This window comes from Cupressus sempervirens, chromosome 3 (assembly GCF_028749045.1).
Source record: "Cupressus sempervirens isolate cs-2001-9-10 chromosome 3, ASM2874904v1, whole genome shotgun sequence".
Lineage (NCBI taxonomy): Eukaryota > Viridiplantae > Streptophyta > Pinopsida > Cupressales > Cupressaceae > Cupressus > Cupressus sempervirens.
This window is the reverse complement of record NC_143120.1, coordinates 1,124,027,771-1,124,171,949: the sequence shown is the minus strand read 5'-3', so window position 1 is coordinate 1,124,171,949 and position 144,179 is coordinate 1,124,027,771. Positions and strand designations below refer to the sequence as shown.

Below are 144,179 nucleotides of genomic sequence, written 5' to 3'. Positions count from 1 at the left end.
ATTTATACGTAGTGTGTTTCAATAGGCCACTTGTCAAAATGTATAAAGTGGACTTTTAATTTTTCTATTTAAAACTACCTTTTGAGGTTCAAATCTAGCACTAAGCACTGTAGCTCAGATGTACAACAATTTTGAAGAGTAATCAAAGAAATAAAATGTAGAAAATGACCTAATTTTGAAAGTGATGTTTTTGACCACACAAGCCTATAATATGATTACAAATCTAGAAAGTTGATAGAAAATTAAGCACTTTAAAAAAAAATAGAACCTAAAAATATGCCTAGATGAGCCCATACGGAGCGTTTGAAGTTGCAAAATGTAGGATTGGACAAGTATAGTCACCAAAAAATGCAATTTTTGACAAATTCATGCACCAAAAATAGAAAATAATAGCACCACTAAAAAGTTTAGGAAATTTTACCAAAAATTAAAAACATAACACCTGATTTGGAGTTCAAATGACTGAGTTATGGCCTCGCAAAGTCAGATTGTCAAATCAAAATTGAATCTAGAGAGGGGTCTAAGTAGTAAACTATAAGGTTAAATTTGACGAAAAAATGATCACAATAGTGTATTATGGGCTACAAATGATGGTCAAATGGTCATCAAATTCAACACAGTGATTGGCTAACATTAGCAAAAAAGATGTCCTCTTACTAACATGGTAGGTGACATCAACAATGATGTTAGTAGCTAACTAGGTGGATGATGTCACGTATGGTCTGCTGAGTTGGAAAAAGGGTCCTTAGGCTGATGTGGATGTACAATGACTTAATGACATGTCAGTTGAGCTGATGTAGTAGATTGGTAGCTACTGACTGGGCAAGTGTCCAATAGGGCACTGACATGTCAAAGTGTGCAAGTCATGGCCACATGGAGGGCATTGAAATTGGCTTATGTGTCTACGAGTTGACTAGGGTGTGGAGTTTGCATCTTTGTTGGCATGTGAGCTCCACATGGATGCCAAAAGAGAGCTGGCAAGGGGGACAATTTTTAATGTTAGCAGGGAGTGTTCATTGACCGACAGGAGCTAGAGATGCCAAAGCACAAAGAATCCAGGCTGCCAGAAAGTCACAGAATCATCAAAATTCATAGAGAGATGGTTGCCAAAAAGTTAGAAATGCTAGTAGGAGTTGTATTACCACTAGTGAGGGGTATACAAATTATCCCACATTCATCGTGCATGTGGTGTTGGAGCATTTAAAAGCAAAGCATGCTAGTGCTTAAACAAAAGTAAGTTGTCTGTCGTGTGTTGGTGAACTATTGTGATATGTTATGATCAAAAATTATAAAATGCAGACAAAAATAGATGAAAGCCACTCAAATTTTTGAAGGAATATTCTAAAATGTAATGAATATTCCCTATGAGGATTGGGGTTTCACCTCCCATTTCCTACAAAAAAAAATTCTCTGCAAGCTTAATGGCCTAAAAAAATTTGAAAAATTGTGAGAAAAATTTGTAGAGAATAGCCAATCCAAAAAAATAATTAAACAAATCTAATAAATGATCATACCAAATTTTCAAATCAGGCCTTAAGGTGCTAATTTACAAAAAAAAAAAGGCCTCCAATTTGACTATGGCCTAGGGTAGGCAAATTTATAGTCAAATTTCACTAATTCAATGTTTCAGATGCAATGGTGAGGTCCACTTTGGCTCTAGATGCTCCCAATGACTATGATACTCCAGATCTAGGTCAAGGTCCTCCAAGAGGTGAAGCAAGAAAATGATCTCCAATAGCTATGTGAAGAGAAATTCTCTCAGCTCTGATAACATGTAAGAATTTGCCTTACTAAAAAATCACCCAAGATCAAGGAACTCAAGAACAAGCATAGAATGGACCAAAGTATGATCAAAATAATAATATCAAAATAAATTAATGTAATGTCATGTACATACACACTAGGAGTGCTTAAATATAAAGGCCTCTAGAATGCTTCTACAATGTCTAGTAGTCAGTGCACTAATAAGTCTTACAACCAAGCACATATCCACTAGGAGTGGATTATCCTCTATTAAGCATAGGAGTAAGTGTGATGATGAGAGAATAAGCCTACAAAGGTGTAGCATGTAAAATTATGTTATAGACACCATGTGCTTAATTAAGAGTGTGAACTAATGTGTTGTCTACATGACAACTTAGTTAATTATGCAAACTCTAGTGGTGTAGACACCATGTGCTAAATTAGAGTTGCTTACTCCTATGTTGTTAACATGACAAATCATATGTGTACACAAACTTCCAAGTGTCAACCTAATAAATAATAAAATAATGCATTGACCTAAGTAAACTTAAGTAAAGTGTAAATAGTGAATACTTATTTACACCAATACAAATTACCCAAAGGCTTAATCATATTGGAGAGCATCTTTAACACTAATGATTAGGCAAGGAACAAAAATATGAATTTAGTTGCAAACAAAGATGATCATATACCAGTTACTCTTGTCGATGGAAAGACTCTTATTTTGGGAAAGGTATGCTCTGAAGTTGAACAAGAAAATTTTGTTCATTTATGTCAAGAATTCAATGATGTATTTGCATGGACATATGATGATTTAAAGGATTTTGACCCCAAGCTTGTTTCAACATACCATAGATTTAAATAGTGATGCAAAACCTATTAGACAAAAATAGAGGCTAGTTAATCCTCGAATTGAGTCTATGATGAGAAAGGAGCTATCCAAACTGATAGAGGCTAATATTATTTTTCCTATCAAACATTCCTCTTGGGTAGCCAATCTTGTCTCTGTTAGGAAGAAGAATGGGGAAATTAGATTGTGTGTAGATTTTAGAGACCTTAATAGGGCTTCTCTTAAATATTGCCATCATCTCCCTTCCATGGAACAGATCTTATCCAAGATTAGTGGTTTAGAGAGATTTTCCTTCCTAGATGGGTTTTCAGGTTATAACCAAGTGTCAGTCCAAGAGTCTGATAGATACAAGACTACTTTCACTACTAAATGGGGCACTTATGCCTATAACAAGATGCCTTTTGGAAGAACTAATGCAAGTGCTAATTTTCAAAAGGCAATGGAGATGGCCTTCAAGAATATGATTGAGAAGTTTTTTTTAATCTACCTTGATGATATAATAGTCTACTCCAAGAATGTGGTAGATCACTTTGGTCATTTGAGGTAGGTGTTCATCAAATGTAGGGAGTTTGGTGTATCCCTAAATCCAAGAAAGTGTATGTTTGCTACTAATCAAGGAAAATTTCTTGGACATATTGTGTCTAAAGAGGGTTTGTCTATTGGCCCAAAAAGAATAGAGGCAATCCTAGCTCTTCCACTTCCTACTCATAAGAAAGGGCTGCAAATATTTCTTAGTAGGATCAACTTTGTACAGAGGTTCATCCCTAATATTGCTTCAATGGTAAAGCCTCTCACAACTATGTTAAAAAAGAACCTAGTGTTCACTTGGACCAAAGAGGGAAAGGCTATTTTTGAAGAAATCAAGCAGTTGATTGCATTAGCCCCTACTTTTTGTCAATCCCAATTTTGATAGAGATTTCATCCTCTACTCCCTTGGAATAGCCCATTGCTTTCTTTATTGAAGGGATTAATGATTATGAGAAAAGATATAGTTATGTAGAAAAATAGGTCCTTGTTGTTTTGATGGCTCTCAAAAAATTTAGACATCTTTGTCTCACAAACATGTCTAGCTTTTAGTTTCGCATGCAAGTGTAAAGAATTTTCTCTTGAACAAGGATATCAGTGAGAATAGAGTTGGGTGGATTACAGACTCATGGAATATGGCATTGATATTAAGATCACCAAGTTGGTGAGAGGTAAGGGATTGTGTGAGTAGATGGTTTCATCTTTTGAAATAAATGAAGTGGCTGCCCTCTTCATCCAAAATGAGCAACCAATGGAGAATGAAGATTAGATTGATTGGTTGCAAGACATGACTGTCTTCCTGATAGTAGAAAGATGCTCCCAAGGCCTAGATAGAGCCAAGAGGAGAAAGTTTAGATTGTTGGTTATTCCCTATGTCTTGATAATTGATTAATTGTGTATTGTCTTTGATGTTACACAAATGTCATATCATTATTAGTCAATGAGTGTCAAGCTCACTTGGGCAGTGAAGATAGTTTTCTATGTCTATCGAGTTATTTACCTAGTTTAGAAGGCAGTGTCTATCAAGTTCACTTGGACACCGAATGAACATTTTTAGAAGATGAGTGTTAACTGAGCTCACTCAGTTAATGAAGGAAATGTTGGATGGAACTAGTGTTAACTAAGCTCACTCACTTATCAAAGGATCTTTGCAAATATGTAGTGTTAACTAAGTTCACTTGATTAACACAAGAGAATCATTTATGTGTTAGTGTCTACCGAGCAGGGTCAGCTAACAAAAGATTTTTTTTATTTTGGCATATTGAGTTTAATTGATTTATCTAATGGTTCTAGCCGATTGAAAAGATGAATATTAGTTATTCTAAATTGTTTTTGAGCTAACTTGACAAAATGAAAGATATAAGTATAAGGTCAAGTTGAGAATTTGAAAGTTTGTAAGACTGTGAATGCATGGAAGATTTTGAAGATCTAATGATGTAGTAAGGAAGCAAATCAAAAAGATAAGCAAAATATCCTTGTGGAGCTAAAAAGATATATTTGATCAAGAAGGATCAAATACAAGCCAAAGCAAAGATCTATAAATCAAAAATTTACTTGCATCATAAATCAAGTCATCTCATTGTTACTCTCTAACCATTGTAGCAGTGATCAAAATCTCTTAACAGAGTTGGCTTAATAGCTATTTGTAAATCCTCTAACAAGGTGGTAGTTATATTGAATTTTCTAAAGATCTCTAACAAGGACACTCCTAATAGGGTGATTATACCCTTTAATAGAGTGACACCTAGCAGTGTGTTTTGTAACCTTTAATAGGGTTGGCTCCTAAGAGGGCTCACTTCAAAAGACTGAAAATATTAACTAATTGCAATTGGTGGTTTTTCCCAAATTGGGTTTCCATATTAAATCCTGGGGTCAAATGTGTTTGTGCTATTTTCTTTCATGTGTTTGAAACTAAATTAAAGTAATGGTAATCACAAATAACATCTAAATATTTGCATGTTAAGTGCCTACCGAGCATATTCAATAATTATCAAGATATAACATTTTATGTGTGTTTGGTGAGCATCAACAGTATTCAATTTTCTTTATACTAACATCTAAAGGGATCTGGGATTTATTTTTGTGGTAATTGATTCACCCATCTCCTCTCAGTTACTCCTCTTACATTTCCAATAGGATGGAATACTATTTATAAAGGATTTTAATGGAGTCCTGCTAAAGTGTATACAGATTGATTAGGTCAGTAGGTTACTAAAGGAATTTCATGATGGCCCTATTGGTGGTCATTTCTCAGCTAGAGTTATTGCAATAAAAATAATGAGGACTAGCTATTATTGGCCCACCCTATTTAATGACTACCATAAGTGGGTAAGGAAGTGTGAGAAGTGTTCTTTCTTCTTAGGAAAGCAAAGATTGGTTGCCCTTCCCCTCCATCCCATTCAAGTTGACCAACCTTTTTCCCAGTGGGGTTTGGATTTCATTAGTCCAATTGATCCACTTTCCAGCTTTGGTCACAAGTGGATCTTAGCTTCTATTGATTACTTTATGTTAGGAATAAAGTGTCTCAAACTTGGATAATTCATATTCTTATTATTATTTTTGTAAATGTATTTCTTGCAAATAATGTAATTAAGTGTGAGTATACATGTCTAGTTGGCATGTTGATGTGTCACTCCACTTGTATATGTCAACATCTTGAATTGTGTGTAAGGATATCATGGTTGAAATGGTTATGATAGATTCTTATGACACGTAAGAGCTATCTCTAGAAGATTTGATGAGATAGGTGAAGACATGAAGACATGGGGCAATTGATCATTGAGTATTGTACACTAGAATGATAAAACTCTAATACAATTATTCTTTTGAAGTTTCCCTAAAAGGGAAAGCACATGATATAAGCATTTTTAGGGTTGTGGATTGGAGAGTGAGAAAGTGTATTGTTGGTATGGTATGTTGCTACTAGTTTTGGTCTTTTGTGTTATTATTCTCCTAAAAGAACTTGCACTGCAAGTGTGTTGTAACCTTCTATGCTGGAGATAATACATTGTGCAGGTTTTGAAGGGGTGTGGTTGTTTTACCGAAAAGTTTTCCCCACTAGCATTTTCTTTTTTTTATGTGTTTTCTTTCTCTATCTATTTTTTGTAATCATAGTTGACTGCAATATTATTATTTACATAATATCAAATATGAAATTGCAAGGATTTAATAGGAATTTGTACAATACTTTCCTTAAGGGATTAGTGTAGAAAGTATTTTTTGTACCTGAGTTTCCTTACACTTTACAAGGTGGACAAAAGTAGTCCTTAATGATGCCACAAATACTTCATTGGTATAATTCCTTGATGGAATTGTAACCAAATTTGGTGTTCTTCAACTATTATATATGATAATGTCAAGTCTTTTGTTGGGGCCCATATTTGTTCTTGGATAGTTGAACATGGTACCTATTTGAGAACCTCCTCAAATTACTACCCCCAAGGCAATGACTTAGCTAAATCCTCTAATAAGAACTTGATTAGAATTATGAGGAGGACTATTGAGGACAATCAAAGGTGTTGGAATTCAAAGTTAAAGACAGCCCTTTAGGCTGACAAAATTGCACCTAAGAGAGTAGTAGGGAATTCACTTTTTATGCTAGTTTATGGAAGGGAAGTCAGGCTTCCTATTTCACTAGAATTCCCCTCTCTTGAGCTAGCTCATCAATTGGAGCTAGAGGAAAATGATCCCATGACAATCAGGTTTGTAGAATTGATTGAATTAGAAGAAAAAAGGAAACAAGCTATGCATAAATTTGAGGATCATGAAAAGTAAGTCAAAAGAAGTTTTGACAGAAAGGAAACATCTAGGATTTTTAGGGAAGGAGATCTTGATCTCAAGTGGGATGTAGACATACCTGAGCTGGGAAGGCATTCTAAGTTTGATGCTATGTGAAGTGGGCCTTATGTTATCACTAGTTGCAAGTTGGCCAATGTTTTCCAACTATCCAAGCTCAATGGTGACATCTTGCCAATTCCAGTCAATAGAATTTAGCTTAAACCTTATTTCTAGTGAAGGTTAAGGTTTCTTGTACATATTAGATTAGTTTCCAATTTTTCAAGAAGTGTCAAGCATAGGTTATCTCTCTGTAAGATAGTCAAGTTTTGAACTTTTGAAATTATAGAGAAGTCAGAGGTAGTGTTATGGTTCTACAATGCACAAGATCTTAGCTTTCATGACTCTATAGGCCAATAGATGCTTTAGGTCACTATTCCTATACATAGTAAGCTAGTATCCCCTCTAAGTTGCCAAAATTGTCAGCCATATTTGCCCTCCCGCTAGAATTGAAATTTTTTTTTGTCAAGCTAGCCAATGGTCATATTCTCAAATATTCAAATATTCATCTTGCATGAATAGGGATATGTCAAAACCTTAATATATATGTTATATTCCTAAGTCTCCAGCCCTTCATATTTAATGTTATATGCTTTTGGGTTCAAGTCACGACCATGCAACTTTCTTTTATCGCATGGTCATAAGTTATCATGCCTTAACCTTCAAATTGACTGTGAGGGCATGAAACAACTATCTCCATGGTTAGCATAGGTTTGTAGTACTTTATTTAACATCCCATTTTAAGTTGCGAGATAGTGAAATATAGTGGTTTGCATGGTCACAAGTGATTAACATTAACCCAAGGTTCATGTAGCGAGATGGTGATATACCTTGGCTCACATGTTTGCAAGGGTTAAAGTGAAACCATGAGTTAAGGGTGCAGATGTGTGATAGGTTTTGATTGGTTAGGATATTGACAAGGAATGATGCATCTTCAGGACCATCAAACTGAAGATAGGTGTGTGGTTTTCATTATGTTGCTAACCAAAGATGCAAGATCATTATTCATAAAGACATAGTGATAGGTTGGCATGTGTCCTTATGGGCCTACATGGAGAGTAAGCAGTTGGCAGTGGCAGTTAAGTTCATTTTTGCAAAGTTGTGGGCATTTCATATTAATCAAGGTTCAGATTGTGATAGTGTGAATGGTATGTTGGCAGTTAAGTCCCCATGGTTTGCAAGGTCAATAGATTTTGATGCTAGCCAAGAAAACCATGGTGACAATGTGAAGGCTTAGAATCATGTAGTCATTGGGTCATAACAGTTAGTAAAAAATATTGGTGATAGGATGTGAAGCAGTAATCATGTAGTTAAGCACACTCAGGCTGGAGTAGTACTGGGATGGGTGACCTCTCGGGAAGTCCCGGTGCTTCACCCCTGTGAGCATCAACTAGATCCAATGAGTGCTAAGTGTTCCATTTATTCTCATGAGAGATGGATTCATGTTGAATCACTACTCATGAAACATGGGTCATCGAGTTTGACTCAAAATCACACAATTAAATCTTGATATTCACATCACAATTTGACTAGCTGTGGAAATAATCTCCTACTTATCAATTGATGAGCTTAAGGGGCTTTCTAATGAATGGTTCATAAGGTACAACACTTGGTGAAGGTTTTGAAAATGGGGTTGCAAGCTTTGGGTTTAACTATGGAGGAAACTCTGTAGTTAAGCGCGTTCAGGCTAGATTAGTACTGGGATGGGTGACCTCCCAGGAAGTCTTGGTGCTTCACCCCTGTGAGCATCACCTAGATCCAATGAGTGCTAAGTGTTCCATTTATTCTCATGAGAGATGGATTCATTTTGAATCACTACTCATGAAACATGGGTCATCGAGTTTGACTCAAAATCACACAGTTAAATCCTAATATTCACATCACAATTTGACTAGCTGTGGAAATCATCTCCTACTTATCAATTGATGAGCTTAAGGGGCTTTCTAATGAATGGTTCATAAGGCACAACACTTGGTGAAGATTTTTCAAATGGGGTTGCAAGCTTTGGGTTTAACTGTGGAGGAAACTCTGTAGTTAAGCGCGCTCAGGCTGGAGTAGTACTAGGATGGGTGACCTCTCGGGAAGTCCCGGTGCTTCACCCCTATGAGCATCACCTAGATCCAATGAGTGCTAAGTGTTCCATTTATTCTCATGAGAGATGGATTCATGTTTAATCACTACTCATGAAACATGGGTCATCGAGTTTGACTCAAAATCACACAGTTAAATCCTGATATTCACATCACAATTTGACTAGCTGTGGAAATCATCTCCTACTTATCAATCATAGTTAGTTTTACTAAGTTCATGGTTTCACAAGGCAAAGAAGTTAGTTAAGATAAAAGGTGGTGAAGCTATAACTAAGGTAAAGACGTGAGTCAACATAGATTTGAATGTTGGTAGGGTGGCTAAATAATAAAATATGACTTGTCCACATGGAAAATCATGAAGATTGACTCTAGTTGGCCAATGATGTGGTTGACTTGGTATACCAATAATGAAGAAAGATAGTTTTTAATGGAAAATCTTATCTTCTAGATCATTCACAACCACTCCTCAATGTTCCCCATGCTTAATAAATGCAAAGGGACACTCCATTGCTATCTAGTTATCCATCTACCTAATCAAGGTGTTAATGGTCATCATTTCTTTCTCTTAAGGTTCTATTTGCTATTATTTTATGCATCTAGATGTGTACCATGATTAGAACTTTCCCAGATTTGTAGCGATTATTGTCTACAAGTTTAAATGTAGTTGTTGTGCTTAAGTAGAAGTTATATGAGTTATGCTTGAACTATAAAAGAAGATTTTGTAACCCTTCTTAGGGTTGATCATTTTTTTTTTAATTCGTTAATAGTGGCATTCCACTCTGTTATGGTAATTTCCTTTTTTCTATGAATGAATTTAATCTCTACTATGTCTCATTCTCCAATGATATAAGTGTAAAACCTTCTTACCTTGTTAATGTATTTGTTTTCATTCCTCCATTTGCATAGAAGTATCTACTATTGCCCTTTGAATGTTATGGAGTGAAGTCCCTTCCTCATAGTATCTATTTGGTTTCTGATCTATATGTGATCGTTGAATCAAAACAAAGTTTGAATCAATGTCTTCTGAGATTATGTTAATGAATAGTGCATTTTTAGGTAGAAATAGGATTGAACAAACTATTTTGGTGTATCACCTCCTCTTAGATTAGATTAGGTAGTTTTCTTTCATGTATTCCTTCTTCCTTTTCCTCTCAAGAAATAGTTAGGTGCATCTTGATAGTAAGGAAGTCAGCCTTCTTTGGAGACTAAATCTCAAGTCACAAAGTCCTACACTTTAGAGATTGTTTCCATGTTACATGAGGTTGCCTTTAGGTAAGACTTTAGGTGAGGGTGAAAGCTTTTGGGTCAATAGTTACCAAAAGGCAAAGGTATATATAAAGGAAATTTTTCATCAATTTTTTTTCTTGTGAAGAAATTGGTCACATTGCTACAAGGTGTTCAAACAAGGGAAGTAAAGATGACAGAAAATCTAGCATGTTCAAAGGCAAGAAAGATTTCAAGAGCTACAAACACTACAAAGACAAAGGTAAGAAATCTTGTTATATTGCTAAAGATTTTGACAGTGATGATGAAGATGAAATGGTATATATTACTATTAAAGATGAATTAGATGATGACGATAATGAAAAGATGGCACTTATTTCTCATGTTAGTAAGAATTAGACATGGATAATAGATAGTGGGTGTTCTCATCACATGACTAGTAATAAAATTAAGTTTGAACACTTGGAGCACTATGACGATGGAAGTGTTAAATTTGGAAACAATGAACCATGTTATGTGAAGGGAAAATATTGCATTGCATTGACTAATGGAATCAAATGTGATAATGCCTACTAGGTTGAAGGACTAAGACATAATCTTCTGAGTGTGGAATAGGTAAAAAACATTGGATTCAAGGTAGAATTTAGGAATGGCAAGCCTAGCTTCTAGATGGTAAAGGAAAGTTGAGTCGAAACCTAGTTGGAACTATAAATCAAACAAAAGGTAATCTATTATATCTAGATCTAATTGATAGTTCATGCTTCTTAGCACATGTATTGGAAAGTTAGTTATGGCATAAAAGGATGTGTCATGTAAACTTTGATAATCTGGTTACTATAAGCAAGAACAATAAAGTAAGAGGTATTCCAAATATGAAGAAACCCAAAATGGCCATGTGTAAAAAATGTCATATTGGAAAGATGGGTAAAACTAGCTTCAAAAGTAAGAATTTTAATACTGAAGATCTTGGAACTAGTTCATACATATCTTTGTGGACCAATAGGTATAGAGAGCTACACTAGAGACAAATTCTTCATTTTTTTTTTGTTGATGATAATTCTAGGATGATGATAGTAATGTACTTGAAGGATAAATCCAAAGCTTTTCAAAAATTCAAGTGGTATCTAGATAGAGTGAAGAAAGAAATAGGTAAGAAATTAAAATGCCTAAGATAAGACAAAGGAGGAGAATTCATCTCTAATGAATTCAATGAATTATGAAATGAGAGTGGAATCAAAAGATAGGTATTAACACCTGGTACACCTTAGTAGAATGGCATAGCAGAAAGAAGAAATAGATCCATCATGGATTGTGCATGAACATTGATGATAGAGAAAAATGTTGCAACCAAATATTGGAAGGAAGCAATTAGCACACCAGTTCATACCTTGAACAAAGTTCAACTAAACAAAGGTACAAATCAAATACCTTCTAAATTATAGTATGGATATAAACCTAATGTCTATTATTTCAAAGTATTTGGAAGAATATCTTATGTCCTGAAAGAGTTAAGGAAAGGAAATTTTGATGTGAAAAGTGATGAAGGCATTTTCTTAGGATACTCCAACAAGAGCAAAGCATATAAATGTTTGAATCTTGCTACTCATAAGGTTATAGAAATTGAACATGTAAAAATTGATGAGTTTGCAGAAAAGAATGAAGAAAAAAGTAGAAAGGAACCTAAGGATTACATAAACTTCATTTACTTTGAGCCTGATACTTTACCTAGTGTTTAACAGATTACCCCACTTGAGTCACCCAAGTCTAGAGTATCAACTGAGTTACATCCAATGTCAACCAAGTTGTAACCAGTGCAACCTAAGTTGGAAATAGTTTGAGTTGAGTCCCAGACAAAGGAACCTAATTCATAGTTCGTCAGAACCAAGTCTCATATAGCAGAAAAAAAGCAGAATTTGGAAATTCATAGAACCTTTGAGCATGGTGAACCGAGTCAATCTAGCCCAAAATCTAGAAGTAAGATACCTGTACTTGCTAGATATTTTAGAAGGCATCATGCAGCTAAGAAAATAGTTGGAGATTAGACAAGATGCACAATGACAAGGAACAAACTAAAAGGTAGATGTTTTCTTATAGAAATTGAACCTAGAACTATTAAAGATGCATTGAATAATGAAAGTTGGATAGAGGCAATGAATGAAGAGATTGAGAAAATTGAAAAGAACAATACTTGGACACTTGTTCCTAGACCGAAGCAAAAAAATGGAATTGGTATAAAGTGGGTATTAAGAAACAAATTGAATGAAAATGACAAAGTGTCAAGAAATAAGGAAAGGCTAGTGTACAAAGGATACGCTCAAGAAGAAGGCATAGACTATGGAGAAAAAATTTCTCCTATTGCTAGACTTGAAGGAGTCAGAAAATTGCTTGCATATGTTGTATTTAAAGGATTCAAAGTGTATCAAATGGATGTAAAATCAACTTTCTTGAATGGAATTCTAGAAGAGGAAGTCTATACTAATCAGCCCAAAGGTTTCATTGATCTAACTAAAAGAGACATGGTCTACAAGTTACACAAAGCTTTATATTGTTTGAAGCAAGATCCTAGAGCAAGGTATGAGAGACTTCATGGATATCTGGTAAAGATTGGTTTTCAAAGAACTAGTGATAACAACAGTCTATATATTAAAGAGGGGCCATTGAACAAGATTTTATTAGTGGAAATATTTGTGGATGATATCCTATTCACGGTCATGATGACTCATGCAAGTGATTCTCTGAACAAATGAGGAAAGAATTTGAACTATCAATATTTAGAGAAATAAGATTCTTTGTTGGTTTACAAGTTTCATCAAATGAAGGATGGCACTAACATTACTTAGTCAAAATATGTCAAGGAGATATTGAAGACCTTTAGAATGGAATATTCCAAACTAGTTGGAACACCTATATCTACTAAACATAAGCTACCCAAGAATGATGATTTAGAAGAGGTAAATTAGACTACCTATAGATCTATGATTGGGAAACCTTAGTATGTTTCTCACACAAGACCTAATATTGCATTAGCAGTTGGTATAATTGCAATATTCTCTACAAATTCTAGAGAAACTCATATGATGGAAATCAAAAGAATTATGAGATATCTAAAAGGCACTCAAGACTATGGTCTATGGTATAAGAAAGGAGAAAACTTCAAGTTGAAATCATTTATTGATGTTGATAAGGTTGGAAGCATTGATGATAGGAAGAGCACCAGTGGAGGAGCATTCTTTCTTGGAAAAGAGGCTAATGTCATGGACTAGTAAGAAAAAGAATTGTATCTCTCAATCTATAGTAGAAGTAGAATATGTTGTTGTAGCAGTTAATTACTCCAACATAGTGTGGATCAAGCAACTATTATCAAGATTGAAGGAAGAAATCAAGGATCAAGTGGATATCTATTGTGATAACACAAGTGCAATCAATATATCTAAAGTTCATGTGATGCACACCAAGACAAAACACAGTGGAATCAAGTATCATTTTTTGAGAGAATTAGTTCAAGATAAAGAGGTCATATTAGAATATGTTAACACAAAGGAGAAGGTTGCTAACATATTTAGCAAACCATTACCTAAGGATGTATTTTTTTATCTAAGAGGAAAGATAGGGGTCATTCCCCTATCTGATGCTCACTAGAGTATAGATTACTAATGCGTTAATCAAGCTACTTTGAAGATCTATCAAGTTGATGCAAAGAAGATAGAGCTCATTCCATATGAATTAGTACATTAGGTACATTGTACAATCATTGTGTCAAGTCTTTGGAATTTGATGTCAAAGAGGGAGAGAAACATGTCATATATTCATTAAGGAAGACATTGATGTAATCAGAGAAGCATCAAAGGTAGTAATTTACAAGAGGGAGAATTTGATCCAATGGTGTCTGGAGATAAGATGGCAGAGGGAGAATCTTAGAGGGAATTCTCATGGATGGATGGAGAATTAGAATGAAACTAAGGATATCATTAAATCTTCTAAATCAACTCGATTTCTCTAAGTTTTCTTTCCTTAATGGCATGTTGTGTTTCCATCAACCAAAGAGGGAGATTGTTGATAACAATTATTTAATTTTATATTGTCATTGATGTTACACAAATGTTATACTCTAACTGAGCACTACTAGTTGGAACCAAGTTCAAGGAGTTTAGTGTAAACTAAGTTGGGTCGGTTATCAATAGAGTTCAGTATAAATCAAGTTAAGTTGATTATCAAGCAGGAACTCAGTCGCAACCAAGTGACAGAGTTTTAGCTGACCTACAAATTAGTTTTATTTATTAGTTGTTTTATGCAAGCTGACTCAATGGATGTTATTTGTTTGTTTGAAAGGGTATTCAAGCTTACTTGACATTGGATTTTATATATATGAAAGGTCAAGATGTGGATTGAAATATGAGAAAGTGGAGAAGAAGATAAGATGTGAATAATGAAGGATATCTAATTTAGAGCAGAGTATCCAAGGAGCTGCAAAAAATATTCTGATCAGGAAGGATACAGAGGATAAGTTAGAACAATGATCTGAATCTACAATTCAGTTGCTTCGTTAATCAGGTCAATCATTTTTACTCTCTAACAATTGTAGTAGTGAAGAAATATCTTAACAGTGTTGACTTAATAGTCATTTTGTAAATCCTCTAACAAGGTGGCATTTCTAGATTGAAGTATCTTAAGACCTCTAACAAGGCCACTCCTAATAGGGTGATTTAAACCCTTTAACAAGGTCACACCTAACAGTGTGTTTTGTAACCTTTAACAGAGTTGGCTTCTAATAGGGTTAACTTTAGAAGAGTGAAAAGTTGTAACTAGTTGCATTGGTGATTTTTCCAAATTGGGTTTCCACGTTAAATCTTGGTGTCTCATGTGTTCATGTTATTTTCTTATTGCTTTATCTTTCTACAACTAACTAAAGGTTAATAAGCATCATTATCTTAAGATTGATTTGTTTACCAAGTTACAATGAACATCTAGTTCTAACTAAGTTGTGAGATACAAGGAAGTTTGTATTGACATCTAAGGGATTTGGAATTGTTTTAGTGGTAACTTCAAGGCAACTACAAGCAAAATAGGTAAGCATAAGAAGAAAGAAGGTAAGCAAAATAGGTAACCAATTAATAGCTAGGAAGAAAGAATAAAATAGGAAAATAAAAGGCAACTACAAGCAAAATAGGTAAGCATATAGGGTGAGAATTAAAAATTTGAATTCATAGTTAGAAGATTCGAAGTGAAGTTGAAGAGGTAGTATATAAGAAGATGGAATGAAAGGAGAAAATGGTAGATTTCCAAGTAATTAGCCATAGAGCTAGAAAGAAGTGAGATAAGAGGAATCTCAAAGTGAAGGAAAAAAAAGTGAAAAGAAAGGTCATCTTTGAAGAGTTGTGATGCTAAGGAAAGCTTAGGAGAAGCTTCCAAGATAGAATAGCACTAGGATTTTGTGTGCCAAATCCAAAAGAACCAAGTACACCAATTATCATACTCTAAAGATTGTAGATCCAAGAAGGGGAAGAGCACAATTGCAAATAAATCAAGAGAGTCAACTAGAGATCTATACCAAGCTAAGTGCAGTAGCTAAATTATTAGATCACTTTCCTTTTGTTTACTTATTTTTGCAAGAGAAAGTCCTGACAAGGGTGGACCCTAACAAGTTGTTTGTATAAATCCTTTAATAAGGTGACACATTAACATGTGTTCTAATGTCCTTAAACTAGACTCCTCTTAAAAGAGAAAGATCTTAGTAGGTCTCATCTAGATCCCTAAACAAGATGGCACCTCACAATTTTGTAATCTTTTAACACTAATAAGATATTCACTGGGTGCAGAGTGTAAATTTTTTATAATCAACTCACACAGCATGTTTTTAACCCTAACCGAGTTTCCACAAGAAAAATATTGTTTATGTGTTTCTATTTTCATGTGAATGTTTTTTCTTGACCCTAATCGATTGAATTACAAAATGCATTAACCCATAAATAAGTGTGAAGTAGAATCTAAAGTAAAAAGTTGAACTTAGTGAGTATATTGATTCACACCCCGCCCTCCCCCCCATGTAATTGGCACAAAAAATTGGTAATAGAGAAAGGTCCTCAAGAGAAGAGAGTTTAATAGTTTGAGGAGAATATCAAGATGTTCAAAAGAGAGGCACCAAATTTTTCATATCATGGTGCAGAAAGATGCATCTACATCTAAAGACTCTTGGAAATGCTTATTGGAACCATATAGAGGTCAAATATGTTGAACCACTAGGTCATCTTACTCTAGATGATTTGAAGGAGAAGGAGCTACATATCGCCACAATTGATGCTCTAGCAAGCACTCCATCATACTTTGAATACAAAGATGTGGAGCAACTAGAGAAAACCTATGAAATGTGAGAGAAACTAAAGGTCATTCATGGTTGAGACAAGCATGTCATGAGGGCTAAATTTGAAATCCTATGAGGAAAATTTGATGACATGAGAATGCAAGAAGGTGAAGAGATTAAAGCTTATGGAAGGCGAATAAAAGACATCATGCTAGCCATCAAAGCATACAATGGAGTAATATCAAAAGATGAGTGTGTGAGAAAGATGTTTAGAACCATGTTACTCAAATATGTTATAAGGGTGTCAACTATTGAAGAGCTTGGAACAATAAACAAGATGGAGGTATCACTTAATGCCTTGATAGGAAAGTTCACTATTATTAGAACCTAAAATCTTTAACAACATTCAACCATCAAGGGTTGAAACTGTAGACACCTAAATTTGATTACACTATTTTAGTAATCCTATTTTAGTTATCTAAAAAGGCATTATTAATTAAATTTCTATTTAATTAATCCTTTGTCATCCCCTAGTTGATTAATTTAATTAATCATCTATAGTCCTAATTGATAAATCAAATAATCTATTATTTATCAATTAAATCCTATTCTTCTATCTAATTCCAAAAATCCCCATTTATTAAATAAATCTATTTGATAAATGAAATCCTCAAATTCAAAAACCCCTAACCTATCTCTAATCCTCCATTTAGCCTAATCCACCCCATCCACCCATACTAACCAAGCTTAGCCACTAACTCACCCACCCTCATTAATGCCATCCACTTGCACATCTCTAACATCCCTAATCTAATCCTAAACCCAAGCCTAATCCACCCCCTAATGTTGTCACATTCCTTAAACAAGTTTAAGACTTTCCTAATCCAAACCAAAGTCTTCCCTCAAAAAACCCAACCACTAAGTCATGAGTGCTCTTACAAAACATAAAGACTCTTACAAGCCCACTCATGACTCTTACACCCATCTTCCACACTCTTCCCTCTTCCACACTCATTCCTCTTACATCCCTCTTACATACTCAACCCCACTCATCATGACTTTAACCAACCCTTAACCCTACCCTCTCACACTCATCCTCCTTGTGACAAGTGTCACCTTCCCATTGGTGCTAAACAAGCACAATCCATGTGCTCCCCTTTGAGTGCATCTTAGCCCTCCTTAAGCCTTCATCCATCCTTGCATCTAAGCCCTCCATCCCTCTACCCCTTAGCCTATAAATTGAATCCCATCCCAAGCCATTTCATCAACAATCTTTGAGCTAAAGTTACCATGCTATTTTGAGAACCAAAGCCATCAACCATACCCTTATAATGCCAAATTGAGAGCTCACAAAGCTACTAATTTGCCATTACCCATCTCCATTGAAGCAGCTTTTGAGCATCTTGAGCATACATCCACAGCAAAAGGACACATCTACAGAATCAAGAAAGCATGGAGTGTTTTCTCTTGTGAGGTTTGCACTTCTTATTTTCTTTCTTAGTCTAAGCATATATGTGAATTTAGTTTTTGGTTTGTGAATATTTACTTCATTTTTTAATGTTCTTTGCATACTGATTCTAGTTCTACATTTTGGCACGCCCGGTGGGACCCCACTATGGGTCATTTAATCATCTATTTTCATCTATATGTCATTTTTCTAACCATCTAATGTTTGTTGTTGTTTGAGTGTGTTGTGAGGGTGTTTTGCTTGTTTTTGCAGGTTAAAGAATGCACTTAGGAAGAAGAAATACCATCTAAAAAAAAAAAAATCGCATTTTTCAGCTTTTTTTGGCGCGGTTTTGGCGTCTGCAACCTGTTCTGTCTGCGAAAATCAACTTCTACGAAAATTCGCGTCTGCGAAAATCGACATCTGTGAAAATTCGCGTCTGCGCAAATCGACATCTGCAAAAATCTGCGTCTGCGAAAATCGATGTCTGCGAAAATCCGCGTCTGTGAAAATCGACATCTTTTCTTGTCACCTGGGTTCTGTGCTGCAAATCTGTTTTGTCCTCTTCATATTTTGGCGCCTCTGTAGTTCAGCATCTTCGTATTTTGGCAGACTGTGTTCTCTGCTTGCTTATGTTCCATTTCTGCTTTACTATTTCTGCACTTTGTAGCTAAAAAAAAAAAAAAAAAAAAAAAGAGTATAAATCAAAATTTGACTTTTAGTGGTTCCATAGGATTTAGACCATTTTAAGCATTTTTACGCATAGGAAAAACAACAAAAAAAGTTTAAAAAAAATTTCCCATAGTTAAGCTCTCATTTTTGAAGATTTTGGCTAACTAACTAAAATTGCTTTTTTTTTTTTTTTTTTTTTTGTCTCATTGCAGGTTGGAGCACATATGGAACCACTAACCATGTTTCTTGCAGGTTTTCATGTTGCTAAAAAATGAACTTGAATGTTTAACCATTTGTCTTTGAATGCATGTTGCTAAAAAAAAAATGAACTTGAATGGTTAAACACATTTTTCATTGAATGAATGTTGCTCAAAAACACACTCTTGAATGTCATGGGTTAAAATCAACTTTCTTTGGAATGCATGCTTAAAACAAAAAAATCCAATCTTGAATGCCAAGGATCAATTAACCATTACAAATCTCTTTTTCACATGCAATCTAGGTAAAGTTGGATTTTTGGACATTTAAGAAACTTTGTTAAGTTAAAATACAAATTTACAAAAATCAATTTGAGTAGTTCCTTGGACTCACCTCTTTTCTAATCACCCATCAAATATTAACCATTGGTTGCAATCTCAGCGCCATTTATGGGGATGGGTCTACTTGAAAAAGGTGTTAAATGTTCCACAATCTAACTCACTCACTTGGTCTTTGAACGTTTGCTTTAACTTTATCAAAATTCTTAAATGGTCAAAACTCTAGATTAAATCGATCACACTTCAAGTTTGGGCACTAAAATTGAACAACAACTGACGTGGAGAGCCTCCGGGCACGCGCTTGAAATCGAATCTCACACACTTTTGTTTTGGGCTTAAAACAAACTCACACTCAATCTTGAATGCCTTAAAGAAAATTAATCGATACTTGACGTGGAGGGCCTCCGGGCGCGCGAGTTTGCTTTTGTTGACCCTAACTCTTCTTATTGTGTGCATTCTTCGATCAATTTACTTTTGTTGGTGCTTCAAGTTGGAATTGAACACTGTCTCTTAAACATGAGTGCTTGCAAAGTCTAGATTAGCACACATAAGAGTCAGTTGGTAAAAGAACAAGCGTGTTTTTTAGCCCAAGGTCATCCGAGTCTTCTCTCCCCTTGTCGTCTTTTGAGGCCATCTTGGGTGCATAAGATTAGGATCCAAAACCTTGTTTCTTTTTTAGGAGGCCTTCTTGGGGATTTCATCACCCCTTGGACGACCTCAACTCCAGCGTTCCAGTGGAGTATAAGAATCGGGAGGTGAATCGAAAGACACCTCTCTTGGGATCAAGATTTTGTCATTCGGGCTAAGCCTCAAGAAAATTTATACCCTTGAGAAGTGAAAGAGGAGAAGTGGGTTACCGCTCCTCTCGGCTGTGTGACATCCTTTTGGTCTCATCTACGGATTTGGGCCTCACGTACCTTGCGTATATCGAGGACTCCCTAGCTAAACCAATTGTCTGCCTTGCAAAAAACCATCTAGGATGTTAATGTGTTTGGAGTGACTGATCGAAACATTTGTAGAACATACACACTCCTTGGCGCAAGTACCACATTCTGAGAACCACAAACTTCTATCTGGGTGTTCCTATCTATTGCTTGTTTTTATTTTACTTGTTGAAGGAATGTTTGCCAAACTTGGTCAATCCTAGCTTAGGGCACACTTAGCGTAGTCACTACCTATTTTGGAAGTTGAACAAGTTGAAGCAAAACAACTGAGATTTTTCCCAAAGCCAAGAAAATTCAAGAATTTATGTCGGAACAACCCAAACCCAAACAGAAGTTTCACAAGGTCAAACTCAAGCCATCTCTAGCATACCAAGAACTTTCAGCCAAGAGAAAAGAAATAACACCAAGCCCACGAATTTCCAAACTCCACAAAGCAGAGGAAAAAGCTACCGACGAAGCACTTCAAGAGGCCTGGTTAGAGCGCACCATCAAATTTAGCCAACATCCAGGAGTTAATCCTGCTTATGCCTTACCAACTAGGCATGATTTCTATGATTAGACACCCTTGTTTCTCCACATCTTCTTGGATAAGCTTCACTCTAGAGTCATCTTTGTAGAAGAGCCAGCCATCTTAGCTTATCCCCTTAAGCATTATTAGCTCATCCATCTCATTTAGAATCATACCATCTAGCTAGTAATTGAAAATCTGCACATCTAAGCTTTCAAAATTGTTGTCACCTTGCTAAAAGTTTGCCATTCCTAAAATCTTCCAAATCCACCAATCTCACCAAGGTTATCCCTTTGACAGAGCTTTGTCTAGGGTAATCTAGCTTTGTCACTTGTTATCCCTCATCACCTTGAGCTAAAGGTTGGGATTCGCAAGTGGTCAATCTCATGTTCTTCCTAAAGGATCATCAGTCTATCCTTAAGTTGACATAATCACCACCAAGCTTGCACATAGGAAAGCAGACCTTTTGTACTTTGACAACATATCTTTGAAGTTAGAATCCCCAACCCAATCCTCCTTAGGTTTTGTCATATAGCTTTGCCTCAACCTAGGAAATCATTTGCATAGAAAAGCCTTCCCCCTTTTGCATCCATCAGCATTATTGCATCTCATCCCTAGGAGCATTTTTCATGCCACCCATCACTCGCTTAGCCAAGAAGAAAGAAACAATGGAGCCCTATCATTTGGATCGAACATCCTCACCCCCCTTGAGCACTCAGCCATCCTTCAACCCAGAGCCAGCTATGCCATCACCTACTGACATTGAAGCTTTCATGAACCAACCAAGAAATGCAGTATTGGTAAACGCCATTATAGACAAAAACAAAGAGACAATCATGGCTAATTTTCAAAGGGACAATGTAGGAAACTTTGACTTTGGAAGACCCCCTCCATTATCAGATCCATCTCACCCATTGTTTGGGCAGCTGCCACCACCCATAGGCTCTTATGATCCAAATTATCCTCAATTTATTCCAAAAGAAGAGCCTCTAGCCAATCCATATGACCCAACAGACCCAAACATACCATCATCCACCCAAGTTGAAATCTCCATGCCGCAAGCCAACCCAGCCACCACCACTCCATCCTTGGTTCATACCTCTCCGCTCCAAACCCCCTTTACCCAAAACACCTCACCGTTCACCCCCTTCACTATTGTTGTTGCTCCCCAACCTAGCCTTCCCAATCCACCCATCTCCCAAATCAGTGCTAGCATCTTTGGCCAACCTCAGCAATATACAACAGGGATGCCACCCATGGGGCCAAGTAATCAACCTTTCATCGCCCCCAACTTGTTCACCACAGCCCAAAGCATAATCCCATCATTTCCATTAGGTCTTGGGAGCTCAATACCACCAGCCACAAATCCACAGGCTACTACCTTCACTCCACAAAGCTATCAAAACCCACAAGCTACTGTCAATCTTCTACCAAGCTCCCAAGTGACCCTAGCTCCCACCACCACTCTACCAAGCTTCCAAATCCAGCCACAAAGCTATCAAACCCCATCAGTTCCATTCCCAAGTTTTCAATTCCCACCACCTCCACCACCAACTAATCCATTACCTTCAATTACCAACTACTTTTCAATGCCACTTCTAGGAGGTAATCCACCACCCCAGCCAACCACCAATTATTTGCAGATGCCATCCCAAATGGGGGCACAACCCTCATATATTGGTCAAACCCCACAAGCCCTCCGATCCTTTCCCCAAGCCTCACAACCATCTTATACCTTACCTCCACAAAGCAATCCATTTACCCCACAGCCATCTTATGTTCCTCAATCCCAACCTCAAATCCCATATCAACAGCAAGCCTCGCAGCACATGCAGCAATATGCGCCACCTCCCCCTCAAGAACCCGTCATCCACCATGCAGCTGCCCAAACAATGTACAATCCCTATCAGCAAATCCCTCATAACCATCCATATTCAATGGCCCCATCCAGCACATACCTACCTCAAGGCACTCCTACATTGGGGGCACCCCAACCATCACCTATCAATTCAGAGTGGGAGCAAATGAAGACAGCTCTGAAAGCCATCCAAGAAGGGAATGATCCAAAGACATTCAAGTTTGAGAATGTGTGTCTTTACCCATTTGATAGAGCCATTACCACGACACCATTTCCCAAACACTTTGAGGTACCTAAATTTGACAAATTCAAAGGAAAAGGAGACCCTGTCACACATATCAAAGAATTTTACATGCATTGCCAGGACGTGGCATACAATGATGTCTTTCTCTTGTGCCTTTTTCCCAAAATCTTGGCTGGACCAGCTCTTGAATGGTTTTATAGAATCCCCTATGGCACAATTAAAAACTTTGCTGAATTATCTGAGGCATTTGTAGCCCAATATGCCCATCTTGTTGAAACAGAGCTATCAATAGTTGATCTTGTCCACACCAAGCAAAAAGGTGGAGAAAGCCTTGCCGAATACTTGCAAAGATGGCAAACCCTTACCACCTGCATATCCTGCACCTTGCCAGAACGCCATGTGGTGAAAATGTTTATTGATAATGCACATCCTAGCTTGGCTCACCACATGACCATGAACTGTTTGCAGACCTATAAGGATATCAAAGAGAAAGGAATGATCCTTGAGCAAGGACTCATCAAAGATGGTGTGGTAAAGATTTACAAAGAGGCCAACCAAAATCAATCACATTCCAATGACAAATCTAGGTATTGGAACAAAAACAAGCATGTTGCAACAGATGGGGTTACTGACACCAGACATGTGAATATCGTTGGTCCTTCTCAAAACCAGTCTAACCCACCATATCAAACAAACAACCAACAAGCTACCAATTACCAACAACGAAATAACCAAAGCTATCAAAACCACAATACAAGACCCAACTTTCAAGGGTCTAACAATCAAGCTAATGCCATCAATGTAGCTGCAGGGCAAAAGCCCAGATTCCAACCTGCACCTAGAAACTATACACCCCTTGGTGAGCCATTGGATGTTATTTTTGAGAAATTGGCTAAGGAAAACCTCATCAAATTTCCTCCTACCCAGCAAATTGATCCAAGCCAATCCAAAGCTGCATGGTACAAGGACAATGAGTATTGCAAGTTCCATAGGGTAAACGGTCACACCACCCTCAGATGCATGAAACTGAAAGACTATGTGCAAGACCTCATTGATCGGAAGGAAATCACTGTTGGTGCCCAAACCTCTCCCAATGCAGGCTTACAAATTTATCAAAATGCTTTTCCTCCACACAACAACCAAAATCTTGGAAAAGCACCTATCCAAAACAACACCAACAACCGCCAGCCAAACCAATAGCATGGGAAGAACAATGACCACACTTCATCCTATATAGACTATGGTAGCCTTATAGGTTGTATATCTGAGAAAGAGCCTTCTGTCAATGTTATCAATATCCGAGGACCAGACAATGAGTGTGTGGTCACCACTCGAAGAGCGTGATTTAACGTCGCAGGCCCACCAGTTTCATCAACACCATCAGCTCCATCAAAAAGCCGGTACAATATCTTGGAACACCTTGGGAACATGCCAGCCCAAATATCCATTTTAGACCTTCTCCGCACTAGTCCTGTGTACAAAGACATCCTTGACAGTGCTCTCATAGAATCTCGTGTCCCTTCTGATATCAATGCTACTGATTTTCGTAATCTTGTTGGACACCTTTCATCCTCATGTGCCCTATCTTTCAAACCCACCGACATACCCGCGATTGAGCCAGATCACACCCTTCCACTTCGCATAGCCATCATGGTATCCAATTTTTCCGTGAAAAGAGTAATGATAGATAATGGATCAGCCTTGAACATTTTCACCCTAAAATTCATAAAACAAGCTGGGTATACTGAGGCAGATATGATCAGTGAGGTTATCACCATCAAAGCTTATGACAACTTGGAAAGGACCACAGAAGGGACTATTTTGCTACCAATCAAGGTTGGGCCAGTCATTCAAGAGACAGTTTGCCATGTTGTTGATCTAAACCTACCATTTAACATCCTCCTCGGTCGCACATGGATTCATGCTATGAAGGCCGTTCCATCCACCTACCATCAGTGCATCAAATTTCTGCATCAAGGCACTGAGGTAACCATCCATGCCGATCCAGAACCCTTTGCTTACTGCAATGCGGTTGAAGCTTCATATCCAAACCATTGCCCTGGAATAGACATCGGCACAGACATCGCCAGCTCATCCCACACTTGTAATGACGCAGAAACCATCCTTGCCTCCACCCTATCTACTGTAAAGATCAACAACAAAGGATGTGGAGAATATAGTCTATCAAATGCATTTGCTGTCGGAGCAATCCCACTTGATCCACATACCCATGGATGGCCAACATATCACAAAGCTAAGGAGATTCCACCTCCTCGATACAAACATTTTGGCCCAACCACCTTTGTGTCCTCAAAAACCCCTCTTCATGAGGAGCTCACTCCAGATATCAACAATTGGCTACCTAAGGATGCACCTCCAAGAAATCAAGCACGCCTTGATCACTTCAGCCAGAAGTATCCCCAACAACATAAGCTCGTCACTGAAAAATGGAACTATCAAGGAGGTGGACTAGGACCAGAAGAAAGGGGCATGCAATGTCCCATTGAAGCACATGATTGGGAAATAAAGTCAGGTCTTGGCTTTGGCATACCCACAACTGGGGGCACCAACGAGAATGGTCACGCTTTTTTGAACATCCACCGCGACCTTGTCAAAATCGAAGACATTCCTGAGGAAGTTGAAAAGAGAGCCTACGACGATATCCCAGACCAAATCTTCCTAGGAGACTCTGTTCTCCGAGAACTATCCATCCATCTCACTGACCTACCACTTGCTCATCCACAACTCATAGATTGGGACCAACCAAGTGTCATACATATTGATGAGTTCGCATCAGAGGAAGCGCTTCTAAGATTCATGGGAGCTGAAACTCCTCATAAGAAGACAAAGCCAGATTCTGCCTACATCTACAAGCTAGATCCCAAGGGGTATTTTGGAGAAAATCCCCAACCTAGTTTCGATACACCCAAAACTGGAACTAAGGTAAATCTGGGACTAGCTAAGGCAATGAAGAGAACCCCTCAGCAAGAAAATCTAGAGCCACAAGCAGAACATGAGGATTTAGTATTGCCTCCTCAAGATAATCGACCAGAGGTGTCTTCTATTCTAATAGAGGATACTAGAGAAGTCAACATTGGTTCTTCAGAGATCCCTAGAATTGTTCACATTGCTGCATCCCTATCACAAGACCAAGCTGACCTCCTCTTTGAGGTTTTACGAGAGAACATTGGCCGATTTGCATGGTCATATCAGGACATGCCAGGACTCGATCCAAAGCTTGTAGTTCATCATCTTGCAGTCGATCCAAAGATCAAGCCCGTCAGACAAAAGCTTAGGAAAATGCACCCCAAGGTGGCATTACTAGTCAAAGCTGAACTAGAAAGAATGTTAGCTGCTAAGGTTATCCGACCTATCGACTACTCAGAATGGATCTCCAACATGGTCCCTGTCACTAAGCCTTCTGGTGACATCAGAATCTGTACTGATTTTAGAGATCTTAACAAAGCTTGTCCAAAGGATGATTTTCCCTTGCCCAACATAGATATGATTGTAGATCTTACAGCTGGACATGAAATCCTATCCCTTATGGATGGATTTTTTGGGTATAATCAGATCAAGATTGCAGAAGAGGATCAGCATAAGACAGCATTCACTACCCCCTGGGGAACCTTTTGCTACACCATGATGCCTTTTGGCCTAAAGAATGCTGGGGCTACCTATCAAAGAGCTATGACAGCCATTTTCCATGATCTTATCCATAGCATTTTGGAAGATTATGTGGATGATATCCTGGTCAAATCTCACACCTTCATGGATCATCTTGCTGACCTGGAAAAAGTCTTTGATAGGTTGGCCCAATATTATCTCATGCTAAATCCCAAGAAGTGTGTCTTTGGGGTCACATCTGGCAAGCTTCTAGGCTTCATAGTTTCTAAACGGGGTATAGAGATCGACCCCAAAAAGGTCAAGGCTATCTTAGACATGCCTCCTCCCCAGACACTGCGACAGCTTCGCTCTCTTCAAGGAAAACTTCAATCTGTCCGGCGCTTCATTTCCCAACTTGCAAATAAGTGTACACCATTTTCACACTTGCTAAAGAAGAATGAGAACTTCAAGTGGGATCTTTTATGTCAGCGCAGCTTCGATCAGCTCAAGCAGTATCTCACCAATCCCCCTATCTTGGTTCCACCAGTTCCTGGTCGTCCCTTGATCTTGTATATATCAGCAACACCTACTGCTCTAGGGGCACTTCTAGCACAACATGATGATTATAGCAGAGAGAGAGCCATCTACTATATCAGTAGAACCCTAGTTGGTTATGAACTCAATTACACTCCTATGGAAAAATCTTGTTTGGCAGTTGTTTTCTCAACTCAAAAGCTTCGCCACTACATGCTAAGTCATACCATCCAACTAGTCTCCAAGATTTACCCTCTCAAGTATATGCTCTCCAGAATAGCACTTACAGGCCGTTTGGCCAAATGGGTTATGCTACTAAGTGATTTTGACATCCAGTATGTGGACAGAAAGGCAATCAAAGGGCAAGCTATAGCAGATCACCTAGCTGATGCACCTCTAGTAGATGCATATCCTTTGCTCACAGAATTTCCAGATGAGCATATCTGCCTAATTGAAGAATAGCCCCCATGGAAGCTTTATTTTGATGGCTCATACATCTCTCATGGATCAGGGGCAGGAATATTATTAGTTACACCTCAAGGAGATTACATTCCAAAGGCCTTCAAGCTACAATTCCCTAGCACCAACAATATAGCAGAATATGAAGCTCTTGTAGCAGGATTAAAGATAGCTGTAGAATGGAATATCACTGAGTTACAAGTCTTTGGTGATTCCCAACTCATCATCAAACAAGTCTTAAATGAATATCAAACCAAAGATGAAAAGCTATTACCCTACAAAGAGCTAGTTGATCAACTGACCCAGCATTTTACAAAGCTTCAGTTTACACAAGTGCCTCGAATGCAGAACAAGGCAGCAGATGCCATGGCCACTATCGGCTCACTCTTGGAAATTCCTCAAGAAGCTACGCAGTATGAGTTTTTAGTTGAGCAGCTCCTCACACCTGCCTATGCGAATGAGGATTCAAACCGTGTTTGTATCTTGGTTGGTCCCCAATCCCCTTGGTACCATGAAATTCACGCTTACCTTAACGATGGTATCATATCCCCTCACCTCACACGTACCCAACGCCAGAACCTCATCCGAAAATCATCCCGCTATGTTATCATAGCCAATACCCTATATCGTCGGGGTTATCACGATACTCTCTCTCGATGTTTAGATGAAAATGAGGCCGCGATGGCATGAAAAGAAGTACATTCCGAACTTTGCGGTGCCCACACGAGTGGTATTGTCCTAGCACGACAAATCCTTAGAGCAGGCTACTATTGGCCTACCATTGAAGAAGACTCTTGTGACTTTGTCAGAAAGTGTCTCCCATGTCAGCAGCATGCAAATCTTGTGCACGCTCCAGCACAGGATCTACAGCCTATTGCACCACCTTGGCCTTTTGCTTGTTGGGGCCTTGATCTAGTTGGAACTATCACACCTCTCTCATCTGATGGACATAAATGGATAATAACAGCTACAGACTATTTCACTAAGTGGGTGGAAGCAGTCCCCCTAGTCTCAGCTACAAGAGTTCAAGTCTCCAAGTTCATCTTGTACCACATTGTTTGCCGCTTCGGCATCCCATCCACCATCTTCACTGACCACGGAGGTAATTTTGAAAATCTCAACATGGAAGAATTATGCACTTCCCTCCGCATCCATCACCGCTTTTCTAGCCCATATTTCCCACAAGGTAACGGCCAGGCAGAGGCAACTAATAAAACCCTCCTCAAAATCCTAAAGAAAGTTATCAATGATTTTGGCCGTGATTGGCACCTTCAAATAAACCCGGCTCTATGGGCCTATCGAACTTCCTTCCGTACATCCACAGGCACAACTCCATACTCCCTAGTCTATGGTGCCGAAGCGGTATTACCTATAGAAGTTGAACTTCCCTCACTATGCATATCTTTGCGAGGGCAAATCTCAGATGAAGAATACAGAGTAGCTCGACTCACCCAGCTAGATCTCTTAGACGAGAAGAGACAACAAGCCTATGACCATCTCACAGTCTATCAAACTCGTCTCAAAAGGAATTTTAACAAGAAGGTGCTCCCACGACACTTTCAGCCAGGTGACATGGTCCTCAAAGAAAATATGAAAGCCCAAGCAGATCGAGAAAAGAAAGGCAAGTTTGAACCTACATGGCTTGGTCCCTATGTGGTTACTGCCTCCTTTGGCTTCGGAGCCTATCAATTATCTACACCAGAAGGAGAACTCTTGAATGATCCCACTAACATCATTCATCTCAAGAAGTTCTATGCTTGAAGATCCTTGGTATACCCAGCTTTTGAAAAAATACAAAAAAAAAATAGTAAAAAGAAATAAGCGTCCAATGGTGAAAACTTGGCAATTCAAGCGCCTTGGATAAGTACCTTGGTGAAAACCTGGTAATTCAGGTGCCTTGTGTGCTAAAGACTAATCCATTATCTATCACTATCCTATCCCTCATCCATCCACCCACCATCCCATAAAACACCTGCTTGTTCCCTTGATGTTCCAATCAAATATCCAAAATCTGATGGAGCTTGTCAATACCTCCTGTACAGCTTGTAAATCTTGTACCAAAGCTTGTATTATACCTTGTAAATCTTGTACCATACCTTGTATATATTCGAATCTTGTCCAAAGCTTGTACCATATTCCATCTTGTAAATGATCTTGTACCCTAGCCCGTATCCTATCACATGCACACACAGAATCCCATTTTCCTTAAGCTTTTCACAAACCATCTACCTATCCACCTATCAACTATTATAGACACCCCATCCTTCACAAACATTTCCATCTCACAAAAAACCAAAACATGAACAAACTTGTACATTTGTAACATATCTTGGTCTGTCAGCTTATACATCCTCTTTAGCTTAGTATCATTGTATCTATCCGTCTTTCATGTTAGTTCATCCTTGGTCAACATCTTGCACACATCGCACACCTTGGTTAGATATTCCAATGCATCCTTTAGCTAGATCTCCTATCACCAAAGTGTTATCCTTCTTAGTTCAGCTTGCCAGATGCATCACTCATCCAGATCCATCAGCTTAGGTTCTCTCTGATAGATTTTTGCAGGATATAGCTTTCCTCATGTCTGATCTTGGTCCGTTAGTACCTCGTCCTACCCATCTCGTTGGCAAACACTTCTCTTTTGGATTTTCACTTTCTTTTGATCTTCCCTTTTGGGTCTTGAAATATCTTTTCCAAGCAATCTCCTTGTTCCCTCCTCAAGGTTGCCATGATCTTCCATATCATGGTATGCTGCGAATGGGGCAATTAGAGCGTAAGGTCTTGATCAGGTCTTTTGCTTGTTTTCTTTTTCTGCTTGTGGGTTACCTAGTGTCGTTTCCACGCTGCTTCCTCTGGGATTCATGTGTGATACTGGGGCAATCCTTGTGTGTTTGTTTTGAGTCAGTTCGTCAGTCCTCTGGACGGTTGGTGAAAAGGCCTTGATGTTCTTGGTAACCTTGGAAATTAACCAACAGTCCTATAGCAAATCTAGTGCTCAACTACATGGTGGTACTTCTCTTTGAAGTATCCCCCCGCTCAAAAAGCTTCAATGGATTCCTTTTATAGCGTTCTGCTCCTCCATCTCCCCCCCCCCCAATCCTGGAAAGTCTTAAGCTTGCTTTACTATTGTGCCTCTGATTTCCCTTTATCATTCTCCCGTAGTGAGAGTTTGAGCTAATTCAGCCCCTTCTCTTCGCCAACCTGCGTCTTAGCTCGTCTCAATTTCTTGTAGTTTTCAAGAAGTCATCGAGCCTCATTTCTCTCCCCGCCGCCTTCTTGAGGGGGCATCATCTAAGTCTAGTCTCTCCTCTTCTTATCCGAGACTGGGGCAACCTTGTTGCTAAAACATTTTCTTCGTGTCGTCTTCATTCGAACTTCTTTGAAATAGTGTTGTCTCAACACTATGTCAAAGAGGGGCAAAATGTAGACACCTAAATTTGATTACACTATTTTAGTAATCCTATTTTAGTTATCTAAAAAGGCATTATTAATTAAATTTCTATTTAATTAATCCTTTTTCATCCCCTAGTTGATTAATTTAATTAATCATCTATAGTCCTAATTGATAAATCAAATAATCTATTATTTATCAATTAAATCCTATTCTTCTATCTAATTCCAAAAATCCCCATTTATTAAATAAATCTATTTGATAAATGAAATCCTCAAATTCAAAAACCCCTAACCTATCTCTAATCCTCCATTTAGCCTAATCCACCCCATCCACCCATACTAACCAAGCTTAGCCACTAACTCACCCACCCTCATTAATGCCATCCACTTGCACATCTCTAACATCCCTAATCTAATCCTAAACCCAAGCCTAATCCACCCCCTAATGTTGTCACATTCCTTAAACAAGTTTAAGACTTTCCTAATCCAAACCAAAGTCTTCCCTCAAAAAACCCAACCACTAAGTCATGAGTGCTCTTACAAAACATAAAGACTCTTACAAGCCCACTCATGACTCTTACACCCATCTTCCACACTCTTCCCTCTTCCACACTCATTCCTCTTACATCCCTCTTACATACTCAACCCCACTCATCATGACTTTAACCAACCCTTAACCCTACCCTCTCACACTCATCCTCCTTGTGACAAGTGTCACCTTCCCATTGGTGCTAAACAAGCACAATCCATGTGCTCCCCTTTGAGTGCATCTTAGCCCTCCTTAAGCCTTCATCCATCCTTGCATCTAAGCCCTCCATCCCTCTACCCCTTAGCCTATAAATTGAATCCCATCCCAAGCCATTTCATCAACAATATTTGAGCTAAAGTTACCATGCTATTTTGAGAACCAAAGCCATCAACCATACCCTTATAATGCAAAATTGAGAGCTCACAAAGCTACCAATTTGCCATTACCCATCTCCATTGAAGCAGCTTTTGAGCATCTTGAGCATACATCCACAGCAAAAGGACACATCTACAGAATCAAGAAAGCATGGAGTGTTTTCTCTTGTGAGGTTTGCACTTCTTATTTTCTTTCTTAGTCTAAGCATATATGTGAATTTATTTTTTGGTTTGTGAATATTTACTTCATTTGTTAATGTTCTTTGCATACTGATTCTGGTTCTACAGAAACAACATTCAAAGCTTTAGTTGCTCTAGCTAAAACACTATAGGAAAAAGGAGAACCAAGAACATGTAGACACATGAAGGAATTGGAAACTCTATATGCTAAAAAATATAACAAGAAGAGTTGGAGGCTCTATTTGCAAAAAGAATTGTTGGAGGGGAAGGGAAGTACAAAGGTAATATTCCTTTCAAATTCTATAACTACAAAAAGGTAGGACACTATTCTGCTAGATGTTATGAACCTATCAAAAAGGAGACCAGTAACTCAAGAGAAAACTATAATTGGAAAGGCTCCATCAAGAAGTGGTCAAAACCAAAAGAGAAGAAGCGGTGCTAAATTGTTTAAGGGGTGACTAATGAAGATTCAACTAGTGACAAGGAAGATGACAAGGATGAAGTATCCTTTGTCACAATTACATAAGAAAGGGTATAAAGAGCCCTGATAACTACATCTAGTATCCACAACAACTAGATAATAGATAGTGGTTGCTAACACCACATGTCAGGTGATAGGAGCAAGTTCCACGAAATCAAAGCTTATGATGGAGGAATGGGGAAGTTTGGAAACAACTCGCAATGCACAGTGATAGGTAAAGTATTGTGACCCTAAATGAATCCACTACCTATGAAGATGTATATCTAGTAGAAGGATTAAAATATAACCTATCAAGCATGGCTCAACTATTGGAAAAAGCTTATAAATTTGAGTTTAATAAAGGGTCATGCAAAATATTTGACAAGATAGACAAGTTCTTTGCCATAGAAAAACAAAGAAGAGGTAACTATTTCTACCTCAACATTCCCAGTAATACTTGTATGGTAGTTAGGAATTATAATAGCTAGCTATGGCATGGAAGGGTATGCCTTGTTAATTTTGTAAGCATTGTTAAAATAAGAAGGAAGAACTTTGTAAAGGGTTTACCTACCATTACTAAACCTAAAAATATTGTGCAAGGATTGTCAGCTAGGAATGTTGGCAAGCTCAAGTTTCTCTAGCAAGTAATTTACTTCAAAACATGTACTAGATATGAAAAGAATCCACAATACATAATTTAGATCAATGTAGTTTCTAAGATTGATTGTGTTTGGTGTTTTTTGTATCAATCCCAAAAACACAAAAAACACCAAATACAATCAATCCCAAAAACTACATCAATCTAAATATACTAGATCTAGTTCATACTAACTTGTGTGGTCCAAGGAAGATGAAGAGTGTATTTGGAGACATATACTTTATGCTATTTATTGTTGACTTTTCTAGAATGATGTGGATTTTTTATTTACAAGAAAAATCATAAGCCTTCCACGTGTTCAAATTCTACAAAGAAAAAGTGGAAAGAGAGACTAGTAGAGCATTGAAGCCCTCTTGTCAGGGAGGTGAATTTATCTCACAAGAATTTGAAAGCTACTGTGAGGAGCATGGAATCAGAAGAAAAATGTTAGCTCCTAAAATACCTCAGCTAAACAATGTTGTAGAAAGAAGAAATAGAACCATCATAAACTGTGCAAGAACATTGATGATCTAAAAAAATGTTGCACACATCTACTAAAGAGAAGCTGTAAGCATAGTTGTGTACACCTTAAACTAGGTACAAATAAAGAAAGGGAAAGTAAGACTCCTTATGAGCTGTGGATTTTTCACACACCATCTATCAACTACTTCTAGGTATCTAAGTCTAGCTCTTTTTTAGTTGCTCCGTCTCTTCTTCCATTACTCTTACCCAATCATCATCTTTTAGTTTTCTTCTTTTACTATTCTAGGTTGAAAATCAAAAAGAAAACAATTGCATTTCCATTTCCTTTCTTCTTGTTAGCACACTATAACTTCTATCATTAATGATTTGATCAATGGAGTGATCCAATTTTACAAACCTTGGCAATACTAGTTCAATTCTAGGAAGCTCTTCTTTTTATATCAATTTATCTTTATTGTCTTGGTGTTCTTCATATTCAATAGCTTTCTTCACTAGTTGTAGATATACAATCCCTTTGTAATATTTTGGTTCCTTATTGTTAGATTCATCATTATATTTTGAGGACTCATCAACTCTCACACTTGTACTTTCTACTATCTTGTTGGTTCTTTGCTTCAGACACTTATAGGATTTTCTATTTGTAGAGTATCCTAATAATATTCCTTTATCAATGTTAGGATCAAACTTTCATGTATTATGATTTTTATTAATGTAGCACCTACTGTCAAACAATTTGAAATAGATCACATTAGGTGAATGAATATACTAATGTAATCCTTCCTTCTCTCCAAAAATCCTTAACAACACCTTTTTGTATCATTAGTGCTCTTGCACATTCAACAACCAATTTGTTCCTCCTTTCTACAATATTGTTCTATTAGTAATACTTATGTATAGAAATATATCTCTTGATTCCTTTCTCTTCACAATAGGAAATGAACTCATGTGAGGTGAACTTGTCTCCTCTATCCAATCTCATACATTTCAAATTCTTATGTATCTCTTTCTCCACTGTATCATTATATATCTTGAATAAGTGAAATGCTTCTAATTTTTCCTTAAGAAATATAGCCCATGTCATTCTAGAAAATATATAACTCATGAACATAATAATGCAATTATCACCATGGTAGCTTCTAGTTCTCATAAGACCACATAAAATAGTATGTACTAAACACAAAATACATTTAGAAGAGTATGACTTATTGATGAGACTTGAACTAGATACTTGCCCAACTGGCATTCTTTACTCATCACACTAGTAATTTTAACTAGACATGGCAATCCCCTTACAAATTTTATCTTGTTTTAATCAAACTGTCAAAGTTGACAGGATGAAACATTTTACAGTATAACCAACTATCCTCAACCTTAGCAAATAGACAAATTCTAATTGTAGTGTTAAGATGGAACAAGTTATCTTTTCTCAATTCACTAGTAGTAATTAGATCTCTTGATTCACTAGTAGCAATTAGATCTCTTGATTCACTAGTAGCAATTAGATCTCTTGATTGACCAAGAATTCAACACGTCTTTTTTGAACTCTAGCACATATCCTTTCTTATTCAACTGTGCAACACTTAGAAATTTGTATTTCAAATCCTCAACCCAATAGACATTATCATAAAAAAAAATTATCTATTCAATGCAATAGAACCTTTACCTTTCACCAAACATGGATCATCATTACTAAATCTTACTAGTCCTCTATCACATTCTTCCATTTCAATTAACTTGCTTCTTTCATCGATTATATGAAGAGAGAAACCACTATCAATGATCCAATTTCCATGTGATTTATGCTGGAAATAAGTTACTTATCACCAACTACAAATGGATCCTCCTTGATTCCAACAAATACAATCCCATCTTCATCTTTTCCATCAGACTCTTCATTAGTGACACCTTCATCCAAATATTGTGTCTTCTTGACCTTTTCTCTATCTTTCATTGGCTTGTTATTCTTATCTTTTTTAGGACATCGCAAACCAATATGACCAACCTTTCTAGATGAAAGACACTTGAAAGGTAGATTACCTTTGTACTTATCATTTCCTCTAAACAAACACCTAGATAGCAATGTTTCCATCTCTTCATATTCCCTTACTTTGACTATGATGGATTAATATGTTGGCCTAAGTGATGTAGACTAACCAATAAACAAACCAGTGCACTTAGTCATTAAAGGTGTTGTCATTGTTGGAAAAAGGTATGAAGGAAACAAGGCTGGTATTAAGGCACAACAAATAAGGCATGGCACTTTGTAATCTAATTCAAACAAGTTCTTTTAGTGGAAAAATATATAGGATCCCAAGAGAGGAGAAAATAACAATGATCCACTTAGACAAAGGATGCTAAAGAAACTCCACATGTCCAACATGTAGCTAAGCAAAAGGAACAAATCAACAAGCAGATCTAGCCTAGAAAACATGATGAACACCAAGCAAGAAACCCATGACTACTTAGCCATGTAGAGGGTAAGAGTTCACTCTACATTGCATTTAATGGTGATGTGAGTAAAGATTGATGAATAGTTGGAAGAATTTGAATTTGAATTCTTCCTAGCTAGAGAAAACCATTAAAGGTGCATAACATTTGTGACTCATGTACAAACACGCTACATATAACAGGAGTGACACACTACTGCAACAAGAGGCTAAGCTAGTAGTAAGGTGAGAATTCAAAATTTGAATTCATAGTTTGAAGCTTCTAAGTGAAGTTGAAAGGGTAGTATAAAAGAAGATTGAATGAAATGAGAAAAGGTTAGGTTTCCAAGTAATTAGCCATAGAGCCATAAAAAAGTGAGCTAAGAGGAATCTCAAAGAGAAGAAAAAAAAAGTGACAAGAGAGGTCATCTTTGAAGAGTTGTGGTGCTAAGCAAAGCTTAGGAGAAGCTTCCAAGACAGACTAGCACCAAGATTTTGTGTGCCAAATCAAAGAACCAAGTACACCAGTGATCAGAGTCTGAAAAATGCAGAGCCAAGAAAAGGTAGAGCACAGTTGCAGATTAATCGTGAAAGCCTACAAGACATCTATACCAAGGTAAGTTTAGTAGTTAAATTGTTATATCACTTTCCTTTTTTTTACTTATCTTTGCAAGAGTAGATCTTGATGAGGGTATACCCTAGCAATTTTTTTGTACAAATCCTTTAATAAGGTAACACATTAACTTGTGTTCTAAATTCCTTTAACCAGGTTGCTCTTAATAGAGAAAGATCTTAATAAGTCTCATCCAAACCCCCTAATGGGGTAGCACCTCATAGTATTGTAATCTTTTAACACTGATAAGATCTTGATCGGGCACACTTCATAAGAGTACAAATTTGTGAGAATTGAAGCATACACTATGGTTTTAACCCTAGCCAAGTTTCCATGAGACAAATATTGTGTTGTGTGTTTCTATTTTCATGTAAAGGTTTTCTTCTTGGCCCTATCTAGTTAAGTTATTTTTTTATCAGTAAATAGTCAAAACCTTAATTATACACTAGTACATTTGAAGTCATTTTTGGACCATTATTGGTCAAAATTTTGACCCAATTTTTGACCAAATCTCGACCAAGTTCAACCAACCCATTGGTCAATAATTTTGTGGTTCAAACTGGTTGGTCAAAATTTTGACCAACCTACTGGTTGGTCAAAATTTTGACCAATACATTATTTGAAACCTTTGAAACATGTTTGGACAAGTTCTGCCAAGCACTGGTCAAAATTTTGACCACTGCTTGGTCGAAAACTGCCAAGTATTGGTCAAAATTTTGACCAATGATTGGTCAAAAATAACAAGCATTGGTTGAAATGTCAACCAATGCTTGTCGAAAACTGCCAAGCATTGGTTGAAATGTCAAACAATGCTTGTCAAAAATAACCAAGAATTGGTCGAAATGTTGACCAATGGTTGGTAGAAAATTGTCAAGCATTGGTCAAAATTTTGACCAATGATTGGACAAAAATAGCCAAGCATTGGTCAAAATTTTGACCAATGCTTAGTCAAAAAAAATTTTAGGCCTATGCTTGTTGAGGTCCACTTCAACAATGGCCCTTCTTGTGAAATTTTTGTTTAAAACCTTTCTAATGAGATAATGTGTTATGAGCTCTTCATCAGTGAGATGGAACGTGAATCCAAGAGGCAGTTGTGCATCACCCATATCATGACTGTAACTAAAGTTAAGAGCCTCTATTATTGAATTCTCTTCCCTATTACATGGAAGAGAATTCAATAATAGAGGGTCTTAACTTTAGTTTCAGTCATGATATGGGTGATGCACAACTGCCTCCTGGATTCACGTTCCATCCCAGTGATGAAGAGATCATAACACATTATCTCATTAGAAAGGTTTTCGACAATAATTTCACAAGAAGGGCCCTTGCTAAAGTGGACCTCAACAAGTGTGAGCCTCAGGGAGGGTTCAATTCCCTCCTTTATTATTCACTATGCGTATAATCCCACACACCCATTTAATCTTGAATGATGATATGTACTGAATGCTAAGTGTCTATGTTGAATGCTCCAAAACCATCCATTTCATGCCTTCAACTATACACAATGTCTTTCTAGTTTCTTTCTACTCGCACGCCCATTTCATTTCATATGATCATCTAAAAATTGTGTCACTCTAAGCTCTCAACTGTTTCCTCTTGATTGATCATCTCATAATTGTTGAATGAGAGCTTTGGGATAAGCTATAGGCATCGATCAAAGCATAAAGGATTTTTTCAGACAGTGTAGATGAAGTAGTAGCATTTGCCTTGGGAGACATGCTTGCAAAATGGAAGCATAGATAAGTCATGTGAACTGTTTGATAGGATGCCTGAACGTAATGTGGTCATCAAAAGCCATGGTTGCTGGATATGCACAAAATAGATATATTGAGAGAATATATTTGTTTAAGTTGCAACTGTCCTAGTAGACATGCATGCAAAATGTGGAATCATAGGTAAGGCATTTGAACTATTTTATTGATTGCCTCCATGAAATATCATCTAATGGCAAGTCAATATTGTAGGATATGCATATTGATTTGTTGAATATATCCAAATGATGTAGTGACATTCTTGTTATTGCAACCAATGCCACATATGTATAAAACTAGGATTCCAACTCTTGTTAAGGTTGTAAATTATGTTGAACATAGTCTCAAGCCATAATAGTTTTCTATCTGCCAAAATTAGAAAGAGAATCATACAAACTTGTATGAGCTCTTTGTATTTTCTTTGATATGATATTCAGGAAAAGGATGATAAACAAAACTCTAAATAAGCAGGCAAGCTCTCCATGTGCTCTACACCCCACAAGTAAATCTACTCTAATAAAAGAGGCAATCAAAAACTAGTTCACTTTGCATTTGTAACCTTGGGTAGGCTCTTAGCAACATGCTCACATTGAACCTTTGACGTAAAGGAGAAATAGACAAGCTCATAACCCTTAGGAAGGCTTTCTTAGATAAGAAGTTTCTGAGCAGACACAAATCCTCAATAATAATGTTGCTGCGATTTTCTTGTTTAAATCCAAACAAAGTTGTATTATCTTGAGCAGAGGAGACTACTATTGTTTTTGGTTAAGGATCCTTTAGGTCAGTAGAATCACATGCAAACTAGATGTGACATTGTAGTAAGCAAACTGTAATAAGAGCTAGGAGCTTGCCTAGTGATTAGGGCTCGAGACTAGACACCGCATGAAGCATTTGTAGGCATTTGAGTCTGAAGTGTCACCAGCACAAAATCAAACTAAAAAGGAAACTTGGTGAATAAAACTAAATAAAAATAGTCCTCTTGAGTAAATATCAAAATTGTATGAACAATACCATTACAGTGCACTATACTTGGTACAAATACATTGTTGGCTGAGTCCCATGATATAATGCCAATTCCTAGGTACATCAATATGCCTACTTATCCAGTTATATCATTTTCTTATGGATAAAGGACAATCTACTAAAAAAAGAAAAGACCACTTTTTACAAATTCACACAGGTATAAACCCATTCATCTCTGAAGGTAATGCTCTTACTACCATTTCACCCCTAGTAAATTTTTTGTAAGTTTCCAAGTGATGATAGCTGTAGCATTAGCAGGGAAAGCTCTCACCAATGTAGGCCCCAAGCCATCATATAATCCTCTAAAACTGAGTTCTCTATAAATCTGCCAAACATAGAATTGGGAAATGGTTTCATGTTCATTAATATGAGCACGTATTGCTTTTAAATTCATCTATTGGTTATCTAAGACTAGTTAGTAGAATAGATCCTAGACAAAAAGACAGAAGCTAAGTCCTGTGGTATTTGAATATTTAAATTTTAATCTTTTAATTAGAACATTCTATATACCCACTATAAAATAAGCATGCAAGCAATTGGTGTTAGTATCGTGAATGATAATTTTTTTATCCAGAACACAAGAAAACATGCAAATAAATGAATTAACCCAATTCAATAATCCAACCATCAATCCTAACAGATATCCTAATTGCTGTCATAAGAATCCGACAGCTTTGTAGAAGCCTAGTCAGAATCTTTATTAAAAATTAATTTAAAAACATTTTTTCTAAAGTAGAGTCCATGTAAAAATGAAATTGTATGTCCTACCATCCTGATTGTGTGTATAGGATTTCTATTGGCATTAATATTTGGAGCTGTTTGAATATGGGTTTTTGCAACATCAAGAGGCAAAACAGCTGACCAAAACTACAAAGCAAATTGCAAGTTTTGTTGCACACATTTGATCTGCAAAAACTGAGTTTAAATACTTAAATTGAAATTCCAACATTAAGGTTACATACCTCAATTCCTGCAAGCCCACCAAAGACAACTCTAACTCCTGCTTCTATAAAAACTTTAGAAGAATAGTTGACAAATTGAGAAGACTGGGAATTCATTCGTGGCTTCACCTTATCATGCATACTAATAAGTGAAAGCATATGATAACTATTCAATTCATAAGTACTAAACAAAATTGTGTTTCCAATAGACTCCCTAAAAAATGTAGTTAGGCCACCACGAAACAAACCTTGTACCTGGAAAATTATGCACCAATGAAACAATCAAATAGTATCTTGTATAATGAAGGATACCACATGAAGCATTTATATTGCATGTATACAACTACATACCAAATAGTAACAATAATTTAACACCTTACCCTTTCATTTCTAAGAGTTTGCAGTGCACAGTCTAGAGGTGCAGCATATATCTATTGATTCTTTTTCAGTTGCCTGTTGTCATTCTCCTGAACTTGCAATCTACATTGAAAAACAACAAATAGTCAATGGTATGGAGTCTAGAGTTCAATTTATATACATACAATAGATACAAAGTCTAGTTCTTGCTACCTTTATCAACTCTGTTGGGCATAGTACAAAACTTATTAATTCTCCACCAAAAGTTGTAGAAGGAACAACAATCTGAAGTTTGGGCTTGTCGCTGCCAGGATCTCCTTCCTTTCCAAAGAACCACCATGCCAAATATGATTGCATCAGGACCACAAATATAAACTACACACTATAAAGAGGAAAAAGTACATCAAACAGTCGTCAATATGCCTATGAAGATAAATCAATATGCCTACTTATCCAGGTATATCATTTTCTTATGGATAAAGGACAATCTATTGAAAAAGGAAAAGACCACTTTTTACAAATTCACATAGGTATAAACCCATTCATTTTGGGAAAGTAGAAAGCAAATCTAAAGTACTAGTGATGCAAACAAAAGTATCTAGCATTCAATCAGGCAATTCACCTTGAACATCCGTCCAAATTGCTCAACGCACTCTATAACAAGTTGTTGGCATGCTAAAACTTTTCTACTCTTCATAATTCTTACAATTGATGCATCAATCGCATAACATCAATCTTTATCCACATCCTCAATCACCTTTTTTTCCTCATCCACTGGTTAAGCATTGGCCCTACATCAGAGATTTTGGTGCTTGATCACAAGATTGAGAAGCGTGAAGACAAGAACAATGAGACCGCAAGGTTCTCAAGGTTAAGCACTCACCACTTGCTAAATAAAGGAAGAACCTTGCGGTCTAGCAACCCACGTGAAGTACCCAATTAAGAGGAGCCTACTAAAGAGTTGGTCAACACATTCTTTTTCATTGTTGAGATATTTTAGAAACCTAGAACCCCAAATAGAAAAAGAAAACAAACAAATTCAAGACTGTTTAAGCTTTACCCAATAATAATATCCCAGAAGTCCAAGAACAATATTTGACTACAAAGGTGGTGACGAGAAGTGTGGGGCAGCATCCCTTCAGACCATATAAATTCTTCTACAGTTCATGTTTTGAATGCCATAAAAACCTAGAATTAACAATAGAATCCATGGTTTGAATAATATAAAGTCTTAGAATAAATACAAAATCCATGGTTTGATTGCTATGAAAACATAGGACCAATACTAAATTTCATGCTTTCAATGCAATAAAGACTCAGAGTAGTCATATACTCAACCACAAGCCAAACAAGGAAATCCTATTTCAAAAGCCTCACCAACTATCACCAGCAATGGAGACAATCATGGACATACTATTCCAACCCAAAATCATCAATTTGTTTGGTCCCACCAAACTCACCATACACCTTGGCACCTCTAGGCCTACAAACCTTGTAGCCTTCCAATTAGTTTCTTTGCACTTTTCTCCCAATATCCCTTAACAACATAGGGGCTTCTCCATAGGTTCAAACACCCTTCTTGGAACCTACTAAGAACCCAAAAGCTTTTGGGCAAGTTTTGCTCTAGCACCCTCCAAACTGCTGCTTGGTACCTAGGCCTAGTTGATCAAGTTAGGCTAGGGCTTCAAGGAAGAATGGGAAAGGTGGATTCCCAAGACCCCAAACACTTAAGGATATCTCCAACACACTCAACGCACCCAATTTCAGCACTCAAACTGATCAAAGGTGCCTACAACCATGATTGTCACCATTTAACTTGCAAAAACTAGTCAAGCACATGGGCTTGCTTGACCTAGGGCCAGCTTGAAAAAATACTTACCCTTCTCACCATGCCTCCAACTTCTAGAATCATTGAGATAGGACCCTTAACTTTCATATCCCTTAGTTTTAGAGGTTTCCACCAGTGGGAATGCAAGTTAGGGCTGCATTTGTGGAAGGCCCTAGAAAACAAGGCTTTTCAGACCCCTTGCTACTAAAATGCAGATAACTTTTAAACCACAACTCCTTTTTGAGTCAAACCAAAACCAAAAGTTTCCTAACACACCCTTGCAACTATTTCATATACTTAGCAATCATAACAGTTTCATACGGATCTATAAATCCATAACAACCAAGCAATTACTAGAAAATTCTAGAAAATTAAAGTTTTTATTGCTTTTTCTCCAAGCCTCCATACAATCTGATCTCCTCCTCCCAACTGAGATCACATATGACATATATAAAGGTCTACATGACCATTAGAACAACCATATAGGTGTGCCCAACCATAAAACAAACAAACAACCACTTTTTGCTAATACCGGTCAACACTTTTTTTTTAAAAAGTTGTCAACAATTTTATGCAATTTTTGCATTTTTTGCAAATCGGTAAATGTTATGAACCAAACAAGTTCCTCTACATCCCACAAGGCCTATGTAGAATTGGCCTCAAAAACAAGGGTCTTTAAATATTTGGCCTCGAAAATAAAGAATTCAGCGGCCAATGGGTTCAAACCACTTTTTAAGTGACCAACCTGTTTCAAGCCACCCACAAAAACATTAGCAAAAGAAACATGCATTTTAGGACCAGAAAATCATGTTTAGAACAGCAATTAGACATAATATCAAACAAATTGTTCCATACCCACTGTGTTTCAAACTTGCTAAATAACTAGTATCTTTTGGGTAGTGATACTGAACATGTACAGATCATAATAATAAGTGATTTGATAAGTGATTCATTCTACCATACTTAGACGTGAGTGAATTGAACACATTGTGCAGAAATGAATACAAGATAGTATACAATAGTTGGTGATAGAAACTCATACAATCTCAACCCCGTGTTTATCAGCATGTGTAGCTAACACCAGCACACTACTAAGAATTACAGATGTCAGAGTAGCAGCTGCTGATATCCAAAAGAGCTTAGGATTTTTCTTACTCCGTCAAATCAACCCACAAGAATGAAAAAATAGATCAACACCATATCAGACATCAATCATTCCATGTTGTTTCTTATTGTCGTTATGAAGGCTAGGTATTATATGGATAGAAAAATGAAAGAGAATCACGAAGTTATGTTATAATACTAACAATTTGATGAGTGATGAGTACAAAAGAGAGAAAGCATATTCCAAGCACTATGGTCTCCCACCTCCACTGCACATTGATACAATTACAAGAAGACAATAACAATAAGTTGGCAATATACTTTATTCAAGAACAAATTCTTTACTCCAGATGTATTCAAATCACAAGGTTGTTGATTCATTGCATATACATATACCTTGTGAGTTTGTCCCCATACTGATCTCATGGAAGATGCTATGTCTGTCTCTGTAGTAAAATGTTGAAGACCAAGAATGCCTTTTAGTTGTTGGAGAGAAACAACAGTGGCTGCTCCAGCCATGAAACCCACGATAGTTGCATGCGATAGAAAGTCTATAATGAATCTCAACCTGTAGTAGAATCATAAATGATGTGACACATACTATTAGTGACTAAAATCCAACTGTTTGGCTCCACTGAAAAAGATTCTAGTGTTGTCCATGAACTTTAAATAGTTATATAAATTAGTATGACTTTCTCATGCCATCCCAAATAAGTAGAATTACATAACTAAAAAAAGAAATATGGGACTTGTTAAAACCATTGAATTACACGAGTTTTTAGTGCAAGCCTCCCACTCAATTATGTACAGTCGCATGTATCTTCTCTATAAAAGAAGAATCATATGAAGGACAGACATTAAGAGGCTTGCATAGTGACATTATTGCATTATTAGACATGTAAATCATCAACCTGAAAATGCTCATGCTTACTTGAAAAATCCCAGCAAAGAATGTTGCAGTCAAGGCCAAGTGCAAAGCCAATTGAGGATTTTGTGTTGGGGAGACCTCCTTGGCAATCAATGATCCTATAAGAAGTGACACAATCACCAATGATCTGTAAGATGATTTATAGCCTCTTCCAAATCACCTGAGAAACTCTGAGATTACAACAAATGCAAAAGGCAATCTATGTGATACCCTTCTAGAAATAATATATGACAGCCACTCTACGGATTCTATTAGCAAAGAGTTATACCATTTGACATTGCCTCCATTGCTTTGCCCATGGCTACTTGGGTAGAATCTCATTGCTCTTCAATTACTTCAATAGAGGGATTTCCCATCTGTTAGTAACTAAATATATTAATTAAGGAGTTGATGTTAACAGCATCAATCATGTAGAAGCTCCAAAAGCAATACTAACTCAGATTCAAAATGTACTATGACATACATATTTTAGTTTTCAATAGAAAATATTGTCAATCGAAGCCTTACTTTCTATGGGGGGTCATTGTCTGGTTCAACAACTCCTTCATTGTCAAGTTCAATGTCTGATTCAACAATCTCATCATCACTGACGTTTTCTTCTGGCACTTTTGGTGTAGCGCTTGAAGTACCAAATTGTTCATCCAAATCTATATCATCATCACTTTCATCCTCGAAAGTACTTTTTTGGAGCACATTTTACAAAAACTCAATTAAAAAAACTACAAACATTTTGGATTCTCATGAATGTTATAATTTAGATCAGTATAAAACTCCATAGAAAATGATAAAATTGATTCAACACATGCTTTCTTTGTTACAATTCCTACTTGAAACTTCTTGGAATAACACTAGTGAGTTCTCAGGTGAGAATAAAGTTAAATATGGGAACCAATTTTTATTTATAAAACCAACTAATACAGCGCAAAATGTACACAAAAGAAAACTTCAAAAGCACAAATACCAACAAAGATGTTTGGGACTCAACTTTGGAGTACAAACATACCATATTAAGATATTTTATAAACTGTAATTCTAATATAAACCTGCCTGCTAAATCATAATATGCTTGTTTGCCTCAAAAACACACAACTGAATCCTAATAGTAAGATCACAATTTGACTTCTTGTGTAAAATATCTCCTACTTATCAAGCTTCAAATATCTTAATCTTTTTCTGCTTTACTTCTTCCAGTAATGCTTGAGAATTCAATGGGACTTAAATGTTTCAATTTGAAACAAGTACAAATTTCCCGATATCTAAGTGTCCAAGTCATTTACTATAGTCTACACTAATGCAATGTCTTTGTTCCTCATATATTTTTCCTAAGAAATTAATTAAACTAACTAATTAAATATCAAATTTTCTTGATATTACTGATATTCTTTCATTCCATTACCGGGTTTCTTTCATTCCATCTGTCCCATATGATGATTATCAAGAGAATTTTCCAATAGAATTTAAAGGTTTTCTTTCAATTTTCAATGTCTATCCTTCTATAAGGGACTTAGTAAATTTGGAAAAGGTCCTTTCTAGGTTCAAGTATTTTCACAAAGAGGAACATGAGAAAAACTTGGTCATTGAGGGGGGGTTCCAAATACTTCTATACTGTGAAAATAGTATTAACTATTTAAGTTATTACAAGCTCAACATAGTAACCACAAGTACACTTAGCTAGTTTGCTAAAGTCTTGATTCCCAATTAATGGGTTGCATTAAATGCAAGCATGTCACAATTGATCTTATTATTAGCGTTAGTAATGATTTGTTGTATTGAAATCATAGATTGGTGAAGCCAATGGCAAGAGCTGTTTATTAACGAATTTTTAACTGAAATCATGTATCACTAAAACCCATGGTAAAAGCATTCAAGTTACTAGATGAAACTTATTCTGTGAACCTATATATTTGAGTTTCAGAGTTTTGCCACACAATCTTTCTCCATCATTATATATTGACCATATCAACTTCATGAAAAATTTATATAACTATGGTACTCGGTAAATAACATTCATTCCTTTATATTTTCTTCATCTTCTACTTCATTCACATTGACTGTGAAAGTGTACTCTTGATCACACCCAAGCTATCAATCACACATGAAATATAGTGTATATGTCTTCTCTCCAAGCTCTGAAGGTGTAGTAAACCCAAGCTTGACTTTAGTCTTCCTTTGGCGCAATACCCTCTTAATGGCCAGTAGCTTATTGCTTTTTAAATCTCCAATTAATAGCCACCATACCTCTTCCTTTGCTTTGGGATACCTTGGTGCATCAACTGGACCCAACTCATGTCTACCTTCAAGATCTCTTTCTAGAGGGACCTACACTATTATATTCTCTCCAACCCTCACATCATCACTGTCAACTATGTCATATGCCAAATCAATGTTTGGGAAGTGATTACAAAAATGAGCAATGTCTAACAGCTGTGAATTTGTCATTCATAACAATTCATACCTTTCATCATCCTCCATCTCAACTAAATCAAAAATAGTGTCAACGTTTTTCCCTAGATTTTCATGGCACTTCTTAGCAAGTTCCTTGGTGAAATGTGGAAGTTGTAATAGGACAAAATCACGGTCCCAAAGACCTTGTGTAACCATTTGGCTCAATTCCATTGCTGCAAGAGCTGGATTGAACCAACCATTACCAAAAATAACATCCACCATAGCTTGAAGAAGCTAGTTAGCAGAAAGAAGCTTGTTGATCTACTATTAGGTTGCGAGCTATGACATGCCTTGAAAAGTGATCTTACAACAATGCATTTTCCTTTACATGTGGATCAATATATTTTGGTTTTTCAATAGCAAACTTTTGATGATTTATCAATTTTCTTATTGTTTCTTCTTCACCTGGCTGTATGGGAAGCTATGAATACTCTGAGGCAGAAGCAAGAATTTCAAGAAGCTCTTTTAGCTTTGTCTTTGCAGACAAGGATGAGCTAAAGAGTTCAATGGTGGTATAGCTAATATAGTAGTAAGATCCTATCATCCCTAGGTTCAAAGGAGAAAGATACATATCATCTTCCATGGCAACACATTTGTTTGATTGCAAATCACTCAGCGTACTCTCTATAAGCTCAAAAAGGTGGTCTAACAAATGCCTATGGCTGACACCTTGAAGATTATAGTAATTTGAATTCTATGTGAGTCTTCGATAGAAGAATGTCCAAGTAAGATAGTCTACAGCATCCTACTTACTTTCAATAGTACACATGACAACTTCAGCATTGATATGATCATGGAGAAAGTGATCTAGATGACTCTCCACGGGAAATGGCTCATATAAGATTTTTTTATAATATTCTTTATAAGGTGCATGGCATAAAATTACACGCTTTCTAGCATTATCAAGTAGAGGTCTACTGGCACGCCCCAATCATTTGGAGAAGATCAGTTATAGGATAGTTTGTGCGAGCATTTTCTTGTCCATCATAATACTATATACCCATGACAACAACCAAATGAGCTGACAAAGACAATCCCCAACTCATTGAACTACTTGCAATGTACACCTGAGTTGCCCCTGCACTGAACAACTGGGCTACAAGTTGTTGTTCTACCAAAGTGAACATTATGATGAAAAAAAAATTATTGGGTTGATGATAGCATTAAACAATCATAGTTCAAAGTAAATAAAAGAGAGAATCTAAAACTAGGAAAGAACTATAGATTTGAGTAGATTTTCCTGAGGCATTATGATTAGAAAAAAATTGTTACTAATAGAATTGAACAATCATAGCTCAAAGTAAATAAATGAGAGAATCTAAAACCATGAAAGAATCCATATAGATTTGATTAGATTTATTTTGACCCCATCATAGTTAAGTTGTTCACCTCACATATAAGTTATTTACAATAATTAGAAAATCAACCTCTAGCGTTATGACCAATACCCTATGACCAAAATTATGAAGGAACAATAACGTGCAATTAGACTTCTTGATGTATAAATTGGATCTTTAAAAAATCAATTTCCTTTGGGGAAAGTACTTATTTGGTTTTGAATAATAATGTCGTGGAGTTCGTTTCAAATCATATAGTGTCTTTTCAAGTGACATACCATGTGTTCCTTTTCTTTTCTAACAAAATTGGGTTTTCAGATCTTCATTTAGGAATTAATTCATATCTATTTGGTGGATATTCCAACTATGATTGGAAACAAACACTGTCAACATTCTAATCATAATTATCTTTGCAACTAGAGCAAAGATTCCTCAATCTTCAATTTTTTGCTCTTTAGCTACTAATCTTGCTTTGTGCTTGTCAATTAAAACATTATTTTTAAACTTGATCTTAATACTTTTTATAATCAATGGATTTCTTTCCAATGTCTATCTCTCGACTCAACACATTTTTTCATTTTTCTTTCCTTCTTGCTTCATCAAAAATACTTGGTTCACAAGCGCTTATGATGTTCTTCTTGCTAAGATTATGAAGTGGACAATGACTTTCAATCTAGATAATCAATTTCTTCTCTTCCTTCTATAGATTCAATGGGACTTTCAAAGTTTGGCTCAACTTTTTTGGGTAAGTGTGATGATATGTAGGGCACTATAAATTTTCTCTTCAATGAAAGGATTAGCACCTCTAATTTTCAAATGGCGATCAACCAGAACTAGCTGACAATCTAACCTTAAAAATACATTTTATGCCAAATTCCAATCACAGTTAAAGACATTTAGCTATTGGAAAATGGAAAGATTATTTCTTATTTCAGATATGCAATAAAATGGGCAAGAAATGTGGAAGAACGTTAAGTTTTTATCCACCAAAACGCGAGTAAAATTGTATAAACTGAATGTATTTTTAAAAATAATGTCAATTCCCTTCAAAAGAAATATTTTGCATGCAACTTGCTGAAGATGTTTCAAGTTGAGCAACTCTTTAATAACAGGATCCACAATAGTTGGAAGCTTTGACCTGTCTGTCAGTTGTGGCTTGGCCTGCAGCAACCAAAAATTCATTAGTATATGCATCTCAACATTTTAAAAATACATCAGGCAATTCAGGTCAGTTCCAGTCTGTAAATTAACTAGCATTTGTTTCTTCTTTAACATATTCAACAATCAAGTACAAGGTTTTTTAGTTTGGACTCTGCCCTGATGAGCATTCCCTTACAATCAAATTTACTTACTTTGGCATTGTAGTTTGCATCAAGGAGAACATTTGATGATTTCAAATCACAATGAACAATAGATGGATCAAAGTGCTCGTGCAAATGCTTTAGCGCTCCGTAATATTTAGGGCATAATGACTTTAGATTCTGTTGCACTGTCTTTATTTTACAAAAAAAAACACGAAGAATCTTCTCTTGGCTCAAATCATTATCACTATTGGCTCAAACCATTTTCACTAAAAATAAATGAATAGGCATTAGAAAAGAGATAAAACAATGCCAAAACAAAGGATGGTCTATTTAGAAGTTTTCACAGCCCATAACCACTTTAGGAGGCTTATTGAACCTATTTAGAATTGAAAGTGAATAAAGATGGGATAAGGTTAGGAATTAAAGGAGAATTATAAATGAGTATAGAATCTCACTTGAAAACAAATATAACTAAAAATTTAATGTGATGAAGAAGATTGGAAAAGAAAATGCCAATGAATAGAGCAGATCGGGATGTAATGATCGTGTGGACAAAAATACAATCAACCCATTACTCTTCCCATCAAAATAAATTCTAAACAAACCTTTGTAACTACATCTCACTATTTTTGTTAACACCACAATGAACAAGAATTTTGACTCTGTGGAAAACAAGAAAACTCTTTGATAGGAATCTGTCTCGAGACAAAAAAAAACCAAAGTTGTTATGTGTTTTCCACAGCTGCATATATTTGTTATAAGTATTTTTCGTTGCATCAAAAATTTGAACTATTAATGTCAGATAGAAATGGTAGATTTATTCCGATCCATGGCATGAATCTCAAAAGAGGCATTGACTACTAAATCAACAATCTCAACAGTAATTTATTGACAAAAGATGCAGGGATGCAAGGTTTCACGGATGGGAACGAGGGTTTAAATTTGGAGATGGTAGAGGGATAGTGGGTGAACAATGGTGGAGCACTGGTAGGGGCGGTGCTAGTATATAATATAACATCTTTGTGGGTTTTCGTGAAGGTGGCATTCTTATTAGAAGTGGTTAAATCATGTTACAAATTCTGAGGGAAGTGCTTACCAATTTGTTACCAATCTAGCCTTTGACATTAATCGAAAGGACTCAAATGAGACCGAGCTCTAATACCACTTGTTACAAATGTTGTTGTCATTACACCAAAATATCGACCTATTAGTGCTCGATACAACTAGACTTATAAAATCTACAAGAAGTAGTTAAATTGGATTTTGAAAGGAACATTGACGAATTTGCCTAACAGATTTTTCTAGAGTACACATTGGAACAGTAATTTCTTACATATATTCAAAAGTTATTTCAATTGAAATTTGTAGTCAGTGACTCAATGTAGTACATTTGAAGTAACATTCCATTAGAAAAGAAAAATGTTAGCCATGGACAACATGAAAAAAATTAGTAACATAGACACTTCAATACTATTGAAGCATTCAGAGTCGACATGAACAACCAAGTCTGTATATTAAGATATTTGGACAAATGATATAAGAAAAGGGATCCCATAATTATTAGTCATTAAACCAAAAAGTGAAACAAGAAAAGAGATATCAACATTATTGGATCATCAATTCAAAAGCGAAACAAGAAAAGTGACTTCTGTATTACAGAAAAGTTAAGCCATGTCATGAATCCCAAAGAAAAACATTGATAGAACAAGGCTAATGTAGACAATTAGAATTTTAATTTATATACCTAAAATTCTTCCTCTGCCTGTTGTCTATCGCAATTCAGCTTCTTCACAGCAGCACAAAATCCATCATGGAACTAAGCTTGATATACACAACCAAAGCCACCCTTTCCCAGAAGATTATAACTACTAAAATTATTTGTTGCCTCATGCAAAGCAAGGTAATCGATTGCAAATGCACATTCTCTCCTCTTTGTAATTTGGAAAGAGCTCAATGATTAATCAACGGCCCAAGTGATATTCCCTTACTGCCATCTGAAAAGACAAGTTGGTTCAAAGTTTTATTAGTAAACTACTTTAATTCCATTTGGGACCAAAAAGGGACTACAATAAGAATGCCCAAAACTTCCTTTAATGGATGTATCTGCGGCCCTAAACCCCATAAAGAGATTATGATGATGCTTATTCGAACTTCACAAATTGTAAGCTTAACATCTATAGAAGAGGATCACACAAGAAGTTTTTCAACCATTAAGAAAAGAGAAGAAAACTTGAACCATCAATGTGTACTCATCTTCCATATGCTTGAACTTGAGCTGGTGGATGAACTACATATGAATTCCACTTGTGCACCCAACTACACTATGCAAATAGCAAGATGGCTCCAATAAGGAATGGTGCAAAGATGATAGCCGCAAGGATTAGAACTCTGAGATGGTGGCTTTCATGGCTTGCCGAATTTTTTTGTTCCATTTCTGTTGCTGAAACATTGTTTTGGAATAATAATAAACATAATATCTATCATATGGCACAAAATGTGTTACTAGATTTAGGTTTCTGTAATATCTACACAACTTGAAATGTTAAAAAAATAGATAAAATTAGAATGCTCTGACTCTTGGAGCACCCATAATTCAATTTCAGTAAATGAAAGCTCTTGATAGAGAATGAATATGTAAGTTCATTTACCCATTGTAGAAGAATGGTAAAGAGGGTGTGAACTGGGAGCATGTAATGGTGCAGATGATAGGGAATGAGTCCTCTGCCTCTGAGGAAGATAAGATTTTCCTAATGATCTCTTGCCATTAACATACTTGAATTGAAATGTTCCAATGACACAACTTCCCCAAAATAAAATAGCTATCAAAGCTGATTTTGCCATCATATATGATTGAATAAACTAAGTGGCAATAAGATGCATTCAAACAAGTCCAAACACACCTTGAGAAGTAACAAATAGTTTCTTGTGCTATAATACTCGCTTCATGCAATCTGTGCACCTTCAAGTACACAATCGAAGTTCTTCAAAGTTGTATCATAAGTTCAGTTCCTTCTAAGGTATTCCTTCTAAATTCTTATGCATGGAGATGTGTATGTGCGTAAAAAGATAAAGATATTGTTAAGAAGTGGGGGGCATTGAGAAAGACTGGATGGATAAGTAATGCCTTCATTTTCCCAATCCAAGAATTGTTACAGAAACTGATATGTATGAAAAGTGGCAAATTTGGATAGGACCCATTTTTGAAACTTCAAGAATTGATTTGGCTCACCATAAAATACCCAATATCTACCATTAAATTTTGGGTTGCCCAATTCAAGCACACTTATTGAAAGGCATTATATTATTGACACAGGGCTCTCAAATTGCCAAGTCAGATTTTTTATAAAATTTGACTGAACTCTGTTAAACAAAATCAAATTGCACACAGTTGTTAAATATTAAGAACTTTCAGTGATGCAAAAATATTTGAAGAAGGTTACATGTATCAATTTATATATGGTCATTGGAAGATGCATGGCTATCACTATAGGGACCCCTTTTTAAGCCTGCATTTCTAGTCGAGCAGCAGAAGTCAGGGTACAATCTAGGTATGTCAATGCAAGACATAGATTATATATATATATATATATATATATATATATATATATATATATATATGAAGCCTAAAACTTCTATATCCATAAAAAGCTAGAACCATATTAATCTTTTTAAACTATATTACTAAAATACTATGTCATTATTCATATTAAAATGGTAATGTAACCTTAAAACAAAATTTAGTGCCATGAATCCTAAGGTTGAATGTAGATGGTAGAATGAAGAGTTTAGCTTGAAGCTTTGAGCTGGATATATTGACCAAATATATGGCATATATATAATATACACTCAGGGTCCTTAGTCTTGTCATATTAGGGCCTACACTTGACATACTGGGGATAGGGTCTTTGGTATTAATGAAGCCCTCTAATTTAGCAGATTTGCAGAATATTCACAGAAAATTCACAATTTGATCTACTTTGTATTATGCTATAACTTATTGACCTAAATATTGCCATAAATTCTTAAACTTTGATAAAGCTATTATCATATTCTGAATAAATACTATTGTTGATGACAAGGGTAGTTCAAACACAAGAAGTTCATGATCAACATATTTTAAAAATGAGTTAAAAAAAACTCTCTACATTACATCCACAATAGTTTAACATTTTCAACTAGTTATCCAAAATATAACCAAGGGAAACAATCTCACGAGTAGGAAAATTCTAATCAAAGATTTTAAACAGACCTGGCCTATAAACACAATTCACCTCAACAACTAAGCTAACATCAAGAGGAAAAACAAGAGACATATAGCTATAGAACCTAGCTCACTCACAAGCAAGCATGTGCCCTCGTCAGCAATCCTGTCAGCATTCTTCCCCAAAGATGGAGATGAATCTTTGATCAACCATTTCTATTAGAATGATATTGTAGTATTTACCCATAATGGTCTTTAAGTCACTTAATGCATAGTTCAGAATATCATTATTGACAACTATTGCTGAGGGCAAAAAAAAATAGGTAAATATATAAAGGGAACAAAATGATCAAATATCAAACATTGTAGGTAGCCACACATAAATCCCATATCACATTTGCATTGTATGTTATGGGCAGCAATATTTGTGGATCATTTTAGACCTACGACATGCAAAGTGTCCATTTTATGTTAGTTTGAGCTTCACTTGGCTTCAAGAATACTATAATATTCTCTACTTAACAACGCCAGCCATGTAAAGGTGGAAGCTCATCTGGCCTCACCCCCCTCCCCCTAACATCAATCTAAAGTACCCATTATCATCTAATTACATACTTCATTTATTCATTCATCCATTTATGAACTATAACATTCAATCAATACAATCACATAACATTCATTAATATGATATAAAATTCATTAATACACAATACTAATCAAAACTTCATCAACACATAATAATATTCATTAACATAAAATAAACATCTATATTAATACTCATCATTCATACATAATTATTTAAAACAAAGTTCTTTCATTATCCAACAAGGTTTATCAAAGAAGATTTTTAAAACATCATTTCTTTTTTTTTGTTTTTCTGAGCTCTCTTAAGAAAAGCGCTCATAGGAGCATCCATATCTGCTTCATTCTCCTCCTTTTCTAGCATGTGTAATGTCAAATTACAATGGCTCCTTCTCTTTGGAGGAGTAGGAGGTTGCTGCACTAAAGGGGGCTCTATTGCAAGAACAAGTGAATGGGATAAATTGACATACCCTTTTTCTTTTTCTAACTGTTACAAGTCTATAATTAAGTACGAGTATGACATAAAATGCATTTTTCTTACTTGACAATGCCACATCATGTACATTAACATTTTGATCTGCCACCACGTCAACATGTTGAACACTTGGAACATGGTCCACTCCTTCAACATGATGTTCAACATGCTCTGAAATATTCAAAAAAATGATACACGTCAAATTCCAATTGAAGATGTTAAATTGTATTCATAATTGCATAATTAATTTCCAATAGAAAATTAATACCTCCACCACTATAATGCACATCACGACCTTTGTCATGAGCAGGTTCTGTGGTAGGATATGAAGGTTGCAGTAAAATGTTATGCATATTGTTATGTAGTCAATTTATGTTTAAAACTAATACCAAAAAAGAATCTTCTCAACTATTTAATTTCATTTACTTTTCATTTGACCAATTTACCTGTGAGATATCATTTGGTGCACTAGATTCTTGGGCAAGGCTTACAGATTTTTCACATAGGTGTGCAACCACAACTTTATAGCCTTTCTTCAAGGCAATTTTTCTATCTTCATCTATGACCTCCACATTGAAATCTGTGCCCTATTTTTTTTTCCTAATAACGTCAGTTTTCCATGTATGGTTTCATTAAAACAAACTGTTTGCAACATTATATTATTAAAAAAAAAAGCATTGCTCTACTTACAAGTCGAGACTGCAAATTCATATAGCCACCAGACCCAAGTTTGTGTTGGCCAATCTTTTCTACTCTCGCTTTTGTAGCCATGGATGTGTCCTACAATCTATGAACAATTTCAAACATCTTAAATTATATATTTACAAATATCAATAATTAGTGCATGATTACAATGTACTTAATACTATAATGGCATACCTCTTTTTGCCCTGTGCTACTTCATTATCTCTATCTTCACATAGCCTTTTCTCCTTTGCATCTTCTATTATTTCATTCCACTCCATCGGTGGAATCATAGGAGGACATCTTACTTTGGGTTATCCCTAAGAGCCCTTCTATATTGATCCCTCACAGTCTTTATATGCTTTGCTACTCTTTTTAGAAGTAGGCCAGTGTAAAAAATGTTTTTCCCAAATTTCTCCTCAATAGATGCAATCAGCTGATTTTTTAATTCCATAGCTTGTAAATTCCACTTTTTTAAAAACAAATAGATTGTTAGATCAATAACTTTAATATATTACAATAAATAGAAGAAAAGAAAAATTGTGTAGCAATGATATAAAACTACGTACCTTTTACGTATGGTGGGTCCAAATAGTCTCAAAGTCATATGAAAAAGATGTTCAATGAAAGCATTATTACCTACAAAAACATAAAGAATTTATCAGTCCAAAATGAATAATGTAAAAGTAAACTAAATTTACACTTTAAATAATATCAATTTTAAAGCACCTAGAAGCTTTCGTTCTTTTAATGGAAATATAGTTTTTTATTCAGCAACAATGTCCCTTCATACGAACCAGTACTAATCACACGAACTGCTCCAAGAAATGGATCAGCTTCAGTAGTACTGCTCTCTGTTGGTCTATCAACTGAAACATCATAACAATTAAATGACAATTTTAGTACTGCTCTCTGTTGGTCTACCTCCCTACCTATCTCCATGTCTCTCTATGTGTGGGTATATGTATGTATGTATGTATGTATGTATGTATGTATGTATGTATGTATGTATGTATGTGTGGTGTGTGTATGCATGTGTTTGTGTGTATGTAGGCTTCTATAGACATCATTTAAGCATTGATATGCTACTTTGTTGTTCATCAACTTGTAGAAAGACATTACAAAATATAGCACATTACATAATATAGCAAAACAAGGTTTTATCAGTTCTAGTGGGCATAGACGATGATGTTTGCATGGTCCTTATTGCCAATAATGCAGCAGACAATAGTGGACCACCAACCGAAGGAGGAGTCTGCACTTCATCATGAGCTAAAGAATAGAATATTGTTAGTAAAGACATTTGCAATAGATTAAGATCAAATGGGATACTAGCCAGAAACATCCACAAAAAAAAGGTAAGTGTTATAATGTTGATCAAAACAAAAAAAGTGTTACTTACACGAAGGTACTGCGCAACAACCTTGACCATGTTCACAATGTGATGTTACAAATGGAACATATTTCTATACAAGAACACATAAAATTAGAGATCATGATCCATAAAATACTATAAAATATTAATATCTATTGAACTTCTATTACTGCTTTAGTCGAATTACTACTTACCTTCAAAGATTGGATTCTATGGTCCAATTCTATTCTCAGTGCCTCTTTCTCCTCACTTCTGTCACCTTTGATGATAATGTTAACAAGTTCATCAGTGTATCTTTGTGTAATTTGTTGGGTGATGAATACAGGGTCAATACTAAGGCCAATGTCATGTAGATATGATGCCTGTATTTCAGATTGCATTTGATCAGTGATCATTGTAGCTTTTTCGTATCATTTGTGACATCAAATATTCGTATACTTTCATCAAAATAACTCCAAAGTCATAAAGAAAAGAACATAATAATATGACATTTGTTTCTATATTAACATTAAAATTTACAATAATTAATGTTTACCTCTATTGAAGGTGTCTGAAATGGTGCATCCATATCGCCCTGTGAAAAAAATTAGTAAGTCTTAGAAATCAACAGCAAAATTAAAGTAATAGACTTACCAAAAAAATATTAATAATAAAGTAGATTGTATATGTAAATAATTTTTCTTAAGTTAAAAAATTAGTGTAACTAATGTTTATATCTAAAAAAAATTTGACATGTTCTACTTAATGTTTATATGTGCACATATGGTTTGGAAAGAAATATTTGGTCATACAAGACCCCATCATAGTTGACATTGATCCTACCTAGACATTTCATTGATTATCATGATCTTCATTCATGTCATCATCATCATCATCATCATCATCACCATCATCGTACTTGTCACTTTGATCATCGTCGTCACCACCACCATCTTCATCACCATCATCATCCTCTTGATCACTATCATCCTCATGACCATCATCACCATCTTCATCACCATGATCATGATCGTCATCAGCATCATCATCATCATCATTACCATTATCATTAGCATGACCAAAATCATCATCATCTTCTTCTTCATCACCGGGTAACTGTCGTTCCTGATAATCACTTACTTCCTCTTGTGCTTCTTCAATATTTTTTTTTTTGATCACATTATACTTTACCGGCCTTCCTCTTAGGTCATGTCTAACAACAAATGACCAACCTGGTTTGTGCGAAACACCAAAGTAAAACACTTGCTCGCATTGGCTTGGAAGAACATAGGCCTCATCTCCGACTAGCTCAAATGACCTTGTATTAATGATAGTAAATCTACTACCGTGTTCAATAACAGTCCTATCGGGATCATTTTGATTTAGTCGTAACCTAAACCATTTGACGACAAATAGAACTATTTTGAATGAATTAAAGTCGCACTCAAGTATATCATCCAAAATGCCATAGTATCGATTTTCAGATTGTTGAGAAAATATGTCAGTTCTAGATGAAATATTGGTGACCGCAAAGACAACACTTATCCCAGAATCACATATTTTCTTCGTTTCATCTAACTTTTTGTGTGGAATTTATAGCCTGGTAGTACATAGCTTTGTGGTGTTTGACCTGCAATTATTCGAACATGTCAAGAATCTTCTCATTGATCTGTGAGTTGATATTAAACTTATGTCTCATGATTAGTAATCTTATGCATACCTTTATATCTCTTAAGCCATATATTAGATCAAGTACCATTGGCATAACATTGGGATCTCCATTACGATGAGCTTTTTTAACCAACGATGCAACACTATCCCATGTTAATGAGCGACCATTTTCTTGAGACTGTTCAATCCATACTGTCATCCAATCAAGATTGTTTGCAATATACAAGTGTAGTGCATCCCACTCACGACCAACTATAAAGAAGACAATTACACCAGTTAAAAACAACTTATATATATTGATGATGAATAAGAATTGTTAAATTACAAAAAAAAAATTATAATTACCTCTCACCTTCCTCAATCTACCTTTCCCTGTCATGTACTCCCCTTTGAATTTTTTATTATAGTTGGGATCCCAAATGTGATCTACATGGATACCTACTGCAAACTTTGAAAGATATTCACTGATATACACCATGGTCTGATATATCATATATCCCTCTATCATAGAACTCTTAGGACGTGCTCTTTGTTGAACCAAGGTCTTCATAAATTTCAAGTGCCTCTCAACCATCCACATTGATCTAGCTTGTACAGGTCCACACAATTCAATCTCCTCAACTTGATGTATGAGGTAGTGTTCTTGAGCATTGAAAAACATTGAAGGTAAACACTTTTGCATTTCACACATAAGCTGTAGAATTTTTCTCTCCCAATATTTTATATCTTTTTTATCAATTTCTTTAAATGATAACCACCTAAAAGAGATTCAACATGAAAAAACACATAAAGGAGATTTCAAATAAAATTATACAATAGATTTCAGATAAAAAGCTACAGATCTAAGCAAAAACACTTCTAACCTCATGTATTTTTCAAGATCATATATAATTTGTTTAATACTGTTGTCAAACTGTTGTAGAAGGGATAGAGGTAGGACGAACTGCAATCATTAAAAAATGATCATTTCAATATATTATTAAATAATGCAATTGATACTACATTCAATCTTACAAATTAACTGTAAATAGAAAACATGACTTACTTTTAGGAAGGTATGTCAATCATGTGTTTTCAACCCTGACCCAAAATCACCTTTCTTTGATAGAAGAGTGTTTATATTTGCAGCAAATCCTGTTGGAAATTTTGGTTTTTTTATGACTTATTTTAATACATCACTTTGTTGCTCTATTAATAACCAAGGAAGGGCACTTGTATTTATGCCGTCTTCATTCCTATTTGATTCAATGAAAACTTTTAGTGCATGATTGGATTCATGAATGTCAATACAAATTTTAGCAATTTGTTCTCTATCACGCCTACCATCCAACATTTTTCATAGTGTCTCTGTTACATTATTTCCAATATGCATAGCATCAAATAAATGCGTGATTGAGAAATCCTTGTAGTATGGTAACCTACTAAATTGAGTGGAATAACTTTTCATTCCTCTAGGAAGTTGTTCATTGATGCCTTGACGACCTTCACGAGCATCAATTACAGCATTAGTAACTATAAGACAATATCAAAATACAAATTGTAAACTTCGAATGACAAATTGGACATTACCTCGACAATTTAGTCGATCATATTCCAACTTCCATAAATGAGGTGTCATTCTTCATGGCCTTGATGATGTCTCTTCTTTCCCATTGAAAAGATGTATTTTGACAATTCGATACCTATGATTATTGTGGAGAAAGTGTCTAAACTCATCAAACACCTGCTTTCCTAAACTTCTCGAATGACGATATTTCATCTTCGGACCACAAACTGAACATGCAAATTTTCTCTTTGTTTGAAGACCTAAAAAATCATGTATAATTGGATCGTGTACAATTATCATGCGCAACTTAAGCATTTGATAGTAATATGTAAGCATTATAATAGACCAAAAATATGTGATCTTAATAATATAATATACCGCAAAAATGAGTTAGCCCAGGGGCATCATGTATTGTTCATGATGTATTGTTCATTGCATAGAATTGAAATTGTCGATGTCTTATCGATCTAGAGATGTCATACATAGAGATGTCATTCCATAACTTCAACAACTCACTAATTAGGGGCTCAATATACACATTCATATCTTTAACTTGGTATTTACCTAGAAATTGAATGAACATAAACATTACATAATTATTATAACCATTTTCATGCACTATTTTAAATTAATTTAGATAACTATAAAATAAAAAAATACTTGGCACAATCATTGACAACATTATGTGCTCCCTCTTTATAGACATCCAAGGAGGAATGTTATTGTTAAAAACAAAAATAGGCCATACTTAGTAAACAGATCTCATATCTCCATATGGATTGACACCATCCGCCGCCAATGAAAGTTTCAAATTATGAGGTTCTTCTTTAAAGTGTGACCATGTTTCTTCTATCTTTTTAAATGCATAACCATTGGCAGGCATTTGCATAATGTCATCCTAACTTCTATTGCTTACATGGTAGTCCATAAATTGTGCCAAGCTAGCGCACCTGAATAATTGTTCAAGATGTGGAATAATGAGAATGTACCGAAGAACCTTGTGAGGCACTTTTTTGTTATTTGATCTAACCGATATCAACTAACATGACAATTAGGGCATTCTATTGCAAATTCATGTTGTTTATGATATAGAATGTGATCATTGGGACATGCATGTATTATCTGATACTTCATTCCAATCTAATCCGTCATATTAGATAATTCTCGGTACGAACAAGGCAAAATATTTGATGGTGGTAACAAAAACTCACTAATCAACCTACAACAACAAATATGCATTGTTAATCTAATGAATAGTAATTGTATGCTAATATTGAAGATGACAAAAATGACATACCTTAGCATACGTGACATTGCTACATTGGATATACTATTCATAACCTTTAAGTTCACCAACAACACTATAGCCGACAGTAGAGTTGTTTGGGAGCCTTCGTATAAGGGCTCGTGTGCCTTCTCCAATAAAGGTATATCAAGACCATCTTCATCATTATTATCAGATTCGCTAGTACCATCATTGTGAGCCTCTTCATTACCTGCTCCAATACCATCTTCTTCAATCATGTTCTCTGGCACATTATCATCTTCTTCCATGGAAGTGTTATCCTCAGCTTGGATATTCACACCTCCATGTTCCTCTAGTAAGAAATCAACATTCAGCAATGGACGAAAATTGTGGCCCCCTTGAACATGACCATATTGCCTATAATGACTCTGGGCTGTTGTGATTAGAATTCTTTGATTCTTTAAGCCCTTACACTTTTTGCAAGGACAATAACATTTATCAAGTTTTTTTCGGAACTAAGCCCACAATGCATCCATTGTCTCATTATTTTTTTCTGGGTTCATATTGTCAGGCGTGGTCTTTCTTCACAAGAAAATATACCTACAAATAAACTGGGCATGTTGTAGTTAATGTTTATATCTGCACATATGGAAATTGTTGATTAATGTTTTCAAATGTAACTAAAATGATCCTATAATTTCTAGAAGGCCTAGATGTTTGCAAAATGTGGATTTATAGACAATGTATCTTAGTTATTTGCAAAATGCCTCAAAGAGATGTCACAAGTTGAAAGTTACTTAGGTTCTAACAACAACATGCCATGACTAATCCCGATAGCAATGACTAATCTAATTAATGCATCAACTAATGAAGATGACTAAAAGATTGAAACATATTAATGCAATCTTCAATCAAGAACATGTGAGCTCAAAAGATGGGTAAATCTCAAAAACTCGTGAGCCTAAGATCAAAGTGCCATCGTTTGATAAATTGTTGCATTGAAATATGATCTAGAAAGGGCCTTTCCACATAATATGTTGGCACTATTTGGCAATCATCAATCATGTGGTTATTGCAAAGAGGCTAAGGACCAAACATGGAATCATGGAGATAGTGCACGGATGTACAAAGAAAATGCAAGAAACATCAAAGAGATTGTTAACTGTTCAATGGCCTTAGTAAAGACAAAGCTTGGCACTTGAAATGCATAGTGCAATGGGATTAGTAAGATATCAAATTTTTTGATAGAATGCCCAAAAAAGAGCTTGGAGTGCTGATTGATGGACATGCATATGGGAAAGCATGATATGTAATGTTTTATGTCAAAAATGGCTCTGACTCTATTGGCTCAGTGCATGAGATACACCTACAACTTCTCTACACAATCAGCTTGCTATGAAATGTTTTAATCCAGATGGTCAAATCATGTACAAAGAACATGAATTGTTTAACTGAAGGCATTCATGACATTGGTGTCAATGGGTCTCTATGAAAGGCAAAGAAAGGATACCAATTCATTTAACAAAGTGCCAAATATCATACTTCCATCACAATTCAATTATGAAATATAACATGCAACACCATGTCTAATTAGATTGCTTCAAGGAGATATTTGATCAAGGATGAAATGAATGATCGCACCTAGTGGGCACCACTTGATGCACTTTACTTCCAAACTTCTCAAACAACCTAGTAACCTCTTCATCTTTTCAAATACCCTTTATTGAGTTCTTCAAACCCTATGAATCTCATTCCTTCATCCTGTCACTAATGAACCTTTCTATGACTGTTCCTATTTGCAACTAGGCCTAATTAGCCCTCCAATTACAAAGCAACTACCTTTTACACTTGCTCCCAACATTCCAAACCTTGAAACAATCTTAAGGAATCTAGTAAATAGCAGGATTCCTAAATTTGTTTGAACATCCACTCACATCTAAGCATTCTTTCATCAAACCCTCGTTTTAAGGGTTTCTAACCTAGGGATCTCTAGAAAAGACCCTTAATAGTTACACAAAACCATTCAAATGGTTTAGACACCTTAAACTAGACTCCTCTAAATGTTTCCAACCTTCATTTATCCAGTCTAACCCTCAAACCTCTTATATCCACCATGTGGTGCTTCCAAATGCACACTGGCAGATTGTTTCCAAGCCGGGGGGGGGGGGGCGCATGATTACTAACTTGATGTAATACTAAATACAAAAATGTTCTAAATTATGAAATATATTTGTTCCTGATTTCTATGCTTTGTCATTTTCTAGTTGTGACCTTCAGCTTTTTGTTGTATGTGCACATTGACAACAAAAACAGAGAAATTCAGTTAATTTGTTTGTCAACTTGTGTGAATTTTGAATTCAGCTCTAATGTTATGTGAAACATTTATATAATGCATATGATGAACGAATTATTATATAAATACTTGACATTCTAATATTTTAAAATTTTCCTTTTTTTATTGTTGTCCCCCATTGTTCCACACCAAAAAGGCCTCCTGCCCTCTGCGGTCACCAAGGACATGTTCCCACATTTCCTACCATTCCAATATTAGAAACACTATGGGATGTGGGAAAAAAAAAAAGTCATGAATAGAGGCTTGGAAGTAGTGGATAGAGGCTTGAAACCCTATTGAGGAATATAATCAGAAGATGAACAAAAAATGTGGACAAATCCCATAATGATGATTAATAATTTTAAAACAATACACTATTAATCAATTTAGATGACTCCATTCAAAGCGATTGTTGGTTACAATTCTCCTTAACTAGAAGATCTGACCATTGAATTATAGAAATCTCCAATAGCTCAAAATATAATCTAGAAAATTGAAGATATCAATATGTTGAAAGATAACTGAGTTGTAGTCATAAATATAATGAAGGAACCAGTGTCGAAGTAAAATGAGTTTTCAAGTTACAGTCATATGCCTTGCATGAATGCCAAAAAATTATATGAAGATAACATTAAAAATACAAGTTGAAACTTGAACAAAAATTCCTAGATGATGAAACATGCAACTTATCAACTCCCAATCAGACCTTGCTGATGCTCTGATGCCACCTGATGGATTTATAAAAAGTCATGTGTGGTGGCACATGATAAAACAGAGACTAAAAATTATATTCCTACCAGTTTCCTACGAATGAGCTCATTTGTTGCTTTCACACTACCAAGATGATGAATATTTGAGGCAAGTTGTGTAGTAATAACTCTTCCTTTTGCAAAAGCAATCTTTCTCAATAATGCTTTGGCAACATCTATTTCACTGGTAGTTCTTCCAGGTGAAAGAATGTGGAGTCGCTCATCATCTGACAACAAAACAAATTTCAGCAAGGAGCATAATCTAACAACTATCAAGTACATTTGATAGTCCAAGCACTCTGATGGACCATAGAGAAGCTGATCAATTCTTGAGCATGGCAAATAAAATAGCAGTTTTATAATTCACTGAGACAGATTAAATAATAATTATTTAAGAAGTATTTAATTATATTAGACACAAAACCTTGATCCTTGGGAAACAACCATCTATTCATTGATTTTATGCTAAGACACTGAGTCAAAGGTATTCTATTTCTATTTTTCATTTGACACCCTACTAACAAACAAATAGAAAATATTTTTAAAACTATATCCACAAAAGTTCTCATCAAATGGGTATATGAAACTTCAATAGAACAAAATGTTATGTGAACTGTAGTTAAATAATATGGCTCTAGTTTCTGATTAATATTTGCAACTATTATACCCCATTACAATTTTATTTTCAAGCTTCTTATGCAAAAGGATTTGCTAGAAAACGGTCAGAGGTTATTCAGTGAACTAGAAATTGAAACCTTCCTGAAATCCAATCAAAAGATTGATGTTAGATATTTTCTAGGGAAATTGAGGGATACAGATCCCTATAATCATCTCAATCTACATATATGATGTGGCTTTGAAGTTTTGAATGGTTTATAAAGATACATATTTAATAAATAAGCTTCTCAAATACAAAGTAAAGAATTGTTTGGTCTAGCATCTCAAAATTCTCCCTTGATCTCCTAAAATCAGCAGCATTCTCATCTTCAAGGGAGCATATATGTTGGCAATCATATCAAGCCCTAAAATATAGAAGACAATAGCATAACATTGCTAAGATACATGTCGGTAAGGATAGATGGGAGAAGGGTGTGTGGAGATAGAAGGACCTTTTATTAGACTAAGATACAACACCCATCCAGAAAAATGTCGCACTCTTAGAGTGGTGTAGGATATTTGTGGAGTTTTCTGCTTGTATAAGATTCCCAAGCTTCACCATTCATGGATTTTGTTATCTTTTCATTGCTAAAACTCAGTTGTTTCTAAGATTTTAATGCATTCACCTTCAAGTACACAATCGAAGTTCTTCAAAGTTGTATCATAAGTTTAGTTCCTTCTGAGGGATTCCTTCTAAATTCTTATGCACAGAGATGTGTATGTGTGTAAAAAGATAAAGATTCCCAATCCAAGCATTGTTACAGAAACTGATCTGTATGAAAAGCGTCAAATTTGGAGAGGACCCATTTCTAAAACTTCAAGAATCAATTCAGCTCACCATAAAATACCCAATATCTACCATTAAATTTTGGGTTATTAAATTTTGGGTTGCCCAATTCAAGCACGCTTATTGAAAGGCATTATATTATCGACACAAGGCTCTCAAATTGCCAAGTGTGCAAAAATATTTAGGAGTCTGCAACATAAGAATTCATGCTCAAGATGTTAAATTTTGGATTACCCAATTCAAGCACACTTATTGAAAGGTGTTACATTATTGACACAAGGCTCTCAAATTGCCAAGTCTACAAAATATTTAGGGGTCTGCAATATAAGAATTCATGCTCAAGATGTTAATGTTTATGCTTCACTTTGATAGCCTCTCTTCAGTTTTTATCAACATAAACTAAGGTAGCAAGAGTCTAAACCATGAATATTCCACGACAAATAAGAATTTTTCCAAGAGACATTGGGAAGTTTTGGATCTATACAAGTTGTGTTTCACTGTCCCCATCTCTTGTTGCACGAAAAAACAATCTCCAAGGCTGCATCATTGGCCTCTCATACGGCCCAAGATCAAGCCTCAAAACAACATTTTATCTCATTGGAAATCCATGTGACAATTACAATGTAGTATATCTCAGATCGTATTAAATCCTCTGGCTATTGATAGTTTGGCTTAAAATTAAGCATTGCCTAAATATGAAATGTCAGATACTAGTAAAACCTGAGATTAATTGTTTACATTTAGCCTAGAATAATTATCATTGCAAATGTGGGTTTCATGTAGTAAAACTAATCTTCCTTACCTCCTTAACCATTTGGAAGTATTTGGAAGTAAGAGATATACTGATGAAGAGTTTGTTTGCTTTCATTGTTCTTTAATTAAGACCATTAATGTTTGGTAACTTATGCAGGAGAGAAACAAATTTAGGTCTTATTTTCTCTCTAATCTCTATCTACCGGATGAGGGCAAATTCAATATGGTATAGATGGAGGAAAGAAAGATAATGTTGACGAAAGATCAAGCAATACTACCCTTAAGGCGAAATGGGGAAATACTAAAAAGAGAATCTTCCAAGGCTCCATCTACACCTACATAGTATAATGGGCAGAAAGATACCATAACAACTAAGTTACATATGCACAACTTAACTACCAATCAAGGCATCTTTGATCAATGTCCTTATTTTTGTATTCATTCTAAGTTACTCTTTGGTCCAAACTAGTTATAGGTGATTAAATTGCTCCATTTGTAGGGTTATCAAAAAGAGTTATAAAAGTGAATTAAAGATGCATTTAGTGTCTCTGTCAAAAGGTGTTGTGATGATTACACAATAAATATAACAGTGGAGCCTCATAGCTAGTGAGTTGAGTTCCCATGAAGACACTCAGAACTCACACCCATGTGACTTAAATAATCAACTCCATATTCATGCATTGTGATCCTCGTGACTGACTTAACTACCATTTGCTACCTAATTTTTCTTATAAATAAAATTAGGGGCAATAAATGTTCATCATCAATACAACTATACATCTAAACTTTAGTAGTTGGAACAAGGGACTGAGTAGTAGAAATGTATATGACAGGACATAAGTCAAGATTGTTACTAATACTGAGTTGGCTGCATTTTGAACTCTTACAAATTCTGAAAGGTATTCTCCCTCTTATATTGACAACAAATTGAGTTACAGACATGCGATAATATCAAGCACACACTACAAATTTTATTTATCTTTTACAAAATTGTTCTATTAACTATTACTTATGGACTGAACTGCTACTTTACAGGGTACAAAATTCTGAATCCATTCCCTACATTGATTTTCATTTCTATAAATTGACACAATCAGAACAAAAATGTCCAACTAACAATCTATGCATTGCAATGTCATAAAATATTTTGAATCTTTGAAAAGGCTTGGGTCAACATACCTATTTTAGCAAATAACCCTTCAATGTCTTTAACAGAGCTCTCCAAATCAGAGAGAGGTGTGCAGGCCTGCTCGGTCAGAGTGTTTCTACTCACCATACAACACCGCAAATGTAAGACTCATCTAAGAATATCTTGTAAACTACATCTATTAAATAACACTACATGCATACAAACCTACTTTCTTAGTGTTTGATATTATGTATTCTCTTTCTTTAATTGCAAATTTTGCATGTTTGTAATCTTCCTTTAAAGCTGATATTGTTTTCCTGGATTGCTCGAGAATTTTCTATACACTTTCAGATACAGTTCAAAAAGGGGATCTTCCAAAACTAAGTTACTACACAGTGACACACAATCCTCCCTTAATTCATGACCATTCAATTATTAGAAAACTCAAATAATAAATGTCTTCTAATGACATTAAAAAACACAAACTATATAAAACCACCTTTTTAGCATTACAATAACTATCTTGAGCTCCAATAGATCATACACCTCTACCGCAGGTGGAAATTGTCATTAATTGTTGCAAATCAATTTTTATGCAAGCAAAAATGAAGATGGAACAGTCATATATGATCTAAAACATCATTTAGAATGATTTTGTAGTTGCAGAGCTGAGTAAAATGCGATTTATAACAGTGAGAAAGAAACAATCCTCAATGTATCTTTGTCTCAATGATAAAGTAATATTTTTGTAAGTCAAATTACCTAATCGGTGCAACTGAACAATTCATTTTGTTGGAAGCTGCCAAAGAACTTAAACAAAAAAGAGAGCATAATAGTTCAATTTAACTGTCCTACAATGCTGTCATTCTGTCACTATCACTCTTATTCCAATGGTTCATGCCTCCTTCAAGAACTCTCTTAGGATAAATATGAAGATCTCAATAACCTCAAAGCCCATGAAACTCAGAAACCATCTGAATAGTTTTGATCACATTCACATTATCCATGAGCAATGGAGCACACGACTTCATAGAAACTAAACAATAAATCAATACAAGATTTGAGGATTGTACTCCTACAATTGTTAGGAAGTAGTTTATATATGTGAAAGAGAGGGACTTCCAAAAATTGTCACTGATCACAAATCGGAAAATCAGAACAACTTTCTACACAACTACTCTCCACACATCGTTGTCGGTACCAGAACACAAGATTTGAAGCAAATATCTAGTATTAAATCTTATTCATCTATTCTACAATTCTTAGTCTTTTAAGAAATAGCTCATAGTGGGCATATGTCTCCAAGAAAAGTGCAAATGAAGTTTAACAAACAAGAGCAGTAACTGTAAATATGATAATGCATTTCCAAAAAAATTGATTTTGAGCACACAATAATCCAAGTTTTATCAAACATCAAGAACTCAAGGCATTCATCTATGGCCAAAACATTAACAATGGAGAAGCTAGCCAAAAACTTTTTGACACTTCACTATTACAAAAAACAATTTTGTCTTTCAAGTGTTTTCCTACCAAGCAAAGGATGGGATTTCCATCTCTACTTCAAATTTTCATTATAGCTAAAGAATTAATAAAGGAGAAGCGAACCAAAAACTTTTGAGGCTTCACTGGAACAGAAAACTATTTCAGTATTTCAAGACTTTTACCAAGTAAAGTATGTGCTTACTAACTTCTAGATTTGTGAAGCTTGCTAAAAAAAAGTCTATTATCATCCATTAGTATGATTTCAATATTTGGACATAGATCCAAATGGCTGAGAGAAAATTTGAGCCGGAAAAGGGACAGGGCCTTACAGAGAGAATACAAGTGTCCAATGAACTAAACTTTAAGATATAACCAGTGATATTAGAAATATAAAATTTCCACAACTTTATCCTTGCACTTAAATATATGCTAACCCTAAACCTAAACATCATCTATAAAACAACTTTGTGACCTGAAAGAATTAATAGTGGCTCTATTTTTTAAATTGCGATGAATAGAAGAGAAAGAGAAAATGTAAAGGCATTGAATAGCTTTGGAATCCGCATTTGCAACTTTCTGATAGATAACAAACTTGGAATGATATCTAATGACCAGATTTAAATATGTGAATACAATCCTCATTCTGCTGCTAAATTGGACAATGGAGGCTCTTGCTTGAAGAGGTATAATCGGTAATATAGTTTTGGCATGTTTTGCACTAAAATTATTCCAAAGTGGGGTATAAGGACAGCCAGTCAAGGAAGTGGCCATGGAACCCTATACAATTATCTTCAAACAGGATGAGATTGGGATAGAGCAATCTCAGCTAGCGAAAAGTCCAGTGCAGTTGATGTTGCACCCACTTGCTATACCAATTCTTCCAAGTCAAAACTAATGGATAGTGAGGCAACTTCGACAAACAAAAAATTACCCCCCACAGAAAATATTAAATCTCTTGAGCCCCGTGAGTGTAAAGTTCCCATTAGATTAAGCAGTCATGCCCACACGCTTTCTTTTCAGTCACCAACAATAGGATAATACTAGAACTACAAGGTGGTCGATTCTTACCTCCTCCTCTCCTGTTGACCCTGCACCAAACTCTCGCCCACTATAGTCACCGCACGCGCGAAATTTTTTTTAACACTGTCGTGACCTTTTATTATCACATATGTTCTGAAGGTTGAAATTTAACCAATTTAACCATGGTCAAAATTTCAAGCATATCGAGCCCATTTTTTCAAAAAAAATGAAAATAGGCCTTTTGTCGAAAATTTTGGTCGAAAATGGGGGCCTAATTTACTAGTGAGCTATTATCAATTATTGGCTTGTTGATCACTTTAATGTCATAAACATTTGGGGTGTTCCAATCAAAAAGGCTCTAGAAGAATACTTCCCATTTTCTTTTTATTGAAGTGTGAATCCAAGATCAGTGTGTCGTCGATGTATTTCTTTGAGAAAGTCCTCAACCTAAACAACTTCATGTTTTCTATTCTAATTTGGCAATGCCTCCATAAGAATGCATCAAAGTCATCTTGACAATCTGCTTATAAATCCTCAAGGCAAGGGAGGTGACCACCATAGCTAGTGGTAAATGTCTTGTTTAACTTACCTCTTGGTGTCAAAATTAGGCCTCAACAAGTAGAACTTTCTCAATTTAAGGATTTCCAATTTGGCACTTGCATCTTTAGCAGTTGCCAAAGTGCACTTGTATCCTCTACATGATAATGAGAACCCCACAACTTTTACCTTTTCTATGGAGAATACATTATGTACATCCAGGATTTACTTGTAGAACTCGAGCATGATGATTTGATCACTATAATGTTGAGGTAGTAGATAGGGATGTCATTAGAACCCATACACATGGATATAGGTGTGTCACCAACTCTTTATGAACCACATCCCCCATTGCTTGATAAAGGTTTTCTCCTTCTTAGACAATTAAAATATGGGGTCCCCTTGTAGGCATATTATTGTGTTGTATAGGAATGTACCATTAGCCTTGCAAAATATTGCAAAACATATTTCAAAATGGAGCCCCCATGTCGTCTTTAGTCTCCAACGCTTCATATTGTCAACACAAATCTATCATCCAAACTACTTAAGATGTCATATAAAAATTGTGAGTCTACTACAACTCTTTTAGTTGTCAACCAATATTTTCAAAGATCATTTGTGCCTAGTCAAAAAAGGTAGTAGATTCAATAATGTTGAGATTAGATAATACATCCTTGGGGAATATTCTTTCACATTTAATTCCATAAATATGAGACATAAAATAATGATGATCCCTTGGATGGGTAATATGACTTTTTTCCTAGAGATAGTGGGTGAGGAAGATTATCCACTATGTGTTCACTTATTGCTTGCATTCATGCTCCATGGATTGATACTCCCTAAGGGTAAAGACCTTATTGTTCAAAGTCATGTACTTTCTTCTAGGAGTCCGGAAGACTATGGTTGTCTTGATAGAATCAAAGGCAACAATGATAGTATTGTCTGGTAGGGAACAAAATCATGTAACTAGTGATTAATTATTGTCCAAGGTGTTGCTGATTTTTGGACAGTGAATGGATGTAGGAAAGAAGCATTTCTAAACTATCCTAGACTAAGAAGGTTGGTATAGTATTCCTATTGAGAAACATTTCCTTTGTGTACATCTTCCTTGATTTCCTCTTAAGTTGCATTCTTTGATGTCTATGTCCATTAGAAACCAAACCAAGTTCTCTATCTTGAACACTTGGAGCACATCATCCTTCATATATTTCATTGTTAGCACTACCTTTTCAAACTCTTTGATCAACTTTTCTCTTCTTTCCCATGGGTTTGATGATACTTGTGTCGAGTTTCCACTGGTGTGGATGATGAGGAAGTTATGCCCTCGACTCATCTTTTCCTACAAGATAATATTTTATTAGTATACAAAGCCAACACAATCTCAATAAAACCCAAATTGAATTATTACTTGTGTCCAAGCCTCAGGGTTTCTAATTACTCATTCACAAGTTACTTAACAAGGATTAAGGAAACTTGAAGCTTTGATATTGAAATCCATAATATGTTCTCAAGTAATTCATGTTGGAGTAGGATTAAAGAGGAAAATATTCCCCCAAAAGATAATCACTTGATGAACATTATAACAAGGGCTTGGGTATGCAAAAATCATTTCTTTAATACCAACTGCGAGAAAAAGAGTAAGTGGTAGAATGAGATCCTAGAGCCTAATGATCTAATGTCTAGTTTTGAATAAAGGGTGTCAAACCAAAACTAACAAGGGTACTTCTGATGTGCGACCTATTATCGGGCCAATGTTAAAGAGGGTTTCTTTTCAACTAAAAATTTGGACAATGCACTTAAGGGGGGGAGTACTTCAAACACCAAGGCAAGGATCATGAAAGGCCAAATTAGGGCATAAAAAGATAAGCTCCAAGGGAACTTCCTTCTACACATTTCTGACACAAAAATTGCTAACCTTTCAAAAACCTTTTCAAAGATATGCCCCAAAGGTGTCTTAGATCCAAGAGGAAGAAGCCCAAAAACAAGACCAAATTTAGGAAAGGTAGAACACTCAACAACCTATGACTAGAATACACACCAAAGGCAAATTGCCTATGAGTGAGGAAATGGGAGGACATTTTCACCTTGTAAAAAAGGTGTTCTATTCAATGCAGCTTTGCAAGCATTGGACATCTGCAAAGCAATCTTCAGGGGGTTCGTGTATTGAAAGCAAAATGTGAAGCGTCTCCTTCAACTGGCCCTCTATAAATGGGCAGTATGGTGCGAGATTGACAATAGTAGGGGATGCAAATGGCATTTTGTGACAGTAAAATGTGCAACGTAATTCAATCTAATGACATTACACCAATGGCATTACCAGTGGAAGGCTTTAGGTTTTCAATAAACCTCATGAAAGAAGAGCATGCCATATTTAGTGTAAGTGCCTAAGCGTGAGACAACTCAAACCATTGGAAGAAATGAAATAATCAACCAAACGTATGAAAACATAAAAAATGTATGAGGTAAATACCAGTTTAAGTGCAGAAAGTGCTAGATTTAGAGCCGGATGCGAGAGATGGAGTCCAGTGTTCCAAATGAGGAGTCAACGGCGGGAAAGCAAGTAGCACTAGCATGGGTCGACCCAAGGTTCTATAGCTCCAACTACTTTGTGCGCTCAACAATGAAATTGAAAAAAAAAATTATGTTAAAGTTAAGCCCGTGTTGGTCAAAATTTCGACCAACATGGGCTTAGATTTTTAAAAACAAGAAATTTTTCCTTCTACAATTCGACCAATCAAAACCTTATTAATTAATGGTCAAAATTTTTGGTCGAAAAATGACCTCAAATGTACTAGTGTGTTTTTTATCTCTCTTTTTGGGGGAGGGTTTTTCTCATGAGGTTTTCCCTTTTTCTCCACTTTATGAGATATTTCATTGCATTTTGTACATGGGTACCTAACATGGCCTAGTAGCTGAGACCCATCATGCATTTTCATCCTAGCTTTTGTAAGCTTAAGTGCATTCCCCTAAGTTGCACTTAAGGGGGGGTGTTGGTGTAAATAAGTATTTACTTATTACACTTTACTTAAGTTTACTTTGGTCAATGCATTATTTTATTATTTTAGGTGAGACACTTAGGAGTTTGCGTACTATTATAAATTGTCTTGTTGAAAACACTGAAGTAAGCAACTCTAATTCAGCACATGGTGTCTACAACATTGGAGTTTGCATAATTAACTGAGTTTTCATGTTGACAACATAGTTTTTTGCACTCTTATTTTAGCACATAGTGTCTACAACATAATTTTACATGCTACACCTTTGTAGGCTTACCCTCTCATCATCGCACTTACTCCTATTCTTAATGGAGGATAATCCACTCCTAGTGGATATGTGCTTGGTTGTAAGACTTATCAATGTGTTGACTCCTAGATATTCTAGAAACATTCCAAAGGCCTATATATACAGGCACTCCTAGTGTACTTGTACATCAATTGAATGATATATTGTTATTCTCATCATACTCCCATCTATTATGTGCTTGTGCTTGAGTTCCTTGATCTTGGGTGATTTTTCCCTAAGACAAATTCTTACAAATTCTACTATTAGGGATGAACACTAAAACAGGGATATGGATTACTCTCTTCCTCATGAGACATTTTTGGATGATAACATGGTTATTGCTCCTATTGATCAACCTCTTTTTCTGCATTTCATTGACACTCCTTCTATACATGAGGCCTTGATGAGTTTTGTTTGTTCTTCTCCTAAGAGTGTCTTTAGTCATAAAAGACCACATCCTTGATTCCTTTTTTTTTTCAAGCTACACCTCAAATCAAGTTAGGTCTTGTTGAACATGATAATCATTATGACCTTATTTTCAAAAATCTACCCTTAGATCATAAGGATCCCTACTCATATCGACCCTTGGAGTGTCTTTTCAACTCTTTAAGATTGGGAAACTTTACATTTCACACCAACAACATACATTCTTGAATTTGTGAATTACTCACCTTTATTTGATGAGCATACACGTATTGATTCCTTCTCTTTACATTTCCATTTAATTACATCTAAGAAATATTCCTTTTCTATGCTTTATTCTTATTTTCCATGCATTGCTTATGTTATCTTTCATATGATTTGCAATGGTGAATGGTATCCTTTTCATGATCATTTTACTTGATACACTTACATCCCTATTATGTTGCTCCTAGGTTTGTTACATTGCTATCGTTTCCCATGGGGGGCTCATTGTCCTACTTTGTGAGTAACATAATAGGCATTTCCCTTGTCTCTTCACTTGGGGGGAAAAGGGCCCTATTTCCTCTGTTTGTCTATATCATGGAATCCATTATCTCCCTTTGTTGACTTGTTTTCCTTTTATATGATGGCATCTTTTCTTGCATTCACTAGCTTGAATTACATGTCTAGTATAAATGAAATCACTTAGGGTGGCATAATGTGTCCTTCATTTAATGCGTCCAATATCCTTTATGAGTTTGCATACTACTTTAAGGAATCTAACATTTAGGTCTTCTATTGGATTTTCTTTCTCTCTTCTCTCTAGGATTCATTATCCCTTTTTTGTTACTTTCATAATAACTAAGTAGGCATACCATGATATTCGTTTATATCTCTATCTAATTTCTCTATGGATTTTTATTGTTTTATAGAACATTCTTATCTATGAGTATGTATTGCTTTGTTAGATGTGTGGTTGTGTACTTTTGCCTAGCAAATGTCTTTTCATAATTTTGATTTTAACATTTCTCATTTAATTATCATCTATAGTTTATAAGTGATATCTTTTCTAGCATCTTTTGTCTCTTGGAATTGATTATCCTATGATGTTTCTTTCTTTTATCCCCTCAAAGGTGTAGCTATGCTTCTTGTTGGATATGGGGTGTTTGTATTTTGTTCATGGCTATCGATTTTCACTTACAATTCATCCTTATATCTTGCAAGATTTTGTTATATAATTCACCATAGATTTTCCTTTTCTTGTCTCACGCTCAAGGGCCAAGAAGCATTGTGTATTTCTTTATCTCTTTTACTAAGGATCTACTTTCCTTGGGCTTTAGTGGAACTTGTTTATTATGTGACATTGTTCTTTCTTTATGAAGAATTATGTCTTGGCTATGGATTCTCTCTTTTGCAAGAGGTGCATGTCTTAAGTAATCACCTCTTCTTTATCAAGTCAAACTATGTCCACTAAATGCATTTTCCCTTGCTTGGAGATTGTTATCATTCATCCAAGAATCCCTATTCCACCTACATAGTGGGCTAAATAGGTGTATTCTTGTTCTTCTTCCCTCTTCTCTCGAAGATTTTATCTTGATCAAGCACTCCTCTTAGGCAGATATCTTGTCATTGAGGTTTCTCCCTATGAGGATCCTTTTTCCATAAGCGACATATCATTTTCACGATTGTCTATATTTTTAGATTGTAAGAGTTAAATCTCTTCACTTTTGAGGATATCTCCTTGTTGTGTAAAGTAGGTATCCTCTTTCTCTTCCTTCTTGTGTCTAGTATCTAGATATGATAAGGAGGGTGGCATATATACACCCTCCTTGTCCATATTTTTTGCTCTCATGGGGTATCAAATACGGATTTTGAGCATGGCTTATAGTACTTTAGCCCTAGATTCTTGGTATACTTTCTAAGTTATTCTCAAATATATGCATTGTTATTTCACCTCTCTTTTGCATACACAAACACTTATGGTAAATCTCATCATGAGTAAAACAAACAAAGTTGCTAAATCTCATTCATGGTAAACACATCCAAACACATATATGCTAAATCTTATATTTGGGTAACACATTTAACTTGCTTAAGTCCCAATGTAAGTAACTCATTCAAGCACAACATGTTAAGTCCCATACACGAGTAACACATTTTCACAACACCATGCCACTATAATACAAAGGATGTTGATCTATAAATGGAACTTCAATGGGTTATCTAGTAGGCTACCACCCGGTTAGACCATTCAACGCCATCTTTTGTAGCAGTTCTTCTAGTGATTCATAAAAGGGTTGAGCACTCTACTAGGCAAGGTAATCACTTTTCTCTCCCTTCTCTCTTTTTTGTTTTCATGCTAGTAGAAGGTGGATCCAAAAGCCATGTTCACTAATGATATTGCTCTTGCATTTCTTATGCCATCTTTTATATCTTTCATATTCTTGTAATAGCTTTCTAAATATGATATTAGAGGGTGAGATGTTTCTTCAATTGAGGTCTCCTTCATTGGTTGATTTGTGTTTTTTCTAGTACTAACCCCTTGTAGTGTCTTTGTCTTTTTAGCTTTGTTTCTTTTGTTTTTCGTTGCACTGTAGCGCATGGATGTGGAGTTAGGACCCTTGGTCTTGGGGGCTTGTTCCCTTTGACTAAGTGATGTTCTATCTCACTGTGATTTGTTGGATTCTTCTCTTCTTCTCTACTTTATCGCATGCGTGGGTTGATCCACACTCTCACTAAAGTGGGGGCTAAATTTATCGTCTTAAATTAGACACACTCCAATTTAATGAAGGTTTAGCACTTATTTAATGTGAGATCATCAAGCTCCTTGCACCTTCCCTTTCTTCACTCTTTTGTCCTTTCTCCTAGGTGGAATTGGGGTAAAACCTAATAGAGCTTCTTCAAAGCTCTTATTTTCATGGAGCTATCTTCCTAGGTCCTTCCCCTCCCTTCATCTATCCACTTGGAATCCACTCTCCACACCAAAATAGTGTAATGTCCCCATTTTGGCTAGCATCATTTTGCGTGCCAGATTAGTCTATCACGGACTCCCATAGATGAGTGGTTGTGATGAGAGAGTCATTCTGGCATTTATTTGGGGATTGGATGGTTTACCATGCTCTTGGAGATATTATTTATAGTTTATCATTACTTCTTATATTGGGCCTGCATGTTATAATTCTAAGTTGAGTTGCACCTTTTATTTTATAAAGTTATTTAATTATAAAAGTGCATTATAATGGATGTTTCTAGAAGTTCTTAGTAACTTCTTAGAAAAGGATGCTTCTAAAAGTTCTTAGTAACTTCTTAGAAAAGTAAATAAATAGAGGGTCTGGCCTCTCATTTGGACAGACAGGAATTGATGATTCTACTACCATTCTCTTTTAGCATTTGAGACACCATCCAGGTCTGCAAATATTTAACATAATCCTTGAAAACGATACCTCTCAAGAGATTGCATAACTAAGGGAGTGAAAGACCTTCTGAAGGGTTGCACTTTGGAAGTGGTATTTAACCATTTCAAGTTGAGCTTAATTTGTATACTTAGACTACCTGAGGGTTTGAGTTCTTGAAAAAAGTAGATCCGAAAAAAGCAGATCCGAAAAAGAAAATTTGAAAAAATAGTCAAAAAAAGCAGATCCGAAAAAGCAATTCGAAAAAGTAGTTCGAAAAAGCAAAGTAAAAAAGCAGGTGAAAAAGCAAAGCAGAAAGGCAGCATTGGAGAAAATTATTACAGCCATCTACAATCAGGTTCCTTTGGATATTACATGCATTGTTCTTATCATTTAGATGCATATTAGGAGGTAAGGTTGTAGATGAAAGTTGTAACAAATTTAAGCATTATTCATGCAGATGAAAGCCAAGAGTCTTGGCCATTTCATACTAGCATTGTAGTTAACATATTATGTGAAATAAAGGAGACATAATTTGCTAGTCTGATATAGTGTAATTGAATATGTATTCATCATTCATGATCATCTTATTAGTTTGCATGCCAATTGTTTGACAAAATGTCAATTGGCTGTAGGTTCTCTTTTTGGCATAAATAATGTTATAATGATGCATATCAAGTGTTTGTATTAATGCCACTTGGCTATGAGTGCATTAATGCCATCGTAGGTTGCATCCAAAGTGTTCGTCATAATTACTAGTTGTTGTAGCTGCATATTGCAAGTAGTTTCAGTCACATATATGCATTGAATATTGTCAAAATAAGTTGCACATTCATGTTAGGTCATTGTTTAGTCAATTGAGAGTCTTCTTGCAAACATTCTTATTGATGTTAAGTGAAGGAAAGAGCCATAAAAGCAAACTGAAATTTATATCAATCATATGACCATTGTATGCAAAGTGTCTTCTTGAACTTTTATCAACATTTTGGGATCAGATTTGAGAAGGGTCATTACAAACAGCTATATCTTGAACTCTATGCATGATTTATGAGATTTGGGACTCATTTTGGGATCTCAAAGATTCTAGCCCTTGGTTGTCAGAGGCGTAGTGCATCCCTGATGGGTGTACGCCCCTGATTGGGTCCTCTCCTTGGATCTTGTGTCTTGTTAGTTTCAGGGTGCAAACTCCTAGGCAAGTCGGCCTACAAGAGTTAGTCAATTCTGAGCTCTATATAAACCCTTCCATTTCCTTATTTTCACATCATGCATCCATCAAATCCATCAAGTTCACATTCAAGCACTCATGCTAAAGCTTTGTTCAAGCATAAGGCATTCAAGCGATCTCTCCATTGAAGATCACGGATTTATGCATTCAAGCTATTGAATGAATTTATGCTAGATCTTTTATTGCATTTCAACATTCAAGATCTCCATTCATACATTCAAAATCCTTTGTTACATCTTCTACATCCATCCTCTCAAGATCTACATTCATCTGCATACACTCTAATGAAAGGTGCTCCCCTTAATACCACAAAAACATTATAAAAATAGATAAACAACAACTGGAGATAACAAAATGTGAGCTGCTTATTATATCCACAAATGCAGAATTACAAAATTTAGAATTACAATATGTAAACTCTCATAAGTGCCTTTCTTATAAAAATTTGCAAGACAGGGCTGCAAACTATCACCCAAAGTTGTCCTAGACAATCTACGAGTGTTCCTTATATAGCCAATTTTACACACCCTGAGAAGTTTCGAGACATCAAACCCTAACCCTTGAGGTTGACCAACCCTAAAAATACATATAGATTGGCCTAATAGAATCATAGCATTTACTTTGGAAATTTTGGTTGGCCCAACTTCGGAAGACCATAACTTGTGAATCATAGAATTGATCATCTATTATAAACCCATGTCAAAATCCTCAGTTTTTGATCTACATGGCCTACCTTGCACCATGTCTAGTCAAACTCATTTTGGAGCCCATCCAAAGCCTCTAAGGCCTTCAAAACTAAGCCTAAAGTTTTTATACCAAATTTGCAAGCCGACTTACTAAGTAGCAAAACTCCAAAAACAACAACTCTGCACTGAGAGAACCCTTATTCAAGAAACATAAAGAAATTTTTTTTGGGTGATGCAAGATTGTTTTTACACCCAAGATGTTCTTGCATCAAACACCCAAGGCAATTTGAGAAGTGACCCCATCATGTCTGAGGTAGTTAGAGAAAAATTAAGACAAACAACCTCCTTCCTTGCTAACCATGATGAATCTTCTACTAGTCTCCCTTTCCATTTGACCAAGTACTCTTCATAGGTGTTGTTCTTTGTACTTTTTCCAACACTTGTGTCCAGTATCTCCTCAATCTCCTTTGGAGCTCAAGTAGCTATTGGAATACTCCATTGCACTTCTACAACTTGATCTCCATCACCTCCTTCATGATATTCTGTCAAATCTAAAATGTTAAATACTAGTGAAATATTCAGTTCAACAAATCACTCTACTTCATAGGCATTTCCAGAATCATGTTTTTTCAATATCTTGCATAGTCCATATTTCTTCATTTTCAGCTTGTTAAATGTACCCATTGGAAATCTTTCCTTCCTTAAACAAACTATGACTTCATCTCTAATCTAAAATTCCTTATACCTCATTTCTCATATGCCTTAGCCTTGTACTATGTATTCATCCTTGTAATGTGCTTTCTCACCTCTTCATGGATGTTCTTCAAATGTTCTGCAAAATACTCCATTTCAACACTACTTATCTCTCATTTATCCAACTTCCTCAAGCTCCAATATATAATTTGGAATGGTGATTTACTAGTAGTTATATTGATTGAATTATTGTATGAAAATTTTGCTCGTGGTAAAATCAAATCTCATGCTTTTGGCTTATCTCCAACCAAGCATCTCAACAAGTTTCTCAAACTCCTATTCACCACCTATGTTTGTCCATCAATTTGCGGATGATGCAAGGAACTGATTTTCAAATCTATCTTCAATTTCTTCCACAATGTATGCCAAAAATATACAACAAACTTGATATCTCAATCTGAAACTATACTCTTTGGTAGATAATGTAGTCTCACCACATCTCTGAAAAACAACTCAGTCACATGAACATCATTAGTCTTCTTGCAAGGAACGAAATGTGTCATCTTTAAAACCTACCAACCACCACAAAAGTTAAATCATGCCCTCACTAAGTCCTTAATAAACCAAGAACAAAATCCATTGACATCCTCCCATAGCTTTTTTGTTACAGGTAATGGGTAACACAACCCTATATTTTGCTTCACTCCTTTCGTCATCTGAGATATCCTGCAACTCCATACAAACTTCTTGACATCTTGTTCCAACTATAGCTAGTATTAATTCTCAGCAACCAAAGAATTGGTTTTATCTCTAACAAAATGTCCAGCCAATCCTCCACTATGTTTTTCCTTGATGAGATTCTCCCTTATAGAAATTCTTGGAATGCACAACTAACTTCCTTTGAACAACATACCATCCTAGATTATGAACTCCAACCACTTTGACCTATCAAGTGTAGCAAGTTTTGTACAACTTCTCCAATATCAAGATCTTCTGGATACAAATTCTTGAGTTCCTTGAACCCAACCACCTCAATCTGCATCTCTATCAGCAAAAGTTGTCTCCTACTAAGAACATCTGCAATTCTATTAGACTTCCTACTTCTGTGTTTCAAAACAAATGTATAACTCTACAAAAACTCAACCCATTTCAAAAATCTTTGGTTGAATTTTCCTTGACTATTCAAATATTGCAAAGCTCGATGATCGGTATACAAAACAAACTCCTTAGGAAGAAGATAGTGTCTCCACTTCTACAATGCCAAAACTATAGCATAAAATTTCTAAAGAATAAACATAATACTTTGTTTTGGCACCATTCAACTTCTCACTAAAATAAGCAACAAATCTACCTTCTTGGCTCAAAATAGCTTCTATTGCAGTACAACTAGCATCACAGTCTACTTGAAACACCTTATTGAAATTTGGAAGTACTAAAACAGACTGTTCTATAATTTTTTTTTTTCAATAGATTAAAACTCTTATATGCTCCTACAGTCCACTTAAACTCTTTTCTATCCCCCCTCATTGTTTTAGTGAAGGATCCACAAATACTACTAAAACCTTTGATAAAATTCTTGTAAAACCTAGCGAGTCCATGAAAAGAACTTACCTCCATACCACTCCTTGGAGTAGGCCATTCGAAGATAGCCTCAACTTTCTCAGGGTCCATTTTTAGACCTTTTGTTGAAACTACAAATCTCAAGTAACACCAACTCCTTCACAAAACTACACTTCTTCAAATTTATCAACAACTTTTCTTCCTTTAACTTCTCAAAAACCTTATGAATATGCATTATGTGCTCCTCCAATGTCTTACTAAAGATCAAAATATCATCTAGGTAAACAATGACAAACTTACCCAGGCATTCCTTCAGTACCTCATTCATGAGCCACATGAAAGGGCTTGGTGCAATGGTTAGCCTAAAAGGCATGACTAACCACTCATACAATCCTTCCCTTATCTTGAAGGCAATCTTCCATTCATCTCCTTCTCTAATTTGAATCTGATGGTACCCACTCTTGAGGTCTATCTTTGTTAAATACACAGATCCATTCAAACAATCCATAATATCATACATTTGTGGCAAAGAAAATATGTACTTGATTATGAGCTTATTGATAGCTAGAGAACCTATACACGTCCTCCATTCTCCATTCTTCTTTGGTGTTAATATTGCTGATACAACACATGAACTCGGACTCTCTCAAATCAATCCCTTCTACAACAACTCATGCACTTGTCTATTCATCTCTTCACTTTATGTTGGTGTCATTATGTGTGGTGCCTTGTTTGGCAAACTCACTTAAGGAATCAAGTCCATTTGGTGACTGATCTGCCTCACAAGTAGTAATCCATCAGGCACACTATCAGATACAATATCTAGAAATTCTTCCAACATATCTGCAACTTCTACAAGTACCTTTTCTACTTCTTTACCATCTTTTGGAATTATAGCAAAACACATATGCTCATGCCTCATATCCTCTAGAAACTTCTTTTCATCAACAAAACATGTTCTAGTAGCATTACATACCTTTTCATTGGTATCCTTTAATAGTTTCAACTTATGTTTCACTCCATCCTTTGCCAGAGTGTATGTATTTGCACAACTATTATGTACTTAACCTTTCACTTTCAAATCTCAAACTCATGATTTCTTCATTTGCATTGGAGAGCTGATTGATAAGACTTTCTTGCTGAAGGGATTGATTTTGAATTTCATTGTTCCTTACCTCCAAGTCTTCTTTTGCCTTATTTCTCTGTTCTAAGATTTCACACAATCTTATTGACTGAATTTCTCATTCTCTTTTCAATTTTCTTACTTCTTACAAGGAGCCATTCTTTTCCAAGAGTTCTCTGATTGCATCATTTGCTTCATCTGAACTGCTTGAGGGTAAAAAATCTTCAATCTTCTCTTCAACATACTAGTGGTCATTCATCTAATATGCAAGTTCTTTCCTTCTTTTTAGGGATTGAAAAAGATTCTCTTTTGCTTTCTTGAGTTGAGCTATGACCATCTCCAGATCTAGCTTTTCATTGTCAATAGCTTTGTCAAGTCTGAATATCTCCATTGTCCTTGATCTTTGCTCAAGTTGTCAAACTTTATCTTGAGAACCACAAAACTCTAATACCTGTTGTTGGAAATATTCAAGACTAGCTAGGTTACTGAGAGGAGAGGGGTGAATCAGTAACCTCAAAACTTTTGACAAATTCATCACTTAATAACATAATCCAATTATCATCAATAGATCTAATCTACTGCATGCATGAGAAACTGAAAGCATAAAACACTTTGAACACAATATTTGGTGACCCAAAAACCTTCCAAATAGAAAGTAAAACTGGGGTGGGGATTATACCCACAAAACTTCAATACTACAATATAAAGTTGGCATGTTAAGCCTTACAATGATCACTTCTGATGATCTGCCCTGTTAGGAGCAATTAGGACTGCTAGGTCTACCTTGTTAGAAGTTTTACAAACATACAATGAAGTATGCACTCACTAAAGAGATATAAAGAAAAGATTGTTAAGTCTACCCTGTTAAAGGATTTGAAGCTGATTCACTTGTTAGGATGAAACAATAAATCTGAATTACAACTAAATTTCTTATTAAGATCCTTAAAGTACTGATCACCTCTATGTGATGGATGTAACTTGACTGCTCCTGATTTGACCTTGCAATACACTTTGCTCTGCTACTAATTCACATTCACATACTTATCACCACATTCACATTCTCATGCATCAAAACATTACTACACTTAGGTATGATACAATACGTTACATATATACCAACCCAATTCTCATAATTACAAGATCGGCCAATACACAATTTAACACCAATATTAATGAGTCGGCCCAAATGTAGAAACTCGAGTTTTGAAAACTAACTTGGTGAATTTCTGATACATGGTGTCCACTGTCATTACTCGGCATCATCATGCACTCGATAGAAGTAGAGGCTCGGTCCATACTAATCACTTCAATGTAGCTTTCGAACTCAGTATACACTGGTGACTTGGTAGATACAGTGTTACTCGGTAGAAACTGAATTTCATGTTTACCATGCCTGCACTCGGTAAACACTAATCATCCCATCACTCGATTAACACTAACTTCACTTCTCAAGAACTGATGACTCAGTTGATACTATGAAGCTTGGTAACCACTGAACTGCTCGGTATGAACTACTGGACTTCACACTGCCTGAATTCACTTGGAAACCACTAGAATGCTCGGTATGAATTGTGAAACTTGGTAATCACTGAATTACATGGCAAACACTGGAGACTGATCAAAGAGCTCGGTAACCATACAAAATCTGAAGAAGTGTTGTCACTAATAACAAACATGACTTAATGCCAATAGAGTTGAACTAGAGAACCTACAGGCCTTCATTATATAGGCAATTTTACACCACTCAGGAAGTTTCTAGACATCAAACCCTAACCCTTGAGGCCAACCAACCCTAAAAATACATATAGGGTCGATCCAATACAATTATGACTTTTATTTTGAAAATTTCAATTGGCCCAACTTCAGAAGACCATAACTTGTGAATGATCTGTAAAACTAGGATTTGCAAGTTTTATAACTTTAATCCAAATACAGATTTAATCCCTAATCTAGGCAGTAATTGTGTGGTATGTATTTTAAACCGTTGAAATACAAGAAAATTTATGCTTTAAACACAATTAATCAACTGTGTGTTTAATAACAATAAAAACTTAAAGAATTGAGAGAATAAGAAAGAGAATAAAGAGACACAAGCAATTTGATACGAACTTTGTCCAAGTAGGACTACGTCTCCGAGTCCAATTCTCAATAGGGGGACCGCTCTATTAATTCTGCCAAGCAAAACACTTTGTTATAGAATCCAAGCTTCAAACATTCACAGTCTCTTTTATGCACTTGAAAGCACTAGACAATGCCTTCGTGCTTACAAATTCTCTCACAAGGAAAACTATTATTTTACAAAAACTCTCTACAAAAATTCTCAAGACTTTTTTTTTTTTCTCAAGGACTAATTTCCATCTCAAGAATTACAAAATTTCTCTCCCAGAATTTATAAAAATTCTCTAATACTCATTGTCCTCACAAGAGAAAAATAACCCCCTTTTATACAAACTTATTTGCCTATTATGGGTAAAACCATAATATTTGACAAATCTCCTATTTTTACATAACAATCCCTCCGTTACAACAAATTCTTACAAAATAATATAGTTCCCAAAAATGAATGATCTAAAATTTTAATATTATTTGGCTCTCCTTATAAATAGCATTAGCATTTGCATCCTTAATTATAGGGAAGATATATTTTGAGAGATCTTGTTATTTTATAAGGGTTTATTCATAAGCCTTTACTAAATGACATATGTTTTGATTTTTGTTTTTTAATAATTTTGTGGCCATTTTGTTAGAAAATATAAACCCACAAAAATAGGGGTGCTTGAAAATAGGGAGCTCCTTTTTTTGAGGTAAAAGTAATTTTGCAATATCTTCCACATTTTATCTAAAATTTTGATGAAATAAACAACGTTCGAAAGGTCTTAAAAAACTCTTCGCAATAATACCAATATTGACCATTTTTCATGACTTTGTTTTTTTTACCTTTTTCTGAGCCCTCTAATTTGTTGATTTCACCAAACCTTTGACTGAACATAACTTTTGCATGTGAGATTCTTTTGACCCCGTCCAAGTTATGTCAGGTCTAATTTTTGAGAGCTTTGGAATGATGTTGAATTTGAGAGATTCTGAGATTGTGAAAATTTGAGTCTTGCTAGATCCACCTAGATCAGCGAACTATTGACCCAATTGGCTATTATAACCTCATTTCAAAGGCCATCTAGGGCCTCTAAGGCCTTCAAAACTGAACCCAGAATTTTTATGCCAAATTTTCACACCACAAATCTACAATAACTTCATGAATACTCATGATATGGTACTGAGCCTCAACTAGCAAGCTGATATATCCAAGATGAACCTCCACCTCTAAAACTAAGACATTCTAAGCTCATATGACCAACTTACTAAGTAGCAAGCCTCCACAAACAACAACTCTACATTAAGACAACCATTATTCAAGAAAGAAAAAAATAATTCTTTGGTTGATGCAAGATTGCTCTTACACCTAGAATGCTCCTACATCACACTCATAAAGTAGATTTCAAGCACATTCATTCTCAAAGGTTTTGGCTTCACTTTGATTTCCTTTATAGGGTTATGCTCTATTAGGTTTAGATGAGATTTGAGATGCCTGAGTGCCTGCATGGGAATAAAATTGGGCAAGAAACAAACTGGCATTGAAAAAATGTCAGCTACCAAGTGCAGCCCATTTGTTTGGAGATTTGATGAGAGCCTAAGGCATAAACAATTCAAGAAGGCAAGAAAAGCCTGGTACGCCCTTAAGCCACTAGTTAAGCAACACATCATTGATACGGGCATTGCTTATATGAAAGCTTAGGTAGGGTGGATTACAAATAGTGAGGAATGTTTGGTTGAGTTGAGGACAGCTAGGGAAAAAGAAAATAATGGCGAAGAAGACTAACCCAAAGCCAAAATCGATGCTATGCTTAGAGCAAGGATCCGGTTTCTCCCACGTGCCCTCAGGAGACGCAAGGTTTTGCTTCCTCTTTCCATTTATACTCTGGTGTTTTGTTTTATGTAGGTTGATGTCTCTCTATTGTTTTTTGTTATGTTTCACAGAAATTGTCAAATTCTCTAGTATTTGGGATGAAAAAGAATGCAGAGTTGGTTTTTTGAATTCACTTTTTAGGGCAGTAGGTGAAATTTTCAAAAAAATTTACAAATGGATAGAGGGGCAGCAGAATGCCACAATGAATAATCAAGAATTGCAAGGGTTCCCCTTCATTATGGCAATGGTAAATGGAAAAGTGGTGACCAGAAAGAAAAGACAGAATGATGCCAATCAATGGTCACTAGTTTTGGTTCTATTTCTGTTACAGCATAATTTTTGGAAAACTTTTTTAATGTCATTTTTTCTCTTGCTTGTGTCTTGAAGTGTTAATGCTTCACTGAACACTTCTTCTGGTTCCCGCAGTAAATTTGAATTTATTTAATTTTGGGAAACCTCTACAATGACAATGGCAGCTCTCTGTAACTGAGATGCAATGATGGTTAGAGGTTATGGTTTTTCCGGATGGAGGATTCAGCAAATTCACCTCATCCTAAAATTTTCAAGTGTATGTCGATGTACTTTCTTTATGTAATGTTCTGACTTCATCAATAAAAACAGTCTTATTACCAAGAAAAAAAATGCTAGACCATAGTTATGTGGGAAATATTTAAATTAAATGGTCCTCTTTATTTTATGATACTTTGGAGAGTTAGAAAAAATGTTTGGGAACTTAAGTTCAAGGGAGATCATATGACATGACATGAAAATATCATAGAAAAAAAAATCGCAATAAAACAGGGGTCAGAAAAATAGCCGCAAGAAAATAAGTGAGAAAAAGCAAAAATACGAAAATTATATGAAATGGTAAAAAGGTGATTTTGTTGTCTCCCACATTGTCAAGATGAGTGGTTGAGTGCTTAAAATGCATCATTAAAGAGATAGAAGAGCTCTCATTCAGCATGCTTGGATAATGGAGACACGGAAAGATTTGAATCATTCAATCAAGTTTCAATGTAAAACTCAAAAGATTACATTTACAGTCATTTCTATTGCATTTCTTAGGCAAGGGTTTGATTTGGTATTGGGCTGGAAGTGCTTAGTTGCTTTGAGTTATTGTGATGAGGAGATATCTTGCTCTCCATTTCATTTCTGGGCGATACTATTGAACAAATTTTAAGGTTGTGTTGGAGTTTGCTGGCCCATTTTCATAAACTTTGTCTGTACCATATCTGAAATTGTGCGTGGGCACTGGAAATTACTGCAAAGCATTATAACAGTCAAAATTTTATTAGCTGCAATCAGTATCAACCTGGAAATCGCTAGCAGCCAGCCTTACTGATCTGAAACATTGTGGACAAGGTGTCGTACCACTGCATCTTGTGCTGTCATACATCTAGATTGGACGTGAGGCAGGTTTGGCTTGCATCTGGGCCTTGAAATCTGTATTTGGATCTTATTTGCTACTGCTGGGTCTGCTACACCAATTGTTCCATTAGTCTTCTGTTGAGCTTGCATACGGGCAGAGTATTGGAATATATTAACTTTCTACATCTGTTTGTATCTCAGATTTATGTTATGAAATATAATACATATCGATTGCTTTGCTGATGACACTTCTTTGATTGGGGAGGGCCTCTTTAAGAGAAGCAAGAATAATGAGAGATGCCCTAGAATTATTAGGGAAAGTGTCAGGCCAATATATGAACTGGGGTATATCAAAGTTTTTTTTCTTCAACTCCCCAAGACAAAAACATAGAGAAATATGCAGAAACTCAAACATGAAAGTTGGTGCTATGTTGAGTAAATATTTGGGGGTTCTGTTGTTTCAAGGTGTAAATAAGGCCAAAATGTGGAAGGATCTTGTGGAGTCTCATTTGAAAAGAATGGAGGGATGGACGGGGCGATGGTTGACTTCTGCAAGGCGAATTCTTATGCTAAAGGTTGTAGTTTCTGCAATTCCAATTTTCTCCATGATGTGTTTGAAATTGCCTTAAAGGTTTTGAGGGCCATAGGACAAAGAATGTGTAAGTTATGTTGGAATGGAGCAAATGATGAGGACAGGATCCCTTTATTGGCATAAGAAAAAATTTGCAAAGAAAAGGACCAAGGTCATGTTAGTTTGAGCGATTGGCAGCTGATGAATGAGACCCTAGGAGCAAAATTAATTTGGAGTATCTACAAGTATCCGGCACAAAGTTATGGGTTAGGATCCGAAATGCAAAGTACATGGACTTGAATAAGAATTGGAGAATTCTCACAATAAGGAATCACCCAAAAGGATCCACAATTTGGAATTTCATTTTATCGTGCAGACATGTCATCACAGATATATCATGGAAAATTGGTAATGTATTGTCAACTAGCTTCTAGGATGATTCTTGGAATGGTTTCCCTACCCTCTTAGAGAGATAGGATCTTTGAGAAATGGATATGTTAGGAAAAGTGGAGAACAAGAGTAGTAGATTATGTGCAAATCGGATGTGGTGTCTCAGGAAGGGAGTGGGTGTGGAAGGACTATGATGTGGAGGTTTTGACTCAATAGCAAAGGGTGACTTTGAAGAATATTTTCAGCCAATGAAAGATATTTTTAACAGAGGAAGAGGACAAGATAGTGCAGTGAGCAGCATCATCACAGAATTCTTCAATTAAGGTGGGTTATTGGATGCTGGATCTCCAAGGTGTAGGTAGGCTTAAAGAAAAACATCTATGTTGGCATAATGACAGTTTTCCAAAGGCAAGGACCTTTGTGTGATTGGCAGTAAAGGGCAGGATTTTAGTGGGGGGGAGAAGAAAGCATTTGGCTTTTACAGGACCCACAAGATGTGTAATGTGTGGGAAGCATGAGGAGAAAATGGACTACTTGTTGGTAGGATGTGAGGTTGCTAAGCAAGTTTGGGTGGATCTTCAAAGGAAATTGGGATGGCATGGACCATTACAAGATTTACTCAAAGAAGTATTTGAAGGGTGGTCGAGGCATTGTGGAAAGTCCATATTCTCTAGCATCTGGGAGGTAAGTCCTTCCATAGTAGTATGGAAGATATGGAAAGAGCAAAACCATCGGATCATCCAAGAGAAATTTGAACCTATAAATAGATTAAAGTGGAGGGTTGATCATTTCATAGAAGAGGTAATGAGTGCAACTGCCTACAAGAAGCTTAATCAAAAAATATTGTTTACAAATAAGGATAGTAATATTCAAAGGATGTGGTCAGGCATAAGAATCAGATCAGGCCAAGGGGGTTTGGCTACAGGGAATTGTCGTAGGAAGAGAGAGGAAGTGGCAGGACTGAATCAATCACTCCCACTGTCTGCCATTCCTTTCTGGGTAGGCAACTAGAGTAGATCTTTCTGGGGATAAAACTAGGAAGGAAATCAATGGGAGACACTAGATGAAGGATGCGTGAAGTTTAACTTTGATGGGACAGCACAGGGTAATCTAGGGCTTTCAAGAGCAAGGGTGATTGCTCATGATGATAAAAGCAATGCGGTGGCTACCTTGGTAAAGAAGCTTGAGGAGGGAACAAATAACGTTGTCAAGGCAAAGGCTGCATTGTTACTTGTGGGATTGGCTAGGAGTTTAGGTAGCAGAAATTTTCACCTAGAAGTTGATTCTTTAATTATCATTCAGGCAATCCAAAATAAGGCAATAGAGGCTTGGCATCTACAAAATTACATTTGGTTGATATGTAGAGATTTGGAGCAAACTGGAAACTTTAAAATCAGTCACATAAAATGAGAAGCAAATAAGGAGGCGGATGATTTGTCAAAATGGGCTTTAAACTTCGAGGAAGTGAGTGAATTTAACTTTGAATCATTTGATTGTTTGGGTCCTCTTATCGACTAGTTTTATGAATCTCTTCAGAAAGGTGGTGGTAGGTAGGTAGGTATTAAGAGAAATAAGGGATGAAGTAATAGTTCTTAAAATGGTGGTGTTAATGGTTAAAATTGGTCCTTTTAAAGAAAGGTGGCAAAGGATTTAATACAAGTCGTCCTTCAGCCATGTAATTATGATGATGATGAAAGAACTGAGAAAGTACAGTAAGATTTTTTTGCGATTATAAAAAGTATTTGGAAATGGATGCAAATGTGTCAGAAAAGGCTTGTTTGAAGGATGGAATGGGAAGGCATGTAAGGCATGGACGAGTTTAACTTTTTAACGAAACAGTGGTTGCAGATGTTCTATGGTTTGGGGTTTTCTTAGGATGAGTCGTGTTGAAGTGCGAGTGTTTCTAGTGTTAAGTGATGGAGGAAACAGAAAAAAGCTTTGTTTGGGCCTGTGGAGCACAATAATATTAGAATATTATAATGTTTCTTTAAGGGTCATCTTAGTATTTAGTTTATTAGGTAGTTTCTATTTTCATCTTTAGTTCACATTTGTTTCATTTAGAAACATTGTCTTCGTAGATCTATGTAAGGAGCTTTCATCTCCTTTGTTTGATACAACAACAACAACAACATTGATTTACAACGGGATTTCATAAAATTTGGAGATTTTTTAAAGGAAAATTCAACCCTTTTTTGATTTGGATTTTTTTCTAAAAATTTGTTTTTCGACTATTATAATAAAAACCATTAGAGGTATTTTATGAAACTTTTGTGGTTCGTCTTTGACGATTTTTGCGAAAAAATTCAAGCCTGGTTAAGGGTTTTGATCCTGCTGTTTTTTGGTTGCAGCAAGTCCTTGATTTTTTAGGGTTGCATCTACTTGCATGTTGGTTGCATGCACTAGTTTGCCATGCGACGTGTCATGTTTTGCCACCCTTAAAAATGTCTGATTGGATGGGTCTTCACAATTTTTTGCCTTGAAAAAATTTTGATTCAGTAATTTTCAAAGTTGTGTGGGATTCCTTTATGGGTTTATAATTTTTTCCTCAAAAATTATCTAGTGGATTTTATCATTTTTCCTAAAAAAAGAAGCTTTATATTGTCTACTTTTGATTGATTTTTCACCTCAAAATTCATGTTGGGTTTTGATCAATTTTAATTCAAAATTGAGTTTGTTTTTCCTATTTTTCTCCTAAAAATTGCACTTTTTTGCAATTTGTTTTCGGGCATCATGCTCATCAGCAAAGTTTGGAGGATTCAACAATTTTTCCTCAAAATCGTGCTAGTTGTTCTCAATGTTTATCTTTGTCTCTAGGGAAGAGCAGCTCCATTATACAACATCGGGTTGGATATTGTATGGAAGACTCATCTCAATGGCAGAATCAGTGATAGGCTCCTGTCTCTTCTAGCAAAGCATTCTGAAAAGGGAGCGCCATTCAAGAACTTGAACCCAAAGCGCAGACATGGGAGGAGAGAAATAAATGGCATGTCATGCTAGTGCAAATAAAAGATGTATAGAAATTTGGTGTTGCAAAATTCTTTTAAAAAAAAGGCAGTGAAGGACTTCGATGATAAAATATTGTATGTGGCCAAGGAAAATACAAAATGGAGGAATTCAATTATCAAGGAAAGGCCATGAAGAATCAATTAAGCTTCTTAAAGATCTTAAAGAGCTCAGAACAATGATGCAAAAGGATTTGAAATGCATAAATGTGTAGCGTCTGAAAGAGGATGAACAAGTTGTCAAAGAAGCCACAGATATGGTAAATTTGTTTAAAGAGGAGATATATATGATCAAAGAATCTATGTTCGTTACTACATCTGATTTCACTAAGGTCACCCGCATTGAATCCATGCTAGGCGTTTGCACAGACCATCTTGAGGAGCACAAAGAGAAAGTCAAACAGGTGACCCTAGGCAAGAAAGTGTGGAAACATCGTATATTGCATATTAGCCTCCCCCACTACTAAGTCCTTCCTGACTTCTCCAATGCATACATGGAATAGCGGAGCGTGTGTGACGCTGGGAATCCCTAAGTTCGTGGAGTTGTTTTTGTTGAGATAATGGGTGTTGCACACATTGCATAATATTGTTATATTTTATTATTTTATTTTATCATATAATGTTCTACTTAGATGGATGTGCAACATGTAAAGATTCCCATGGAATATTCTTGATGAGTTATATTGTAACATTGTGATAATATTTCATGTAATTATTTAATATTGGGGGAAAAGAATTAAATGCCCAATATTAAATGTGGGGTCAGTGGGTTAGGTAGCACATGGTTTTAGCACATGGTTTATGTAATAACACGTGGTGGTTTTGTGGGACTTGCTACTATATAAGCAGCCACAAGGATAGTTGTTGTATAGAGAGTGACAAGGAGAAGACAAAAGGCAAGAGTCGAGCGGGACAAGGCTTGACAGGTTAGCCAAGGGAGCATTTGTGAAAGTTGGAAGCATGGCATGGGATGTGTGGATTCATGCTTGTTCACATAGTTTGCTCGGTTGTGGCTATGGCCATGAAGGCTTTCATGGTTGTATGGCAATGGTTATTTTGCTGAATAATACATGGTGATGGATGCTTTTGGAGACTGGGTTTTTCCCTCAATGAGGGTTTCCCAGGGTATATCTTGTGTCACATTTTGTGGGTATGTTGTCTATTCTTTTGCATGTGGATTTTTAATTTTGTGTTTATTTCAGATCTATTATGGGTTATGTGGAAACGGTGGTTATATTCTTTCTTGCCAAGTTTCTTTACAAGTGGTATTAGAGCTATGGTTTTATTATTGTAACCCTAGATTGAATCCATGGGAATGCATGAGAGGATAAAAGAAAAGGGCAAGATATATGAATGATTTATTGCAGATTTGAGGGTTTTGGGTTTTGCTATTATGATGGGATGTTAAAAGATTTGGGCATGTGAAATTGTTGGACAAAAAGATTTTTTTTTATTTTTTTTTCGGATGTTTCATTTAAATGAGGGCTTTGGGGAGTAGCTTGCAGAAATGACCTCCTGTGTAAAAACAAACCTCACCACTGGATCCGGGTCGACATTTCCATAAATTTTGATATATAATATGCCCTAGTTTGGCCATGTTCAGAGGAAATGAAAGAGTTTTTTAGTTTCAACCCATGATGGCCGTCAAATTTAATCCCGTCGAAATTTTCGTCACTGAAAAAATGAAAAATGAAAAATCGTACTGAAAATGGTAAAAAGACTGTCTTAGTAAAACAGCCATAACTTTCTCTCAGAATATCGGATTTCAAAGTTCTTGCAGGCGTTGGAAAGCTAATTCAGAGCACTACAACATGGTGTAGGTTTGGTTCTATGATTTTGAGATTTTGTTAGGTTTTAAAAGCCCTAAAGTCAGATATTGTTTATTTTGAGCACAGATTAGGGCATAACTTGGGCATACGGAGTCGGATTTTGGACTTCGAGTAGTCAACGGAAAGCTCTACACATTGGTTCAGATTTGGTGCAGGTTTGGCATGATTTGTTTGTTGATATATTGATCTGAACAGTTTATAGGTATATTTTGACTATGGTAACATTGTGAGTTTATGGCATTGGAGATTTAAGATTTGATGTCATTGTATACTCGGTTCATATTTCAGTTTGGTCTCATGATGATATGGTTATCAGTGTTTGGATTTGGATATGTGTGAGACTTGTTGGATCTACAAGTTGTGCAGTTTCGTAAGCGGCCTATACTTACAGGTTGCATATATAGCTTGGTTATGGGTTGTCTTTGCCCATTGATCTTTCATTATTGATGCATATTCAGATTGGTGGCTTGGATTTGGGTTGTCTATGCCCTAAGTCACATGATTTACTATTTTCTTCATATAGAAAGGATGAGATGTTACCAGGTATAGTTATGGTGGAGAATTGTAGTTGACTATTTTATGCTGACAAGTTGGACACTTTGAGAGACAGATGCTCGGTTCATGGATGTGATCATGGTGCCATGGATTTTGGCATGACATGATTGGATATAAAGGTACATCCTTGATGTTTATTAGCTTGGATTTCTGATTCAGTTATGGTGTTATATCTTCTTGGTTGAGGATCATGGTTATTTGGTTTCTTTTAAGGAGCTCATGATGTGCACTTTTGAGTTTTTTGATGGTTTAATGTCTTGGTTGATTCTCATGGTTAGAGGATAGATTTTTTCATCATTATGTCATGGATAGCTTGGATACATGGTTTAGTGAGAGCTTGTGACAGTGATAGGGTGACAGTGCAGGATTAGTTCTCCTGGTTTGGTTTGGATCTTCAAGTAGGAGATGGATTTTATGATGCCATAGGTGACTTGGTACCACGGTTGAGTGGAAGTTGTTGGCATTGATATATTTATTGAGTATTTGCAGATGTTGGAGGTTTGTCTTAGATCCTGTTGCTATAGAAGCGTCTTTGACATTTGCATGGTGCACTTGGTTATCTTCATAGTGTGTGAAGATGGTTAGATCTTGAATACTCATGGAGTTCTTGTAGTTATCTTCATGGTATGTGGAGATGGTTTTCTTCATGGTGTGTGGAGATGATTGCATCTTGAGGACTCACAGGGTTCTTGGCAAAGGTGTGGTTTATGCTTTTATTTGGCATGTTATCCTTGGTATGAGGATGGTTTCATTATTATGTAAAGGTATACTCTTGATACGCGTTTAGAGTTATGACATGTTATAGTATGTTCATATGGAGCATGTTATATCTTTAGTTGAGATGGTAAGATCATGTTGTCATGTTTATGTTCCTGAGGCCATGGTTGGAACTTGGACATTGATCTTGGTTTAGTTTCTTGGTATTGAGTACACTGATCATAAGCTAGATACTTCATGATATTGCTATGTTGCAATTGGAGTTGGCATGGATTGATTGGTTACAGGTGCTCATGGATACTTAGAGACAGTGGTGATGCTGTTTTTCTCTTGGATTAGAGAAGTATTTGTTGGGATGGTTGATGGTTTCAGCAGGAAGTCCGAGGGGCAATCACCTGATATGGACTTGAGAGGAGATTGTTCTTAGATGAGTCTTGGTTGGAGACTTGGGTATCTTGATGAGCATTCTCATTCCCCACTCTTGGTCTACTCAGCGGTTTGCTACCTGAGAGGTATAGCCCATTCTTTCTCTCAGTTGCATTATATTTATGCTTGTCTTTCATGGATATGGATCTTGAGCTATGGTACATGAGTTAGTTCTGGAGGGTTCATTTGAGAGATGATTTAGTATTGGTTATCTCCATGTGCATATGTTGTTATGCTGGTTGAGTTTGGGAGATGGTTTTATATTGGGCATTTTCCTTGGATTAGGAATGGTTATTCCTTGGTTTAGGAATGGTTTATTGAGTTTGATCTTCTTGTGAGAGGCTTACGTCCATGATTAGTTATATGGTATGGTTTGGGTGTTGTTGAGGCTTCTTGTTGGGGTTTTATGGAGGAGATCATACTTGCACAGTTTACATCTAGAGGTGTGTGTAGAAGGACATGATACAGGTTATGATTTGCATGGTTTCTCTAGTCTTGGTTATCTTCTTGGATGTTGGGTTTTGCTTACACTGGATTTGAGATTGGTTGGAGATTGTGATCACTAGTTTGTGCTCATGTATGACGTGTGAGAGATGACATGGTTATTACTTTATCTCTTTCCTCTGTTGGTTGTGGAGAATTTGGGAGACTATTGGAGACTTGTTATGAGAGTTGTTCTTGCAGGATATCAGTTTATGTGGATGTCTTTGAGACTACATGGATTCACTTCTTTGAGATGTGTTGAGTGGATTGGTTATAGATTTGACATTATCTTTTGCAGTGGGAGCTTCTTGGTATATATGTGGCAGGTATTGCTCTTGAGGCTTGTGATTGCAGGTTGCAGATTGGATATGTCGGTGATATGAGATTCACTTGGCATACCTTTGAGGAATGGATAGTTGGATGGGTTTGGCATTTTGCTGTGGGTGCTATTTCAGCTATGGATATTTTGACAACTACGGATACATGTGATTACCTTTGGATCAGGTTATTTGTGCTTGGAATTTCAGTTGGTACAGGATTTTATGATATTCTAATGCGACAGGTTGGGTGGCTTTCTCTTTGGATGGCTTCTATGTATGTCCAGTGGCAGTGGCATAATAGGAGGTGAGATCATTCATGTTTGAGATGCTAGATACTTTGATTTTGTTGCGGGTACCAGGATGGAGCACTTGGTGTATTTTTGATCCATGATGGTGGATGTGCTGAGAGGGATTGTTCCCTTGTTCATTTATGTGGCTACGGATTGACCCTATGCAATGTATACAACAAGTGGGAGATTGTTGAGATAATGGGTGTTGCACACATTGCATAATATTGTTATATTTTATTATTTTATTTTATCATGTAATGTTCTACTTAGATGGATGTGCAACATGTAAAGATTCCCATGGAATATTCTTGATGAGTTATATAGTAACATTGTGATAATATTTCATGTAATTATTTAATATTGGGGGAAAAGAATTAAATGCCCAATATTAAATGTTGGGTCAGTGGGTTAAGTAGCACATGGTTTATGTAATACCACTTGGTGGTTTTGTGGGACTTGCTACTAAATAAGCAGCCACAAGGGTAGTTGTTGTATAGAGAGTGACAAGGAGAAGACAAAAGGCAAGAGTCGAGCGGGACAAGGGTTGACAGGTTAGCCAAGGGAGCATTTGTGAAGGTTGGAAGCATGGCATGGGATGTGTGGATTCATGCTTGTTCACATAGTTTGCTCGGTTGTGGCTATGGCCATGAAGGCTTCTATGGTTGTATGGCAATGGTTATTTTGCTGAATAATACATGGTGATGGATGCTTTTGGAGGCTGGGTTTTTCCCTCAATGAGGGTTTCCCAGGGTATATCTTGTGTCACATTTTGTGGGTATGTTGTCTATTCTCTTGCATGTGGATTTTTAATTCTATGTTTATTTTAGATCTATTATGGGTTATGTGGAAACGGTGGTTATATTTTTTCTTGCCAAGTTTCCTTACAGTTTTTTTTTTTTCATTTTAGTTTCAAGTACTGTTACCAACTCTTGGTCGTTAGGCTTGTTTCAGTTACAAATTGTTTTTATGTTTTTCTTCAGTTTTCAGTTCTCCGATCGATTCCACTGAAGGGAATTCAAAGCGATTCAACCTGGTGGCTATAAATACAAAAATGTATGTAGGTGGAGGGAGTTTTGTTTATCTTTTCTCCATTAGGAGCTGGGTTAGCTTTGTTGTATGCAAAAATGTACGTAGGTTGAGGTATCTTTTTTTTTATCTTTTTTCCTTTAGAAGCTGCATTAGCCTTGTTGTTCTAAAATTATAATACAACAGACTTTCGGTAATTTATGGTTCAATGAAATTTCATCTGTGTGTGGAATAAGAAATATTATATAACTTTATCTGTAAATAAATCAGATGGCAATTTTTGTTGGAATAGTTATGTGATGGTGTATTTATCTCTTACATCTGAAGTTTAGTTTCTGAAGCATGCGAGTAAAGTTGAAGTAGTTAAGATATTTGGATACTCTAATTCCCCTTGTCCTGTGAGGCATGAGTGAGCCACCATCAGAGTTAGTTCATATACATCAATCTGTAAGTTAGTTTCATACGAATTTCCTATGTCTATGTGAGTTTGTGTTTATCTCAAGAATATTCATATTGTGTTGATAATTGAATGTTAAGCCTTTCTTTACTTTCAGGTTAAAAGTAAATCAGAAAATTAAGTTTATTTAGTATCTGTATACAGAGGCTAAACCCATTCTTGTTTACTGAACTGTTAGTTCAATTGGAATTTCCTCTGGGTAATTAGAGTCTATATATATATATATATATATATATATATATATATATATATATATATATATATATATATATATATATATATATATATATATATATATATATATATATATATATATATATATATATATATATATTCGGGTAGACCAATCTGTTAACTATTAGATTTTTGGCGACTCTACTGGGGCGGCAAATTAGCAGACTAGTTACAATGCAAAATGGTGCTACCCCATGAAAACGTCATACCTGTATCATAGCCTAACTTAGGTTTTTAGAACGAACAAAAAGATATCATCAGCCAATTGAACACCCTCGCCTGGCACTCTAGGAGTATAGAGGAATATCAAAGAGCTAGGAGACTGTTGGAGAGAGAGAGAGAGGAAGAAATTGCTGAAGAACTTAGGATTAATTTGCTTAGGCAGTTTCAAAGATAGAGGCAGCAATAGAAGCAAAGCCCTTTACATTAGTATATCCTTAAGACAAGCCTCTTTCAAGAAACAAACTGGATTCCTAACAGTATACCAAGGCTAGAAAATGTGAAGGGGTACTTGATCCACTCTTCCAAGAATTACAAAACTTGAACTTCTCCCATTATTCACACCTAGGAGAAGAGCATAGAGTAGGCCTCATAGCCCTCCTACTACTCTACCACTATCCTCTATTTGCCACGCCTTAACATTGCACGGTGTTTCTCTCCCAGCCATTATTAATCCTACCCCTCTAAATATTGTTTTACCCATGGCAGCGAATAACCCTTGGGGACCGGTTGTAGGACTGCTTGCTCTTGGAGCCAACTTGAACCCTCTACCCAAAGGTTCAAGAGAACATCTACCAAAATTCAAAGGTGATGGGAAAGTAACAACGGATGAACATCTGAATGCATTCAATATAGTGTGCGGTCAACTGGCCATACAAGATGAGGACGTAGCAGTAAGATTATTTATACAAACCTTAACCGAAGCCACTACAGATTGGTTTTATCATTTACCCAATGGAGCAATAACTAATTGGCAGGACTTGAGAACTAGGTTCGAAGCCAGGTTCAAGGTAGTTGAACGCGAACACTCCCTGTTGGCTCAATTAGCTCAATTAAAAAAGGAGGTTCCCGAATCCATGAGGGACTTTGTAGCAAAATTTGATAAAATTGTCCATAAAATCCCAGCTAATCAAAGGCCCTTTGATGATAATTTAAAATGTTTCTTTGTTAATGCTATGCCTGCTGAAATAAATTTCTTGATCAAAAGAGATAGAGTGCAAAATTTAGTAGCTGCTAAAAATCTAGCTACCGAATTGGAAGATGATCTGATTACTGCGGGGAAGTCGAAAAGAGAAGTTCAACGTCCAAAAATTCTCCCGCGACAACTTCATCAAATCCCATGGTTCAAAGGCTGGTAAATGACATGATAACTCTCAAAAGACAATTGCCTAAAGCTAATACGTCTTATCCCCAGCCATATCAAGATGTGCCAAGGAATTTCAATAGTAAAGTTGCGAGATTAGGAAATAAGAGCTTACAATTGCCTGCAGCACAACAGAGGTTGGCTATTGAAGCTCCCCCAACTAAAGGAAATGTGTGTTCCACTTAACGGATGACCACGATGGTAACTCTTGCCCGGAGATGGTACATCACACACAATTGCCTATTTCAAGAGAACCTATCAATGAACTCGGTTCAAGGGCAACCTAGCGACTCTGGAATCCACTTCCTGGAATACGAGTTAGATTCGAACAAGGGAGGTGATATATTGGTTACCCTTGAAGACCCTTCTTGTGCCATTCTTACAAGGAATCAGCATCAACTAAAACATCTAAACGCCTCTACTTCGGCAGAAGCATTAGGCAAAGGTAAAGGTAAAGAACCTTTGAACCAAACCGCAAAAAGTAGTTTGAAATAGCCAGAGATTCAATTACTAAAGCATTCAAGACCGGATACTTCCTTTGATATAGTCGAGTTTTGTAAGAACTCGAGAATTCAGATTTCCCCTATAGAGTATCTTAGACTAAATCCCAAGGAATTGGAGAAATTAGTCAGATACGTACAAGGAGAAGGTTCAAGGTTTCAAAATTTCAACACGCCATCGGTAAACTTAGAATCATCAAGAGAAAACGACGACCAGCCCCCAGGTTCATCTTTTACTTTTAGATCTGAGGCTTTAAGTAATGGGCCGATTGTACCACCCCCACCGGATCAGAAGCTTGAACCATTCCATATATCTCTGTTTATAAATGGATTCAAGCTCAATAACTGTATCATTGACTCCGGGGCTTTGGATAACATAATGCCTTATGCAGTCGCTAAAGCCTTGGGCTTGTCCTTTACAAAAGCCTTCGGGAAGTGTTACTCTATGGATTCAAAGCAAGTTCCCTTACTAGATCAAATTAAAGATGCTCAAGTTGCACTGGCAGTTCATCCTAATAAGAGACAGAAGCTCACCATTCTAGTTGCTGATATCCCTACCTGCTATGAGATGTTAAGCCGAAGTTTCTGCAAGGACTTGGGCAGAGAGATCAAAATGGATTGGTCGGAGGCATTTATTCCTGTTGGGAATTAGAGGTTCACTCTACAATCGGAACCAAAATCTAAATACACAGTTTTTCTTTCAGATAATCCTAAGTCACAAATTTTGTACCAAGAATGTGAATTTGGGAATTACTCACTCTCCTCAAAAGAGAGAAAAGAAGCGCCAAAGGATGCGATGAATTCAGTTGAAGGATTATGGACGATGGAGTTTGATGGAAGTTGTGCGTCTGCAAGTTCTGGAACTGGAGTTTTACTCATATCTCTGGAAGGTAAGAATCTCCACTTCTCATTCAAGCTTGAGTTTTAAAATATGAACAATACAGCGGAGTATGAAGCCTTACTACTCAGAATCGAGCAAGCCAAGAAAAGAGGCATCAAGTTATTGAGTGTTAAAGAGATGCTGAATTGATTGTCAACCAGGTGCGAAATCAGTTCTCTATCAAGAATGAAAGACTCAAACATTACAGGAACAAAGTCTGGGATGAAATCGAGTACTTTGACACTTTCTCAATTAGGGTCATCCCTTTCAACGGAAAAATCCCGTGCTAACTCATTGGCAATGTCAGCATCTTTATTACTGCCACATCTTGACTTTGATTCAGATGTATATAGTATTTAAATGGTGTATTGCCCTAATGTACCCAATAACTCAGAGTTCTAGTAGGTATTTGAGGATGATGAACATACCAATAATTTTTTGCAAAATGCCTCTATGTTTGCATCTACTTATTTCGAGGGATCTATTATCGATGCAACAAGTTCTCCCCTGACGAAGAAGGAAGCTTCAGAGAAGAAGTTGTACAATCAAAAGGGAATCGGATCCCAAAGGCCCTGGTAACTCTTGAAAACCTATTCGATAGAGATGATAGGTATGTTTAGGGTGATGTCCCTAAAAATTCTTGTGCTCTGGGAGAGTTTGAGAAAATAAATATAGGTGATGAGCATAAGCCAAGGATGGTGAATTTAGGGAAATGCTGCAATCCTAAAGAACCAGGCATGTTCATTCAGCTGCTTCAAAAATTCTCAGATGTGTTTGCCTGGTCGTACAAGGACATAAAGAACTTTAGGAATGGACAATTCCAACATCACATTCCTCTCAAACCTAGGATGAACTCCTTCTGGCAAAAGTTGACAAACTATAATCCCAAAGTGGCAGATGCGATCTTTAAAGAGGCAGATAAAATGTTGCAAGCAAAGATCATTTATCCAATACATCATTCCACTTGGGTGGCCAACATCATTCCAGTCCAAAAGAAAAATGGGGAGATAAGAATTTGTGTAGATTTTCAGAATCTGAATCAAGCAAGTTTAAAAGATAATGACACCTTGCCCCCTATGGACCATATTCTCAAGGCCGTTGCTGGTTCAGAAATGATGTCCATGCTAGACGGCTTCTCAAGATACAATCAGATAAGCGTGATGAAAGAAGACCAACACAAGATAGCTTTTACAATACCTTGGGGAACCTTCGCCTACAACCGTATGCCTTTCGGCCTGATAAATGCTAGAGCAACCGTTCAGAGAGCAATAAACCTCTCGTTTGGTCATCTAATTGGTACGATCATAGCTATTTATTTGGATGATTTGACAGTCTTTTCAAAGAAAAGAGAGGATCACATCAAAGACTTGGAAACTGTACTCCAAAGATGCTGAGATCACGGTATCTCTCAATCCAAAAAAGTCAATTTTCAATGTTACTGAAGGAAAGTTGCTGGGGCATATAGTCTCACCGAAAGGCATCAAAATCGATCCAGACGGGGTCAAAGCTATCCAACAACTAGGTTTACCATCAAATAGAAGCGGTGTCAAATCCTTCTTAGGCCAGGTGAGTGTAGAACAAATAAGAGGACATGTAAAAACCAACCATCCCAACATAATTACTCAGCCCCTCGTGTAGCCTCTCTGCAATAACTTGGGCCCAATCTAAATATTTTTCTCCATGCAGCAACACTTGAATGTAGAAATACATCCAGTCCTCCCAATAAAAAGCATGAGCGTTCCCCTTGAATCTATTCAATAAAATGACAATATTCCTCACTTCAGGTATAAGATGTTCCCTAGTTAGGGATTTGGGTAACCTTGAACCATCCTTCTGCACTTTTATGAGCCAATTCCTGGCTATAACACTCTTGTATATAGTCTTTTTTTCAGAAAAGAAAGAACAAGAAATCTCAATTAACCAATTTTCATAGACCTCTTGAGGAGGAATCCTACCATGATAGTCTCCCTATCAATTTGCACAAACACTTCACCATTGCTTGTCCTAATACACCTATTTCTGGCGTCGTACCTATTCATGCAGGCACAGACCAACTCAAGATAGGGCATAGCAATTGTTAATGCAGCAGCCTCAATTAAACCACTACGTATATTTCGTGCCATCATGGGACTACGCTTTGGATTCCTAGCTCTCTTCAAGAAATCAGTTAGTTCCTCTTGAATCAGGGTTGTGTCATCGAATTCTAGGAGGGCACTAATCAGGCAGGAGGTTTTGCCCAATTTAGGGAGAATGGGCCTCATCTTCGCTATGAATTCCTTCAATTATACTAAAATCTATTCAGAGACTAAGAAAATAGAATGCTACAACTAGAATCAAAAAAGAGCAAAGAGGATGTATAATTGAATTCACCTTGTCTCGCCTGAAGTGCGTAATTTTCGAAAGAAATGAAGCTAATTATACCTTCCAACTATTTGTTTCTTTCGCTACAACAACAATGGTTATTCCGTTCATAAGATCTCATATTTAATGGCGAAAGATTTTTAAAAGCACTGTCACTTGCTCTTCCCAACTTATCCATCCGTGTGGAAATTCCCACAACTTGATGTGATTTTGACAATATATTAATTAGCGATCAATTCCACACGATTGGCATGTTTTTTAATGATTGTTTCCATAATCACATTTCCCCTTTGAAATGTGGGGATGCAAAAAATACTTAACTTCTCCTACGTCGTCCTTTAACTATTCTAAGCGAAAGTCGCTGAGTTGATATGTAGACGGTATTGAACCTTGAACCGTTTAAAAAAATGGGTTGATATATGCGAGCAGGCAGAGGAATAGGAGGCAACAGCTACTTTCGAGACAATGAACCTCTGAACTTTGAACCATTTTGTTGGCGCAATTCAATGCGACGTTTAGGAAGGTTAAGTCACATTGACCTACCTAAACACCGCATTGAACTTGAACCATTGAACCACACCAATGAAATGCTTCAAGGTTCAAAGGTTCACTGCCTTGAAAGTAGTTGTTGCCTCCTATTCCTTTGCCCGCCTGCATATATCAACCTCTTTTTTAAATGATTCACGGTTCAGTACCATCTACATATCAACTCAATGACCTTCTTAGAAGAGTTAAAGGGTGGCGTAGGAGAAGTATTTTTGGCATTCTCACATTTTAAAAGGGAAATGCAATTATGAAAACAATCATTAAAAAGCATGTCGATCATGTGGAATTGATCGCTAATTAATATATTGTCAAAATCATATTAAGTCGTGGGAATTTCCACACGGATGGATGAGTTGAGAGGAGCAAGTGACGGTACTTTTAAAAATCTTCTGTCATTAAATATGAGATCTTATGAACGGAATAATCATTGTTGCTACAGCAGAAAAATAGAGAGTTGGAAGGTAAAAATTAGCTTCATTTCTATCGGAAGTTGCACAGTTCAAGCGAGACAAGGTGAGTTCAATTATACATCCTCTTTGCTCTACTTTGATTCTAGTTGTAGCATACTATTTTCTCAGTCTCCGAATAGATTTCAGTATAATTGAAGCAATTCATAGAGAAGATGAGGCCCCTTCTCCCTAAATTCGGCAAAACCTCTTACTTAATTAGTGCCCTCCCAGAATTCGATGATATAGCCCTGATTCAAGAGGAACTAACTGATTTCTTGGATAGAGCTAGGAATCCAAAGCCCAATCCCATGATAGCACAAATTATACGCAGTGGTTTAATTGAGGCCGTTGCATTCCCAATTGCCACGCCCTGTCGTGAATTGTTCTATACCTGCATGAGTAGGCACAACGCCGGAAATAGGTGTAGTAGGACAAGCAATGGTGAAGTGTTTGTGCGCATTGATAGAGAGACTGTCAAGGCGACAATTGGGATTCCTCCTCAGGACGTCTATGAAAATTGGTCAATTGGGACTTCTTATTCTTTCTTTTCTGAGAAGAAGACTATATACAGAAGTTTCATAGCTAGGAATTGGCTCATAAAAGTGTAGAAGGGTGGTTCGAGGTTATGCAAACCCCTAACCAAGAAAAATCTTATACCTGAAGTGAACCAATATATCACCTCCCTTGTTTGAATCTAACTCGTATTCCAAGAAGTGGAGTCCAAAGTCATCAAGTTTCCCTTGAACCTCTTCAATTGCACTGAGTTCATTGATAGGTTCTCCTAAACTAAGCAATTGTGTGTGATGTACCATTTCTAGGCAAGAGTTACCATCATGGTCATCTGTCAAGTGGAACACACATTTCCTTTAGTTGGCGGAGCTTCAATAGCCAACCTTTGTTGTGCTGCAGGCAATTGTAAGGTCTTATTTCCTAATCCCACAGCCATACTGTTGAACCTCCTTGGCACATCTTGATATGGTTGGGGATAAGACCTATTAGCTTTAAGCAATTGTCTTTTGAGAGTTATCATGTCATTTACTAGCCTTTGAAACATGGGATCTGATGAAGTTGTTGCGAGAGAATTTTGGGACTTTGAAGTTTGAACTTCTCTTTTCCACTTCCCCACCAAAATCGGATCATCTTCCAATTCGCTAGCTGGAGTATCTTCCACTTAATTGTTTCTTCATGGCCTTCCTTGATGATTGAATTCCTTCATTCTATATTTTCCGTGGCCACGTATAGTATTTTATCATCTAAGTCCTTCACTGCCTTTTCTTTTAAGAATTTTGCCACACCGAATTTATGTACATCTTTCGTCTGCACTAGCACGACATGCCTTTTATTTCTCTCCTTATCCCATGTCTGTGCTTCGGGTTCAAGTTCTTCATTGGCAGCTACCGCATCTTTGTAGACCTTAATCAAATTAATGATGTATTCAGTCCCCTACTAGACTATAGATTCTAACCAATTTTCAAATGTTCCAACCAGCATTCAGTTCTTTTGAACCTTATACAGATAGTCCTGGTTCCTAGGAGACATTGGATCAAGTGTTTGTGGAACCTGAGACAAAGGTGGTTTGTGTTGTTTTTGCAACACACCAATGTATTCGGCCATCAACACATTTCCCTTTTGTCTCTCTTGTCCTTCAAGGTTGAAGACATCATCTTTTATGTGCAAGTCTCCAATTGTTTGGCGTCTACAGCCTTGGTTGTTGCACCCAAATCAATATTTTCAATTACAAAGTCCTTTTCCATTGCATCCTCAGGGGTTTTATCAGAGATAGTCGGGCTACCTTTGCCTCCCAATGGCATGTTTATTCATTTACCTCTATTTTGGATTCACTCTTTAATTTTTTGGCATTTGGATTTTTTCCAAGACATCTACTTACCATTTCCTCCATAGGTACGCTAATAGACACCACATTGTGTTTCTCACTAATGGAGACTCCTAGCCATCTCGAGGTACTTGGTGATTTTGTTGTTGGTGCTGTTTGGTGTGTTGAAGAATCAACTACCACCAGAGTAGTTATGAGAATAGGGCATTCTTAGGGTAACTATGCTTCCACCTCCACCTCTGGAAGAGTAGGAATCTCGACAGCTAGTTCATTCATGGTTGTGGTTGCTGAAATGTCTTCACTATCTAAAATGTCAATAGCCTGTTTCGTGGTCTCCTCTTTCTTCTTTTTACTTCTGGCTCGAGTAACACAAACAGTTGGAGGGCTTGGTACTGTATCCTTCAATTGTTTGGAACAAACTTTTTTCTTCGATTATCACTTAAACCTGCAGCATCAATGTTAATATTAAAAGGGGTAAATGGAACATGAGCCTAAGAGTCTTGAACTGCTAGTATGCTCACAAAAGTGTTTGTTTCAATTCTAGCTCTATGGTCTCTCCACCACTTTTCGGTGTGTCTTATGACATAAAACGTATGGGTTTGAATGTTACCCTCCTCTTTCCTATTCTAATCAATTTCTGGAATAGGCTGATTATGCATCCGGCTATTGAACTCTGGATTCAATAATTCCTCATTCTGCACCTCTGGAATACCAATTATGTTCATGGGTAATTTGATTGTAACAATCTATTGAAGAGAAAACTGGACCATAGCCTCTTTCGGACCTCAAATTTATCAATGCAATCCTCCCAATAGTCTTCCAATTGAGGTTCATTTGCAAAATTAATATCAACATTCAAATGAACTTTAGGAAACTCTTTACTGTCAAATCTAGGCCAGGCAAAGTAGGGTTGAAGATTGAACTTTTTTAGCTCTACAACCAGGTTCAGAGCATCTGAAACAGTCTTACAACTATAAAAGTCAAGTTCAATAGGAAAAATTGGAGGTAGCTTCATTCCTCATCCCAAATTTCTTCTCCACATGAACAACTTGTCTACATACCTCCAAGAGTATGTAACTGCCAAATGCATATCTTGGCAATCTCTAAGACTCGCCTTCAAAACTACCAATCTTCACATAGGTAAACCTAGGGAACTAGATGAAATAGCTCTCGTAGGCACTTATCAGGTTTGTGGCCTCAGGGGACATCCTCCTGTACAAATTCTCATCCAACTCAAAAGCCAATCTTCCAACAAAAGCATCATTCCATCTATAGAAGTTTTCAGTGTTTTGTTGCAACTACAAGTGGGGATAGAACTCGGACACTTTCATGGCATCCACCCAAGGCTCCTATTGAAGACCTGGCCAATCTCTCACACATGCCAAAATGTAGAACAAATAAGAGGACATGTGAAAACCAACGATCCCAACATAATTACTTAGCCCCTTGTGTAGCCTCTGCAATAACTTGAGCCCAATCTAACTATTTTTCTCTGCACAACAGCACCTGAATGTAGAAATACATCCAGTCCTCCCAGTAAAAAGCATGAGCATTCCCCTTCAATCTATTTAATAAAATGACAATATCCCTCACTTCAAGTATAAGATGTTCCCTTGTTAAGGGTTTGGGTAACCTCAAACCAACCTTCTGCATTTTTATGAGCCAATTCCTGGCTGTAACACTCCTATATATAGTCTTCTTCTCAAAAAAGAAAGAATAAGAAGTCCCAATTGACTAATCTTTGTAGACCTCTTGAGGAGGAATCGCAATTGCTGCCATGACAATCTCCCTATCAATGTGCACAAACACTTCACCATTGCTTGTCTTAATACACCTGTTTCCGGCATCACACCTACTCATGCCGGCACAGACCAATTCAGGACAACGCGTGGCAATTGGGAATGAAGCAGCCTTAATTAAACCACTAAGTATAATTCACGCCATCATGGGACTGGGCTTTGGATTCCTAGCTCTCTTTAAGAAATCAGTAAGTTCCTCTTGAATCAGAGTCGTGTCATAGAATTTCGAGAGGGCACTAATCAGGCAGGAGGTTTTGCCCAATTTAGGGAGAAGGGGCCTCATCTTCCTATGAATTCCTTCAATTATATTGAAATCTATTCGAAGACTGATAAATAGTATACTACAACTAGAATCAAAGCAGAGAAAAGAGGATGTATAATTGAACTCACCTTGTCGAATCTGCATTGCATTACTTTCGAAAGAAATGAAGTTAATTTTACCTTTCAACTCTTTATTCTTTCGCTGCAACAACAATGATTATTCCATTCATAAGATCTCATATTTGGCGGAATATTTTAAAAAGTACTATCACTTGCTCCTCCCAACTCATCCATCCGTGTGGAAATTCCCGTGACTTAATATGATTCTGACAATATATTAATTAGCGATCAATTCTACATGATTGGCATGCTTTTTATTGATTGTTTCCATAATCGCATTTCCTCTTTAAAATGTGGGAATGCCGAAAATACTTATCCTGCACCGCCCTTTAACTTTTCTAAGCGAAGGTCACTGAGTTGATATGTAGATGGTATTAAACCTTGAACCGTTTTTAAAAAGGGGTTGATTTATGCGGGCGGGCAGAGGAATAGGAGGCAACGGCTACTTTCAAGGCAGTGAACCTTTGAATGTTGAACCATTTTGTTGGCGTGGTTCAATGGTTCAAATTCAATGCAGCGTTTAGGAAGGTTAAGTCACTTGACAACATTTTTCTCTTTTGGCTGTATTGAACTTGGCTCGCGGGAGATGTAAGTGGTTCAATCGGGGAGCCCAAAGCTTGAAAAATAAAGGAAATGAAGATTATTTATTTCGACAGATGATTGGAAATAAAAGGGATGCAACATCCGATAATGTTGTAAGAGTTACTGTGAGTCTATTGATAGATGTAATTAAAATTTCCATATGAAAACACTATAAATGTACTTATTTGATCTATGAAAGGGGTTCTGGAATAGGAAAGGTGTTGAAGATTGATTATGAAAACCTAAGGCATTTTGTAACTTAGTAGATTTTAAATATATCTTAATGAAATAATATTATTACTGACCATAAAAAAAATTTGCAATTTGTTGAAGATGTATAAATGGAAACTAAATCATATATGTCATTCTTAATGTTGGTGATTATTAATATATCATTAACTTGATTAGAATTGGGAATATGAGAAACAAAGTAAAGGAGCTTGATAACTTATTAAGAGAAGTATGGCCAAAGTATTAGTGCACAATGATAAAAATTTAACCAGAGTAATATTACCATAAAAAACCCTGAACCCTATTAGCACGCGAATACTCTAGAAACATATTTACTATTTTGTAAATTACTAAGCTTACATTATTCTAAAGGATCTAAATGAATATTGTGGTGGAAAATAATTATCTTAGTGGACCCTGCTCGATATAGTGGAAGAATGAGTATATGTGTTGTTAGTGCAATGCATATTGAGTGGATCATATAATTGAAAACTTCTAAAGTTTGAACAAATATTTGTATCAGCAAAACATTACAAGAGTTGCATATCAACTTTATTAGGTTCTTTATTGGCCACAGCTGAGATTGGGCAATATAGTTTGATGCAGGAGCATCATGGGTTTACTCCGTGTGTACTTTGGAGTTCTTGGAGGGATGCTTGGTAGTTGCTTTAGAGAGTACTTGGAGTGTTACTCGATCGAAGAAATGTGGATGCTTGGTCATTATTGCATGCAGTGTTGGCCGAGGAGCTTGGTTGCTGAAAGGCTTGGGACATACTGTTACTCAACATACACTATGTTGCTCAGATTATACTATACTGCCCTGCATGTATTGTTGCTCAAGGATGCTTGTGGGAGCTCGGCAAGTGTGCTCAACAATTTTCCTGATACTTGGCAGTATGGTTTGCCAATTGGAGTTCTTCAAGTTTTGGTTGGCCGACTTGGAGCATTTAATACGTGTAGCATGTGATCGTGTTGTGGAGAGATTGTGGGGACATGTGTAGACCTATTTGGGTTTTGGTTATTTGTCCTATGTGCATTTAATGGGGGTTATAAGCCTATTAAGGCATTTTGTATTTAATATCTATTGTGAGCAGATTTGTGGCTTAAATATGCATTTAATGTAAGGGTTTATTTAATTTGTAACTTGTTAGGCCAACTTGTGGCTTTGTTGGGTATAAGTAGGGGGGTCTTATAGAGTCTTGAGTCATTGTCATCTAGCATGGAGAAGTAGGTGTGAGAGCAAAGTTTAAGCAGAGCTAGTAGCTTGGTGAGGCTTGGAAACAAGGAGATTGTTTGGTGGCTTGCATGCACAAGTTTAGATCTTGCTAGAGGTTTCTACTAGATTTTTGTTGTGTTACAGATTTGGCTACCTAGGGTTAGGGTTTGGTTGGATCTTGAAGGATCTTGCAAAACTGTTGCTTTATAATTTGGTCGTAACCTAGAAGGCCTTACAGTTGGGCACATTGTATGTAATCATTTGTTTTATGAATAAAGAGTTCTGATTTGGTATCAGATCGTATATCTTGTGTTTCTATTGTGTGTTTACTTGTTGGGGGCTAGGACATCTCATTTTGGGATTCTCCTGCCTTATACTGCGTCAGGTGGTATCAGAGCTCAAGTTTTCCTGAGCGTGTAGACAAATCACCAAAAGTGAGGCAGTTTGCACCAAGACCTTGGGTGGAGTTTATCAAAGCTGAAGGTTTGATCTTGTTGAGCCGAAGGTTTGATTTGCCAAGTGATTGCTGGAGCAGAGAGATCGTGTGATTTGTATTGCAGATTCGTATTCTTGACCTTGTGATTTGTTCCTAGTTGTTCATGCGAGGTGGTAGGTTGTGATCTGACTTGCAAACAACTCGATTCTGTCACAAGGTGCTCAGTGGGATTTGTTGCTTTGGGTTTATGAAGATCTTGGAAGATACCTCTAAGAAGATTAGACCCTGGGGCGATTGAAGATCTATGTGATGTGGTGGAGAAGAAGATTTTAGAGACGTCTGCTCGGTTGGAAACTAATTTAACCAATCAAGGTAAGGAAAGGATAGTTGAGTTTCGTAAAATTTATGGAGTTGGAATCCACCGATCCAAAAGCATGTTGTATGACCAGTTAGAAGACTTGTTTGAGAGAAAAGTGAGCATGGCAAGGTCGAGATGGAAGTTGGTTTTGTTGATCAATTTGAGGAGTCTAATGTGAAACCTGCAGAGCACCTTGTGGTTGTTGCTGAAGAAGTTCCTAACCTTGCTGATGTTTGACATGATATTTGTTTTCATGAGTTGGTTGTGTTTGACATGGAAATTGCACAACACCTATTTCTGGATAATCAAGATATTCTGGGTGTTGATTTACATGTTGCAGAACCTCTTTTTGTGAGCAATGAGATCGTTGGTGTTGTGAGCTTGGCTTGTGTTGATGAGGGCTTGCATTTTGTTGCTGATGTGGATTTGGTTTTGGATCTTCATGTTGTTGTTGTAGATGTAGAGTTGGATGAACTTGTTGTTGATATGCTGATTGATTAATGGTAATTAGGGTGATTCTAGTGTTTGAAGGAATGATGCAGATGTGGATGATTTGCATATTGGTTATTGTTGCCCATTTTTGCCCCCCATTCAACACATCACTGATATCTGATCAAAGAGATCTTCAATGGGTTGGAGTCCTAGTTTTGGGTTAACCCACTAAGGTTGGCAGCTAACATTTCATGTTAGTTTGAGCCCTTCGTTGACCGAGTTGACTCGATTTGTTCTTTAATCGAGCTACAGTTTCTTCTTTTGCCGAGTTGCTCGGTTTATTTTTGGTTGGGTTGACCCACGCAGACGAGATCTGACAGCTCGCATGTTTTCATGAGAACATTTGTCCATCCTCCCGAAAGTGCGAGATACTACCACGCGTCGCCATTCTGGCATTTCTTCATACTGCAAAATTTCCACGAGGTTTCGAGGTCCGAAATTGCACCACGTATGTTGAGCATTCCAAACAAGTTGGCTCCGATGGGTCCGCAATTGGTTGGTTAATGAACTCCATATCGGCAGCTAACGGGGTCCAGAGTTTCATACGCATGCAGACGAGATGCTGCCGCACATCACCATTCTAGCATTTCTTCATGTTGCAAAGTCTCCGCAAGGCTATGAAGTCCAGAATTGCGCCATGTAGCAGAGGGTCCCATCTTCGGCGCTTGTTTTTAACACAGCATGCATTGCGCAAATCGACAGTGGCGATTTAACGGAAGACTATAAGATCGTCGTCCATTCTATCAAATGGTAAGGCATGAGATGTTGCTGCGTGTCGCCATTTTGACATTTCCTCACACTGCCTTGTTCCTTCAACGCTCTGAAACTGGGAATTGCGCGACAACCATTGGATCTGGCTCATCTAGGAGTCTCCTCACTGCATCTCAGTCGTCCGCTCGAAATAAAGCTCATCTTGATCAATGGGAGATTCTCTCACATCTCGGCTGTCCATCTCAAGGGGAAGATCTGCATCGACTATGGCAGCTTAATCTGTCGTTGGGGGAGATTCTCGCCGCATCTAGGTTGTTCATTTCAATGGAGGATCTATAATGACGGCCACCATTCAATTTCGGGGAAATCAAATTTCCCCCGCAGTCAACTCTACAATTTTGCAAGCGAATAACACGTCATGTTATCCTTTTGCATTTTTTACCAGCGGCGCGATTTGACTTCTAATGGCCATGACATGCTATCAAGGCCAGTTCTTCAATGCCCAACGACTTCTTGGGCCTCGTTTCCACAACTCCAATGCACTCCATGCCTCTTTAATGCATGAAATGATCAAATTTTCAGCAATTTGATCTCTTGCAACTGGATGCATTGTTTTTGCCCTGCTTGTCACTTTCAGCATCAGATTGAACTTCATGATCAGATTTATTTCTGATTCTTTAGTTACTGCTCTCCTCTACAACTCAACTCCACTTGGTTAGGGTTTGAACTCAATGTTAAATCAGAGTTATGCCTGAACCCTATAAAGGCAAGTTGCAAATATTTCTTAAGGGTTCTTCTCTGGTTGTATTTTTGCAGTAACCTTAAGCTCTGTAATTGTATTCATTTTTCTTTCCATTAATGAAATTCCTACTTCTTACCTCTTCTTACCATTCATTATTTGTGCATGTTTATTGCCTTGTTTTGAATGTTTCTTCCCTAATTCTTAGAGTTATATGTTGTGTTTAATCTGTTGATGATTGTTGCACTGTGAAGATGTCTTTCTTTTCAGCATTTAATTAACTCCAAACCTACATGTGAGTTTTGAGAGGGTTGAATACAGTCAAGATTTGTGTATTTGGATATTTCATCCATGTGTTGTGCAATCATGGGTAGAGATTGTAACCATGTTCTATCTCGGTGCATCACCCCCTTTCCCTTTCAATATTTTAGTTTATGTTCTCTCTCTCCCTTTTCCTCTCAAGCAATAGTTTAGGTGCACCCTAATAGTGAGGAAGTCGACCTTCTAGGTTTGACCTCAAAGCGCAAGTCCCACATTTAGAGGTCATTTTCATATTGCACGAGGTCGCTCGAGGGTCATACCTCAAGCAAGGTGGCAGACTTTTGTGTCAACAGTTCTCCTGTCCTTGATGGATTCCAAACATTTGGTAAAGATGAAGTTAGTTGCAGATTTTTCTTTGAGCATCAGAGTGTGGGACACACTTTTCTATTTGCCTAAGGAGTCTAATTCAAGAGCATGATGGGTTTACTCGGTGACTACTTTGGAATTCTTAGAGGGATACTCGGTAGTTGCTTTAGAGAGTACTTGGAGTGTTACTCAATCAAAGAAAGGTGGATGCTCAGTCATTATTGGGTGTTGTGTTGGCCGAGGAGCTCGGTCGCTAAAGGGCTCGCCACATACGATTTCTCAACATACACTATTGCTCGGCTTATAATGTATTGCTCGGCATGTATTGTTGCTTGGTGATGCTTGTGGGAGCTCAATAGGTGTGCTCAACAGTTTTGTTGATACACGGCAATATGGTTTGTTGACAGGAGTTCTTGAGGTTTTGGTTGGCCGACTTGGAGCATTTAACACGTGTAGCATGTGATCATGTCATGGAGCAATTGTGGGGATATGTGTGGACCTATTTGGGTCTTGGTTATTTGTCCTGTGTGCATTTAATGGGTGTTGTAAGCCTACTAAGGCATTTTGTATTTAATATATGTTTTAGGCCGACCTTGTGGCTTAAATATGCATTTAATGTATGAGTTTATCTAATTTGTAACTTGCTAGACCGACTTGTGGCTTAGTTGGGTACAAGTAAGGGGGTCTTGTAGAGTCTTGAGTCATTCTCATCCAGCATGGAGAAGAAGTAGTAGCTGTGATAGTGAAGTTTAAGCAAAGCTAGTAGCTTGGTGAGGAAACAAGGAGATAGCTTGGTGGCTTGCAAGCACAAGTTTAGATCTTGTTGGAGGTTTCTACCAGATTGTTGTTGTGTTACAAATATGTCTAGCTAGGGTTCGGTATTGGTTGGATCTTGAGGGATCTCGCAGAATTGTTGCTTTGTAATTTGGCCATAATCTGGAAGGCTTTACAGTCGGACACATTGCATGTAATTAGTTTTTTTATGAATAAAGAGTGGTAATTTGGATCAAATCTTGTATCTTGCGTTTTTGTTGTGTGGTTACTTGTTGGGGGCTAGGACATCTCCTTTGGGGATTCTCCTGCCTTGTACTGCATCATAGTTACCCAAATATGTGCCAGTATTAATAAGCTTCAACTATATAAAGTATATGTTTGAGCTAAATATTTGAGGTTGTGTGAATATCAAATGGTTGGTGATGGAGAGATGCAACTATTATTGATAAAATGTCCCTTCCTCTACTCAATGTACACTTAGGATTCTTCTTGGCGTAAGCTGGTAAAAATAACTTGGCAATCAATATTGGCATCTGTTCTGAAGCAATTTCTCCTTCATTCTGGACATCTGGTAAATGGCTTGTCTACTAGTACTTGCCATAAAGGATTCAGAGGCTAGACATAACCTTGGGAAGTTTGACTTTTGCAGCAAGAAGCCCTAGTTCACTCAATCTCTGATTCTGCTCAAACAGCGGGGTTTACTACTGATTGGTATGCACAGGGAAAGTCTGCTGAAAATGCTGTTTGCAGCAACTTCTTCCAGGGACTGGTTATTACATTTCTGAAGCAATATATGTCCATTAACAATTCAATATTTGCATATATTTAAGGTCAGCCCTTGTCACTATTTTAATCTACAATTTAAAAATATATTATCTTTTCAGCTGTGTTGTTTGGGAAGGTAAGTCCTGTTCTTTGTAGGAATACTCATTTTGAAGCTTTAAATCTGCATACACTGGAAACTCAAAAATCAAAGTGAGGAGAATCTAATCATGCATACAGACATTGTCATTAAAATCAGAAGCAAACACTGTTAAACAACAATATGGAAAACTGTAGCAGCTCATATGCAAACTGTTTGGTAATATGTCTGTTCAGTTAATAATGAAATGGGGTGATTGGAAAAAAAGAACTGTACCAGATTTAGGCAGCCTCTTACATTCTTCATCTTCTCTATAGGAATCCTCACTTCATTGATATCACAGAAGACAAATTGGGTGAGAATTTTTTGCAAGTTTGGTGTCCTTGGTGTTGTTTTTAAGGTCAAATTAAATTGATTGTGTAACATTATCTTAGCTGAAGGATACAAATGGTATTGAGTTGTTGCTGTTGGCATTGTTGTCATTGATGTCAAAACATATGCACCAGATGTTTGCACTCCAACTGATGTACAGAATTGATCTATCAGATACTATTAGGTGCTATCCTTCGGTTGGTGCTGAATTTTGTGAAAATCAAGACTGCATCTTGGTTGTGGTGTCCAACAGCTCCGGGATATATCTCACATGTTATCTTTCGCTGATTGCGCTGGTCTTATGTATGACCTATCTATGGGTCTCATGGTAATATGGTACAGAGTTCTCTTATGTGCAACCTATCTTTTATGTCCGGTGCTAGCATGTTGAATATTATTAAATATCTCAATATAATTTTTCATATTCAAGCTGACATATTTTGCTAGGCTGACTTATGTGTATGGATATGTGTGTATTTATAAAAAACATCTTTCTTATCTAGATATGAGAGTGAGTATGTAAGTATGAATGGATATATGGTGGTGAAGTGTGCGAGCAGAGTAAAAGGTGCAAAGAATAATTGTGAAGTCAGAGAAATACAAGTAACAGGAAAAAGTATCCAGTACTGCAGAGATTGTTGAAGGTTGGTATAAAATTCCTAAACAGATTTGTGCAGAGTAAAAGGTGCAAAGAATAATTCTGAAGTCAGAGAAATACAAGTAACAGGAAAAAGTATCCAGTATTGCAGAGATTGTTGAAGGTTGGTATAAAATTCCTAAACAGATTTGTGCAGACAATTGATGCTGTACTCTTAATGGCAACGGGCCTCATGCATATGTAGATGCAGTTTTATTAGTTCAATTTTGTCTGTAAGCCTATTTTGCAATCAATCATTTTTTTATCATGACACTTTGCCCAACTATCAGTGAGCCATACCAGTAGTGAGCACCCGAGAATAGGCCCTTGTAAAAATCACCTTAACCGGTATATTAGTCATCAGAACTTTTCCAAAATTTTCACGTCTTAAGTTTCCACGTTAATTATGATGTTCATTGTGTGTGGTGTTTATGTGATTTCATGTTCAAATTTCTTTTACCGAATGGTTTTAGATTGCTCTGGATTAATTAAGTTTGTGAAAAGTGTTTTGGGTTAACTGATTCAACCCCCCACCCAGTTATCTAGATTGTTCAACTTCAACAAATAGATCTAAAAGAACGGATGTTGCTACATCAATGAGCCATGGCATATTTGGCTTTAAGTTTTTCCAATCTGAACTCCTCACTATAATAATGCATAAGGCATATTACTTAACAAAATATTAATCATGTAAATATATGTTATTAAGCCAGCAATACACACATACTTTAGTGTAAGGAGATCAATGCATAAATGGATCTACAACAATATGGCTGACTATGCATGGATGTCTTCTTCTGGAATTGCCTACTTGGATGGAGATAATGCTTTGAATGACATAAAGTAGATTAGAACCATTTTTCTGTTATAGAGAAGTGTGGTATTAATATATCATGCATATAATATTTGTGTGTTATCTAGATTGCCTGTCATCACACTGCGCGTTCATTATGATTAGCGTTGTAGGTTCAAAACTCCAATTTTGATATGGTTAATTTATCAATTACATTCTCATGGTTTTGATAGTTGTTTCTAGGAAACTCTTAAGTTGCTTCATGTTGAGCTGTTGTTATGCACGATGCTAAACGGCAAGAATTCTTTCAAACTCCTCTCTTGAAAAGTCAATCTTGTAGATCAACTCCAAGGTTCTGGGTGATCTCGTGACCAAAATAAATGTTTTTGTTCACGAGGAGGCCTTTGCTGGTTCGAATGATTTCAGATGAGATGTAGAATCTATTGACTGCTTCAAAATAAAACACACAAAAGAACTATGTGTTTGTATTTTTTTTTTGTTTTTTATATGAATGCAATCTAACAATGCAATTAATATGAATTCCTAAATTAATAAGCGGTTAGTAAAGCAAATAACAAGAACTTTAAAGCAAATAACGTGAAAGTAAAATCCTAATGGACATAAGCTACAAAAACAACGTCTGCGAGTCAAGCTTTCGAAGAAATCAGTGGGTAACCAATGAAAACAAGAGCAGTGCTTCCTTGATTCCACTGATGCAATCGTCAATGGGAAACTTAATAACCGTATGATCTTTCACTCTTCATCAAATCTCAAGGCCACGGAAAGTGCGCTCAAGCAAGACAAAAAGTTATGCAAGCACAATTAGGTGATTTCTTCTCGAGCTAGATACGTCAACAGAATTCGTTAAACCGTAGCAAACACTAGAATTTAAAAAGATCGCACAACCAAAAATAATAAACTTTTGGCTCAATCACAATTCCATGAACATACATTTACAAAAACATGACACATTTAGGCAAGAATTACTACTCTCCAAATGCGAGCACCAAAAGCATAATATTATTGCAAAATAACGACTACCTTGATTACATATTACAATCTTGTATTTATAAGAAATCATCTCCTCAACTTGTGTTGAGAGAGAGATATCTTTAAACAATAATATGCTTTTAGTTTAATATAACAAACTAATTGTATACAAACTAACAATCTAACTAGTGCTTACTAGGACTCCATCCATTTTTCTATTCATTAATTGGATGCATGAGCCTTTACATGTCATAAAACAAAGAAATTATGAGAAAATAAGAAGAAGAAAGCCTTCAGTCAAAGTAGAAGTGTCTAAAAGTATCAAAAATAGAAGTTCCTCCTTCACTGGGCATCTATTGGAGTTAAACTGTTGTTAGAATGTGTTTCCAATGCATGGAAAGCTCTAATTTTGGAACTAGCAGTTAACTGTTGGCACACCCCTGGACGAGCACACTTGGTGCACCTACACAACAGTGCACCTCAAAGGTTCGAAATTATAAAATTTCACCAAGTGTCAAAATTGAAATTCTGGCTTCTGGGTTTTGTCCCCCTTCATACTAGAGCTATGTCTAAATGCTTGCCCTTGAATTTATCGATAATCTTAGTGGTTTTTGCTGCATCCGGTAAATCTAAGGCATCACACTTATCCTTGACCTTCTGTTTGTAATTGTCTACTTCAATACGGGTCTCAACAAAATCCCTGAGTTTGGTATCCAACTCTAGCAAGGCTTCTTCTATCCTGAACACCTGCCGGATATCTTCATCACTAGAAACTTCATCAAAAATCTTCCTAAACCTCTGCACTACTACCTCAACTAGTATTAACTTCTCCCGTGCATCGTCTTCAAAAATATCGAGACATGCATTACTATAATGTTTCTCTTCTTGCAAAATCTGCTCTCTAGCTTGGTCCTTGAGCCGATGGATCTACGCATGTAATGTTTCCACTACTTTATTACTACCTGCTATCTTTTCAATCCAATCATCAATTAAATCTAACTCCTCTACGGTATATACATCTACAAACATTCTATGCCTTTGTCCCTTTATGGCCTGCAGTCCCTGTAAATCTTTTCCCCATGCATGTACCTCATCCATAATACTAAAATCTTGCTTCAAAATCGCTACCATTTTGTCTACATTTTCCTACATAGCATGAAGTAGCTTTAGATTTCCTTAGATGATAAGCGCGCCCTTTTTCTCAAAACTTTCCCACCATTGCTGACAAGCATTCAAAAATGGATCCAATTGTACTCCTGCCCTATCTTTGCTTTGAATTGTTGCATTGAGAGTTTCCTCGGGATGTTCAAGATCTAAGGGACCAACAACTTCTGCTTAATATCCTCTTAGGATTTCATTTTGCCTACGAAGTATCATTAGTTCTACCCCTTCCTGTTCTAAACTTCTGAAGACCTCCTTCATCGCCATTGTAACCATCAACTTGGCTATATCAAATGTGGGTTTCCCGAGCATAACCTCTCTGATCTGATAATCTTGTGGACCCAAATCTTCTATTTTTGAATCAGGAGGAGGAATAGCCACTTGCGCAAACAAATCTTGATTCTGATGAATGTCAATGCTCTTGCCTCTCTTGAGGGGGACTCGAGTTTCTCAAAACCTCAATCAACTCAATCATGTCCTCTTCATTGGAGTTGAATTGTGGCTTTTTATTTCTTATCACTTCTTTGTGCAACCACCTTGGAACCCATTCCACCAAAGGCTTGCCTCTCGAGGATGATGGAGTTTGCTCTGCTACCCATTTTCCCTTATCGCTCCTTTTCGAGTTTCTCTCCCTCTTTGATGGCTCTCCCTCTGTAGTCTCTATTTCAGTGGAGCCCACTGTTCTTACCTCAGTGTCCTAGGAGGCTTGCTAAGGCTATTCGACCATTTGTCCTTCTCCAGGCACTTCATCAATTGATACTTGTTGTGGCTCTTCCTCCTGTTCCTTTTGAACTTGTTCTTCTTCGGTACTTGGAGTCAGGGGAGTAGCAAAGCCTTTATCCACCACTGAAAACTTGCAATGGGGATGAAGAAGTTATCTCAGGACCCTATGACTCTGGTGGCATTTGACTCTAGTCTTCCTATTGGGGCTCATTTGTCGGTGTATCCCTGATCTTGTCCCCAATCAATTCCATCCCTACGGGCATAAAATCAAAATTTGACATCTTAAATATGTCAATACCCTCCACATCTTGCTCATCAATCCATTGTTGCATTTCATCCTCTGATGTAGTTGGTCTACAAAGGTTCTTCTGGGATCCATGGCGGTGTAACAGTGGAACTTCTTCTTTCTTGCTCCGTGGCTCTTGCTAGCCGAGTTCTCCTGTTCAAAGGTAGATTGTCCTCATCATCTTCCTCTTCCTCTTCTTCAAGAATAGGTTTCAAAACAAATGGGAAAGGAACTACCCTCTTGATCACCCTTTGCCTTTTCTTTACTGGAGTCTTGATCTTTCTTCCTTTCTTGAGCACAGAAGCGGATGCTTGTTCTATTTGCCGAGGTGGAGAGACCTCTTGAATCTCAACTTCCGTCTCCATTTGGCTTGGTGCAGTAGCTGGTGGAAGTTGCGGGTCAATTTGAACTTGTGGCGCCTCAGTATCCTCCAGCTGTTGTACATTTACTTCTTGTTGTTGAGGTTTCAGGATTTCGCCCTCTTCTGGTTCAGCTCTCTGAGGGGAATTTCTTTTCCTCTTCCCTCAGCCTCCACTCTTTTGAGATCTATAATAACCTACCGGCCTATCAAGTTGATGCATAGTTTCAGGCCTTACTGGAGATTGAGCTGCAAAGGTAGAAATGGTGACTTTCTTCCCTCTACCTTTGGTCAGGCGGGCTTGTGCATGGAAGATTACTGTTTTAGGTATTGGATCAAGATCAAATGGCTTCTTAATCCAATCATGTGTCATTTTAATGGCATGCCTAGCCCGATGGTTGATATATGAGTTTTCTTCCCTGTCAACCTCAGCACTCATAATAGGCCTATAGCCATAGGGGATTCAACAACTTGTCAGAATCTTGCTACCATATCTTCAAGGGAACTGCCATTTTCAAGGCCCTCTCTACCAAGTACAAAGTCATCCTACAATAGTCCCTTATTCGGACGTTGTAGTCATTTGTAGCGTTCATCCAATGGTCTTCAATGGCCTCCTCATGTGTGAATGCTTTACCTACTAGATATTCTACTCTCTCGATATTATCAAAACATGTTCGGGGAGAATTATATTCGTCCAAGGGACACTAGTCCCATTCACACTCAAAAGAAGGAATATCTTGCTTCTATTTCACTTGAAAAGGTCCTATGGTCAAAGGCCACGTCCAACAATGTTTGTGTTGTTTTCTAACCCTGTCATATGCAGACTCAATTTGTCAAGCAATCTCCAAGAGGACGAATCTATCACAAGGGTACCTTGGAAGCTTCTTCGGGTTGACAATGGTACCAACTACCCTTAGATATGTAAATGTTTTGAACGGAATGTAATATAATGACCTCTTTCCATAATCTCCTTCTATGAATTGGATGATGGCAAATATGAATGCATCATTCCTGATTTTGTATTCTTTACTTTGCTCCAAGAGCTTCTTTTTTACCAACTGAGGGTACACAATGTAAAGCCATGCGTTTGGATCCTGGATGCTACCTTTCTTGTACAATCCTAGATAGTTTGTTGCTCTTGCGGCTAACAAGTACACCAAATATGAAGTCATATAAAACTTCCTTTTGTTCTTCACCACTACCAGCTACTCACACAAATTTTGGCTCAAAGTAGAGGCCCAATCTAACGACATTGTCGCCTTCTTGATTGTTTCAATGAAATGCACCATAAAAATGTTTAAATGCCTGCCTGCAGGTAAACCCATAACTCTACTTAATAGGATAATGGAATATACGATGTCTTCAACCATATATCCCCTAGTCATGTCAACCATGCCAGTCTTCTGAAATGTCCCCTTTTTTGATTTGATATGGTATTTCACGCCTCTAATCAGATTTTCAAAATCAAACAACTGATATCACAAAGATCCTCCAAATTTCTCAAGAAACCCCAAATCGGGTATGCCAGAAATTGTGCCAAAAGCTTCACAGCTTCACCAATTATTAATAAATCTGAAAGTGGACATTTTTACAGAAATTTCAGCAGCATAATAGCCTACAAAATGACATTTCCAGATCCGTATAACTTTTACACAACAGTTCTCAAATGTAGGACAAAAACTATGCTAATCGGGCTCCCGAAATTAACACAAAAATGCCCGGAAACACCACACAACACTAATAAACTATCTCAGAAGTTTAATCACGTCCCAATACATATATTCAGCTCTATTTTAACAGCTTAAAGTCTGAAATACAGCAGCAACCAAAACTGATATGAAATGCTCAACTGAAAACACCAAACTTATGCAAAAAACACACCCAAAAACCCACAAATCTACACTGTTCAGCACACAGGAAAACTCTGTATGAGCATGCACATGAAATGGCTTCAAACTCCTGTCCTTAGCCTTCTTGGAAACCTGCAAACTCCCGTTCTTGGGTCTCCCTGGAAACTTGCAAACTCCCGTTCTTGGGTCTCCTTCTCCACAGGTTTGGCAGCCTCTGAAGAATAACAAAGAATGAGCAAAAATCAAGTTCTCCTCCCCTCCCAAAATGCCTCCAAACCCCTTAAAAGAGGCCATAACTGTAACTCACGTCCAAGAGAGGTTAATGAAACATATTTTAATAATAATTTCATTTATTAGTCCAACGGTTTCCAAAGATTAACCCCCTTTTTTCCGAAACTTCACTTTCTTGGGCCTGCCTGTCTTAGCAAAGATTATTATTTTTTTATTATTTGAAAAGGGGACATGACAAGTCCTCCCCTCCCCAAACATTGCTTGTCCTCAAGCAATGGCTGAACAATAAACCAATCAATCCACCTGGATCCCAAATGTAGTCATGAACTATACTACTACCAATTAACACAGGCTCCTGCAATATCCTCTGCAATATGACCAAGAGGAATCCATAATCAAACTGACAATTATAGCTCAACCAAACTCCAAAATCACCACCACCATAGTCAAAAACCCATGAGACACAAACTCTTAGAACATCAGAACCCAAGTAAAGTGGACAAATCAAACTGCCAACACAATAAATACCATCAACGCATCCCACTGGCCTATATGAAATGTACAATCCAACTCTGCGACAATGGTGAATGCTCTCATATGAAACTATACCAAGTATGGAGAATCCACACACTGTACAACTCCTGCAATCAACACAACTCTGTAGATCATCGACGACTGTCTCATAACCATAACTCCCATGCACCCCTGATGGTGAAAAGCCATCACAAGATGAACAACAAGAAATGGAACCCAAACCAAATTTTCCTACCATCAACTCCTCAACACAAGGATCAATTGCTAACTGATGTACATACCTTGCTGAAGCATCACTCCAAAACTCCTGCTCTAAGTCATGTATTATCAAGTTATCAACTGCAGGACCTATCACCATGTCGTGCCCATCACAACTCTCATCCCGAGGCATCAAACTATTCCATAACTGATGATAAGCACTAGGAACCAAAGTACATCTCTGTATCATAATCTCATTAACATGGTCATCAAAGGTAAATTGATGAGCGTACCTCACAGTGTAATGCCGATAGAATGCGCCAATCTCAGTCAGTGGCTCAGACTGTAATCCAGATGAAACTAACTGCAATTGATCATTAACCATGTTGGAATTGACTACTATCTCTGAAGATATCACCAAGGGAGTAGTATTACTAGTAGGAACCATGCCAACTGTCGACTCACCAACATCACACATGCTCTTTGATACATCTCTAGTCTCTGTGCCATCAGTACTAGAGGCCACCACCATGTCAAGCATACAACAATCTGCTACAAAACCCAACTCAACTGAACCTGACTCTAGTGGGAATGAACCTGATATGCCAATGTTAGTATCAAGGATGGATGCATCCCCATCTCCACTGTCTCGGAAAATCTCGGCCATGGACATCCTCGAATCACCAAACACCATAGCTTGTGACTGTATAGAATCAGGTAAAGACTGTAGTCGCTCTAACTCCATGGTCACCTTAGCCAAATGAAACTGTGACTCCTTGAAAGCCAACTGTGTACTCTCAAGAATCTCAGAAGTCACCTCAAGTTGCTCAGTAAGCTCACTCACCTCATCTTCCTTGGCCAACAATGCATCATATGCTGTACTGCCCCACTCCATAAGATAATCTCTGTCAGCTACCAACTGCATATAATTCTGTCTCAAAATCTGAATAGCCTCCCATAAAGAGTGGATCTCTGTCAAGGAAAGATAACTGCCTTCCTGCTCATCACTAGTAGGAGAACCCCATCCATAAACTGCTAACAACTGACGAGCAGCATCAAAATGTTGGCAAGTGATAGCAATATCTCGGTCACTAACTCTTAACTGATTAGGCACATGATGACACTGGCTTGACTGTCTCCTACAAACCTCCTCTGATGCACTGTCTAAAGGAGTATCCTCAAAGTCACTAGTCTCTAGAGTATTACAATCCATACCCTGTGAATTAAATCTAAAGCTCATATCAACATACGGAGTATCAAAAATATTAGCACTGCTGTCCAACTCCTCTGTACCCAAGGAAACTAAGTCTTCAAAACTGCCCACTACATCCTCCTGGATGTCATCAATGCCAATATGATCCTGGAACTCATCTATACACACTACGAAATATGAAATATCATCAACACATTCCAGCAAGCATGGTCGACTAGATATATGAACAAAGCCCAACACCGGTGTATAAAAACTAATACAAACATCGGATAAGCTCCTGGCACAAGAAAAGACAACACCGTGCAATCTGCTAATCAAATCCATGGTAGCACCCAAACAATCACTGCTACCAAAAAGTGTTAATGATTTACAGTCAACTAAACCCCAAATGCCAATATAAGAATCTCGAGTCCATATCTGTAAACTAGAATTAGCTGGTAACTCAAGCAAAATCCTGACTTGAGTAATATGACCAATACCAACTAACTCCACATACCTGTCATGATGAGATAATGTAGTGACAATACTGCCTTCACACACCTTCAGCTAGCGGGATAAATCATGTGAAGTACTACTAGCCTCAACCTCATGTGACAAAGCATCTAACTGTGCCTGGTACTCTCTCTCAGAAAATTCATGAATGCTCAATGTCTGCTCATCTACACTAGGTATCTCACCATCATGCACAACAACATCCTCATAATCATCATCCTTGAGGTCAAATCTATCTATCACTCTTTGATTAAAATCATCAAATGTAGTTACCTGATCATGACCTTGAGTAGTCATTCCATGATACCACCAATCATAGGCTGCATCTTCCAAGTGTAGACTTGCAATTTGAACAACATCACTCTCCTTCATGGGGTTAAGTGTGAAGAAGGTCTGTAATTTTTGTAGCCATGCTCTAGCTGAAATTTTATTTGTTCCATCAAAAGTAGGTGCTATAAACTTGCTTATTTTATTTTTGAGCTCTCTTCCACTTATGTCATGCTCCCTTCTGTACTCTTTCTTGGGCATCAAAGTGTTCATCATATCCACATATTCTCTAAAATGAACTGAATTATGAAAGTCATCATCTAAGCCATTACAAGTAGCTCTTAATGTAATCAAGTTACCTGTAACCTCTTCCATAGGATTAATGGCTGGATTTGGTACTGGTGGCTCATCTGCAGGCAAGAAAATAGTTTTGGTTGATTTAGATGGTGTGGATTTCAGATTTCTTGGCTCCTCTGAAGTGCTCCCTTTCTCATTAATAGATGCAACTCCTTGTAGTTTTTCTGTCAATATTCGCAAAGCCTCTCTAGTTTCTGCCAAACTATCCACTGTTTGCTTCTGAGTATTTTGGATGTCTTGGAAGAATTTCTTTGCCATCTCATCTGGATCAGCCATACTTTTCCCTTTCCTGGATTTTGTACTTTTACTTTCAACTGGAGGTTTGATCAAAATTTCTTTATTCTTTTCTCGCTGCAAATATCTTTTTTCTCTTTCACTTAGTTGCATGCAACCATAAATTTTGACATGCAGCTGATTAGAAGCAACATGCAACCACCAAATTCACCAAGAACTAACATGCATATAATTAGAAGTAGAATGCAACCATAAATTTTGACATGCAAGATTTGGGTAGTTATCAAAACTGACATGCAAGATCTGGGTAGTTGTCAAAACTAACATGCAAGATCTAGGTAGTTGTCAAAACTAACATGCAAGATCTGGGTAGTTGTCAAAACTGACATGCAAACTTCTACAACCACCAAATTCACCAAGAACTAACATGAAAATGATTAGAAGTAGAATGTAACCATAAATTTTAACATGCAGCTGATTAGAAGAAACATGCAACCATAAATTATGACATGCAAAATCTGCGTAGTTGTCAAAACTGACATGCAAGATCTGGGTAGTTGTCAAAACTGACCTGCAACTTCTACAAACCCTCAGGCTGGCAAGATCATGGCTCTGATACCACTGAAATGTCCCCTTTTTTGATTTGATATGGTATTTTACGCCTCTAATCAGATTTTCAAAATCAAACAACTGATATCACAAAGATCCTCCAAATTTCTCAAGAAACCCCAAATCGGGTATGCCAGAAATTGTGCCAAAAGCTTCACAGCTTCACCAATTATTAATAAATCTGAAAGTGGACATTTTTACAGAAATTTTAGCAGCATAATAGCCTACAAAATGACATTTCCAGATCCGTATAACCTTTACACAACAGTTCTCAAATGTAGGACAAAAACTATGCTAATCGGGCTCCCGAAATTAACACAAAAATGCCCGAAAACACCACACAACACTAATAAACTATCTTAGAAGTTTAATCACGTCCCAATACATATATTCAGCTCTATTTTAACAGCTTAAAGTCTGAAATACAGCAGCAACCAAAACTGATATGAAATGCTCAACTGAAAACACCAAACTCATGCAAAAAACACACCCAAAAACTCACAAATCTACACTGTTCAGCACAAAGGCAAACTCTGTATGAGCATGCACATGGAATGGCTTCAAACTCCCGTCCTTAGCCTTCTTGGAAACCTGCAAACTCCCGTTCTTGGGTCTCCCTGGAAACCTGCAAACTCTCGTTCTTGGGTCTCCTTCTCCACAGGTTTGGCAGCCTCTGAAGAATAACAAAGAATGAGCAAAAATCAAGTTCTCCTCCCCTCCCAAAATGCCTCCAAACCCCTTAAAAGAGGCCATAACCGTAACTCACATCCAAGAGAGGTTAATGAAACATATTTTAATAATAATTTCATTTATTAGTCCAACGGTTTCCAAAGATTAACCCCCCTTTTCCCGAAACTTCACTTTCTTGGGCCTGCCTGTCTTAGCAAAGATTATTATTTTTTTATTATTTGAAAAGGGGACATGACATCTTCTTACTCAAAGGAGTCTTCTTGATAAGGTACAAGGACTGAATGATCTCTGATGCCTCCTCAATATGTTCCTGGTACCACCTTTCTGCCTATTCATATGTAAGCCTAATGAACAGATCCGCCCATGGGAGGTGGAATACTTTCACGATATTCTTGGGGCACAGATCCAGGACAATTTCTCTAGTCACACTCTTCAACACCCTTTCCTTTGGGACCAAGTGTTCTGCAAGTGTCATCATGAGCTCCAAAGATTGTACCGATATCGGGTGTCAAGCTGCATTGACTAGTCCAGAGCAGATATGTGCAGAAACCATTTGTGATCTCTCGGTGGGTTTGTTGCAAATCTTCAAGAATTCTCCTAAATTTGTGTCCCAATTATGTATCCTTGATTTCTTAGTAATCATCCTAGAATCTCGATTTTGCTGGAACTCCTTGGAACTTGAAGACCACTAGTTTCAGTGTCATTTTCTCGCCAAATGCAGCTAATGAGGATGCCATTATATCTGCACGAAAGAAAACCCAGTAGTTTGTAATTAAAAACGAAAAAGATCCTATCCTGAACAAAATCATGAAAATTAGATGCATGAAAACACACCCCATTATCCTTTAAAAAACCTATTGGCACTCCTGGTGCATCTAATAGGTGCACTTGTTGCACATTTTAAAACCAAATTCTTACATATAAGGTGTGCACTAGTGCACCTCATTTTCTTTTGAGTTTGTTTGTACTTATATTTTAAAGTCTTAGGGGACCAGTTGCGCACTAGCGCACTAGGTTAGGTGCACCAGTGCGCACTTAGCCCTTGGTTTTTTATGTGTTTTTTAGGGGTATCAGGTCGGGTGCACACTAGCACACCAAGCTAGGTGCGCCAATGCGCACTTAACCCTTGGTCTTCTTTTGTTTTGCTAAGTTTTCAAAGTCTTGGGGGTCCGGACAAGCACACCCAACTAGGTGTGTTGCTCCGCACCCCACTTAAAGTTTTGTGTGTGTTTGCACAGGTAAGTGGGGAGGGTGTTGCACCTTGGTTGATGCAAAACTACAGAGCTGGAAGGTGCAAGAGCTACGGTGTTCAAAGATGCGAGGAGCGGACGACAAATATACAAAGTAAGGAGTGGAGGGGAGGGGGGGCGGGGGGGGGGGGGAGGTTATAGCCTCCCCAAGGTAACCCTTTGTCATGAGGTCTGCAGGTGCGCCGCTACACAAATGCTCTCTTAAAAACCTTGTCTCCAAATTTCGAGCGCAGTAGCGCAGTTCCTATGGTGCATCTAGTGTGCTTAAAATTGTCAATTACTTAGCTTTTTGTTTGAGTTCTTTGATTTTTGACCTTCGAACTTTTTCGACAGGACCCAGACATGACCTCAAGATGACTAGGATCCCAAATTTAGGAGTCCAAAACCTTCATAAAGTAGGGGGTCCCTATTTCCTCTCAAGAAATGGGGCGTGCGTTGTGAAACCACAACACTTCGGACCATGTAAAAACTAAAAAGCCTCTAGAGGCAACATCTTAAGGTATATGCCAGTTCAGATTCTATTATTATGTTAGCATTTCCTTTATGCTTTGTGTTCTTTATCTGAAATATCTTGTGACGGCATGGAACCTTTAGAGCTGGAAACTTAAAAAGAGCATTACATGGAGTTATGAATTATTTGAACATATGGTTCTCCCCTTAGTATCACCATTGATGCTAATTTGACATAGGTTATCTTATTTGTGTTTCTAGTGAAATTGTAAGTTTTTCAGCATCAATGTTTCAGATCATACTCCACGATCCATCATCAGGATGAGAGAGCTAAGAAAAAATCTGTTGCACTTAATAGGTTATCTGTTTTGACAAATCAGACTGCTGAATTGCATTTTACATACAATTTTTTAATATTGTAGCTTGAATTGCTTCTAGTATTGCTTCTAGTATTGCCTCTTTTGTCTTCGTCTAAAACAAACACAGGTAGGGTTCTCTCATAGAAAGCTTAGGGTCAAAATCTATTTTCTAGAACTCATGGGTTAAACACTATTTTATTTCTCTATGAAATGAAATGAAAATTTTTAATAACGTTCACAAGGCCACAACAGCCAATGGGACCCACAATCAACACATGCCCCTAGAAAAGGGCAAAAATAACTTAATTAGGCTGTAACTTGTTGATTAACTTCTCTTTGCGCTGGTGGATTTTAATAAACAAGTTTTCCATTTTGCCCAATTGCTCTTCTTCAAATAGGTAGTTTAGGTTGTCGCTTTCTAAAATCTCTGCATACCCATCTCTGATGTCCCTGTACGCTAGGCACTCCATAACAAAGTGATACCTTGTTTCCACCTCCTCCCTTATCACATAATAAGCATGTCTTGTCCTCCCATTCTTCTTTAGGCACTCGCCATATACGCTTTTTCAGATTTTCCTCATGACTAGCAATTGGATTAAATTCCTTGATATAATAAGCTTGTCTTCTCCCCTTTTGTCTAATCCACATGATATAATATGTATATCTACACTTGGCATTTTTTTAAAGTAGTTTTTGTCTCTTTTTTTCCCAATTTTTACGTTTTTATTTAAAATTGATTTTTTTATAATTTTTCCTTATTTTTCTAAAAATCGTATACGTTTGGTTTGCCAAATTTTTCCTTAAACAATTTCTGCTGCAATGTTATGTAGTGACTGTAAAACTTTGAACCAAAACTCTGAAATTGACTTCATAGTCTTCAAACGTAAGAAAAAATATCTCTTGCCATAGCTTAGGACTAATTTTTCAATAAGGCCTAATGTTTCTTCATATTTTTGCTCTGTAATCGTTGTACAACATGCCCTTAAAACTCCCATTACATGACGTTTTAACTTTTATCTATATACTAGTGGTTTTGCCAACTTTTTCCCCAAATGATATTTGCTGCTATGCTATGTACTACTTTGAACCAGAACTCTGACACTGATTATGAACTTCAAATGTAAGAAAAAACAGCTCTTGTCATAGCTTTGGATTGATCTTTTGTGCTTCTTCATGTTTTTTCTAAAGAGTTTCATTATCTTAGAGATTATTGTTCGTCTATTCAACAACATACCTAAGCACTCCAATACATGATGTTTTAGCTATGTACTCTTTTTCGGTTCCAAGGGCAATTCATGGCCACCCATAGACATTAAATTTTAAATTAAAACATACTAGTTATGAAAAAACTAATGTGTGTAACTAATTAGGCTTATATGTCAATCTTTTCTAACTTAGTCGCTTATTATTCTCGAACCACTGAATAATCTTACAAGCTATTACATTTTTCTTATTCAAGCAATCACAGCCATGTTAACATATACAAAAAATAATTACCACTCTGAGAAGCAATCTCTAATCCACACTATTAGGCAGCACTCAAGATCCGAGGTAATCTCCGCTCTAACATCAAGTGCTTCCATATCCACAATAGATATGCACTAGGCTTATTTAGTGTAGAAGATAACAGAGTACCACAACAAGAAATGGAATAAATATTCCTTGAAGTTACACTAAATAGGTTGAATGCCTAGATACAGGATTGGTAGCTTTCCGCAAAACCTAGATCGAGAAAGTATTAAGAAAAACAACACATGGAAACGCATGATATATCACCATATTCTACACTAACTTCTTCAAAGTTCTCTAATTTGTGGCATAAAATCTAATGGATTCGACATAGTATAGTTAACGATAATCTATCTAATGATGTGTTAATAGAGATATATAGTTTTTAATGAAGAAGCCAATACGCCACAAAAATTTCAGTGCACCAAAGTAGAAAAACCATAGTTAAATTAGGAAGGTTTTAACATTTAATTATTGAACAAATTCATTAAAAATTATTATCAAAAATCGTAGATGAAAAAGCCTTAAGATGTAAAATGTCCCTTGCCTAAGAGTAACTCCTCGGAAGGAAGAGAAACAACTAAAGGTGGAGTGATCCTACCGCAAGGGAACACCTCAAAAAAGGCACCAGTAAGAGTATTCATTATAACATATTCCCATTTGATTCCCAAACACAGGGCTTCTCCGCACCATGCCATCGACTTTACTACACCTGGTAAAGCAAATTCTTTCATTTCCACAAATTCTCGGCTACCTAAAATGAAAAGTTCTTATTGTAACCACACATCCAATGTAGTTATGTTGAAACAAAGCCATAACTTTCATGTAATTAAACATTTGCGAACAAAAAGGACCAATCAAGGGCTGTAAGGTCAAAGTTATAACACTACCCCGATACTAGACCGATCATAACCAACTCTAATAAAAGATTAACCTGCTTTTGTAAATCGTGTCTTTTAAAGAGGGCATATACTACATTGTATAATCTAATTTGTTTATCATTTTCTTGAGTCGTTGGCTCATTTCAATTAACAAATTTAACCATACATAAACGCATACCTTACTTACCGTCATACCAATAGATGATCAATTCCTTCTATTTGTTTACACAAAGAAAATCGTGTTTATCATCCCAAGTGTAGGAAGAGTGACCCTTAGTCTTTCCGATGTAGACAACTACTTCAAAGCCTAGCAAGTGATGAAGTGTTATGGCATTTGAAAGTGAGAGCAGCAAGCTCCGTGACTGCAGGACATCCATGCATATCACCGCCTTTTTGCAAAATCCAACCAATGTCCTTTCCAGCATGTATGGTTCCGCTTCCATGGTGCTACCGCCGCCATCGGAGGGTATCTCTCTTCTACTATTTTTACTATTGTTGTTGATCGATAATGATTCGGGAGCGTATATTCTCAGGGAACCGTCAATGCATCCAACCAATACTCAACACCCCCAATACCCCAACGCTTTCAATTTTGGCAAGACATACTACCTAAAATGAATCATAGGCGTTGTGCACCATTTTCTTCTCCTTCCTCTAATCTCGTAAAAATTCAGTTTCTACTCATCTACAATAATTTACGAGCTAGTGGTATGAATCAGTGATGCTACAGATTATTGCCAAGGTCCTGTATTACCTTGATCTCGATATAAAAACCCACACATGTCCATCGGACCACTTTATGCCAGCAAAAAGTTTTGAGCCTACGTTATTTCGCTAGAATGCCTCATTCAGGCATTTGGATATGAAATACCACTTTAATTTATTTCACTACCAAAAGAACAAATAATTAGTTAGGAAATTTGCATAACTAGCACTTGCACCAAAACAAAGGTGCAAGGGATATGCCGATAGGTGTTTTATTTGAAAATGCAATTAAAACTTTACATAATAAAAGAAAGTTTCACTAATAACAATTAAAGCTAGTTTTATTGGTTGTGTTTTTGGTTCTATAGATAACGAGAGTTAACATAAATAAAGATGGTTCCACCATGTGCATAAAATCAAATCTAGCAATGTAATGTCCCATTTTTTATTTATTTTTGGGAGGAATTAATTATAAGGTTATCAATTAAAAAATATATATTACAAAGTAACTTTATAAATTAAATAAAAAAAGCTTCTAGAGGTTGCTGGAAGAAACAGAGGAAAAATTAAAAAGGGAGGCTGACCTATCAAAGAAAAAAGAATAAATAGGCATTGAGGGCTCATTGCCTATCATTGAGATTTATTATTGATTTTTGCTTATGTGCGTTGTGGAGCCTAGGGTTTCTGCAAATAGTCACAATTGGCCATTGAGAACGAAAACTCTCAATTGGTATGCAATTTTGAGCGTGTGAGAGATCACCTGAATTATTGCAGTTGTGGGAAGGATATTTCAGTCCTTCCATTTGTGCTTAATTGCTGATTTGGAGTTTCAGTTGGAGTTGTACTTTCACCATATCATCTTCAGCATTCAGTCTCCACCATTTGATCAATCCAGGTTCTTCATTTCAATCTATAGTTGCAACAAGTTCTCAATTCTATACAGCCAGTTAAGGTTTCTCTGTAAGGTGCTATGTCATAATGTTTTGGTGCTGAAATTTTCCATATGATTTGTAAAAGCATTTGGTTTTCATTGAATGAATACATTGGCACTGTTATTTCTTTTATTTCAGCAATATACTTTAGACGTGCATTAAATTTAGGGTTTTGTTTAGTGGCCTATTGGTACGGGTCATTACAGTGGTATCAAAGCGGTTTCCTGCCAGCCTGATAGGGTTACCCAACCACCATTTAATTTAGTTTAGAAAGGAACCAGCATAACTAAGAATATGGCTAAGAGACATTCTCCAAGCCCATCCAGAAGTGTGCGAGATGATGAGACTTTACAGCAACACGAGAGGCTTCTACAATCAATAGAGGCAAGTACACAGGCAATGATGGTTATGATGCAACATTTGATTGGGGAAAATAGGAGAAATAATCATGATCGAGATGATAGAAGCATGGCAGGATCACAACATAGGACACAGTCTGGAACAGCTGATAGACCCACACGTCCTACATTTAGAGAAGAAACTCCAACACGCACACCTGATGCTATGGTAACTGATATTGTAGATGAACTCCGACAAGCAAGGAATGAGTGGGATTCATTACCAGAATATGTACAAGATGGATGGACATTTGATAGGCACCTGAACTATAGAGCTGCCAGGCAGAAGCAAGTACATAAACATAGTGAGTTGCAACAGGTCACCAACAAGTTGGTATTACCCACATTTGATGGCAGTGGAAAAATGACTACTCGTGCTTGGATTCATAAGGTGGATACTTTCCTATCTCTGAAGACTATGACAGAAATTGAAGCACTCAAGTATGCCACTTTACACTTAGATGGGGCAGCACATGATTGGTGGACACATGGCATGATCACATTGCAACACAATCAGGTAACCACTTATCAGGAGTTTGTGGATAGATTGATAGAAAGGTTTGATAAAAAAAATCCTAAAGTTTATTTCCGGGAGTTAGCCCAGTTGAGACAGTCAGGAGGCTTAGAACAATTTATCAATGACTTCCAGAAGCTTGCAGTGATGGGGCCTGACATTTCAGAAAGGAGGCTAGTCATTTTATTCACAGAGGGATTAACTAAACCACTCAAGGGGTAGGTAAAGGCCTTTGATCCTCCTACATTACAGGAAGCCATGAAGAAAGCCCGCAGTATGGAACTTGCAGCTCCAGCAAACCGGTTTAGTTCAAAGGGTTCTTCATCATTTAGAGATAACAAAGGGGAATTCAGCAAGGTAAAGAGAAGGTTAGTGACTCAAAAGACAAGCTAGCTACACCTTGGGATAAGGAAACACTTAATGACTTGCGTAGGAAGAAGCTATGCTTCTTTTGCAAAGGTCCCTATGAGTTTGGTCATGATTTTCCTATGAAGCCTAAGGGGAAGGCTAACCGGGTGATGTGGGCTTATTATGAAGGTTCAAATTCAGACATCTCAGAGCACCATGATGAGGATCCTAATGAGGTAGAGGGTGAACAAGAGGTAGATAGTGCTGAGAAAAAAGAGGCTCCAGAGATACATTTACAGGAGGCACGTCTGTCTAGTATTCAAAGAGAGGGATCTTTCAGATTTTGAGGAGTCTTGGCAGGACAAAAGATTATTACTCTGTTGGATACAAGTGCCACACATAATTTCATTGATGCACGATTTGTGGAGAGGCGTGGACTCATTACTGAGGAGTTCGAGGGACTAAGAGTTAAGGTAGCTGATGGATATACTCTTCCTTGTGATAGGATGGTGTGAGATCTACCTTTGCGCCTAAACAATTATGAGTTTAAGGCAGACTATCATGTGGTCAACATGGGTGACATGGACATAGTACTTGGGATGCAATGGCTACATTCTTTGAAGGAGGTTACCCTGAGATTGGAGGATACGGAGATACAATTCGTGGTGGATGGCAAGACTCATGTGTTGAAGGCTATCCGTAATGGTGATGTTAGGACTATCTCATTTAGGCGGTTGGAGAGATTAGCCAGGCATAATAATATAGAATGGGTAGCAATATGTGCCTTGATGCCTACCCAGGGGGAGCAACATAAGATTGAATATCATTCAGATATTCAAAAATTGAGAATCAAGTATGGGAAGGTATTCAGTGAGATTCCACCAGGCAGGCCACCAGACAGAGGTATTGAGCACATTATCGAGTTGGAGGAAGGTGTTAAGCCTGTCATGATCACACCATGACGGCACCCAAAATGACTCAAAGATGAGATCGAGAGGACCATCAATGAGTTGCTAGCAATGGGACACATTAGACCAAGTAAGTCACCTTTTTCATCTTCTGTTATTTTGGTAAAAAAGAAGGATGGAACTCTACGAATGTGTATTGATTATAGGGTGTTGAATAAGAGAACTATAAAGAACAAGTATCCCATCCCATGCATCGATGAGCTGATAGACGAATTGCATGGGGCTTGTTATTTCACAAAAAATGATTTGAGATCAGGCTATCACCAGATCAGAGTTCGAGAGCAGGATATTGAAAAAACTGCTTTTAGATGTCATTACGGTCATTTTGAGTTTGTAGTTATGCCTTTTGGTTTGACTAATGCACCTGCCACTTTTCAGTCCACTATGAACAAGGCCTTCCACCATCAGTTGAGGAAATTTGTGCTAATGTTCTTTGATGATATTTTGATCTATAACAGGACATGGCAGGAACATTTAGAGCACTTGGAGACAGTATTAAGCATTTTACAGAGCGAGTCCTTGTATGCCAAGGAGTCCAAATGTGATTTGGGGATGACAGAATTGTTGTATCTTGGACACATCATTAGTGTGGAAGGAGTGTGAATGGATCCTGAAAAGATATGTGCTATTGTTGATTGGCCACCACCAGAGAACCTTACACAATTAAGTGGGTTCCTTGGTCTATGTGGATTCTATCGCAAGTTTGTTAGTGGCTACTCACAACATGCAACACCCATGACAGATTTGCTGAAGAAATAGGCACAGGAGTGTTTTATGCAGTTTAAGGAAATAATGACTACATGCCCAGTATTAGCATTGCCTGATTTCACGAAGCCATTTGAGCTTCAATGTGATGCTTCTGGAGAGGGAGTTGGTGCTGTACTCATGCAGGACAAGCATCCTATAGCTTATGAGAGTAGAAAACTCAGAGGGGCTGAGAGATCATTCAGCATATATGATAAGGAGATGTTGGCCATCATGCATGCCTTGGCCAAATTCAGACAGTATCTTGTGGGCAGCAAATTTTGTATTAAAACTTATCATAATAGTTTGAAGCACTTTTTGGGATAGCGGGACCTGAATGATCGTCAGCAGAAGTGGGTGAGTAAGTTACAGGCATATGATTTTGATATCACATATGTTAAGGGGATACAGAATATTGTAGCAGATGCTTTATCCCGTAGGCCACACCTCACTTCTATGATTCAAATATCAGAGGATTGGCGACACTTGATTGTAGCAGAATATGCCAAAGACACGTGGGCCTCTTCTATAGTGGATGGGACAACAATCGACACCAAATACACTCCAATAGATGATTTGATCATTTACAAGAACAGGATTTACTTAGTCCCAGGATCGAAAGTGAAGTAGTTGATTTTGAGAGTATTCCATAATTCACCTACAGCAGGCCATCCTGGGTATTTCAAGACTTACAGGTTAGTACGGGAACGACTCACTTGGAACGGACTTAAGGCTGATGTTTTGCAGTATGTGCGTGAGTGTCATGTTTGCCAGCAGAACAAACAAGAGCACACTTATCCAGCAGGGCTCCTACAGCCACTTCCTATTCCTGACAGGAAGTGGGAGTGCATCTCTATGGATTTTATTATGGGCTTGCCTAGGGCCCAAGGGCGTGATTGTATCTATGTGGTGGTGGATAGGCTGACAAAATATGCTCACTTCTTCCCTATCGCTACTACATACTCAGCAACTCAGGTGGTAGAGGTCTTCTTCAGGGAGATTTTTAGATTACACGGGTTACCTCGGAGCATTGTGAGTGACAGGGACAACCACTTCATGAGTCACTTTTGGCAGGAGATATTTCGATTGTCTGGCACTGAGCTTACACCTAGTACCAGTTATCACCCACAGACTGATGGTCAAACAGAGATTGTAAACAAATGGGTGGAAGGGTATTTGAGGAATTATGTGGTAGATCAACAGCGAGCTTGGGTCAGATGGATATATCTCTGTGAGTATTGTTACAATACTACATATCATATGACTATACAAATGACACCCTTCATGGCACTTTACGGTTATGAGGCACCTAGTTTCTTAGATTTGTTGTTGGGAGACAGTCGAGTACCCCGTGCAGGTGAACTATTACAAGAAAGTAAGGATATAGTTGCTACTCTTAAAAACAACATTGCAAGAGCTCAGAACCAGCAAAAACAATATGCAGACAAGAAGAGGACTAAGCGTAGTTTTGAGGTAAATGATATGGTTTACCTCATGTTGCAACCATATAAGTAGTCCACTATCAAGAAGAGTGGTATAGAGAAACTCAAGTCACGCTATTATGGACCATTCAAGATCATCAAATGAGTTGGTGAGGTGGCTTATGAGTTGGAGCTTCCCACAGATAGTCGAGTGCACAATGTGTTTCATGTATCACGCCTCAAAAAGGCATTGGGTCAGAATGTGATGCCTTCTGCAGTATTACCTCCCTTGAATGATGAAGGGAAATTGATCTTAGTGCCAGAATTCATTCTGGATAGTAGAGAGAAGCAGCTTCGCAGGAGAGTAATCAAAGAGTATCTAGTTAAGTGGAAAGATTTACCTATTGAAGATGCTACTTGGGAGGGAGAAGTGATTTTGCAACATCCAGCATTAAGATTGCTTGAGGCCAAGCAATTTTAGGAGGGGAGGACCTGTAATGTCCCATTTTTTTATTTTTTTGGGAGGAAATAATTATAAAGTTATCAATTAAAAAATATATATTACAAGGTAACTTTATAAATTAAATAAAAAAAGCTTCTAGAGGTTGCTAGAAGAAGTAGAGGAAAAATTAAAAAGGGAGGCCGACCTATCAAAGAAAAAAGAATAAATAGGCATTGAGGGCTCATTGCCTATCATCGAAATTTATTATTGCTTTTTTCTTATGTGCGTTGTGGAGCCTAGGGTTTCTGCAAATAGTCACAATTGGCCATTGAAAACGAAAACTCTCAATTGGTACGCAATTTTGAGGGTGTGAGAGATCACCTGAATTATTGCAGTTGTGGGAAGGATATTTCAGCCCTTTCATTTGTGCTTAATTGCTGATTTGGAGTTTCAGTTGGAGTTGTACTTTCACCATATCATCTTCAGCATTCAGTCTCCACCATTTGATCAATACAGGTTCTTCATTTCAATCTGTAGTTGCAACAAGTTCTCAATTGTATACAGCCAGTTAGGATTTCTCTGTAAGGTGCTATGTTATAATGTTTTGGTGCTGAAATTTTCCATATCATTTGTAAAAACATTTGGTTTTCATTGAATGAATACATTGGCACTATTATTTCTTTTATTTCAGCAATATACTTTAGCCGTGCATTAAATTTAGGGTTTTGTTTAGTGGCCTATTGGTACGGGTCATTACAAGCAATTACTACAATGCTTAGTGTACAAGTTCCGTTAAAATGGTTTTGTGTTTCTATCTTTGAGACTTAGAAAGTACTCCAATAGTACATATTAAATTTTATTTATTTTCAATTATCTCTAACGGAAAAAGTTTTTGGCAAAAACATACATATTTTAAATATTTTAAGAATTATTATATTATTTTAGGGTACATATATAATTTGAAGAGTGATGAATAATGACTTAACAAATAGTTCAACAAAAGCCTACGGCTACAACACAATAGTGATTTGTGAGCATCTTATCTAGAAGGTCTTGGGTTTGAGTGTACCCACACTTAATAAATAATAATAATAATAAATTACAAATAGTGATATTGCTATTAGGATTTAACTATGTGATTTTGAGTCAAACTCATTGACCCATGTTTCATGAGTAGTGATTCAACATAAATCCATCTCTCATGAGAATAAATTGAACACTTAGCACTCATTGGATCTAGGTGATGCTCACAAGGGTGAAGCACCGGGACTTCTCGGGAGGTCACCCATCATAGTACTACTCCAGCCTGAGCGTACTTAACTACGAAGTTTCCTTTGTGGTTAAACCCAAAGCTTGCAACCCCATTTGACTTGTTGTGGAAATTATCTCCTACTTATAAATTACAAATAGTTCAAATAGTTAGTCCAAACATTCTTAATTACAAAGATCAGCACAAAGTTATAGTCTAGAACAATATCTAATAGATATTCAGTATTTCCAACAAGTGGAATAGAGAATAGAGCTTTAGTTGATCTCATATATAAATGCATAGAATAAATCATTGGAAGGGATTGAAAGAAAGGAACTTGAGTAGAAGTGGAATCAATCCAATGTATTCCTAGATAATCTGAGAGATGGAAGCCATAATTATAGCTCCTTGTAATCCCTTCATGGTGGCTTTGTGATTTCCCTCTAATTATCATCCAGATATATGTAGAACACAAATTAAGTTTGATTATATTACAACTCCCTAGCCAATGTAAAGGTGAAGTTACAATGGACCTTTCAAGTTGTATATTTGTGCTAAATATAGATTCTTAATAGTCAATTTCCACACTTTATAATTGCTCATTACTATTGTCTATTAGTATAGTAAATGAAATTATTATTGTCATTTATTTCAACAAATGAAATTCCAACAAAATTGTAAACAGTGACCAAGATTTAGGGATGACACGCTCAGTGTTCTTTTTATTCATTCATGCATAACAGTCTGCGTGCATTGTCTATGTTTCCACGTTTGATACCTATTTCATGCTAGTTTTCTATTTTTCAACAAAATTCCCATTTTCTGTTTTTCAACAAATTGCCTGCATTTCAGACAAACTGGAGTCAGAGTTGATGCATTTGTGAGAGCTCTGCACAAGCTGCTTCTGTGTTCATCATGATGTTAACATGGAGTGTGTGTGTTTGTCACAAATCTGAGTTACTATTCAGTTTTTTTTTTCTCTTTTACATTGAATATTTATTGTAAGTGTGTTTGTTTAGAAATGTAGGGTTAAATTTTCATGACAGACCAAGTATTGAGTCTTCAATCTCGGGTGAGATTCTTCAGGGTATTGCAATGCCACATATAAAATCTAGTCACATTCATATTAAACACGGTTTATTTATTTAATTTGAACTTCAAATCCTTATATTTGCACTAAGATATACTTTGTAGCCCGAGTAGAAGCAATAGAAAGGACAAGACATAGGATCCCCTGTATTCATTGGCAAAGATGAAGAGCTACAATGATATAACTAAGCTCTTATATGAAACTAATATTTGAAAAGAAATCTCATAGTAAGTTGAAACAAATCTTGTTTGAAATTTACTCTCACAGAGTGAGAAAAACTAAGTAATGTTGTTGCATAGGAAGTGTAGTTTCTCCAAACAATGGCTGCAGATGACATAGCTGCAAAAGCATCTACAACCACTTCTGACCCAGGAGAAGATGAGCTCATCTTGTATAATGTGCCTGCTGTGTCCATGTCCTCTGCTCGCTCCCAACATCTATTATCTTTGTTTCCATCACCCACCTACTTGTAAGTATGCAAAAAGATAGAAATTAATGAAGTGTTGTTAGTGAAAATTGGGTTAAAGATTTGTGTTTATAGTAGGCTAAGAAGACAAGAAACACTCTAATGAGGGTTGTAGTTGGCTTTAGACAGGTGCTGAGCACAACAATAATCGTTACGTCCAGAACATTTCTAGTCTCTAGCATCTCATCTTCCAATACATTTGAATGTACTTACAAGGCTGGTGGATTACCAGGTGAAGCAAGATGTTTCGTCAATGTGTTAGAGTTTCAACTGTTGGGCTTTAGTGTGAACTAATCCTTTGTTGCAAATTCTCTGTTAGACCCTAACTAAAATGAATAGAACAATCTGTCTATGATAACCCTAATGGTAGCCAAATGCAAGCTTTTTGAAACCAAAAATTTCAACTAGAAAATAGGTAGTAAGAATTATTAATAAGGAACTGGTGAAATAATTTCCTAAAGCTAAAAAATCCAAACAGAGCCCATGTATTCTATTTTGGAGAATGCCTGAAAAACATATTGATTCATACAATTAATAACTGCATGATATGCTCAAAATAAAATTACCACAGTCCAGAATTAGAGCTTGTTATCGAATGGAGATGAAGTAGAATTGAGTATAACTTGACTAGTAATCTAGAATAATACTCAGTAGCAGCTCCGTGTCTTGACCTGTTATAAAAACCATGTATTAGATCAGTTCCTGGAATGCATTTATTCCATTGAACCCAACGTGATTTGACTTGGAAGTAGGTATTCAAACAAACTTATGCAGAATGAAACTTGAAGGAACTCAGATGTGGAATCACCATTCCTCCATCACTTCATAAAAGGTATAGAGAACTTATACAGACGAAAATCAACTCACCTTATAAACCAACAATATGTGTCCAAGAAAATGATAAGGAACGGGTCCTTAAAGAAATGTATTCAATCCATTGATCGTAATGATGAAATATCTAAAAACCTAAAAAAAAAAGTCGTTAGAAGAGATAGCAGAACAAGCTGAGAAAAGGAACAAAATGGGAGTCAAAATCATTAGGAGACCATGCATTCATAAATTGCGCAGCCCTCTAGCACACCCAAACTTTAAACCTAAAGACAAGATATCTTTCTCCTATTGTTTTGAAGAGAGAAGTAAAATTCCTGAACCTACAAATAATGGAATTTTCCACGCAAATCTTTATATTGGAGGAACAAAAGATCTTAAGGAAAAGTAATCTGGGGTACCTTTGCAGAAGCACCTTGACGGAGATGTGCACAGGTTGCTCTGTTTAGGTCTCCATCTTAGCGATTTTGGAGGTTCATATCATTACTCGTGGAAGAGTCCATCTGTTTCAAAGCAAATGGAGGCTTTGAAAGTGCTTTCTTCTGATTTTGCCGAGGCTTTGGAATAATGAGTTAGGGACAAAGAGTCTAAGTCATGGGATCCTAAGATCGTGATCTAGATTGAAAGGAAAACATTTTGCGAGAGAAAACATCATGTGATGGCTCAGTTGAAAGGGCATGATTAAGAATAACGCATTTTGAATACATTCACTGCCATCAATCTGCTTTCCACACTGAATGTTTTAGTAGAATAGATTGGTACCCTAAGGTATGGTTTGGAGGGGGACCTTAAAGAGTCTTTAAATGTTGGCTTCTTCAGATCTTGCCTCGGCGACTTATCGCAACAGATATAAAAAAAGAGATGTAACCTGCGCTGAGGTTGCAAGCATGGAACTGTGCCAAAAGGGATCTTAACAGGTTTTCAAAAATGGAAGCATAGAGAATGTGTATTTTGCCATTCATTGTACATTTTACAAGATCTCCATGTATGCAATGAAGGCCAAGATGAGACGATGTAATAGCTATCATGAGAAGATTTCTTGCTGGATGTAGTTCCCCAATATGGTGGTGCTCGAGAGTCATCATGAGTCCTATGAAAGTAGCCCGTAAGAAGTCACTCGAACAGGTAAAAGCTCATTATCATTGTCAACATAAATTAATTACAACAACCAAACAGTATGGTCGGCACAGACCAGTGAAATCTCTAGAAACACATGGAAAAAATGTGCAGCTGTTTTTCTCAACTACCACCATTAAATACACAACCAAATTTATCTCTAGAATGCTCTGTAAATTTATTACTCATTCAGCTATAAATAGAATGGTTGAGGCTGGGATATCAGCGCTCAAGTTTGCATTTCCTGAGTTCTTCTGCAGTGTTAATTTCTCTGTTTTTGTTCATGGTATCAAAGCTAAAAAGTCGTGATAGTTTGAATCACATGATGTTCTGTCGATCTGAGGATTGCACCCAAAACGAGCAATGTTACTCACTGCAAAATTTCTAAGGCCACTTGCATACAAATCTCTCACGGCATCAATTGTCCCGCTCACCACAGGTTTCACCAAATCCATCATTCCTTGAATGGAGCCGTTTTCGCTTGCAAGGAATTCGTAGTCATTGCCAACTATAGAGATGAGAACTACAAACCGCAAGAGGTTGCGAGAATCGAACTCAAGACTTGCCGCAGTCAGCTCTTTAAATTGCTTCACCTGCTCTGCGAGTGTTATGAAACCGCTGTCCTCTTTACAAAGCAAGTTTGAAGAAAGCAAGGAAGTGTTGATAGAAAGCTGTCCCAAGGAGTTGCTGT

General features: G+C 36.8%; 3 long non-coding RNA genes and 1 pseudogene across 9 annotated transcripts; 1 reads left to right on the top strand and 3 right to left on the bottom strand.

The window, feature by feature from the left end:
* Positions 1–46,406: 46,406 nt before the first annotated feature.
* LOC149570762 (DExH-box ATP-dependent RNA helicase DExH12 pseudogene) lies at positions 46,407–47,971 on the bottom strand (annotated as a pseudogene).
* A 38,522-nt stretch (positions 47,972–86,493) lies between these two features.
* LOC149570761 (uncharacterized) lies at positions 86,494–117,209 on the top strand. 7 transcript variants are annotated; one of them, XR_016363023.1, is made up of 4 exons: positions 86,498–86,999; positions 116,141–116,178; positions 116,370–116,523; positions 116,699–117,209. It is a non-coding gene; the product is annotated as an uncharacterized LOC149570761 (long non-coding RNA). The 7 variants fall into 7 exon arrangements; XR_016363022.1 differs by having other exon boundaries at positions 116,370–116,531; XR_016363027.1 differs by lacking the exon at positions 116,141–116,178 and having other exon boundaries at positions 86,506–86,999; positions 116,370–116,531.
* A 14,621-nt stretch (positions 117,210–131,830) lies between these two features.
* LOC149570760 (uncharacterized) lies at positions 131,831–133,062 on the bottom strand. The gene is made up of 2 exons (XR_016361828.1): positions 132,277–133,062; positions 131,831–132,140 (listed from the first exon to the last, which is right to left on the bottom strand). It is a non-coding gene; the product is annotated as an uncharacterized LOC149570760 (long non-coding RNA).
* Positions 133,063–141,108: 8,046 nt separating this feature from the next.
* Positions 141,109–143,517, bottom strand: LOC149570759 (uncharacterized). The gene is made up of 2 exons (XR_016361827.1): positions 142,774–143,517; positions 141,109–142,510 (listed from the first exon to the last, which is right to left on the bottom strand). It is a non-coding gene; the product is annotated as an uncharacterized LOC149570759 (long non-coding RNA).
* Positions 143,518–144,179: the final 662 nt, after the last annotated feature.